This window comes from Eleutherodactylus coqui, chromosome 2, assembly GCF_035609145.1.
Source record: "Eleutherodactylus coqui strain aEleCoq1 chromosome 2, aEleCoq1.hap1, whole genome shotgun sequence".
NCBI classification, from domain to species: Eukaryota; Metazoa; Chordata; class Amphibia; order Anura; family Eleutherodactylidae; genus Eleutherodactylus; species Eleutherodactylus coqui.
The window spans coordinates 84,567,664-84,691,383 of NC_089838.1; the positions used below are offsets into that span (position 1 = coordinate 84,567,664).

Below are 123,720 nucleotides of genomic sequence, written 5' to 3' on the forward strand. Positions count from 1 at the left end.
TCCTCCTGTGACGTGCCAGCCCTATCCAACCCTCCTGCAGTGAGTGGCTGGTGAGATCAAGTGACCGCCGAGTATTTAAAGCGGTCCCGCCCGCGGCTCGCCTCAGACACATGCTGGCAGAGATCAGGGAGAGTGCTACTGCTGCTATAGGGAGAGTGTTAGCGTCTTCAAGAACCCCAACGGTCCTTCTTAGGGCCACATCTGACCGTGTGCATTACTGTTGTGGCTGCTGAGAGCAGTTTTGCACCAAAAAAATTTTTTTCATCTCGGGCTGTGCAGGCTATAGCGTTCTCAGTCTGCAGTCTATTATACAGAGTATAAGGACAGTACTGGTGAGGCAGGGACAGTGGTAGTGTAGAATCCTGTCTACAAGAACCCCAACGGTCCTTCTTAGGGCTACCTGTGATCGTGTGCATTTTACTGCCTGCCTGCTGGGAGTTGTAGTGCCTCACTATTACCCAGCTAGGCCTTTTTGCAGCCTTGCATATAATTTTTTTCGGACTGCAGTTTACGTTACATAACCGCTGTCAGCCTCCAACTGGACGCCAATAATTGCATAATTTTTTACACCGCTCTGAGTGTGCCGTCAACTTCACGCACAGCGTACGGCGACAGCGCCTGATAGAGGGAAAGTCATATACACGCTATATAGGCTGTATTCTTTTCCAAAAAAATTTAAATAAAAGCTTCTTCGTTGGGCTACCCCTGACCGTCTGAAATTTACTGGGTGTCTGGTGGGAGTTGTAGTGAATCACTATTGCACAGCTAGGCCTGTTTGCAGCCTTCCTTATCCTTTGTTTCTGCCTGGAGTTAGCGTTACATAACCGGTGTCAGCGTGAAAGTGTACGCCAATAATTCCATGATTATTCACACCGCTCTGTGTGTGCCGTCAACTTCACGCACAGCGTACGGCGACAGCCACTGATAGAGGGAAAGTCATATACACGCTATATAGGCTGTATTCTTTTTCAAAAAAATTTAAATAAAAGCTCCTTCGTTGGGCTACCAGTGACCGTGTGCATTTTACTGCCTGGCTGCTGGGAGTTGTAGTGAATCACTATTGCACGGCTAGGCCTGTTTGCAGCCTTCCTTATTCTTTGTTTCTGCCTGGAGTTAGCGTTACGTAACCGCTGTCAGCGTGAAAGTGTACACCAATAATTCCATAATTATTCACACCGCTCTGTGTCTGCCGTCAACTTCATGCACAGTGTACGGCGACAACCACTGATAGAGGGAAAGTCATATACACGCTATATAGCCTGTATTCTTTAAAAATAAATAAAAGCTCCTTCGTTGGGCTACCTGTGGCCGTGTGCATTTTACTGCCTTGCTGCTGGGAGTTGTAGTAAATCACTATTGCACGGCTAGGCCTGTTTGCAGCCTTCCTTATTCTTTGTTTCTGCCTGGAGTTAGCGTTACATAACCGCTGTCAGCATGAAAGTGTACGCCAATAATTCCATAATTATTCACACCGCTCTGTGTCTGCTCTATTCGTAATCCACCATGCTGAGGGGTAGGGGTAGGGCTAGAGGACGTGGATGTGGACGCGGGCGAGGATGCAGAGGTCCAAGTGAGGGTGTGGGCACAGGCCGAGTTCCTGGTCCAGGTAAATCGCAGCCGGTTGCGGGATTAGGAGAGAGGCAAGTTTCTGAGGTCCCCAGCTTCATATCACAATTTTTGGGTCCACGTGGTAGACCTTTATTACAAACAGAGCAGTGTGAGCAGGTCCTGTCGTGGATGGCTGAAAATGCATCCAGCAATGTATCGACCACCCAGTCTTCTATGCCGTCCACTGCTGCAACTCTGAATCCTCTTGCTGCTGCTCCTCCTTCCTCCCAGCCTCCTCACTCCATGAAAATGACACATTCTGATGAGCAGACAGACTCCCAGGAACTGTTCTCGGGCCCCTGCCTTGATTGCAAAAAAATGGTTCCTCTCTCACCTGAGGAGTTTGTTGTGACCAATGCCCAACCTTTGGAAAGTTCCCGGGGTCCAAGTGATGAGGCTAGGGACTTCCGGCAACTGTCTCAAGAGCTTTCAGTGGGTGAGGAGGACGATGATGATGAGACACAGTTGTCTATCTGTGAGGTAGTAGTAAGGGCAGTAAGTCCGAGGGGGGAGTGCACAGAGGATTCGAAGGAAGAGCCGCTGGACGATGAGGTGACTGACCCCACCTGGTTCACTAAGCCAACTGAGGACAGGTTTTCAGAGGGGGAGACAAGTGCAGCAGCAGGACAGGTTGGAAGAGGCAGTGGGGTGGCCAGGGGTAGAGGCAGGGCCAGAGCGAAGACTCCCCCAACTGTTTCCCAAAGCACCCCCTCACGCCAAGCCACCCTGCAGAGGCCTAGGTCTTCAAAGGTGTGGATGTTTTTCAGTGAGAGCGCAGACGACCGACGAACAGTGGTGTGCAACTTGTGTCGTGCCAAGATCAGCCGGGGAGCCACCAGCACTAGCCTCACCACCACCAGCATGTGCAGACATATGATGGCCAAGCACCCCACAAGGTGGGACGAAGGCTGTTCACCGGCTCCGGGTCGCACCACTGCCTCTCCCCCTGTGCCCCAACCTGCACTCAGATCCAACCCCCCTCTCAGGACACAGGCATGAGCGCCTCCCGGCCTGCACCCACACCCTCACCTCCGCTGTCCTCGGCCCCATCCAGCAATGTCTCACAGCGGAGCGTCCAGCTGTTGCTAGCGCAAGGGTTGGAGTGCAAGCGAAAATACATCACCACACACTTGCACGCTCAAGCTTTAAACGTGCACATAGCCAAATTGATCAGCCTGGAGATGCTGCCATACAGGCTTGTGGAAACGGAGGCTTTCAAAAACATGATGGCGGCAGTGGTCCCACGCTACTCGGTCACCAGTCGCCACTATTTTTCCCGGTGTGCCGTCCCTGCCCTACACCAGCACGTCTCCCGCAACATCAATCGTGCTCTCACCAACGCGGTTACTGGGAAGGTCCACTTAACAACGGACACGTGGACAAGTACTAGCGGGCAGGACCACTATATTTCCCTGATGGCACATTGGGTGAATTTGGTGGAGGCTGGGACTGAGTTAGAGCCTGGGACGACACACGTCCTACCCACATCCAGAATAGCGGGTCCTTCTTCGGTTCTGGTATCTGCGGCGGTCTATGCCACCTCCTATAAACCCTCCCCCTCCTCCTACGCAACCTCTACCTCTCAATTAAGAAAAGTGAGCAGCACGTCGCCAGCAGTCGGTGTGGTGCAGCGCGGCAGCACAGCAGTGGGCAAGCGTCAGCAGGCCGTGCTGAAACTACTCAGCCTAGGTGACAAGAGGCGCATGGCCCCCAAGCTGTTGCAGGGTCTGACAGAGCAGACCGACCTCTGGCTTTCGCCGCTGAGCCTCCAACCGGGCATGGATGTGTGTGACAACGGCCACACACGTGCCATGCCTGGCCCACGTCTTCAATCTGGTGGTTCAGCAGTTTCTGAAAAACTACCCGCTCTTATCTGACCTGCTCGGCAAGGTGCGCCGCGTCTGCGCACATTTCCGCAAGTCCACCACGGACGCTGCCACCCTGCGGACCCTGCAACATCGGTTTAATCTGCCAGAGCACAGGCTGCTGTGTGACATGCCCACACGGTGAAATTCTATGCTCCACATGTTGGCCAGGCTGTATGAGCAGCGCAGAGCAATAGTGGAATACCAACTCCAGCATGGGCAGCATAGTGGTAGTCAGCCTCCCCAATTCTTTACCGAGGAGTGGGCCTGGATGGCAGACATCTGCCAGGTCCTCAGAAACTTTGAGGAGTCTACCCAGATGGTGAGCGGCAATGCTGCAATCATTAGCGTCACCATTCCTCTGCTATGCCTGCTGAAAAGTTCGCTGCAAAGCATAAAGGCTGACACTTTGCGGTCGGAACAGGAGACGGGGGAAGAGAGTATGTCGCTTGATAGTCAGAGCACCCTCATGTCTATATCTCAGCGCATTTAGAAGGAGGAGGAGGAGGGGGAGGAGCATGAGGAGGAGGGGGAAGAGACAGCTGAGCCCACTGCAGAGGGTACCCATGCTGCTTGCCTCCCATCTGTTCAGCGTGTATGACCTGTGGATGAGGAGGAGGATCCTGAAAGTGATCTTCCTAGTGAGGACAGCGATGTGTTGCGTACTGGTACCCTGGCACACATGGCTGACTTCATATTAGGCTGCCTTTCTCGTGAACCTCGCGTTAGACGCATTCTGGTCAGTATGGATTACTGGGTGTACACCCTTCTTGACCCACGGTATAAGGAGAACCTTTCCACTCTCATTCCCGAAGAGGAAAGGGTACGAGAGTGATGCAATACCACAGGGCCCTGATGGACAAACTGATGGTAACCTTCCCATCTGACAGCGCTAGTGGCAGAAGGTGCAGTTCCGAGTGCCAAGTAGCAGGGGAGGCGCAGAGATCAGGCAGCATGTTCAGCGCAGGTAGGGGAACACTCTCCAAGGCCTTTGCCAGCTTTATGGCTCCCCAGCAAGACTGCATCACCACCCCCCAGTCAAGGCTAAGTCAGAGGGAGCACTGTAAAAAGATGGTGAGGGAGTACATAGCCAATTGTACCACTGTCCTCCGTGATGCCTCAGCTCCATACAACTATTGGGTGTCAAAGTTGGACACTTGGCACGAACTTGTGCTGTATGCCCTGGAGGTCCTGGCTTGCCCTGCTGCTAGCATCTTGTCAGAGAGGGTGTTCAGTGCAGCTGGGGGAATCATCACGGACAAGCGTACCCGCCTGTCAACTGCCAGGGCCAACATGCTTACACTCATAAAGATGAACAAAGCCTGGATTTCCCCTGACTTCTCTTCTCCACTGGCGGGGAGCAGCGGAACCTAAAGATTCTTTTCGCTGCAACCGCAGATAAAAACACTCTTCTCTATCACCGGGAAAATGGGGCATTTATCTTTGTCAATCTGTCTCTGACATTAGTCCTCCTCCTGCTACTCCTCCTCTAGAAACAACATATCATCGCGCTGAACGGGCAATTTTTCTGCGGCCCAAAAGGCTCATTTACATCTACCAATGTTTTTACAATTTTTCAAAGTTTCAAAAGTATTGAGACTGTAACATGAACCAATTTTTTCAACAGGGCTGCCTACAGGCTCTGTTACAAATTAAGTAACAGTGAGCTGTATCTTTAAAAAAAGTTTTTGGGTTTCACCTGCCCTCTCGGTTGATAAATTTTTCTGAGGTACACTTGTACTCTTGGTACACTTATTTTTCGGGCCCACGCCTAGACTCTTATCCAACTAATTTTTCCGGCCTTCGCCTACGTTCATGGTATCCCAATGTTTCAGAGGTTGGCCTATACTATTACTACAGAAATTTTGCTGGGGTCTGCCTGCCTATACTTCTGCTACAAGAAAGTTACAGGGGTCTGCTTATACTGCTGCCACTTTCATGTTACAGAGATCTGCCTATACTGCTGCCACCTGAATGTTACAGGAATCTGCCTATACTTCTGCCATGTAAATGATACAGGGGTCTGCCTATACTGCTGCCACAAGGATGTTACTAGGATCTGCCTATACTGCTGCCACTTAAATGTTAGAGGGGTCTTCCTGTACTGCTGCCACAAGGATGTTACTGGGGTCTGCCTATACTGCTGCCATGTTAATTTTACAGGGGTTTGCCTATACTGCTGCCACAAGGATGTTACTGTGGTCTGCCAATACTGCTGCCACATAAATGGTACAGGGGTCTGCCTATACTTCTGCTACAGAAATGTTACTGGGATCTGTCTATAGTGGTACTACAGAAATGTTACAGGGGTCTGCGTATACTTCTGCTACAAAAATGTTACTGGGGTATGCCTATACTGCTGCCACATAAATTTTACAGAGGTCTGCCTATACTGCTGCCACAAGGATGTTACTGCGGTCTGCCAATACTGCTGCCACGTAAATGGTACAGGGGTCTGCCTATACTTCTGCTACAGAAATGTTACTGGGATCTGTCTATAGTGTTACTACAGAAATGTTACAGGGGTCTGCGTATACTTCTGCTACAAAAATGTTACTGGGGTATGCCTATACTGCTGCCACATAAATTTTACAGGGGTCTGCCTATACTGCTGCCACAAGGATGTTACTAGGGTCTGCCTATACTTCTGTTACAGAAATGTTACTGGGATCTGTCTGTACTGTTACTACAGAAATGTTACAGGGGTCTGCGTATACTTCTGCTACAAAAATGGTACTGGGGTTTGCCTATGCTTCTGCTACATAAATGTTACAGGGGTCTGCTTATACTGTGGCAACAGACATGTTACTGGAGTCTGCCCTTACTTCTACAGAAATGGTACTGGGGTCTGCCTATACTGCTGCTACAAAAATAGTACTGGGGTCTGCCTATGCTTCTGCTACATAAATGTTTCAGGGGTCTGCTTATACTGCTGCTACAGAAATGTTACAGGGGTCTGCCTATACTGCTGCTATATAAATGTTACTGGGGTCTGTCTATACTGTTACTACTGAAATGTTACTAATACTGGGCTCTGCCTATACTGCTGCTACTGAAATGTTACAGGGGTCTGCCTATACTGCTGCTACATAAATGTTACTGGGGTCTGCCTATACTGTTACTACAGAAATGTTATTCGGCTCTGTCTATACTGTTACAACAGAAATGTTACTGGGGTCTGTCTATACTGTTACTACTGAAATGTTACTAATACTGGGCTCTGCCTGTACTGCTGCTACTGAAATGTTACAGGGGTCTGTCTATACTGCTGCTACACAAATGTTACAGGGGTCTGCTTATACTGCTGCTACAGAAATGTTACAGGGGTCTGCCAATACTGCTGCTACATAAATGTTACTAGGGGGTCTGCGTATACTTCTGCTACTAAAAAATGTTACTGGGGTCTGCCTATACTTCTGGCACGTAAATCTTACAGGGGTCTGCCTATACTTCTGCTAATGAAATGTTACTGGGGTCTGTCTATAATGAAACTACAGAAATGTTACTGGGGTGTCCCTAGATTTCTGCAACATAAATAACTGTTACTGGGGTCAGCTTATACCTTTGCTATAGGAATATTACAGGGGTCTGTGTATACTATGGGTGCACTAAGTCTTCCCCTAGCGGTGTTCTACCTATCTGGCCCCCCAAAAAACACTGACTGACTAGGGCATGGATTGTGGGCCGAGGCCAACATGTATTTTCTCTCACGTTACCACAGCTATCCGGGGCACTGCAATGGGATTTCTTTATGTACCGTCTGTGGGTTCCTGCTAGTCACCCATGCTGTGGGTGCACACAGACTTGCCATAGCAGAGTTGTACCTGCCTGGCACTTTTAAAAACACCCAGACTGACTAGGGAATGGAGTGTGGGTTGAAGCCAACATGTATTTTTTCTCACGCAACCTTAGCTATCCGGGGCACTGCAATGGGATTTCTTTATGTACCGTCTGTGGGTTCCTGGGAGACACCCATGCTGTGGGTGCACACAGACTTCCCATAGCGGAGTTGTACCTGCCTGGCACTTTAAAAAAAAAACCCAGACTGACTAGGGCATGGAGTGTGGGTTGAAGCCAACATGTATTTTTTCTCACGCAACCTTAGCTATACGGGGCACTGCAATGAGATTTCTTTATGTACCGTCTGTCGGTTCCTGGGAGCCACCCATGCTGTGGGTGCACACAGACTTCCCATTGAGTTGTTTTACCTGTCTGTCCCCAAAACACTGACAGACTTGGGTAGGCTGCAGAGTGCAGATGGTTTACCCCTTGCGTTGTCGATGAGGTATCCGACACCCAAACAGAATGAGTAGTTTGTGGACACATGGAGTCCCCATTGCTATGTCACTCGCAGCACCTTGGGCCACACAAGGTGTTTGCTGGGACAGAGGCTGACCCAGGGCCCACTCACATACTTCCCACACCGAGTATTGCTGCATTGTGGAGATGTGTAAAAGTGCTGGTCTGGCACCTGAGTCCCCTTTATGCTCACGTTTGCAGCTACTGACGGAGGTGGCACAGGATTGGAATGAAGATCGAACGTCAATGTATTATCAATTCTGAACAGCATTGTGGGCTGTCGCCCCCCCCCCTTTTGAAGAGGGTCGCTGCCTGGCCGTGCCAACCCTCTGCAGTGTGTGCCTGCGGTTCCTCCTCATGGCTGACGCACTTATAAATAGACATGAGGGTGGTGTGGCTATGAGGCCAGCGTGTGGCATGAGTGCAGCTGAAGGCTGCGCAGGGACACTTTTGTGTGTGCTGCGGACGCAGGGTCGTGCGGGGGGGGGGGGGGGGTTGGGCAGCATGTGACCCAGGAGAAGAGGCAGTGGTGTGCCCCGCAGGCAGTGCTTGTGCTTTGTTGGAGGTAGTGTGGTGCTTAGCTAAGGTGTGCCTTGCTAATGAGGGTTTGTCCGAAGTAAAAATTGTTAGGGGGGGGGCCCACTCTTGCCAGTATTGTGGCTTAATAGTGAGACCTGGGAGCCTGAGATGCAGCCCAACATGTAGCCCCTCGCCTGCCCTATCCGTTTCTGTGTTGTTTCCATTACTTTTGTAGGTTTTGCAGATTTTAACAAATGAAAACCTTAGCGAGCATCGGCGATATACAAAAATGCTCGAGTCGCCCATTGACTGCAATGGGGTTCATTACTCAAAACGAACTCTCGAGCATCGCGGAAAGCTCGACTCGAGCAACGAGCACCCGAGCATTTTGGTGCTTGCTCATCTCTAGTAGTCACCCTAATATATAAGTGAACAATACAGAGATCTCTCACATCACCTATTTATACTCAGGACTGTGACTGTAACCTATGGAGCACCCTCTACATCTAGAGGAAAAGTTTCTACACACATAGAAGGGGGTTCTTTACTGTAAGAGCAGTGAGTCAATGTGGTAACTTTGTAGCTTGCAAATAGTTTCGGTCAGATACAGTAATAGAACCGAGCTTACTACATAGATACAGTACCAAAACCAGGTTTATTGCGTATATACAGTACAAGAACCAAGCTTACTACATTGTTTCTGATACCTTATCTATATGATTATCCTGCTTGTGTTAGCATATCTATATAGTAAGCTTTGTCATGTATTGTATCTATGTAGTAAGCTTGGTTCTGTTTTGGTATCTACTGTATAAATGTAGCAAGCTTGGTTCTGATGTTGTATATAGTTAGTAAGCTTGGATCTATTATTGTGTCTATGTAATAATCTTGGTTCTGTTAGGCCGCCTGCACACAGACGGGTCGGACCACGCATGCAGGATTCCTGCAGCAGAGTTTGACACAGTGCCCGGCCGGTGAACCCTGCTTACTTCTCCTCTGCTGCTGATGTGACGGCCGACGCACATGTGCAGTACAGAGTACGCAACATTGTCGCAATGGCCATAACGCTGCTGCCGTGACCATTCTGCAATAATGATGGCAGAATGGCCTCAGGATGGACGGCTTCCATTGATTTAGATGGAAGCCAACCGTGTGGAGCCCGTACAAAATTGCAGCATGCTGCGATTTCTCTCACGCGTGCGGTAAATTGCAATCGATTTTCACTTGTAGTCAGAAAATCGTGTTTGTCATAGAATGCTATGGGCTGGATTCCCTGCCGAATCCGGAGGTGGAATCCCTCTGCGGATTTTGCAATGCAAATCCACCCATGTGCATGAGGCTTTACTGTATGAAGTAAGCTTGTTTATGTTACTGTATCTATGAAGTAAGTTGGGTTCTGGTGTCATATCTACACTAATTAGACACCTGAGCAAGAATCAAATGTAATATTTATTTACATATGTTAATACTTAGTGGAGCCTCCTTTGGTTCTACTGACATCCGACATTTTCTGGGGCATACTTTCTACTAATATCTGATACACTTCAGCTGCTATATCCTCCATTCATCCTGCAAACATCTGGCGATTTCTCTTAAAGAAGGACACTGTTCATATTTCCTGACCTGATGTTCCAGTTCATCCCAAAGATCTTCAGTAGGGTTCAGGTTGGGACTCTGTGCTGACAATCTAATTGTGGAACATCCATATCCTCTAACCAATGTAAAATAGTGCTGGATTTGTGACGAGGTGCGCTGTCTTGTTGGAAGTATGGCCGACCATTCCTAGCGTATTACCACATTGTCTGTAGCACATTATTGTCCAGAATGTCAAGATACACCTCCGTGTTCATGGTTCTTGCCACTGCAAGTAATGGAGACGGTACGTTTGTGTAAAATGAAAGAAACAAGTGACATCATTGCATGGTATTTCTAAAACGTCATGAAGCTCTGAAAATATAGGGACTTGTTTGTAACTTACAGTTTTGTATAGTCATAGAAATGTTTGTATTTTTTAGGTGGGGAGAGGGAAGAGTGGGTCAAAATCATGTGGTTTCTTTTACTTCTGTTTCCAGTTAGATGCAAAAAATTACAGTTCCATACTCATATCTATAATGTAGGAAGTAGCTGGCTTCTCCTAATTGGGTTTCAATAGAAAGCAGTACAACTGGCAGCCTACATTAACAGAAACGGACATGAGCTTTCTAACTAACAAGCGGGTTTTTATCCACCCTGAGAAGCACACCATGATCAGGTTTTCTTCAAGTCTCTTTTGTTCAAGTACTTTAGTTTCTTGCTATTATATAAGCTTTTTAGTAGGCGCTTTTCTGAATATAAAAAGCCTGATGAAGAAACTAAAGTTCATGGAGACAAATGAATTATGTTGTTATTACAAACCTTGGATTGGGGGTTTGTGATGTTTTTCATTACTGAACTTCAAACCACTTCTCACTATTTATTTAGAGAACCCAAAACTGTGATGTGTCAGACACATTCTCACTGAGACATTTAGTTTCCTGTTCCCATCTTCTACATTATGCCACTTACCAATTGCTCATAGGGACCTTTCAGATGTGTTCTGCAAGATGAGCAGGCAAAACAGTCTTTTATTTTTGTTTCTTCCTAATGAGTCACTGAGCAATGGTGTGGGTTTCATATCAAAGTCTTCGAAGTGAAAATCAACGGTAATAATAATGCAACATAAGAAATTCAGTCCTTTTTAACTGCACAATTGCTGCTAAAGACTTCATGGAATCGGTCATAGCTCTCTGCGTAATACTACGTATGTCTTACCAGAATGGCTTCTGGTGTTTAAAGAAAATGTCATACAAGACAAAAGGGCTGTGACTAATCCTACACCTATTATGTTCATTTCATCCATATAACCCATGTGGAAAAATGTATCTGTATCCGTTTAGTCGGAGCTGACTCTCGGACACTTTATGGATCAGCCCTCTCTAAGCATTTCTGTTTAGTTTAACCATTTTAATGTTGGTTTCGGCTTTGATAGTATCAAGCTGACGCGTACTGTAGAGGTCTTCTTTTGCCGCTGACCATTCCAAGCATCATCGACCTTTCTAATGTATTAGTTCATATTCAATGTCCAACTTTCACAGTCATAAGTTGTGGTTGGAGGGATGATTGCTTTGACTATCTGACATTTAGTTGCAATGCTTTATGTATTTGTTTTTCCAGATCTTATTCATACTTAACATTGTGCTGCAACCCAGCATGATTCATCATTTTATTTCGGGTCCTGATTCTCCATTGTGGTCGATTTTTGATGCGAGGGAGGTGAAGTCTTGAATTGCTTTAATTTCTTCATTGTCGATCTTGACTGATGTCATGATCTTAGTTTTCTTGACATTCAAGTATAGGCCTGCTTTTTCACTTCCTTCTTTACCTTTTAGTATCAGTTGTTCATGATCCTCCTGACTCTTTGCCAGCAAGCTTGTATCATCTGCATATCTTAGATTGTTGATGTTTCTTCCACTGATCTTGATTCTGATGTTGGTTCTAAATTACATTGGCTCAAAATCATCTCTGCATACAGGTTGAACAATGCAGGGGATAAGATGCAACCTTGGCATACACTTTTCCCGATTCCATTCCATGTTCCCATTGGAGGTCCGCGTCCGTAACACAGCTATGTGCCAACCTAAAAGCCTGGAGAAATGGGAATCAGTGGGAAAAGACAATGTGATCTACTCCACTATATACCACCAAAATACTTAATGTAGAAAAAATACCTGCAAACCAATAGACCAAATGTAATGTAATTAGACTGATCTGACACATAGCCATACTTGGTTGATGTCAACTATGCTGAATCTGAACCTGACTATATACTAAATCTTACCATGAGTATGAACACACAATGTCTGGCACTATATTACGTCAAAATGACAGCCATCAGTGACCTAAATGCAAGAGATGGAACCCATAGCAAAGATTAAAACAGGCCCCCTATTACCATAGTTTTGTTTTCCCTTTACACCTTTACCATAGGGCCAATTCTCTTGCCCAACACAAATCCTCTGAAAATAAGAATATGACATTTCCCAACAACAAAAAGGAATATCTCCACTGGGGTTGGATTACTTCTCTCCAAGGGTCCCATGGCAGCCATATGGTGTGCCTGTATATACATACTGTATACATGTGCCCTTGAGAACAATTACCCTCAAATAGAGAAAGTAGTGAATCTTCACATATAGATGAATTCTATGACTGTAGTATTTTTGCCTATCTTCCATACATGTACTAGATGTTATGGCATTGAGCTGTCTTGAGGTATTTGAATCACATTTGTGACTTTATATCATGGTGCTTTTTTTGGAAAGTTTATGATATACTAATGTTCTACTTTATTATCATCCCTTCTGGCACATATGTATAACATATCCATGTGAGAGAGGTTATTAGGTGGATGCATTTTGTGGATGGAGGAAAGACTTTCGCATCTTTTGCCTTATGGATTTCTCCAGTTTTATCTGATATAAGACATTGTACTGCTATATTATAAATTGTGATCAAATAAAACTACTCTATACTCTTTGTTATACAATTGAGTGTGTGTCCTCTACTTTTTGGCTCTTGAATTAGAGGTGCTTTTCCTTGAGCAGTCGTGTAGGTTTTGTCACTCTTACTATTAAAGCCTACTTAAAAAAAGAAAAAAATGATAAGAAGGGATGGGGAAAGTCAGAAGATCAGAAACCTATGAAATTGTAGGGGCAACCTAGAAAGAAGGAATTTCTCTTTCACAGCACTTGCCATACTGCACAAAAAAGTAATCACACTGTATTATATACTGCAGCCCAGAGACGTAACTTGAAGCTCCTGGGCCCTAATGCAAAACCTGTAACAGGTCCCTCAACTCTAATGCTTTATTCATAGTACTGGGCTCCCTACATGGAGAAGAGAGGCCTTATGGGCCCCCTAAGGCTCCTGGGCCCGGGTGCAACCGCATCCCCTATAGTTACGCCCCTGCTGCAGCCTGCTATAGAGGATGTAGATGCTACACATGGTGATGTCAGGGTTGAGTGCCTTCACAATGGTAGACAAGTCGAATTCAGTTCTATCTGCTCAACTCCTCCAGCTCTACAACATGGTGGCTGCAGTTTGGACAGCGTGTTTGAGCTGACAGACTCCCTTTAAGGACTGCTTAGTACTTAAAGGGGTTGTCCCGCGCCGAAACGTTTTTTTTTTTTTTTAACCCCCCCCCCCGTTCGGCGCGAGACAACCCCGCTGCAGGGGTTAAAAAAACAACCCGCACAGCGCTTACCTGAATCCCGGCGGTCCGGCGTCTTCATACTCACCTGCTGAAGATGGCCGCCGGGATCCTCTGTCTCCATGGACTGCAGGGCTTCTGTGCGGTCCATTGCCGATTCCAGCCTCCTGATTGGCTGGAATCGGCACGTGACGGGGCGGAGCTACACGGAGCTACACGGAGCCCCATTCAGAAAAGAAGAAGACCCGGACTGCGCAAGCGCGGCTAATTTGGCCATCGGAGGGTGAAAATTAGTCGGCACCATGGAGACGAGGACGCCAGCAACGGAGCAGGTAAGTATAAAACTTTTTATAACTTCTGTATGGCTCATAATTAATGCACAATGTACATTACAAAGTGCATTATTATGGCCATGCAGAAGTGTATAGACCCACTTGCTGCCTCGGGACAACCCCTTTAAGGATGTGACGATTTGGGGGGATTTTCTAGGGATTTCCACGTTTCAAAGGCCAGAACTTTTTTATTTTTCTGTCGACATGGCCATATGAGTGTTTGTTGAGTGGGGAGCTGTAGTGTTCATTGGTACCACTTTGTGATACATATAATATATTGCATCATTTATACTGATTTTGGGCGGGCAGGGTGAAAAAACACATCGATTCTTCCATTTTTTTTTTGGTATTCACAATGTGGTATAAATGACATGATAGCTATTTTATGTGGATAAGTATGATTACGACAATATCAAAATTACCCACAATTCTTTTATTTTGTCGTGGGTATTTTGTTGACACGTATTATATTAGGGTACACATTACTTTTTTAGCACTTTTATTGTGTTTTTTTTGGGGAGGAAAAATGAAAAAAACAGCATTTTGGCTCATTTGCACTTTTTATAGTGTTTGCTGTGCAAGATAAAGTGTTTTTCAATTTCTTGTACAGGTTGCTGTGAATGCAGCAATACCAAACATATGGCTTATTTATTTTTTTTAAAACAAAAAATAGGGAAAAGTGCAAAAAGGTTTTAAAACTCTTTTATGTTACTTTTTTTACTGTCTTTTTCACTTTTTTATGTTGCTTTAGGGATTTTGAACCCGCTAACCTTACAATCACTCAGGTAATGCAATGAGTCATTTCTGCAGTATATTATGTGATTTCCTTGCTTGTACTTGCTATGGCAGAACCGGAGGCCACTGTTAGGCCTTCAGTTTGCATGACAAACCACTGGCCCTCCGTGATTCAATAGTGGAGGACCAATGATGTCACTAATGGAGCTCCCTCCCTCAATGAACTCTATACATGCCACAACCAACATTGATTGCTGCATGTAAGGACTTAAGGAAAGGGAGTGGTATTCTTGCCGATCCCTGCTTTACAGCAGGAGGCTGGCTGTCAGTTACAGCCAGCTCCCACTATGGATGACATGGGCTCAGCAACTGAGCCTTCACCATCCATATGATGTAAATGTACGTCAATCCACAAAAATCCCTTCCCACTCAGGACGTACATATACGTCCTGTAGGGGAAAGGGTATAAAGGCATTTTGTGGTCCAAAACTATTGATAACCTATCCTTGGCGTAGGTTGTCAATGGCAGATTGGTGGGTGTCCACCAAGACCACCGTGAACAGCTCATAAGAAGTTATGTGCTCACTGGAATGGATGAGGATCGGTCAACAATAGCTGCTATGATTACATGTAGCTAAAAATGTATGCTGCTGAAATAGCCTTCAGTTAAACTAGATTTGGTTTTCATTGCAGATTACACACTTTTCTGAGAAAATCACATTGTACCATACGCAAAATCTGAAGCAAATACACCAGGAATTGCGTTATCAGTTTAGTTTCATCTATTTGCACTCATACCTACCAGAAACAAAATCTACTCTTTGTGGGATGAGTCACCTTTAAAGCACACCCACCACCCAAATTTGAAAATAACTAGTTTTGAAGCAAATGCACAAAATGTGAAGTATAGTCTCATAAATAGTTTTATTAATCTCTCAGATTGATCATTGCTGGAGGCTGTCATGAGGCTTATAAACCTGCCTTGATTACTGCAGGCAGGAAAGCTAGACGAAGAACAATCTTCCATGTCCGATAGCTCTTGCATTCTCCATGAGCACAGCATTATGAGAAAAAGAAAGTTAATGGGAAATAGTTGGATAAGTTGGTTGCACTTTGTCGCTGGAACTTCCTTGAATGCCCCTGGGGTCTTAGCCAGGACATTCTATGATTCCACAAGCATGTATTGATAATGTGCTATGGTCTACTGTGGCAATTCAATAGATATTTCCTTCTGGTCTTAGGTTTCTGTTGCCATAGTGGTTCCTAATTAACACTTTACCTACTTTATTTAAACATTGGGACTTCAGTCATGCCTTGCTTGAGTACCAATGCAGTTGATCCTCGGTCTGCTTCTGTTAACTGCTGAACCCGGTCACCTTTTGTAACCCATCCTTGCCCGATAACTTCTTGGCTCAGCTACATCAAACTGTTTCCTGATCGGTTCGGCTGCATCATTCTGTCACTGGCACAGCTCTGCCATCATCCAGTTGCCAGCCCTGTGCTATTTCACTGTCCAGTTACTAGCCCGGCTCTGCTAAATCGTCCAGCTACTAGCCTGGCTCTGCTACGTTGTCCAGTTACCAGCCTGGCTGTGATACACCATTGAATTACCAGTCTGGCTCTGCTACGTCAAGTCTTGTCTGACCATCTGTGCTGGTAGCCACACCATTATCACCCCTCTGAAAGTGGTTCCTAAGATCCGCAAAATAGACTATAAGAAAAAAAGCGCTCACCACCTCGTTCCATCCAACCCTGCTTCAGTAACCGGCTTGATCTCCTTGTTCAGAGGCAGAGCAGTCGTACAGTCCGTCATGATTATTCATCCGGAATTTCTTTCAAAAAGGTAATGCACTGCTTGTATGTGAAGAATCAAAGCCTTTATTGTAGAAGTGTCAGATCATCAGTTACACAGACCGAAACGCGTCCTCTCTGTGTAACTGATGATCTGACACTTCTACAATAAAGGCTTTGATTCTTCACATACAAGCAGTGCATTACCTTTTTGAAAGAAGATCCGCAAAATAATAGCACCCGAGGTAGGTGTCGTTACAGCACAACTGTATACTCAGGCCATGGATCTAAGCAGGACAGATGACCCCATGGTCCATGGACATCCAGGATCTCATTAGTAATGTTAGTGAGAACTCTTCCAGTCACTAAAGTAAGTCTATTGTCATGGATGCACTTCAGAATGCATGTGTCACCTTTAGATTTTGGGTTTAAACTATGCCTTCCAGATGATGGTAACCCAAAGATCTGTTGGGAATTTCTGAATCAGCGCCATATCCAATTGGAACTCTGTGCTCCTCTGCTTCCATCAGACCGGGAGAAGATTGCTTATGTAGTTTCACTGCACACTGATAAAGTCCCTGGCCGGGGCAACACCTCTATGAGAACGCAATGATCAGTTGTATCTTCACTGCAAAATTTTCTTGTTACTTTCTGGATGATTTTTGACGTATCATGTGTGCCACCTCCACTGCTTCTGCCCTACTGCGCCAGCGACTGGGTGCTTCCACAATCGGACAATATATTATCAAATTCTGCACATTAGCATCAGATTTATCATGAAATAATGAAGCCTTGCAGGCAGAGGCGTAACTAGAAGCTCTTGGGCGATGATGCAAAAACTATAACAGGGCCCCTACGTACTATGTGCTGTTTATAATACTGGTGATAGAGGGGCCTTTGGGCCCCCTAAGGCTCCAGGGCCCAGTAGCAACTGCTGCCCTGCACCCTGTATAGCTAAGCCCCTGCTTGCAGTTCAAGTTCTGGTCAAGTGTGGTCCCCCCATATTAACGATGAACTGTCTGGGTGAGATATCCCCTCCTCTTTGAATGATTTCATTTATCTTGCTACCCAAGTGGATCTGCCCTTCAGTGACAGATCTAAAGAAAAGGAGAGTTGTCCACGCTTGTCCTGCAAGACACAAGTTCTTGCTAGAGCAAAATGTTCTTCTGCATATGATGCCTTATTCTCCTGGAGAGTCCCTGGAACTTGGTCATGTTACCCTGTCCTACAGAAAGATCCAGGAGTTTGTATAATGGCCTTCGTCTCTACTGTGTTCAAGGGGTCATCTTCTTCTAAGCTGTCCAGCTCATCCCCCAAGATCCGGAGAACTTGCCAGCCATAGCAAAAGTGATGGACCTACTTATCATGCTGTCTGACATCTGTTCTGTGAATAAAACTCATGCCAGCTACCACTTACAGTGTTGCCCGTATTTCACTATGCCATCAAATTTCACCTGAGGTAGGTGTCATTACAGCATAACATATTGTACAGTTTAGAGGACCCTCTTACGATGAGGCAGACTTTGTGCGCATAGGTACTTTCATCTAATAAATAACACAGCCCAATACATTTTAATTGTTTATTTGGTGCTATGGAAGTTAGACCTATTTTTAGGGATATTTGGGGAGCCGATTACAAAAATAGAACCAGTTTTGCCCTATCAGCTCTAGCTTTGGAGATACAGTAAGAAATGGCATAACTTCCTAACATCTTATATTTCTAGCCAACATTTAAGCATTTTCTTTTACAAAGCAATATTCTGTAGACATTTTGGTGTCATTTATGAATTATAAGGAACATTGGGTTACTTATTAGACAACACCTTCATTCTAATTTCTTACACTGTCTAGAATTTTTGATTACGTATCACATACATTCCCTGGTCTGAGCATGGCAAAACTCAAAGCAGGTTTTCTTAAGGTCTTCAAATTTGACAACTCGTAAATGACTCATAAATTCAGTGGACACGGTTGAGTCTAGTGCCTGCTCTTTGTTTAATCTAGTTGGCAAGAGCTTTCTTGGCAAAGATAAGCCAAACAAGCACTCTACATTAGTAGAGGACATGCTCTTCTAGTTTAGAAATCCTGACTGTTACATGAGCATCAAGATCCACCACCTTCACAGCACTTTGATTGCTTTCCAGAAAACCTTGGTGATTTCAGTGAGGAGCAAGGGGAAAGATTCCATCAAGACACGAAACCTATGGAAGAGAGATACCAGGGAAGATGGAATACCCACATGATGGCAGATTACAGCTGGAGCCTTAATGGAACTATACTGGTAGGTCCCACTCCAGAAAGTCCTATAATCTTTTTTTCATATATACTATATGAAAGTGAATTTCTGTTGTCTGTTCTTAATGCATGGCCAAACGACTGCATCAATCTACACTAAATTTGCCAGTTAGGTTAATCAGATGCTTAAGAAGGTTTTAGACTGGGTTTCAGCTCTCTAGGACTTACCATTTTTGACATACTCCCCAAAAATCAGCATACAAATGCAAATCTTTAAGAAGTTGTCTGGTTACTACTAAGCATAACCGCTTTAATAACACAATCTATATTAAAATAATAAAGTGAACTCTACTTACCCATCCATGGTCCCTGAGCTCCAGCGCTGCAGCACCGCTGTGGTCCCAGTGATTGTGACAAAAGATGTCATAGGAAATCAGGTGACGACTGCTGTCAATGAGAGGCTGCAGCGTCGCTTTCCTGAACTCCTGGCATTACCATGGCACTCAGGATATGAGCGTCGATGCCAGGAGAACTAGCAGTGATGCTGCAGCCTTTCATTGGCTTCAACAGTTCCTTGTTTCCTCTGACATTATATGTCATAGGAATCATTGGGACCCCAGCTGGATCCCTGTGGCAGAGGAGTGGTAGGTATAGTTCACTTTATTATTTTAATACAAGGCATCCTATTGATGCTGGGTTGTAACTGGACAACCCTTGTAATTAAAATACCTTTGGGGTGCCACCGATGAACCGTCAAATTTCTGCACATAACAACCCAGCCATTTTTCTTTGCTTGCCCTGAACAGCCTATACTTTTGTATGTTGGTTTTTATATCAGTAGCAAATTAAGTTTTAAATCACAAACGCAAAAAAAAAGCAGTTACATAAAATAGACCTGTGGAAAGCGGGGTAATTCTGCTTGTACTTTATAACATCGCCTATGTGATCATGCACAGTACAATTTCCGTGGCCGTATGCTCACAGCTGTAATACGTTGTTGGAGGCCCCCAGTGGATTCTGCTTACAGCCGTGAGAGCCCGGCCTAACCCAGCAAGAAGTGCAGATCCACCTAAAAAGGATTAATATGGACAAATCTTTGGGTCTCTATGGCATACGGCCCTGGGCTCTAAGGGAATTAAGTAATGTGATAAACAGACAGTTGTTTCTTATATTTAAGGTCTCTATAGTAACCTGGTCTGTTCCACTGGATTGGTGCATGTCAAATGTGGTGCAAATATTTACGAAGGGGTCGAAATGTGAACCTGGAAACTACAAGCCGGTAAGTCTTACTTCTATTGGGGGTACAATCTTTGAAGGGTTTCTAAGAGATGCTATCCTGGGGGACCTCAAGGAAAATAGCTGTATAATAGCTTATCAACATGGGTTTATGAGAGATCGCTACATCCAAACCAAACTGATCAGCTTCTACGAGGAGGGAAGTTCTAGACCGGACCGTGGAGAGTCATTGGATCTTGTGTATCTGGACTTTTCCAAAGTGTTTGATACTGTGCTGCATAAAAGGTTAATATATATAATGAGAATGCTTGGTCTGGGCGACAATGTGTGTAAGTGGGTAACTGGCTCAGTGATAGGAATCAGAGGGTGGTTATAAATGGTACATACTCTGATTGGGTCACCATTACTAGTGGGATACCACAGGGGGCAGTACTGGAGGGGATCACTGTTACTAGTGGGGTACCGCAGGGGGCAGTTTTAGCCCTATTCTTTTGAATATATTTATTAACCAGCTGATATACCCGGCTTCGCCCGAGTTAATTTGGTACTGGTGTTTATCTGGTGTTCACATGGAAAATCTTATGAAGTCGTGGTTACTTTAGAGATACTGAGGAAAAAGATATGTTCACCATTTTGCATAGTTCTCTGCGTTACCCAGAAAACACCACGTGGAGGTAACCATGCGACGCTTTCTTTATATAAAATGACATCAGGAAGTGAGAGAATTAGATTACATACATAAAATTTGGACACTAATTCTTTTGCGCTTAGAATTCAATAATCGAGTTGGGACCCATTAACTTTTCCTATTTATGACACAATCAATGCTTGTGCCAAATTTCATGTTTCTATGACATTGGTAAGTGAGAGATTTAGATTATGTACGTAAAATTTGGACGCTAATTCTTTTGCGCATAGAATTGAATAATGGAGTTGGGACCCATTAGCTTTTCCTATTTATGACATATTCAATGTTCGTGCCAAATTTCCAGTTTCTATGACACCGGAAAGTGAAGAAATTACATTCCGCACGTAAAATTTGGACACTAATTCTTTTTGCGCATAGAATTGAATAATGGAGTTGGGACCCATTAGCTTTTCCTATTTATGACATAATCAATGCTCGTGCCAAATTTCACGTTTCTATGGCACCGGAAAGTGAAGAAATTACATTCCGCACGTAAAATTTGGACGCTAATTCTTTTGCGCAAAGAATTGAATAATCGAGTTGGGACCCATTAGCTTTTCCTATTTATGACATAATCAATGCTCGTGCCAAATTTCACGTTTCTATGACACCGGAAAGTGAAAAAATTACATTCCGCACGTAAAATTTTGACGCCAATTCTTTTGCGCTAGAATTGAATAATCGAGTTGGGGCTTATAAACTTTTCCTATTTATGACATAATCAATGCTTGTGCCAAATTTCCCGTTTCTATGACACCGGAAAGTGAAGAAATTACATTCCGCACGTAAAATTTGGACACTAATTCTTTTGCGCATAGAATTGAATAATGGAGTTGGGACCCATTAGCTTTTCCTATTTATGACATAATCAATGCTCGTGCCAAATTTCACGTTTCTATGACACCGGAAAGTGAAGAAATTACATTCCGCACGTAAAATTTGGACGCTAATTCTTTTGCGCATAGAATTGAATAATCGAGTTGGGACCCATTAGCTTTTCCTATTTATGACATAATCAATGCTCGTGCCAAATTTAACGTTTCTATGACACCGGAAAGTGAAAAAATTACATTCCGCATGTAAAATTTTGACGCCAATTCTTTTGCGCTAGAATTGAATAATCGAGTTGGGGCTTATAAACTTTTCCTATTTATGACATAATCAATGCTTGTGCCAAATTTCACGTTTCTATGACACCGGAAAGTGAAAAAATTACATTCCGTACGTAAAATTTGGACGCTAATTCTTTTGCGCATAGAATTGAATAATCGCATTGGGACCCATTAGCTTTTCCTATTTATGACATAATCAATGCTCGTGCCAAATTTCCCGTTTCTATGACACCGGAAAGTGAGAAAATTAGATTCCGCACGTAAAATTTGGACGCTATTTCTTTTGCGCATAGAATTGAATAATGGAATTGGGACCCATTAGCTTTTCCTATTTATGACATAATCAATGCTCGTGCCAAATTTCCCGTTTCTATGACACCGGAAAGGGAAGAAATTACATTCTGCATGTAAAATTTGGACGCTAATTCTTTTGCGCATAGAATTGAATAATGGAGTTGGGACCCATTAGCTTTTCCTATTTATGACATAATCAATGCTCGTGCCAAAGTTCAAGTTTCTATGACACCGGAAAGTGAGAAAATTAGATTCCGTACGTAAAATTTGGACGCTAATTCTTTTGCGCATAGAATTGAATAATCATGTTGGGACCCATTAGCTTTTCCTATTTATGACATAATCAATGCTCCTGACAAATTTGAAGTTTTTATGACATTGGGAACTGAGAGATTTAGATTATGTAAGTAAAATTTCGATGCCAATTCTTTTGCGCTAGAATTGAATAATCGAGTTGGGACCCAATTACTTTTCCTATTTTGGAGATAATCTATGCTTGCGCCAAAATTCATGTTTCTACGACATCGGGAAGTTGGAGAACTTTTGGCGAGTCAGTCAGTGAGTCAGTCAGTCAGTGAGGGCTTTCGTCTTTATATATATAGATGATCTGGTACGATTGTGCAGTAAAATATCAGTATTTGCAGATGATACAAAACTATGTAAAGTAATTAACACAACAGGACAGAATACAGTTGCAAATGGATCTGGATAAGTTGGAGGCAGAAAAGTGGCAAATGAGGATTAACACTAATAAATGTATGGCTATGCACATGGGCAGGGGAAATACATGTCACCATTACACACTAAATGGGAAACCACTGGGTAACACTGACATGGAAAAGGACTTGGGGATTTTAGTTAACTGTAAACTTAACTGGAGCAACCAGTGTCAGGAAGCTGCTGCCAAGGCAAATGGGATCATGGTGTGCATCAAAAGAGGTGTAGGCAGGTTATCAATATTGGGTTTTTTTAGTTTAGAAAAAGCCGGCTGAGAGGCGACCTAATAATAATGTATAAGTATATGGGGGGACAATACAGAGATCTCTCCCATCATCTATTTATGCTCAGGACTGTGACTGTAACAAGAGGGCCCCTCTATGTCTAGAGGAAAGAAGGCTTCTACACCAACATAGAAAGGTACTGTAAGATCTGCTTGACGACATGATGGTGAATTCGAGAAAAGAGTACAAGAGGGGCCTGGACGCCGTTCTTTAGTGTTACAATATTACATGTTATAGCACTAATTACTTTAGAAGGGTCGGTGATCCAGGGATTATTCCGATTGCCAGATTAGAGTCAGAAAGGGATTTTTTCCGTTAAATGAGGTAAATTGGCTTCTACCTCATTGGGGGTTTCTCTTTTTGCCAACCTCTAGATTAAAATTGGGGCGTAATAGGCTGAAATAGTTGGACCTGAAGTTTGAGGGCCTACCGGTTAGGGCAGCATATATTGTGGTGATGCTGTATCTCCAAACTAACATTGATAAAGGAAAATTGGTGCTATTTCAGAAATCGGCACCCGAAATATATTCAAGAACAAGTCTAATTTTTAAGGCACCAAAATGTGTGTTGGCCAGGAAATACATGTCAGATATTTGGTCATTTTAAAGACAACCTCGGATGATTAGATACATGTAGCAAACTTTTAGATTGGCTAATTGTTCAATACATCAGTTTTCAGGAAGACACACTATAAACTTTTACTATGGCAATTTTGCCGTGCCCTCACACTCCCAAATGACACAAGTTTTCACAAGTTTTGCCATGAAAGGTGACAATCGATTGAATAAATGTTTGTTAAGACTGCCTCAAAGTGAATCAACCACACCTGAACATTATAGCAAGATACAACATGGCTGCCTGCTCTCATGAAAATTTGATGTCAAGCTTAGTAAAGTTGATAGCATACATGTTACAACATGACACAGACAGGAAAAGAACATGCCATGAGTCTTTTCATGGGGCCATATGAAAACATCCACTTGTATAGCCCCATAGGCTATAATGGAATCGTTTTATTTCCATGGAATTACACAGACAGCACACAGCCCGAAAACACTGCGGATTAGGGATGATTTTATATTCTGGTGCAACCCCTTTAAAATCATAGTGTGTAGTAATAATCTAGTTTTAAAGTGTACCTAACTTTTCAGACAACTTAAGCTCATTTAATAGCCTGCGTGTGTCTCATCATTCTTGCAATATACTTTCGTTAAAATATATTTTTGTTTTACCACTGAAATTCAAGACTGAAGTGCAGCTCCTTTGCAAACCACTGCTTGTTCTTAGGCAGTTAGCTTCCCTAACACCTGCGACGGGGCTGTTTCTTTGGGGTAGGGGCTGTCTTCACAGGCTCAGCTACCCTGCACTCACAATGTGTACACAATCGCTGCCTCTCCCGACCTGCTATGTCACAATAGCGGAATTAGCCTGCAACTACTCTTTATTAACTGCTTTACTATGTCTTGTGTGTTTGCATATAGTGCATATACAAAGACCTCTATATATGCAGTGACCATGCAAGAACTCAAGACCTAGTAAAGCAGATAATAAAGATCAGTCCAATTAGAATGATGCTGCTTTGCCCACAGGAAACGGGAGCCATATAATGACGATAACATTAAGATAACTGCAGATAGCAGGTCAGGAGAGGCAGAGATTGCGTACACACTAACTGCAGCTCCGAGAGCTCTGTGAGTGCAAAGAGGCTGACCCTGTGAAGACAGTTCCTTCCCAACAACTAAGAAAACGGCCTAACATCTCAGGTGCTAGGACAGCTAAATGCCTAATGAAAAGTTAGCTACGCTTTAAAGTATAGAGCGCCTACTAACAGCACGATGCTACTACTTTTGTCTTTTTACACTTACTATTTCATTTTTCTTTATTTCAGTCGTTTTTTTCCTATGTAAGAAAAGCGATGAAGAATCTAATTGCTATCCAATGTTAATCTACGGAATCATGATTTAAAATATGAATAATATAAAATTAAACTTTATCTTCCGTATCACTGGACAGGTCACTTTTTAGCATCCATAGCGTTGACTTGGCACATGACATGTAATTTTATCATTTACTGTACACATCACAACTTGAAATTGTTCAATGTGAAGCCCTTTCAGATTAAATGTATTGAACATTTTGTTATGAAGAACATAATCTTCTTTAGAGACACAGTATGTACAACATACAGAAATGAACCCCATGAGTTAGTCAGCAGCTCCAATATACACAACGGCTGCCAAACTTTAATCCCACCAAAAGTGCAACTGAAAAGTATAAATAAATAAATAATTAAATAAAGATGGCTTTCAGTTTGTAAAGTCTTCTTAGAGTAGAACATGAACATCCTCAAAATCAGGTTCAAGCTGAACGTGTGTTCCCAGAAAGCTGTACAAGCATACGTGATGCACTTTTGGGGTCCTTTAAAATCCACAGTGTCCGTGAAACAAATATAGTGCATCTGATTTGTTTTTAGAAAGTTTTGTGTGATTTAAAAGGGTTCTAATGGAATTTAAACCCTGGTCATCTAAGTTTCTACATGGTCTTTTTGTGATATTCACAGTCCACCCAGTTCCCTACTTAACGTCTTTGGACCACAGCAATTATAAGATATATGATCCAACCGTACATGTTGTTTCAAACAGCTGTAGTCCTGCCCAGAAGAGGTATTGGGAAGATCAGCTGGCAGCCCCTAGGCAGTCTGTGTAAACCCCCACTTCCAATTTCAGAACCTGACCAAGATGGTCGTCTCATCCTCTGTGCTTCTTGAGGAGGATTCGTTGAAACTGGTGAACTTAGGGCACCTGGAAGTGGTTGCGTATGGGGTGGTCCCGCCAGATGTTGTTTATGGCTCAGGGGTTGTTCTGGCTTCACAAGCTCATCCTGAACAGAGAGGAAAGGACTGAGGATCTTCCTGTAGATACCTCGTGTGTCAGTCAGGACCTCACTATAGGGCGGTGGTGGTTCTGCCATGAGCAATGCCTCTTCGTAACATGGTGGCTGAGACAAATCTGGTTCTGCAAGTTCAATACAGAGGGTGCAGGTTAATAGCAATGCAAAGCGTATTACATTATTTATATATATATATATATATATATATATATACACACAATAATTTAAAGAAAAACATTTTATCAGCATAATCTGTGATGTTGAACAGGTACATCTATGCAAGGATCATTTATAAACTCATTCTATACTTCCGCATCATACATAAACAATTAGAGGGTTACAAAATATATTAAAAGAAAAGAATAAAAAAATCCCAGAAATTTCTCCATTAATCCTCTCCTTTCATTTAAGCTTATCTGATAATGCAATCAAAACTGAGAAATATATCAAAAATTCTTGTCTCTTCAATCCTAGGCAAAGCAGACATTACCACCCACTCCTTCTCGTTGTCTTATTTTTGGCTGCAAGACAACTGGTACAGAAGGAGCCTTCCCCCACTACTTTGTGAGCAACAGGAGACAAAAAATGTTAAGCCCCACCCCTCATCTAAGTCCCACCCCCTTTATTTTCTTCCAGATAAAAATAGAAAAGGAAGGAAGAAGTCAACTTCTGTGTTCTTGGCAAGTTCAAGAAGAATGACAGTGTGGTCAAGTTGAAATCGTGTAGGGTGTCAGCAGCATAATCTTCACTGCTGAACTCAGCAGGGCAAGATAATAGATACCCAGTCACAGAGAAAGGACTTGATCCAAAAGTCCAAAAAAATGTGGTCAAGTTGGTCAACCATGCAATTTTGTCTGGCACAAATACTAGATATGAATGGAAACCTGATCAAATGGAGACTTTATTTAGCTTATTTGTGGTGGATTATTTTAATATATCCAGGTTTTGCTGCACATTGAAATTTTTGCTTTGTTAAAGGAGTTTTCTGAGATGTATGATTGACATAAAATCCACCCCCATGCTATAAAACAACAAATCGGCTTATAGCCACCTCTCCACTGTGTCTCCCCAACTTGTTTACGGGACGTTAGAGGCTCTGCAGCCAATGACAGAGCTCGGCGATCAAGCCTGAGCTCTGTCATTGGCTAAAACTCTTGTGGCATTCCATAAACTGGGTGGGGCTGTGGCCTGTAGACAAACTGTAGGAGCAGGACTAAGTGGCAATTTGGGACACAGCAAGGGCACAGAGAGGGGAGCATAAGCCTATATGTTATTTTATTTCAGGAGAACTAGATTTTATATAAAGCATAGATCTTGGAAAAGCCCATTAACGTACCCTTATATGGAAGCTGTCATACAACTGGAGCTCCATAAACTATGCTATGGGGCTCAAATGTCAGGGAATGGGGAATCCAGGGAGTGATGTTTCATACTCATTTTCCAGCATTGTGTCCCTGTGAAGTACAAGGTATGAGCATACTGGGTGACTCTTTTCAGCCCGCTATGTGTGCATGCTCTCCCATAGAGATGAATGGGGGGGGGGGGGGGGTGCACGCACAGATCGGGCTGCTAAGAGTCAACTTTGCAGTGACACAGCGCAGGTACTGGGTGTCAGATGAGTATGAAAGAGCATTCCCTGGACTACCTGTTGCCTGACCTTTGAGCCCTATAATGTAGTTCATGTGGCAATAAGGTCAAGACAGGTTCCCTTTAAATGGTCAATGATCTTTCAATAAACCTTACATAAATCAATAGAAAAAAGGCATATAAAAACATTGCAATATGTTTTATTAAGTTAAAATGCTTCTTTCTCCAGTTATCAGTCTTCTTTCCTCCTTTTCACTCATCCCTCCTGAAGAGTTCACGATTACCATCATAAATGCAAAAAAGAAATAGAAGAGCAAGCAGCGCCACTGTTTGGAAAAATCAGACAACATGATGAAAACCTGATAGAATCCAATATAACCAGCTGATCTGGGCGTGTTCCTATTTCTGGCTCAACGTCAGTGAATTTTTATTCTTGTCTATTAAGTGTCCATTGGCTCTTGGGTTCAAGAGGCCAACTACAAAATTCTATCACATTGATAAAGGGGCCCTACTCGATTGTACACACTTTTTCCTACAGCCGACTCAATGTGTTGGAGATGTGGGGAAGCAGAAGTCTTCTTTCTTTGGTCATGTAAGGTCCTGGCCCTTGTTTGTGACAAGGTCCAGTTCCCTTATCTCATTACAAGCGGTCGATTTTGCATCATCTGCTGAAGACCACAAAGTCTTGTATCCCGCCTGCTTAGGAAGGAGAACATCGCCTCACTTTCCCTGTGGCTCTCCAAAATGAAAGATATAATGCATATGGAAGAGCTTGCATCCACTCATATGTCAGATTTTCTAAGACTTGCTACTATTGGTTGGAATTGCAAAACTCCCCAGAATATGTTTCCTTCTTGAGGGATTTGGTATGAACACCGTTTTACCGGTGTCAGATATTGGAGTGGCTCGGGGCCTGTCAACAGAGACTGGGAGAATCATGGGGCTACACTGCTGGATTGCTGAGGCTGAGGATTGGTAAATACCATTTGTTTTATTGTGTTAACACATTTGGCTCTGACTTTAACAAGTCAATTTGTAACCAAAGAACTCATTAAAGTATTAAATACCACTGTCAATATTAACTACTGGAGCACAATGCATTTCTGAAGGACAGAAACGCTATCTTCTCTCCTTAAGCGCACCTAGACCGTAAGTGAGGAGACTTATAAGGCCATTCATGCTCCTCTGGGTAATATGCAAATAAGGGAGATGGAATAATACCTCCACAGTGCCAGCTATTGGAAGGCAGCATTCCTTCAAGCCAAAGTTAGACTCTTAATACAAAGTTTATATGTTACCATGCGGTGGTTGCTGGTCCTCCCGGGGCGGCGGTGTGCGGGGTCCCACGGTCAGGGTGCGTCCTCCCGGCTTGTTGTCCGGCCGCCGCGGGTGCGGGTGTCTGGCCGGCGTGGGTGGCTCCGTGTGCGCAGACACCCGTTAGTGCAGCTGCCGTGCATGAGCTCCCCTTTATTGTAATCTGTTGGGAGTTGGCTGTCTCCCTCTCTCCGCCCCTAGGCCAGTTATTGGTTTCCCTCAGTGTGCTAGCTAGTTTGCCTCTGTTGGTCTCCAGCTCCTGTCAGCTTGTCTGCTATACTTGCTATTATGCACAAGGTTTTACCATCTGCCTCAGTTCAGCTTAGTATTGTTCGTGTTCTTTCTGTCGGTGTTCTACCCTTACCATCCTGGTACGCCAGCGTCCCTTTTTCGGTCCCTAGTGAGAGTAGGGACTGCCTCCCAGTTGCTGGCCTGGGGTTAGCCAGGAGTGGAGGCAAGTAGGCAGGGACAGGGGTTGTGGGTGAGATCTAGGGCACCCAGGCTGGCGTATCAACAGTAGTATACCGTAACATAATAACTGGCCCTTAAAATTGCTCTCCAATGGAGGCCATGAATACCCTCGCAAGTCAGTTGCAGGATTTAGTGGACGTGATCCAAGACCTGTTCGGTCGTATGGTGGCCCAGGAGCAGTGGGAGTTAGTGCATGTTTCTGCCGTCCCTTCTATTCCTGGGCCCAAGTGTCCTTTTCCTGAGGTATTTTCAGGAGAGAGGAGCAATTTTTTTGTTTTTCAGCAGGCATGTAGATTGTATTTTCGCATGCGGCCCCGGGGTTCCCTCAGACATGGGCCTACTCCTTACCCAAGAATTCGGCTTGCCTACAGTCAGTTGATTCGTTTTTTCGGGAACTTGGAGGTATTTTTGATGAGCCGGACTGTGTGGGTTTGGCGGTATCTCATCTCACATCTCTACGTCAGGAGCAGCAGTGGGTAGAGGACTATTGCTCTAAATTTAGACTGTATGCAGGTGAAACCTCTTGGAACGATAGCGCCCTTAAAGATGTGTTTTTGTTGGGTCTTTCTGATGCTGTCAAGGATCTACTCATTTCCCATCCCGCTCCTGTGACACTCAATGATGCGATGGAATTGGCGGTTAAAGCTGACAGGAGGCTGAGATCTAGAAAAGAGGAACGTCAGGCCCGTAACGCTAGGGAATCCAACAGACACGCTCCAACTTCTCCCATGCCAACGTCTGGTGCCGAGCCTATGAAAGTGGACCAGCTAAGTCCCGAGGAACGGTGATGGTTCCAGATGATTCATCATCTCTGCCTCTATTGTGGGAAAGCTGTACATCGTGTAGCGGCCTGTCCTCAGAAATGTCTACAACATCAGTCCGAATTGGCGGAAAACTTCAGATCCTAGGCGATTTTTGGGAGGATCACCTAGGATCAAAGGTACTCCCTAAGTTGTTGGTGCCTTGTCAGATTGGCTTCTGAAATTTCACTCGGTCCGGTCAAGCTTTTATTGATTCGGGTGCTGCCGCCAATTTGATTAGTTTAAGTTTTGTCAGACCTCTGATTACTGAATTCTCAGCATTAAAAATTCCCATACACTTCACTAGTATTGATTCCACCCCTCTGTCTGCAGGGGTTGTACAATGGAGGACTCCCGTTTTACAGTTCACTGAGGGTGTTCTCCATTCAGAGAATCCGACGTGGATGTCCATTGATGTAGTGCTTGATATGCCTTGATTGGCACTGCACAATCCCCGATTTGATTGGTCCACTCAGGAATTGACACATTGGGGGTTGTCCTGTCATAGTCACTTAGCTACTATATCCATGTGTTCAGCAGATAACATACTTATTCCTGAGTATTTGTTTGATTTTCATGACGTATTTTCCAAGAAACTGTCTGAGACTTTGCCTCCCCACACGGAGTGGGACTGTGGTATTGATTTGATCCCCGACAGTCCCATCCCTAGGGGAGCCATTTTTAATTTGCCTGGGCATGAACATGAAGCCCTTAAGCCCTATATCTCAGAGTCTCTGGCCAAACGACAAATCAAGTTGTCCAGTTCCCCTGCGGGACAGGTCTCTTCTTTGTAGAGAAGAAGGATGGGACATTGAGGCCTTGTGTGGATTATCGGGCTTTGAATAAAGTTACAGTGAAGAACCAGTGTTCCTTGCCCCTGATTCCTGATTTATTGAATCAGGTGATAGGGGCCCACTGGTTTTCCAAATTGGACTTAAGGGGAACTTACTATTTAATTTGCATCCGAAAGGGAGATGAGTGGAAGACCGAATTCAACACCTCGTTCAGAAATTTTGAATGTCTAGTCATGCCCTTCGGACTTTGTAATGCCCCCGTTTACTGCTACCCCGCTGCTAATACAGCCTGACGTACGGCGACTGTTCTTCATTGACGTCGATGCGTCTGAGGTGGGGGCTGTATTGTCTTAGGAAGTCAGCGGAGATCTGGGTATAGTCCATGTGCGTTCTTCTCGCTGAAGTTCAGTTTGGTGGAATGTAACTACGACGTGGGTAATCGTGAGTTATTGGCGATTAAGTGGTCTCTAGAAGAGTGGCATCACCATCTTGAAGGGGCAAGGCATCCTATTACCGTGTATACTGATCATAAAAACTTGGTATATCTCGCTGTTACATATTTTAGGGGAGAAGAATGTGAAGGCAGATTCCCTCTCACGAGTTTCGGTTCGCCGGAAAGTGAGACAGTGGCTCCTGAGAATATCTTGGCACCTGGGGTGGTGGTGGCAGCTGTAGAATCTGATCTCGTTCGTCATCTACAAAATTGTCAGCAGGACGTTACCTTGGGGGTGCCGTAAGGTAGATGGTTTGTGCCAGAGACCTTGTGTCTCAGAGTCATTGAAGAGTCTCACTCATCTGTTCTCGCAGGCCATCCGGGGGTTCAGGGGACTCTGGATCTTTGTACTAGACACTACTGGTGGCCAGGCATGTCTCGGGAGATCCGCGACTTTGTTAAGGGATGCTCTGTCTGTGCACGCAATAAAAGTCGGCGTCGTTGTTCGGAGGGGCCTCTGAGACCGGTACCGGTGCCTTAACGTCCGTGGTTGCCTGTATCGGTAGATTTTTATCACCGATCTACCTAAGTCTCAGAAGTTCACCACTATCCTAAACAGTTGTAGACTGTTTCTCAAAAATGGCACATTTCGTGGCGTTGTAGAAGCTACCTTATGTGATAGAATTTTCCAAGATTTTTGTAAAAGAAATCATTCGTCTACATGGGGTTTCCGAGAACATCGTATCTGATCATGGGGCTCAGTTTGTTGCGCAATTTTGGCGAGCCTTCTCTATAAACCTGGGTACGTCGCTTTCTTGTCAGCATTTCACCCACAAACTAATGGTCAGACTGAGCGGAAGAACCAGGATTTAGTGCAATATTTATGGTTGTTTGCTAGTGAAAAGGCTCATCAGTGGGCAGAATTTCTGCCATTGGCAGAGTTTTCGCTAAACAACTGTACTTGTTCTTCCACTGGGGTATCTCCATTCCTTTGCGTATATGGTCAGCATCCTCGCTTCCTTAGGGCTATTTCTGCGCCGTCTGCCTGTCCTGCAGCTGATGACGCCACAGATGCGCTGCAGGGGGTATGGAAAGAAGTACAGAAGAACCTGGAAGCAACGGGGGCTCATATGCAGTTGCGTAGTGGGAGGAGTCTGTCAGTATCTGAATCTTACAGGATGGGACAGAAGGTATATTTGTCTTCTAGAAATCTCAAATTGAAGGTTCTGTCTTTGAAACTGCGCCACGTTACATAGGTCCCTTTGTCATCATGCGTGTAGTATACCTGCTTGCTTATGAACTTGATTTGCCAGCTACATGGGGAGTTCACAGGGTTTTTCATAAGTTTGAAACCTTTTATCCCTTCGGTGAGCGGGTTGTGGGTGGGATCTAGGGCACCCGGGCTGGCGTATCAAGGGTAGTATACTGTAACATTGTACTCTTTCTGAGGGAAGCATGACTATTACGGTCGTTGGAATGCATGCCTGTTTTGGCCTCTTTTTTTGCTTGAGCGCCATGTTGGCTTGGTGAGACGTGCAAACACAATTATGTTCACTCTGCACCCACATAACTGCCATTTCGGGGCTTGTCATTATATAAATGCATCCTGATGGTTTAACTGTAATAGAATTTTCTGTTATTGAAAAAAGTGATGTAATTTTCCGAAACACGTCACACTGTACCTGTCTGTTTGTTTACAATAAATATTTTTGAATAATTTACACACCGTTGGATCCAGCCTTGCGTTTGAAGAAGAATACCCTTTCAATACAGTACATGGTACATTCAATGGCCCAACTGAAAAATACTTCAAAAACAAGCCCTCATGTAGCTGTCACTAGAAAATAAAATAAAATGATTTCATGAAAGCAGAGAGGAAAAATCGAAATCCAAAGGTGGCCTAGTCTTCAAAGGGTTAACAATTAGAAAAATAAGCCAGGCAGCATACACTCTTATTGTACTCTACATAGTACATGATATAGATATTTTCCTTCAAATAATATTTTATACGTAGTAACATAATATGTTAGGCTGAAAAAAGACACATGGCCATCCATTGCAGCTTATTACTCAACAATGTTGATCCAGAGGAAGGCAAAAAAAAACCCCCAATGAAGTAGTAGACAATTTTCCTCATTTAAGGGGAAAAAAATCCTTCCTGACTCCAATCTGGCCATCGGAATAATTGCTGCATCAACAACCTTTATCTATACTAAAATGGAAATCAAGGGTGCTGAAACCACAAATCCTGTATATGTACTATGCATCTGCATCTTGGTGGCAACAGCTGTCACAGCATTACATACTGCTACTATAGTGCAGTGTCACCGTCTTGTACCTGGTGATTATACTTCCCCCTGGAAATGCTCATCCCGTGTGAACTACGCACTCACGTTACACCGACGTGTGTCACAATGAATTGTCGAAAAGGTGATCCCTCCTTTTTTATTAGGATTTCAGTATCCCCAAAATAGATTTGTGAGGTCTGGAGCCATAGAAAAGTTTCTTTTAAGCCACTATGTAGTAATGGGATAATGACATAATTGGGTTTAAAAGAAACTGTCGGACCACCCTGTTGTTGGATGTTTGTTGTCTAAATATCCTGGGATAACCGTAATAAAACAAACATTGCCCTAGGAGATTATCGGAGCCCTAACCTTGCTTGCTAGTAATGCATTTACAGATTACCATATAATACTGTAGTTTAAGCTGTAATTCATAGAGGAATGTCCAGAGAATTCAGCAATGAGCTGTCCATTCATAAGTATTTTACAATGGTGAGAAATATATTGCAGGTAAAATAAGACTCTTATTGATCAGAATAAAGTCTTCCATGTGCCAAAATAGTATTGAAATGCAATAACCAAGAATCTTGAAAGCAGTTTGCAGTGTACTACCACACATTGCAATGAATCATTAATATTAGGCTATTGTAGCGGTTTCAGGTACTAGGGTGGAGCCTCTGGTGTAGCAGCTGTAGGCCTAGAGAGTAGTCAGGGAAGAGGCAGGAGTCAGCAACAGGAGGTCTCGGTTTGCAGTATAGATGGATGAGGTGGGTAGCGTAATTGGAAGGGAAGCCTGGAGCCAGCAACGGGAGGTCTCGGTTTGCAGTACAGATGGATGAGGCGGATAGTGTAGTCAGAAGGGAAGCCAGAAGTCGGTATCGGGAGGTTTTATAGCAATAGTAAAGGGGTAGGCAGATGTGGAGCTTGACTAATGCTGTGGAGCAGAATAATCACATGCTGGTGCAATGGCAGGGTCAGACTTTTAGAATGAGCCCAATCAGGAACAGAGGGGTCAGGATCAGGTGGCAGAAACTAGATAACTTGAATCATAAAACAAGGCATGCAAGGGAACTGCCCCCAGACTGGATGACTCAGCATTGAGAGCCACCGACTGGAGTGTAGGAGGTACCTGGTTCGATTTCTGACAGATATATTAAAGGGGTTCTGACATGAATAATTTTTTTATGCTTTAGCAGCCATTGTTCCCTGGTCTGCCTAATGGACCCAGGGAACCCATGGGTTAATGGCTGCTAAAGCATAAAAATCTTATACTTACTTTGTCTCCTGTTGTTGTTGACATCGGGGGGTCATTTCCCGGCAGCATATTAGCACTTTCTGCTTAGGTTAAGCAGCCTGACTAGAGCCACCTGATTGGTGCACGCTGTGCAGTCACGTGGTGCCGAAGAGCCAATCAGGTGGCTCTAATCAGCAGCGCTGCTTAACCTAAGCAAAAAGTGCTAGTATGCCTCCCGGCAGGCAGTCTTCTTCCTCCAGCAGCCGCGCTGCTCCGGGATCACGCGCATGCGCAGTGGAGAGGTGCCCTCTGACAGGAGTCAGGACGGGCTGCGTCTCCACTGCGCATGCGCAGCACTCCGGAGTTCAGCCGGACGGACGGGCCGCCCACAGCAAGCACTGCTTGTGACGTGCTTGCTGTGGCGGTCCGTCCGTTGACCTCGGAAGTGCCTGACGGACGGACCAGAGCAGGAAGCGGTCTTTTTGACCGCTCCTGCTCTGCTTTAAAGGCACAGAAGAAGATGCCGGCTGGAGGGGACATGCCTGGCGATCGGGCCAGGCCAGGCAAGGTGGTCACCGTAGCAATGAAATCCTTTTTCAACTTTAATGAAACTTGTCACCGAAAGGACCAAAAATAATAAAACGTAGCTTTTATTGATTTTTAAATAATAAAAAGGCGTCCTTATATTTTCTCATATGTGCTAAAAGTCACACAATAATTAAAAACAGTAGGGCTTAGATATATAGATGAACACTGCTCTGTCCCAACAATCTAGGTGCATTGGCCGGGAATCGAACCCAGGCCTCCCGTGTGGCAGGCAAGAATTCTACCACTTCTACCACTTTTGTATTCCCTGATGTCTTTTTCTAGACAGGGTTACTCAGATTTCTATTTGTCAATGACTTGCACCACCAGATGTTTATTAAAGTGTGGTGAAGCACTCACTGTCAGTGACCTTGAACACTTTTAATTCTCTATCACAGGGTAGGCCTGATGTCCTCTGATTAGTCACGGTACAGTGATGTCTGTTAATTTACAGTCAGTAATATTGTACCTGACACACACATTTACTAGTACTGTCGTCCCATTTATAACAGTTGCTCATTAATATTGCTTGGGTCGTATTTGTTCTTATTATTTCTAGAACAATATCGCGGTGATTGATTTATGTAGAAATCACCCCGATATGTCACCATTAAGTGTTAAGTCCAGAGTATGTTTTTGTATAACGCAGACCCAAGCTTATATTGGCTTGATACTCTATGGTATTCCCTTATGCCTATGACTGATCGCATGAGCCATTCATTTCTTATGGCTCATGTGATTATATACCAAGGTTAATTGCAACAAAAGTGGTAGAAGTGGTAGAATTCTTGCCTGCCACGCGGGAGGCCTGGGTTCGATTCCCGGCCAATGCACCTAGATTGTTGGGACAGAGCAGTGTTCATCTATATATCTAAGCCCTACTGTTTTTAATTATTGTGTGACTTTTAGCACATATGAGAAAATATAAGGACGCCTTTTTATTATTTAAAAATCAATAAAAGCTAAGTTTTATTATTTTTGGTCCTTTCGGTGACAAGGCCAGGCAAGGTGAGTACAATTTTTTTTTTTTCATGTCAGAACCCCTTTAACATCTATACCATTTGGAGCCTACAGTGATAATCCAACATAAAATCTACAACAAAACTGTACAGCATGCTGCGCTTTTTCATTCCGAAAAATGCTTGAGGGCATGATAGTAACCAGACAGCTATTGGAGTCCATTAGGAGCCTTTCGATTCCATCATAGGACGGATCATTTCAGGCAGGGATTCCATTTTCCCATAATGCAGCAGGAGAAATGAAACCCAAGTGGAGAATACATATTTATGTAACATTGCCAAAAGCATCTTCATATACCTTTAAATGATTATATTCATTGTTGTGTTCAAAATTGTTTGTGTAGCTTTAAGAAAATAGATATTTTATATTAAAGTGGCTTTTAGCTACAGGGCGTAGTTTAGCATAGCTGCTTCGGCTCGTTTATCTAGAGGACATGGCCAGAAGAAACACCCTTGATAAGAAACCATTGATGTCATAGCAAGTGCTAGAATACCAGGCTTAAGATGACTGAGCAGAACTAATGTTCTACAACCTTCCACGCTTGTTCATTGGCTAGGAAGATAGGCACACCCTTTGATTTAAAACTATAAAAGTTGCTGTATGATAAAATAAAGCTGAGATCATTCTGATTACACCGAACTGAGTGTGACTTGTCATGATTTCCTGAGCAGCTGCTATCGCTTTATAACAAATTTGACACAAGCGAGATATACCTGGTCCGCAGACTTACTGCAACAACCAAGCCAAGTACTGGTGTGAGCCCAACCGTAGCCCCTTAAGGGCGCAGCCTAGCTTGGTACTTTTCAGGCGATGTCCACTGTCAGTGTTGAGCTACACCGGAGTTGAAGCAGCTGCTCCAACCCCTGTGTAGTTGCTTGTAATTGGAGACACAGCTTCCATTGATTCCAGTGAGAGCTTTGCCTGCAATTACAAGTGCCGGCCACTACACTGGGGTCAGAGCAGCAGCTTCTGCTATGGTTTCAGTGTAGCCCAGCACTGACAGCGGGTGCTGCCTGGAAAACCCCTTTAAGAATTTTAGGGGATTTTCAGCTCTTTCATCAACTTTTTTACTTTTCCATCAACATAGCCATATGAAGCCTTGTTGATTGTAGGCCGAGCTGTATATTATTGGTACCATTTTGGGCTACGTATAATATATTATATAACTTGTATCATTTTTCGGGAGGGAGGCAGGGTGAAAAAAACAGATCAATTGTGCCATTTTTCTAACATGGTTTATCGTGTAGTATAATATAAATGACATGATAACTTTTTTGTGTGGCTTGGTAGGATTACGACAATAGAAAAAAATCGATATTTTTGAAAGTTTTTCCACCCTTTTTACAATAAAAACTTTTTTTTCCAAAAGCATATATTTTTTGCACTGCTGCATTCAAAAACCCATAACTTTTATATGTTTTCATGGATGGAGCACTGTGGGGGCTCATGCCCAGGAGCGATGCGGAATATGCCCGCCGGGGGGCGTACCACGATTCAAAACAAAAAAATGCCAGCAAGTGATCATGTTTTATGCGGTCTCCGTTCCTTGATATCACTGCATCCCTCCCGCTGCGGAAATCCATGGTAAAATAGAACATGCCGCAATTTTTTTCCCGTGGTGGAAATCTGTGAAAGAAATCTGCATGTGTGCATTGGTAAGCAGAAAGCTATTAGCTTCAATAGAGCCTTGCCGTGGAATTCACGCGTGGATTTCCGTCGCGGAAAATGTGGTGCAAATCTGTTTGTGGGCATTCACCCCAAAGGCTTGCTTTTTTGCATGACAAGCTGTAGTTTTGATTGATACTATTTAGGGGTAGATATGACTTTTTTGATCACTTTTATTGCGCTTTTTGGGGAGGTTAAATAAACAAATAAGGCATTTCAGCTCCTTTTTATGCTTTTGTTTATAGTGTTTGTCGTGTGGGATAAAAAGTGTTTTCAATTCATTGTATGGGTCGTTATGGATACGGTGATACCCAAAGTGGCTTTTTTAATTAATGTTCTTTTAAACACAAATAAGCATTAGAGATGAGCGAACGTACTCGTTTCGAGTACTTACGCACCCGAGTACCGCCATTTTCGAGTACTTCAGTACTCGGGTGAAAAGATTCGGGGGGCGCCGGGGGGCGGGGAGAGGCGTGGCGGTGCGGGGGGTAGCAGCGGGGAACAGGGGGGAGCCCTCTCTCTCTCCCTCTCCCCCCCACTCCCCACTGCTACCCCCCGTGCCGCCACGGCGCCCCCTGAATTTTTTCGCCCGAGTACGGAAGTACTCGGAAATCGCGGTATTCGGGCGAAAAATGGGCGTGGCCGAGCACGTTCGCTCATCTCTAATAAGCATGCAAATTAGTTTTTTGGTTTTTTTTTACTATTTTTGCCTGCATTTATGTTCCTGTAGAGGACTTGAACCTGCAGTCTACACTGCAGTAGTCTCCATAGTCTCACAGCTTTTACAGTAAAGAACTGTAAAAGAGGAAGAATGTATCAAGTGGGGTACCACAAGGCTCTGTCCTAGGCCCAGTGTTGTTCAACATTTTTATAAATGATCTAGAGGAGGGAATTGATGGGAAACTGATCAAATTTGCCAACAACACAAAGCTAGAAAGGATAGCTAACACTAGAGAAGAGAGGAAGTCTATTCAAAAAGATTTAGAAAAGCTTGCACAGTGGGCGGTGACTAATAGAATGGTATTTAACAAGGAGAAATGCAAAGTCTTACATCTGGGAGAGAAAAATGAAAAAAAAAACCAAATACAGAATGGGAGGAATTGAGCTAAGCAGCAGCACATGTGAAAAAGAGTTGGGTATACTAAAAGCTCATAGACTGAACATGAGTCAACAATGTGATGCAGCAGCCAAAAAGGCAAACATAATTCTGGGATGTGTTAAGAGAAGCATAGAGCCTAGGTCACGTGAGTTAATTATCCCCCTCTACTCTTCCTTAGTCAGACATCATCTGGAATATTGTGTCCAGTTCTGGGCACCCCACTTTAAAAAAGACATAGACAAACTGGAGCAAGTTCAGAGAAGAGTTGCCTGCCAAGATGGTGTTAGCGCAATTTTTGCTATTCGATATACTGTGGGTGCCATATTAGATAAGAATAAAGTACAGGCCTGGAGAGCCTTTCAAAGACCACACGTCTTGCATTATGTGTCCCAAAAGAGTCTGTCTTTATTTAGGCGGGTAAAAGTTTATATAAGCTTTCAAATCAGGAAGTTAGGTAATTTAGGATACAATTACATTATTTTGTGTGCTGATAGGCTATTCTCATAGGGAGGTATTTGTGAGGTAGCTGTGAGATCATTCACCCAGGAGGAGCTTCCCTTGAGCATGCTCTATTCATTCTTGACGTGTTGTCCGAAGGAAATACTTCCTGTGTTTTCTCTTCCAGCCAGCCATTTCCCGTCCCTTTACACAAAGACATTCCAAGATAAGTTCTCTGCTGGTTAGAACCAGTTTGACCAGTTTATGGACACAAAGCACTGCTCCTTCAATTCTTGTGGAGCTGGGGGGTGGTGATGTTCCCTTTCCCCAGAGGATTAGATTAGAGACACAATATAGCATCTTCACAGCTGATAAAAATACAGAGAATGCAGACAAGATGGCGAACCTCTCAACCATCTCCCACAATGCTGAGCGGTCTGCAAATCATGTCCTATGAAGAACGGTTAAAGGCTATGGGCTTGCAAAAAAGAAGGCTGAGAGAAGACTTAATAGCTGTCTACAAATATCTGAAGGGCTGTCACAATGCAGAGGGATCAGCCCTATTCTCATATGTACAAGGAAAGACTAGAAGCAATGGGATGAAACTGAAAGGGAGGAGACACAGATTAGATATTAGAAGAATCTTTCTGACAGTGAGGGTGATCAATGAGTGGAACAGGTTACCACGGGAGGTGGTGAGTTCTCCTTCAATGAAAGTGTTTAAATAAAGGCTGGACAAATATCTGTCTGGGATGATTTAGTGATCCTGCACTGAGCAGGGGGTTGGACCAGATGACCCTGGAGGTCCCTTCCAACTCTACCATTCTATGATTCTAGAAACTCCCTTCTATGTCGGTGTAGAAACTTTCTTTCCTCTAGACGTAGCGGATGCCCTCTAGTTACTGTCGCAGTCCTAGGTATAAACAGATCATGGGAGAGATCCTTGTATTGTCCCCTATTTATACATAGTTATTAGGTCGCCTAATAACTGTTTTGTAAACTAAATAATCCCATTCCCACAATCTTTCTGGGTATTGTAGTCCGCCCATTCCATTTATTACTTTGATAAAAGTGCTGAACTGGCAGAGTGAATTACATGGAACTGATTCAGTGGTTCAGCATGGATTACAATGTACTCTGTCATTTACCTTGTGTAGATTATGATTTATTTCATGAGCTTTAGTGCATTACAATCTATTCTGCCATTATCCTGTTTGAATTACAAATTTTTCCTAGTTTACCCCATGCTGATTACGACCTATTGCCATTCAGCCTATCTGCATTACAAATTATCCTACAATCTCCCTTGAATTCTTGGCTTCTACCTCATTGGTTTTTTTCTTTCCATTGCCTTTCTCTGGATCAACATGGGGGGCCGGATAGGCTGAACTGGATGGACATATGCCTTTCTTTGGCCTTACATACTATGTTTCTTGTGATAAAACCAGTTGCGTGAGCACTGCCATCTGGGTTCAGAACCGTCAAGGACTGCAGTGCCACCATGTGTAAACAATGTCTCCACTGGACTGCAGACTCCCAGTTAATGCTAGCAAATTATTAATCATGACGGGTGGGTAGGATTAGCGGTGGAGGTGACTCTTCTCTGGCTGCATGCTCCTGGAGAACCCTGCAGTTTATGAAAAACCACTAGTCCATAAGTGACAGTCAGGTTCTATTATAATTATATTAAAGGGGTTGTCTCGTGAAATCAAGTGGGGTTCAGCACTTCTGTATGGCCATATTAATGCACTTTGTAATATACATCGTGCATTAATTATGAACCATACAGAAATTATTCACTTACCTGCTCCGTTGCTAGCGTCCCAGTCGCCATGGATCCGTCTAAATTCGCTGTCTTCTGGCGTTTTTAGATGCGCTTGTGCAGTCCGGTCTTCTCCCTGGTGAATGGGGCCGCTCGTGCCGGAGAGCTGGTCCTCGTAGCTCCGCCCCGCCACGTGTGCCGATTCCAGCCAATCAGGAGGCTGGAATCGGCAATGGACCGCACAGAGCCCACGGTGCACCATGGGAGAAAACCCGCGGTGCATCGTGGGTGAAGATCCCGGCGGCCATCTTGGTAAAGGAGAAAGAAGTCGCCGCAGCGCGGGGATTCGGGTAAGTAATAAACTTTTTTTTTTTTTTAACCCATCCCTTGGGTTTGTCTCGCGCCGAACGGGGGGCCTATTGAATAAAAAAAAAAACGTTTCGGCGTGAGACAACCCCTTTAATTATTTTAAAAAAGGCATTTCTTCGACAGTCCAAACTTTTGCATGCTGTATATCGAGAGAACTAAGGTCTATGCTATATATATATATAGCCGAGAGCGATCCAGAATGGCAGATGGACAGAAGTGGCACCCGCCTAGGGCACTGCTGCCTCCTCCGACCGGGTGGGTGGTTGTCTACAATCCTAGTTGTGTTCTGGACTGAATATTCGCATAAGCTTCCTTGCTTCACCTCAAAATGTTTGCAACAGCAACACATCACTTGAGGCAGGTAAGGCACTTGATTCTGCAATGCCAGGAGCCTGTATCAGTGATGCATAATACATGTAACTATCTGACGTGCAATGCTCTACATTTGTTACTGTACCTGCTACAATAGATGACCTTACTGATCTATGTCACATGGGATGTATTTGTTCTTACTTCCGAGAGACAAACAGGAAGACTATGTATTATCAGCAAGGACCATTCTGTCAATATTAACCTGTCCTCATACAACAGATGCGTGATGTGTCATTCTGTGGAAATGAGGAGGCGAGAGCGCTGGAAACAAAGCAAAGGCAGCTAAATAGCTGAGGATTGACGTCAGCTAATGCCGGATCAGACTGTGATGGGCTACGGCACAGAAGGCTTGGTATGATGAAGGTGAGGAGAAAGGATGGAGACAGAACAGAGATAGACATACTTACAGAGGAAACGCAATTAATATCCCATAGAAGAAAACCAACTAAACAAGTAACAATAACATGCAGTGTGTGTCACTATCTGCGTCCGAGGACCTGTTTAGAGGCTCATTTGCAGATTCTGTTACATTGGATGTATAAATAGCGCAGCATGTGGTGCTAATTCTTCAAGTAAAATAAAAGGCACCTGAGCAGTTAGTACACCAGGTGGCACTTTTGTCTGTTATGCCATGGGTCCTGTTAGGTCTGCTACCACTGTCTGCTGCCCTCTTGCTTACTTCATACTGAGAATACACCATTACTGATTATATTAGTAGTTCCATTGCCCCAGGAGATGAATCCAGAGCTTATGGATCCAGGGGAAGGAGGGGGTGTAAGGGGGGAGAAAACTGTTAAGTTCGCTACCCATGTCTTCTGTCCTCTTGCTGTTCTGGGCGCACTTGGGCGTCACTCTGCTCCTAGTGTATAAATGTACTTGTTTCTTCTATTTTCTATCAGCACTGAAGGAGTTACCAGTTCCCTTGTTCGCAGCCCAGCTGCAGGATTAATAAGCATTACTCTCCTATTTAAGCTGGGCTGATGCACTTCCTCTTTGCCTCAGTATTGTTGTGTGTTTGTCTCAGACACTCAGCACATCTAACTCGCCTGTCTCAGGAATGTTTTGTGTATTTGATCCTGCTTCTGTATCTGTTTATTCTGTATTTGCTTTAGCCTATGTGCGATTGTCCATTTCCCTCCATCTCTTTGGTAAGTCAGTCCTGTTCTGTATTTTGTGTGCCCTCTGTTCAGTACATTGTCCTCTGTCCTGTTAGGGATAGTTAGCCCCGAGGTTCCAGTGTGGGACGTTCTTTTCTGGATGCCTACCCTTCTTTTAGGCAGGATTCTTCCCATCTCCCAGATTATCTAATGGCTAGATTCCCCATCTGAGATTACCTCGCAACTGGGGTCAGCTGCCAGCCATAATAGGTCTGGTCCAAAAGCCAGACTGGTTGGTTAGCACAGTGGGTCCATTTTCACTATTTGTAACAGTATACTGAGGCCATATATTTCGCTGATCCCGCCTGTGGGAGAATCTCAGACCTGTTTCAAGAATTGGTTCAGCAGCGATATCGCCAAGAACAGATCTTGTCATATTTGTACAATCTGAATGCTCGCCTGAACTCCATATCTACTGACGTAGCAGATGCAGCTCCGGCTCCGTTCCCACAGTCAGTTTCTGCACCTGGATCTGGTCCTCGATTATCTGCACCCCCCACGTTACAAGGGAGATCCTAGACAATGCCATGGGTTTATTAATCAGTGCTCGCTACACTTCCAGCTGTTGTCTCACCAGTTTCCTACTGACCAAGCTAAAGTGGCTTTTATGATATCTCACCTTTCCAGACAGGCGTGGCCTGGGTCAACCCTCTCTCGGAGAGAAATGATCCTATGGTTAATGACCTAAGTATATTTATGGAGACATTTCAGAGGGTGTTTGATGAGGTTGTTCATACTATTTCAGCTTCCCCCTCCCTGCTACGTCTACGTCAGGGTAGTCTCACCAAGGGGCAATAAGCCATTAAGTTTGGAACCCTGGCCTTGGAGTTGGGTTGGAAAAATGAGGCCCTGGTAGCGGCATTCCAGGAGGGCTTGGCAGGTCGCATCATAAACAAGTTGGCTGGTTGCGAGGTACTTACTTCCCTGGACACCTTGATCTCCCTGGCCACAAGAATTGATCTCCGGTTCCAGGAGAGGACCAAGGAGGATACCCAGCAGAAGAAGTCGTTCCGCCTGGCACCCAAGTACCAGAGACCGCTTTTTGTCCCGCCTACTACCTTTATGTCTAGTGATTCTGAACCCATGCAGGTTGATCGGCTCAAATTAACTGAGAAGGAGCACATGTGCAGACGCTCTAAAAAGCTGTGCATGTACTGTGGAGCTCCAAGTCATCATGTCAGTACCTGTCCTTGTAAACCAGTAAAACTTTCAAGCTTAGGGTCAGTAGGAGTGGCTACCCTAGGTATAAACCAGTAGTCCTCTTTAGGATTGTATTTATCTGTGATGTTGTCCATCTCCAGTATGCACTTCCCTGTGTCTGCCTGTCTGGATTCTAGTTCTGGTGGTCACAACTGTGAGTGGAGGAACCCTTTCCGAGACCATTCAGTTTATCACAGAGCTACTGGATCTGAAAGTCGGCACTCTCCAGTCAGAAAAGATTTCTTTGCTAGTTATTCCGAGATGCACCAGTACCCTATAACTAGGCCTGTCTGGGCTTTGCCTGCCTAATCCCACCTTGGATTGGAGCTCTGGGAGGGTGTTACATTGGGGTTATCCTGCCATTCTAAGTGCCTGCTTCCAATAAAACCTGCTTGTCGCCCTTGTTTGTTGTACCTCAGAACCTCTAGGGTCTGCCAGAGAATTCTTCTTAGTTACAGGATCCTGCAACAGTGATGCAGAGATTTCCGGTCAGTCACGACAATGCTTTGTCTCCTCTTCGCTTACCTAAAGGAAAGCAATGACTTGATGATGTCACTGCTCCCAAACAATCAAATAACTACACCTGTTTCCCTGGCCACAATAGGCGTCAAAAGCAGAGTGGATGGCTTGGTCCTAGCGGGGGTTCTCCGTCTTCAATGGGACGTTGCAAAGCAAGTTACTTGAGTTCTCGACAAGCCATGGATCTTTTCCAGAATGGTTTCACTGTAAGGAATTGTAGCATTAAGCTACTTCAAGACCTTACTTCATACTCGGAATACACCATTTCTGATTATATTAGTAGTTCCATAGCCCCAGGAGACGATTCCAGAGCTTATGTGTCCAGGGGGAGGAGGAGGCGTAAGGGGAAAGGTACAGTTAGGACTGCTACCTGTGTCTGCTGTCTTCTTGTTGTTCAGGGCGGACTCTAAAGGAGTTATTAGTTCCCTTTCTCTCAGCCCAGCTGCAGGGTAAATAGGCATTACTCTCCTACTGAAGCTGGGCTGATGCACTTCCTCTTTGCCTCAGTATTGTTGTGTGTTTGTCTCAGACACTCAGCACATCTAGGTCGCCTGTCTCAGGACTGTTTTGTGTATTCGATCCTGCTTCTGTATCTATTTATTCTCTATGTGCTTTAGCCTGTGCGCGTTTGTCCATTTCCCTCCAGTCTGTGCATCGTTCCCGTCTAGAGATGAGCGAACCTACTCGTTTCGAGTAATTACTCGATCGAGCACCGCGATTTGCGAGTACTTCCGTACTCGGGTGAAAAGATTCGGGGGGCGCCGGGGGGCGAGGGGAGGCGTGGCGGAGCGGGGGGTAGCAGCGGGGAACAGGGAGGAAGCCCTCTCTCTCCCCCTCCCCCCCCTTACTCCCCGCTGCAACCCCCCACTCACCCATGGCACCCCCCGAATCTTTTCGCCCGAGTACGGAAGTACTCGAAAATCCCGACGCTCGGGCGAAAAAGGGGTGTGGCTGAGTAGGTTCGCTTATCTCTATTCCCGTCTCTTTAGTAAGTCAGTCCTGTTCTGTGTGCCCTGTGTTCAGTACATCGTCCCTGTCTCCTGCCAGGGATAGTTAGCCCCGAAGTTTCAGTGTGGGGCCGTTCTTATCAGGACGCCTACCCTGCTTTTAGGCAGGGGTCTTCCCATCTTCCTGATTAGCTAAGGGCAAATTCCCCACCTGAGATTACCTTGCAACTAGAGTCAGCTGCTAGCCACACTAGGTCTGGTCCAAAAGTCAGGCTGTTTGGTTAGCACAGTGGATAACAGGTCCTGTTGTGGCTTCCAATATGAATGGAAGCTACAACACAGGTATGAAGAGAACATAATAGAGGGAACTAGTACACACAGCGCTAGTCATTCGATATCATACTTTGTTCTTCACTCGGGCAATCAGTTTAAACGCAAATATAAATCTTAAATTTTTTTTAACAGACTTGTTTAGTTCACTGTATAAGTGAATGAGAAGGACTGAACGTATGGTGTTTAAGCCGAACGATAAGCGAATGAGACAACGATGATTTTTATTTTTGCATGAAATGAATGATAAGCAAACAAATTATCGTACAACCCTTGGCCGGGTTTACACTCAATGATTGTCATTTAAATTCGAATGTGATTTCCTTTGTTTAACAATAATTGTTCCTTATAACAGCACCTTAAGTTACAAAAGGATGGAAGAAGCTAATGACCACATATATTAACCATTACACTGCTAGGGCATTTTTTACACTTTCGACAAACACACGAATTATAAGAAAATCATATTATACCCCCATACCTATATATTTGCTTAACATAGACACTTTGTATATTGGAAAAAGCCACCTTGCACTTTCCAATTATTGTGTTTTATGCTATTTGCATAAAAGTTTAATGTTTGGTAAAAAAAAATGCATAAAAATTTGTGTCTTGTGGATAAAGGTATAAACAAATCAGAGATCATATATGTCCCTTAAACTTATGTCAACATGCATGTCTCCATTAAATCATCAGAAGTGAAGAAAACCTTTTGGTGCGATTTGGAAAGGCAGTTTATATCATCATGGAATAATACAAAACCTTTTACTTCTGAAAAGAGCTCATGTAAAGGGAAATTATGGCGACATTAAGTTATCCCCTATCTGCAGGATAGAGGATAAGTAGCTGGTCCCTGGGGGTCTGATCACTGGGACTGCCAGAAAGTAGTCCCAGGCCCCCCAAGAGATTGGCAAAATGAATGGAGCAGAAGGACATGCTTGGCCACTGCTCCATTCATTTCAATGGGAATGCCAAAAATAGCTAAATTCAAGCCCTTGGCAATCTCCAATGCTCCCATTGAAATGAATGGAGCAGTGGCCAAGCATGTGCGCTGCCACTCCATTCATTTTGTCAGTCTCTTGGGGAACATGGGTCTCGTGTTCTAACGATCGTTGGAGGTCCCAGTGGATAGGGGATAACTTAATATAACCAGAATACCCCTTTGACCCATTCTAGCCCCATATAAACTAATCAGCGTTCCTTTGCCATTAGTAGTCTCATCCTAAACGTTGCTGGCATATTGCTAGATTATGTTATGTGACAACTGTCTATCGATTCACAAATAATCAAAATTATTCAGCACTACAAAACAGAATTAAATAATACTAAAAATAATACAATTCACATTTCTTTGGTCATTTTTTCAGACTGTACCCTTAATAATGTTATTAAGAAAAAAACACTTTGATAAAAATAGTAAGACCACAAGACCCCATTTATTAAGTTGCACCGTTCTCTCTGCATCCACTATGTAGCACTTGCTTAAATTAAAATGATAAACTGGTCTTTTACACTCATTCAAAGGGTTTTCCCACAAACTATATTAATAGCGGATCAAGCCTGGCTTGTGGCGAAGAGGAACAAAGTGCCTAGAGCTTTGTGCTGAAGGGGTTAATGTAGAAGCTAAAGAACAGCATGGCCTCGCTGCTGCCAAGCGGCTGCTCCCCTTCATCTCAAGCAGAACAGCTCATGTGAGAGATGCACAGCCCTGCAACCAGGCTGCTCACATTACTGGGGGCAATCAGATGAGAGGGAGAAAGGGACAAGGCGACCGGACGCCAGGAGAATAAAAAAAAAATCTGATTTTTTTATCTTTTGTTGTCCTAATAAAATTTGTTTTTGTGAAAAAAAAGAAAAGGAGGTTGAGAATTTCAACCCAGAATGTATTTTGGTAAGCTTCCTGTTTGCATGAAATAAAAATCATAGCATAGAGTCCAATTTTGTCTAAATCTACAGACAACACGTAACAAGGGCCTTAAAGGGGATGTCCACGCAAAAAATTCTGAAAGCTACTCACCAGCCTGGAAAAATGTGAATGAAGCCGTATTTAACTAACTCATTTCCCTACTGGTTCGTGTGTTATTAAACGTCAGACAGGCACAACTGCTTTGCGCGCGCTTTTTAGTTCCGTTTTCCCAAACTAAGCAGAGTTGGCGACTGTTGCATCTAGTAGCTGTCCCTTTTTACTTGCTGTTTATAACCATGTTCACCAGTTTTCTCTCGGTCTTTGACAGAAGAAGTTATTCAAGTTTAAATCTGACCATTTTCTTAAATTTAATAATTTTTTTACATGACAATGGTATTTGGTATTGTGTATCAGATTTACTTACAATTTTCCGATAATTAAAATTTGTTAATTATATTATTTTTTTTAATTTGGATTTTTCCTCTTTAAAAATCCCTCAAAATGTTGTTGATTAGTTGCAGATATCTTGGATTAACAATTTGGGTTTTAATTCCCTTTATTAAAACATGTGCCTGTTAGGCACATTGCGTCCGAACTGGCGGGCTTTGCCATTGCATCATCAGTTCCATCTGCATTGGGGCTAACAATTTTTAAATTTACCTTTGGAGTGTTGGAGGAAACCCGAGTACTCACAGGAAACCCATGTTAACATAGTGAGAACATACAAACTACATGCAAAGGCCATCCTTAGTTGGATTTGAATCTAGGATCCCAGCACTGCAAGGCACCAGTGCTAACCACTGAGCCACCATGCTGCTCTCCGCCTTCTGCTGCAGTGATGATATTACTTACACCAGGGAGATATGACCACTGTAGCTGATTCAGGACATCATCACTGCTGCAGCAGGAGGTAGAGAGTAGCAAGGGAGCAGGAACTGTCAACCCCTGAGAGGTGGTGGAGTAGGGCTTCCTTTATGTTTTCAAGACTGGTGAGAAGCCTTCAGAACTTTTCGAGGCTGGATAGCATTTTTAAAAAGAAAGGATTTTAAAATAAGGGTATATGGACACGGGTGAGAAAAATGTGGTGCACGAAATTCCTGGGCACAATTCGCATAAAACAGCACTCCGACATCCCATCAGTGTTCTGTCTGGTATGCTGAACACAGCACATGGTCCAAATGAATGGATCCAAATATTGGACGGAAAAGATGTGTGTGTGCATGTACCCTAATGGAGGTGAGAGTACACGTGACCCCAGCTCTAGGGGGTGTGGTGTGGGTCATAAATGTAACATTTCTAGTGCTGATGATACTAAGAGGCCTTAGTTTATGAAGAAATGTTCTTCTGGGGTCTCGAACATGGTATATTTCTCTAAACAGACAGTTAGTGCTGTGTCAGTAGCCAAAACTCTCACCTTGACTCATGGATGGAATGTCTCTGTTAGCGGCACTTGGAGTCGGGCCTAAAGACATACAAAGAGGAGAAGACATATTATTCTCTGCCCTCACACAGCATTGTACTGTTGTCAGTATATATTTGTGGGTTCTCCCCCTCTTACCATTCCTGCGGGTGGCAGACCATGGCCGAGCTGCTGCTGGCGGTGGTGCTTGCTGAGTTGCTGCTTGTGCGCGGATTCTGTGTGCCACGGGGATGCGTGGGCTGCTGACATATTCCTCATACTGAAGTGGCTCAATCTGTACAGAACGTAAACTCTGCTCCCGCAGCCTCTCCTCCCTGCGTCGCTTCATGCGTCGCCTAAGAAAGCTGCAGAGACAGCACAGCAGTACTATCAGCCCCCAAATAAGCCAAAATCCAGCAAAACAACTGAGGAAAGTGTATGTGCCCTGAGACATAACCATCTTATTCTGCCATACAGAGGGGCAAGAACCCCCAAACACGCACTGCAGGTTCACAGATGGGGGCACCAGCGTCAGGTATTCTTTGTGCAAAGATGGCATATCATCCCTGGCTCTTCCTTTCCAGAATCTTAGTATCCATGGTCTCAGTTATTTTCATGTCGTGCTGTGTTCTTTAGATTTTTTCCGCCCATGAATCTCATTATCCACCAAATGTTTCTTTTGGGCAGTCAGGATTGCCTCTCTTTATGGCCAGCTGTCATTTGGCAACCTACAACTTGAATGCGTGTGGTGGTGCGCACAGGTTCTGAGGACCGGCCAGTCCTATGGCAGTAAGCATATTGCTGAATTACAGAAGACTGTCTTATATTTATCTAGGGCTTCTAATGGTGTCCATAAAGCTGTGGAAGTGTCCATAAAGCATTTTCTTTTGGCATTGTCTTGAGACGGTCCTTCCAGAATGTTTTATTCCAAGTGTCTTATCTGTTAACAAAAGCATAAAATATTACTATATGTACTACGTCTATCTATCTAATATCTATCTATCTCATATCTATCTTTCTATCTAATATCTATATCCTATCTATCTCATATCTATCTATCTCATATCTATCTATCTATCTCATATCTATCTATCTATCTATCTCACATCTATCTATCTCACATCTATCTAATATCTATCTATCTATCATCATATCTATCTATCTATCTATCTATCTATCTATCATCATATCTATATCTATCTATCTAATATCTATCTATCTCATATCTATCCATCTATCTATCTCACACCTATCTATCTAATATCTATCTAATATCTATCTATCTCATATCTATCTATCTTTCTATCTAATATCTACCTATCTCATATCTATCTCTTTTTCTATCTAATATCTATCTATCTTATATCTATATATCTTTCTATCTCATATCTATATCATATCATATCTATCTATCAATCATCTATCTTTATATCTTATTTTATGCAGCATAAATCCGGAACGATGATCGTTCAGTGTAAACAGCTGCCGTTCAGTACAGAACGACCGCTGTCTTAAGTGAATGGAGAGGGGCGGGAAGAGAGCAAGAAGAGAAATCTCCTCCAGCCGTCCCGGCCCCCTGCTGGACGCTCTGTCAGAGAGCGAGCGATACTCGCTCCTGTGTAACTGCACGGGAGGAAGTATATGCAGGAACGTTTGCCCAACATTCATCCAGTGTAAATGGGCCTTTAGCTAGTGTTCACTTGGTTAGTTATTCCTTTCTATCTGAAACTCCCGGGCCTCTTTCTTCTCAGATGATCATATGATCTTAATTTTGACCAGCTCAGATTTACTTAGGTTTATGTATTCAGTTCCTAGTCAGATTCTCAGTGTGTGATGCTGCTACATGGATTTATGACAGAAACTGCTTAGAGGGGGGCATAGGCACTCCTACCGTGTTTCCCCGAAAATAGGACCTACCCTGATAATAAGACCCACCCAGGTTTTCGAGAGAGGCTTGAAATATAAGGCCTTCCCCGAAAATAAGTCCTAGCTAACCTGCATTTTAAAAAAACAATACTCACCTGGTCCGCGGCGTCCCGATGATCTCCGGCGGCACTGCGGCAAACTGCAGTGTCCTCCCCGAATGACATCACTGAATGGCTGTGATTGGCTAAATGAGCGCCGGCTGTCATTGGAGGCTAGCGCTCAATTAGCCAATCACAGAACTCGCTTTGCTGGAGGCAGGGTATTCAAAGCCCCGTCACCAGAAAGAAGCTGAGATCGCAGACGGGGAGGACACTTCAGTTTTCTGCAGCGCCACCGAGACCATCGAGATGCATCGGGACGCCATGGACTAAGGGCACTTTGGGGGCAAAAATTAATATGACAGTGTCTTATTTTCGGGGAAACATGATATTATAGTTACTGTCACGCAGTCATAATAGAGGAGATCACAGCTTATCCTCCAGACTGTATACTTACAGTCTGTAGCTTATTTAGGTGAATATAGAAAATAATACTAATTAAACTAAACTCTCCAGCAGGTAGAAATCGTATAGCCTTTAGCTAATGCATCATGCGATTGATGTGAAAATGAAACCATAACATTTCACCAACAAGATTGTGCCTGATAAGCACCAGACAAGGGGCTGCACTACATGGAATTGCTGCAGGCAATCAGGTGAGTAATGCAAGAATAGAAAAATGTGTTTTTACTGGAGTGGGCCTTTCAAGGAAAATACATCTATGTTTTACTTCTTCAGACATACCTTTTTCTAATCAGTTTTTAATTTGAAAGGGAGCCTGTCACTGGGTTGATGCTGCCCAAGGCCAGGACAGGTATGCCAACTGCCCATGTGTATGTTTTATTCTGCAATCCAGTGGCAAAAAAACCCATACTTTGAAGTGTATCTTTTCTGAAACGCTGTTGTGTTTCAGAGAAGGGTAAAAACATGGAGGCAACAAGGGGACAGGCCTAAACACCGAATTTGACCAAATCGCACCAAATTGGGGTGTTGTTGACACACAAGGGAGAAATGAGCGGCATTGTTAAACACACTTAGGCTGGCTGTTCACGGGCGTTGCGAAGTCCAGCGACAGATCTCCACCGTGGGAGCTGCTGCATCTCCGCCGGTCAGCCCTATCTGATAGATAGGCTGACCACAGAAAATAGGGGCAATTCGCAGCATGCTGCGAACTGCCTGTCGCAAGCGGAGAATCTCAATGATTCTCTGCTCGTAGACACGGGGCCGGCGCTTTCCATTTGTGCGGGACTCTGGCGTACTTAATTTTTTTTTCTAAACTTCACCGTGCCGGGTAAATAATGCGCTACTTTTACAGACGCGGCGATACCAAATATGTATTTTCTTTCTTTCTTTTCTCAATTAATAAAATTTTATTGCTCTTTTTTTCACTTTTCTTTTAAACCCTCCTGGGGGACTACAACCAGCAATGCTTTGATCGCTCCTGCAGTATGACATAATGCTATAGCATTACCTCATACTGCGATTCGACAGGCAGTCTATCAAGCCACCCCACGGGGATGGCTTGATAGGCAGTCTCCTAAGGCAGCCCTGAGGCCTTTCAGAAGGCCCCGGCTGCCATGGCACCCGCACGGCTCCCCCGATCTCACCGTATGATGTTCGGGGGACTTAAATGCTGCTGTCAGAATTGACAGCAGCATTTAAAGAGTTAATAGTCGCCATCGGCCTCGTGGCCGATTGCAGACATTGCCCGTGGGTGTCAGCTGTAATAAACAGCTGACACCCGCGCTGTATAAAGAGAGGTCGTCCCGCGACCTCTATTCATAATACCCCGATGCTCCAGGACGTAAATGTACGTCCTGGAGTGGGAAGGGGTTAACCTTGTTCAGCGTGACCTCAATGTTGACATCCATGAAATTTGGGGTGTTGTTGACACTCAAGTGGATCAGGTGAAGTATTGCTGAAAAGCCCATGTGCTATAGCCTCTAACAATACCCACCACATCCCGGTATCCCCACCGCAATACCAGGCATTTCTCAATTAAAACACAGACCTTTAACTCTGTCCCTCGTGACGCCCACAAATTTGGGGTCTTGTTGACACTCAAGTGGGTCAAGTGAGGTATCGCTGGAAACCCCATGTGCTATAGCCTCTAACCATTGACTTCTATAACAAATTGTGTTTTTTTTCAATATGCAGCATGTTCTGTGGGGTCCATATGAGTACCATGTGCATAAAAATGTGTACCGAGAAGCAGAAATGTGTAAAAGGAAAATGTTTAAACGGCCACTCCAGTAAAAACAAATTTTTCCATCTCTACCCCCCATGTGATTGCCTACCAAACCCTGGAAGTGTCCTATGTATATCACAATCACTTCCATGCAGTACAGCCTCCTGTCGCATATTTCTGTTTTCAGCAGCGTTGCTGATTAGAGCCACCTGATTGGCTCTTCGGCACCACGTGACTACACAGCGTGCACGCGGATTGCCTTCAGCAGCCGTGTGCACTACACACTACAGTTAAGCAGACGTGCACTACACACTACACTTAAGCAGCACGGGGTTAGGTTTAGGGTTAGGTATAGGGTTAGTGTTAGTGTTTAGGGTTAGGTTTAGGGTTGGGGTTAGGTTTAGGTATAGAGTTAGTGTTTAGGGTTAGGTTTAGGGTTGGGGTTAGGGTTAGTTAACCCTAAACCTAAACCTAACCCTAACCCTAAATCTAGCCCCGTGCTGCTTAAGTGTAGTGTGTAGTGCACGTCTGCTTAACTGTAGTGTGTAGTGCACAGCTGCTGAAGGCAATCCTCGTGCACGCTGTGTAGTCACGTGGTGCCGAAGAGCCAATCAGGTGGCTCTAATCAGCAGCGCTGCTTAAGTGCGGCTGAAAACAGAAATATGCCCTCCTGTCTGATGCTTATCAGCCGCCATCTTGGTGCTGAGAGTTTTGCTTTCACTTTCACATCAATCCCATGATGTATCAGCACAGAATTACATAAGTAGCTAAAGCCTGTATCATCTCTGCCACACTGCCATTACCACCTGTTTTCTATATTAATTGACCTAAATAAGCTACATAACATAAGCATACATTCAGAAGGATGAGCTGTGGTCTCCTCTATTATAACTGATTGACAGGAGCTGTGTGATTTTCAACAGTGACTGTCATAGGAGTGTCTGTGTCCCCCTTTAAGCCGTTTCTGTGGTAGAGTCCATCTAATAGAATCACACAGGCTGAGCAACTGACTAGAAACTGAACACATAATCCCAAGTAAATCTCAGCTGGTCAGAATTGAGATCACATGACCATTTGAGGAAAAAGAGACCAGGATTTTTAGATAAAAAGAAACAACTTACCAAGGTAACACTAACTGATTTCTATTGGGGGGAGAGTTACATAATGAATGAAAAAAATATATATTGTGGCCCTTTAAATGTATTGCCAGAATTTTTTCAATGAACAAAAAAATAAAATTCCTATGGATTGGTAATATACAACTATGATTATTTAGTTGAATAGAAAGTGATCTATTGACTTGCATGGGAGGGTGTGGCAGGCACAGTGTGAGGAGGAGGAGGTCAGCTGTCCCCTTCATCTATTGTCAATACTCTTCATTGTAATACTGCTTGTGATGAGAATGAGATGAGAACAGGAAGTGCCAGCCTATTATGGAGCTCAGTGGCTAGAGTAAAAACTGCAATATTTCAGGATTTTTCTTATTATAGACATAGAATTATATAAAAAATTATATATAAAATTATAAAAAAATATAAAAAATAACATAAATTCTTAATTTCAACTGGTCATTTTTTGATGTTCCATTCCCGTTCTTTTCCGTTCATCATATAAGTGAATGCTATTCATCATAAATGTAGTCCTTTTACCAAATCTGTGTTTGACAAGAGCCTCTTCCAAGGACCACTTTTACATGGCCAAGAAAATAGCGTGGGATTTATGTGTTGCGAGACGCCCAAATCTTGCAGGAATATGAACCCCATTCTTCTGAATTGAATGGGGTCATATACATGAATGATTTTTTCCTGCAGCAAACATCGTGCCTTATCCTATTTTGGGCGTTCCCTCAATGGGGCAAGGAAAAACATGGAGGTGCACGCGATGCAAGGTTTCCCATTGAAAACACTTGCAGATCCTACTTCCCTGAAGTAGTGGGAGCGTTTTCAACACAAAAAAGCCTTGCATCTGCAGGGACATCGCACGTTCCCAAGTGCGATATCTAACTAAGTTTCACGGCCCAATATCACGCTCGCCCATGGGTAATTAGCCTTATATTGATGATGAAAATGCCGCTGCTGCCCCCCATGTAACCATATACTTTTGTGAAGTAAATTGCTACAGACACTTTTGCTAAGCTAAATACAACAATGCCCATTTTTCCACATTTTCATGGGAAGCATTTCCACGCCCATCTACACCCACGGCAAGTTTTTTTTCTCTCTCATATAGGAGCACATATCAATATTTGATTGGCATTCTGACAGTATGTTAAGAAAGGGGTGATAAAATGGGGGGGGAAAAACACAATTTGTGCAATTATTTAGCAAATGGAAAAAAAATTACATAAATGCCATTTTCATTGGAAAATCAATACTTTGGCGCAATTTTCCATGTAGTGGTCAAAAAAGATTTGCAAATAGATTCTTGATGGTTTATGGTTAGTGGTCATGCAATATTCTAGGTTTACTGCACCCAAAAAATCAATTAGCAATCATATTTTAGATATCCAACAGCCGCTACATTGAACCATATACTAAGGGAGCTATGACACGCTGATTTATGGGAGGGTGTGGAGGTGGGAGGGAGTTTAGTAGCGTGACTGCTAAACTCCCACCCCCTTCCCTCCTCTTCTCCACCCCTTGCTGCCTGTTTCCAAAGAGAGGGGCGGTACGGGGCGGGAGATAGTTGCTAAGCTCATGCCTTGTCCTGCCCTTTCTTATTGCTGGCAGGCAACAAGGGGTGGAGAGGGCTGGGAGCTTAGCACACTAGCTCCCGCCCCATCCCTTTTCCTTGCCGAGAGCCAGTGAGGGGGCGGAAGGGGGAGGCAGTTTAGCAGAGCTCGGCATATATGCACCAGGGTTTAACACCCGTTCACATGATTTTTGGTGGCGCTGTGGCCGTGACAGGGCCGGCTGAAGATCATCACGTCTGTGTAAAAGAGCCCTCACTATGTAAAAGAAAATCTATATATATGACCGCAGTATCTTTGCTTTCCTAATGATCCATGTAAAGAAAAAGATATATACGAGCTAATTTAGTATATCTCACCTGAATAAAAACGGAATAGAACACTATCAAAAAGTCACATGAATAGTAAAATTTTATCATTAAAAAGTTGCAGAAGAGAGAACTCTCCAAACTGCATAAAAATGTAGGCTTCATTCCATCCTGATTAAAGGCAGCATAGGAAGAAAGATTAGAAGAACAGCAATGTCCTTTCTTGTTAATCTTTACTTCTGTGCTGCTTTTAATCAGGATGGAATAAAGTCTACATTTTTATGCGGTTTGGAGAGTTCTGGAAGAGTTCTCTGACTCAGGCTTCTTTCCCATGAGCACATATCGGGCGGCCTTTTTCACGGCTGGCCAATATGCGCTGTGATCTGATGCACTGGTGTATTACTGAGACGTGAAAGTGCCTGTCAAAGCCAATATAGCGCTGGGCATTATGTCGGGCCCAAAAGATAGTCCTGGAACTATCTTTTGGGCCGGAATCCATCGGCCCCTGCATGGGCTCCTATGGGAGCCCATAGCAGCGACGATAGGTGGGAGGGAGTTTAACAGCGTGGCTGCTAATAAACTCCCTCCCTCTGCTCTCCTTGCCCCCATGTAGGCTCACCTCTCGTCTCCTCACTGCTCGCTCTGTACAATGGAAGGGGCGGGCGGAGCTAAGCACCATCCCGCCTCCTCCCATTGCTGGCTATGGACAAGGGGTGGGATGTGGGCGGGACCAAGCCACCGCCCTCTTCCCACCCTTTGTCCATAGACATCAATGGGAGGAGGCAGGCCGACACTTAGCTCCACCCCCACCCCTTCCATTGCAAAAAATGAACAGGAAGGAGATGGGGAGGGAGGGGAAATGGGCGACGGCATGGTGAGCTCAGTGCATATGCACTGGACCCCATGCCATGTGAACGGTAATCAAATGTTAGATTTGTGCGCCCGTTCACGAGGTTCTACACCCCAGATGGAAGCGTATATTGGCCGGCTGTGAAAACGCCGACCAATATGCGCTTGTGTGAAAGAAGCCCGAAGCCGTTTCTCCTTTTCCCTGCAGCTCACCAGGCTTGAATCTTGTTGTGGTGAACTGGAGAGTTGAGCAATTATTGTAATAATCGAGTCAGGAATAAATGATCCAATTTTAAAAAATAATTGTGAATCCGAACTCCCGATTTCCATCATAATCAATAGAAGTAAAAATCGGATTTGGCCGCCTTGAACAACAGTGGTGGCAGCAGCCCAATGGTCAGCACTGCTACCTTGCAATCCACAGCAAGGTCAGATTCAAACCCAGAGGTCCAGCCCTGCAAGGCAGCAGCACTAAGCCGACTCACCTGTTCTGCTCAAAGCGGAGGGCCAATATTCTGTTGATTCTTGCTAAAAATCAGATAGGGATGATCTGATCCAATTTAGCAAAAATTAATCAGTGAGCTGCTCTAATTTGTTTTTTTCATACCATTAAAAATTGCAACTCACCCCACAACCAACATGCTCACGCAGTAACATTGACAATAAAAGAGCTCGAGGTCTTTAAATGTGGCGATACAAAAATACATCTTTTTTTTTTGAAAAGTGTGAAAAAGTAGCAAAACGTAAAAAAACTATATAAATTTGGTATCACCGTAATCAAACTGAACTGCAGAATTATTTTAACATCCTATTTATACCGCATGGTGAATACAATAAAAAAAAAAAATAGACGGCCTGGGTGCAACGCATATACACCGAGCCCAGAATGCCATCGGGTGGGAGGAGATAGTTTAGCTCTACTGAACTGCCTACCCTTTTCCGCCCTATCGTCGGCTCTCGGCAAGGGGAGAGGGCGGGAACTAGTGTGCTAAGCTCCCGCCCCTTGTCGGCTGTCAGCACTGGGAAGGGTTGGGTGCTTAGCAACTAGCTCCCACCCCTCCCATTGCAAACAGTTGGCAAGGGGCAGAGAGGAGGGAGGGGGTGGGACCTTAACAGACATGCTGCTAAACTCCCTCCCACCTCCTTTCTCCGGCCGCTACCACAGGCTCCCATAGGAGTTCCTGAACTATCTCTTCCGGCAAGCGTAACAGCACCCAACCGAAATGCGCACCGTATGCGCTATCTTGGCCGGCGGGAATGCTCCCCTTTTAACTGATGCATTGATGGGCAGCGTATATTGGCATGCTCGTGTTGATGAAGCCTTATGCACACAGATGAGTGCAGTTTTGGTAAGTGAAAAAATGACCAATTTCACTGCAAGAGCATTTCACATGAGTTTTTGTATTTTAAAAGCATGAATGTTATTCAAGTCCAATCTGTTTTTCATGTATGAAAAAAACGGAAGGTGGCCCAATAGATGTAATTGAAAACTCCCATAAAAGTCTATGTGTGTTTTTTTTTAACATACCCATTGACTTGAATTGACAATTCTGGTCAAAAATAGGACATGCTGCAATTTAACCCTTTCTAATCAACTGTCTGACGTCTGAAGACATTCTCATTGAAGGCTGTACAGCTCCGATGTCGGAAGATGTCCGTCAGGGTATTCTTACTGTAGATTACTGGCCGCTCTGTTGTTGGGGGCCTCTCCAGCATGTCACATACCGCAGTACTGGCTCTAGTCAGCAAAAGGCGCCATTGTATAATGGCACAAAGAGAAAAGCCCCCTACGAAACCGTGAATCCAAAATTGGATTGCAAAGGGTTAATTACCTTTCAAGGACCATTGGTTCATGAAAAAAGGGCTTCTGTGAATACACAAATTGACTTCAATGGGTCTGAGTTCTGACAGTGAATACATCCTAAATCTTGCCTTTAGAAAAATAAAATAAATAAAAAGAATGCGCACGCAAAAACACTAATGGAAGTGAACCAATTGAAATTAATGGGTTCTATTCTCTGCATATTGTATTCACAAATATGTTTGTGGGAAGCCGCCCTTAGGCCTCATGTCCACGGGGAAAATCAGATCCGCTGCAGATTCTCCATGTAGAATCTGCAGCGGGTCCCTCCTGCCCCGCGGACATGAGCGCCGAAAATAGCAATTTAAAAGCATTTACCTATCCGTAGCGGGCGACGAAGCTCTGCTCTTCCTCACGGCCGGATCTTCATTTTCGGCCGGCGGATGAATTCCCGACGCCGGCGGCACGTCGCCGGCACGTCGTGGACGTGCCGCGCGCATGCGCCGGGCACATCCGCCGAGCCGAAGCAAGGGAGATGCGGCCGTGAGGAAGAGCAGAGCTTCGCGGCCCGCTGCGGGTGAGTAAATGCTTTAAATTCCTATTTTAGGTCTCCCGCGGATCCGGACGGCTTCCATAGGCTTCAATAGAAGCCCGCGGGAGCCGTCCCCGCGGGAGACCCGCACGAAAATGGAGCATGGTCCAGATTTTTTCATGCTCCATTTTTTTTTAAATCACTTTTATTGACGATCCGCGGGTATTTATCTACCCGCGGGTGGTCAAAGCATCCCTATGGGGTGCGGATCCGCGCGCGGGAGATCCGCTGCGGATTTTAAATCTCATTTTGCCCGTTGACATGAGCCCTTAGGGTGGCTTCACACGAGCGTGTTTATGTGCATACAGTTGTGCGCACAAAAACACGCTCCTATTAGAAACGTTGATTCCCTATGGCGAATTCAATGAATGGCCGGGTGCTGCCTGTGACCAATCACAGGCAGCACTCAGCTGTCATTCAATGAATGGCTGAGAGCTGCCTGTGATTGGCTGAGCGCTCAGCCAATCAGATACAGCCCTTTCAGCAGGCAGGGATTTTAACCCCTTCCCGCTGCAGGGCGTAAGTTTACGTCCTGGCAGCCTGGTACTTCCCGCAACAGGATGTAAACTTACGTCCTGGAGATAGCGCAGGATCACATATGATCCCGCGCTATCCCGCAGCGGGAGCCGGCTGTCAGTCACAGCCGGCATCTCGCTGCAACAGCGGGGGGGCATCGGAGATGCGCCCCCGCTGTTAACCCCTTCCCTGCCGCGATCTAAGTAGATCGCGGCAGGCAAAGAGTTCACAGAGGGAGCGCGGCTCCCTCTGTGTCTCCGGCCGGAACTCGCGATGTCATCGCGACAGCCCGGCCTGTCACCATGGCAACAGGACGACAGACACTGGCGTCCTGTATTGCCTATGCCTATAATCGCTGTACAAGCGATAAGGCATGGCAGAGCAGTAGCTCTGCCATGCCTTATGACAGCGATCATCAGGGCAGTGGTTAAAGTCCCTCAGAGGGACACAAACAGTGTAAAAAAAACAAAGATTAAAAAAAGAATTTAAAAAAATGTAAAAAATAAAGTAAAAAAAAACATTTTTTAATGCCTTTTCTCAGATTAGCATAAAAAAAGGTAAACAAAAAATAAAATCCCACATATTTGGTATTGTCGCGTCCGTAACAACGCGTACAATAACTTGCACATGCTTTTGACTGTGCACGGAAAAAAACGCTAAAAAAAACGCTAAAAAACTGAGGCAAAATGCTAATTTTTAGCATTTTGCCTCACTAAAAACACAATAAAAGTGATCAAAAAAGCCGTATGTACCCCAAAATGGTACCAATAAAATCTACAGCTCGTCTCGCAAAAAATAAGCCCTCATAGAGTGCCGTACATCAAAAAATAAAAAAGTTACAGGACTTTGAATGCAGCCCTTCACAGTGACAGACAGACTAAAATATAACTTTTATTCAAGACTAACATAAAATAATGACTTGGGCTAAGAACAAGACAAACATAAAGACAGAGAATATTACAGATAGGTGGGTAAATGGAGTTATTAGAATCACCCCACCTAGGCTATGGTAAAGACGAGACTGAAGAGTCGCTAGTGATGCATCAGATAGTCCGTAATTTAATGAGTAGAATTACGGGTATCAGATATAAGTCTAAGAACACTTTGGTACTGGAGCAAAATTGCTCAAAAAACCTATGGAGATCGCACTGGTTTAGTCGTCACTTGCGATTAATTAATCCAATGGTCACTAAAGTGGGGCCCCAGTACCTATAAACTATAAGAAGAGTGTCACGCATCAGTGTAGCGACCGTCTGTAACAAAGTGGTCACATTCGGATAGGTTGATGATCACAGGATTTGATAGTTACTTAGCCAATAATATGATTTGAGGAAACCATAAAAGTACCTCAAGTATTTGGCTCAGAGTAGTATCAGTACATATCATTTGGAAAGAACGGTAAGCTCTCTTTAGTATAAGTATAGCTCAATATACAACTCATATAACTCGAGAGAATAATGGATGACCTCTCTTTATGTGAAAGGGTGATTACTGCTCAAGAATAATTACTGCTCGTAGAAATATGATTACTTGCTCAGGAATAATTACTGCTCAACGCGTTTCCCTACTAGGATTGTTGGTAGTTCATCAGGAGCAATTGTATGAGTTATGCCATACGATATGACAGGTTCATTGAGTTGAAAACTCAAGAGAAAGAGAGAGAAAGTACCACAATCGTGTTTTGAGACACGAAGGGTTAAATACTTTCTGTCAAATTTTGAGAAAGTGCCACAATCTTGTTTTGGGACACAAAGAGTTAAGAGAAAGTGCCACAATCGTGTTTTGGGACACGAAGGGTTAAATACTTTGTCAGATTTTGTAATTATTCTTGAGCAGTAATCACCCTTTCACATAAAGAGAGGTCATCCATTCTTCTCTCTTGAGTTATATGAGTTGTATATTGAGCTATACTTATACTAAAGAGAGCTTACCGTTCTTTCCAAATGATATGTACTGATACTACTCTGAGCCAAATACTTGAGGTACTTTTATGGTTTCCTCAAATCATATTATTGGCTAAGTAACTATCAAATCCTGTGATCATCAACCTATCCGAATGTGACCACTTTGTTACAGACGGTCGCTACACTGATGCGTGACACTCTTCTTATAGTTTATAGGTACTGGGGCCCCACTTTAGTGACCATTGGATTAATTAATCGCAAGTGACGACTAAACCAGTGCGATCTCCATAGGTTTTTTGAGCAATTTTGCTCCAGTACCAAAGTGTTCTTAGACTTATATCTGATACCCGTAATTCTACTCATTAAATTACGGACTATCTGATGCATCACTAGCGACTCTTCAGTCTCGTCTTTACCATAGCCTAGGTGGGGTGATTCTAATAACTCCATTTACCCACCTATCTGTAATATTCTCTGTCTTTATGTTTGTCTTGTTCTTAGCCCAAGTCATTATTTTATGTTAGTCTTGAATAAAAGTTATATTTTAGTCTGTCTGTCACTGTGAAGGGCTCCAATTTGATTTAGTCAGACAAAGCTCTGCCCCTGTGATTCTCTCGACTTTGAATGCAGCAATTTAGAAAAAAAAAAGATTACCCAGAAAAAGGGTTTTTATTGCAGAAAAGTGGGAAAACCTAAAAAAAATTTAAGAATTTTGGTATCGTTGTAACCGTACCGGTCCGCAGAAAAAATGGAATGTCTCCTTTATGCTGCATGAGTACCGCTGTAAAAAAAAAATTAAAAAATCTATGGCAGAATTGATGCGTTTCCTCTCCCTGCTATCATTAAAAAAAAAAAAACTTTTACATTATAGTCTATGTACCCAAAAGTGGCACCGATAAAAACTACAGTTCGCCACGCAAAAAACAAGCCCTCATACGGCCGCGTCGACGGAAAAATAAAACAGTTATGACTTTTGATAAACGGAGAAGAAAATCCGCCAAAAATTGTTGCGTCCTTAAGCCCAAAATAGGCCATGTCATGAAGGGGTTAAATCCCTACATGCTTAAAGAGCTTCAGAGCAGTGGAGGGAGAAGACATGCTGGACGCACCTGAGTGCCGGCAGCTGAGGAGAGTATAATTTTTTTATTTTTAACACATTCTAGGGATGATTTTTCAGGGAAGGGCTTATATTTAAAGCCCTTCCAAGAAAATCCCTGCAGGACTTGCCAGCAGCCGATTGCTTTCAATGGAACTGCAGAAGTGTCGGTCCCATTAAAAAGGAATGGGAGAACATCGCGATCCTCTGCCACAGCTGTGACAGCTGTGACAGCTGTAGCAGGGGATTCTTTAGTCCCACAGAAATGAAGAAATCCTCTGCCACAGCTGTCACAGCTGTGGCGGGGGATTCTTTACTCTCTGCAGAGATGAAGAAATCCTCTGCCACGGCTGTGACAGGGAATTCTTTACTCCCCGTGGGGAGTCCTCTCAGCAGTGATCACTGTGACAGTGCTGTCCCAGTGTTCAGTGACAAGGGGACTCCCTGCAGGGAACATTTACACGGCAGCAGCAGAGAGGTGAGTATATATATATAATATATATATTTTTTTTTTTTCTCACACAAACAGGGATGATTTTCAGGGAAAGGCTTATATTGAAGGCAATGGGCACGGACCTGCATTCATGCGTGTTTGTGCATGTACATGGGTGCACACTTTTGTGCGCACCTCTGTACGGCACACGCACAGGCTGGTGTGAAGCCACCCTTAATGTACAAATATAGCAAAACATGAAAAACCAGTATAAACTATGTATCACCGGAATCGTGCTGACCCAGAGAATCATTTATTCCACATGTTGAATGCCAGTGGCATTCCACCAATAAACAGAGGTGGAATGTCATTTGTTTTTCTCAATATTATAAAATACATTATAAAATAATGTTATAAAATAAATTATATGTATCATAAAATAACGCCATTAAAAATATGACTTATTCTGCAAAATTTCTATGCTGCCAGAAAAATTAAAAAGTTGTGGAAATATAAATGCGACGATGAGAAAACAGGAAAATGGGCTAGTCATTAAGGGGTTACGTTACTCAAGGGCAACATAATAGCATTTTGTTGCTTTCTGCCCAGAGTTGGGTCTAATGCAGATCCTTGTGGCCAAATTAGATATTCTGCATGCACAAGCTTTACAAATCCCTGTACACCCTGTTCACACTGTGTATTTTCGGTGCAGCTTCGACACCGAAATCCAAGTAAGAATTTGCACTATTTTAGCATTTGATTGATTACCATGGTTCATACAGCGCATATTTTTTTGTGTACTGATCACATCACAGAATTAGGCCTTCTGCACACGGGTGATTTTGCCAACGGAAACTGTACCCAAGAAAACCCATTGCTCCCCTCACATGAAGCCATTTTGAGCCTGCAATCACTTTGGGCGAGAAAATTTGCAATGTGCTCCATTTTTGTACACATTTGTGACTTGAAGCTCAATAGGAGTCCATGCTCAAATACGTGAATTTATGGTGGTAATCGATAACACTGGTGACTAATTAGACTGGTCCACCTACAAATTAGGTTGCCCTGGCTGTTTAAACATGAATTGTTTTTTTGTATAGCGCCAACTTATTCGACAGCGCTTTCAGGTAATTTATTTATTACCCCCCACCAAGCTGGGTACTCATTTTACCTCATCAGAAGGATGGAAGGCTGAGTTAACCTTGAGCCGGCTACCTGAACCTCGTCGGGAATGAACCCAACACCTTCAGGTCGTGAGCCAGAGCTTAGGGCTGCAGTTTGCTGCCCTAACATTCTGTGCCATAATAGGCTTGGCATAAAAACTGAAGTAAAGCAGCGTGGTTACGCTCACGAGAGGACGTGATAGCACATGCGCTAAACAGAGAGAATTCTGTGTGAACATATCCTTAAGATGCCATTACACTTGCCGGTTTGGTTCGGGATTTTTACGAAGTCAGTGAAGTCAAAATCAGACGTGGATCATAAAATGAGACAAATTCTAGAATACAGATACTACTTCTCTTCTTTTTTTGAATCCGCTCCTGGTGTTGGCTTCAAAAACTGCTCCGAATAACCCAATCAAAACCTGCATATGTACTGGCAAGCCTATTCTTCTGTCCCTTCATGAGTTCTTTACACGCAGTCATACTGCATATTCTCCCTACATCCATGTAGCTCGACTTTCTTACCACGCTGTGAGGAATAATATCAAATGATTTGTAAAAATCCAAATATATCACATCAATAGTATGACTAACATTCAGATCTGAACTTCTCCTAAAAACTAGTTTTATTAGGCCATGTGCCTACACAATGGAATCAGTACTTAAAATCTGCACCTGGAACTCACAAACCCCCATGACACGTGCAGCTGAAGCAATCCATCTGGTTTTCAGTGTATACTGTGGTTTGACAGATCTGCAATGTCTCATCTGTTGCATGCTATGCAGTGGTTCAAAACAGAGGTAAGAGCCACGTTATAATCGGCTGCATGTACCACGTGGCCCCCGAAACAAGAAAATCAATTTTTCTTGTCTCGTCCTGATTATGCTGTAATATTAGCTGCCAGCACTAAAAATTAAGACCATAGAAGAAAAGGGCCAGGAGGAGGTTATAATGCAGGTAATGTGGCAGAAGCCACATGTGGGGCTCAGGGATCTGTCACGGTACCTCAGTCAAGAAAGTGTGGGCTTGAGGGAACAGGAGATGGAGCCTGGAGTATGTGCGGTGAGACTACATGAGGAGCCTGAGGGACCTGTTGGCTTTGGAGAACAGTAGACCTGAGCCATTTTTACCGAGAAGCAATGCTAGTGGGCCTGAAGCTGGAGCAAGTGACAGTGTGCCTGACAGGAAGTTGTACAGTCGGACTTCGGAAGTTGGGACAGAGATCACAGTGGTCCAGAAATGCCGAAGCAGTGCAACTCACCTAGGCTAAAGTATCCTTCAGAACGTGAATGCTGTTTGGGATTTCAGCCATGCAGGTAGCCAACCCTGAAAGACTGTGGGCCATGTCAATTTTCATACCTGAGGTAACCATGTCTGCAGCAGTGTGGGTTTTGTGAGACTTCAGCCCTTGTGAGTAGATGTAGTTGGGTCAATGTAGGCTGTGTAGGACATCAATCCTGAGATACAGCGAGTGACCAGCATAAAAAGAAACATTGGCTGGCCTGTGGGCTAGGGAATGCCATGTTGCTCTATTACCAGTGGTGAAAGGGAGCGAGTTGGGGCTTTGGGGTGACAGGTCGGGTATTTGAAGAACAACCCCTGTATAAAGCAAATGAGTCAAGTGTTGTATATTACAATTTATCTACCTAAAGTCAACCTAAATTAGTCTGTGTGGAGTAGAAGTTGTGAAGTACTGTGTACAACTGTATTACTGGTAGTAGTGAGTTGGCCCTGGAGAAGCAGTGTTCTAGCACTGACACTGGGTGGTCTTTGACAGTACTGTTGTTTAGCAGAGAATATGAAGACATGCATGTTTGCATGATCATGACTGAGCGTGGTTTAGAGCAAATTCAGTGAAAGGTAGTGGCCTTACAGTCATAAGAACTCATGGAGGTACTGGGTAAATTTATACAAAGTGGTTGGTGCAACACAGAGTCGCATGGTAGGTCAGAAAAAAAGACAGACCCAGTAAAAGACCTGTCAGACATTAATATAAAAGTTAAATTCTGTGTTCACGCTTTTTACCACCTAGTATGATCTGCAACCATCAAGCTTAGTGTGCACTCTGTGTAACTGTAACCATTAAGCTTAGTGTGCACTCTGTGTGACTAACCATCGAGTTTAGTGTGCCCTCTGTTTGACTAACCATCAAGCTTAGTGTTCACTCTATGTGACTGTAACCATCAAGCTTAGTATGCACTCTGTGTGACTGTAACCATCAAACTTAGTTTGCACTCTGTGACTGTAACCATCAAGTTTAGTGTGCCCTCTGAGTAACTGTAACCATCAAGCTTAGTGTGCACTCTGTGTGACTAACCATCACGCTTAGCATGCACTCTATGTAACTGTAACCATTAAGCTTAGTGTGCACTCTGTGTGACTAACCATCAAGCTTAGTGTGCACTCTGTGTGACTGTAGCCATCAAGCTTAGTGTTCACTCTGTGTGACTGTAACCATTAAGTTTAGTGTGCACTCTGTGTGACTGTAACCATTAAATTTAGTGTGCACTCTGTGTGACTGTAGCCATCAAGCTTAGTTTGCACTCTGTGACTGTAACCATCAAGTTTAGTGTGCCCTCTGAGTAACTGTAACCATCAAGCTTAGTGTGCACTCTGTGTGACTAACCATCACGCTTAGCATGCACTCTATGTAACTGTAACCATTAAGCTTAGTGTGCACTCTGTGTGACTAACCATCAAGCTTAGTGTGCACTCTGTGTGACTGTAGCCATCAAGCTTAGTGTGCACTCTGTGTGACTGTAACCATTAAGTTTAGTGTGCACTCTGTGTGACTGTAACCATTAAATTTAGTGTGCACTCTGTGTGACTGTAGCCATCAAGCTTAGTGTGCACTGTGTGTGACTGAAACCATCAAGCTTAGTGTGCACTCTGTATGACTAACTATCAAGCATTTGTGCAAGTATTATGAAAAAAGAAAACTAATCCGTTCAATTTTTATGGTCTGCAATCATTCGTAACCACATCGTAGTCACTGTGTGACTGTAACCATCAAGCTTAGTGTGCACTCTGTGTGACTAACCATCAAGCTTAGTGTGCACTCTGTGTGACTGTAACCATTAAGTTTAGTGTGCACTCTGTGTGACTGTAGCCATCAAGCTTTGTATGCACTCTGTGTGACTGAAACCATCAAGCTTAGTGTGCACTCTGTATGACTAACTATCAAGCATTTGTGCAATTATTATGAAAAAAGAAAACTAATCTGTTCAATTTTCATGGTCTGCAATCATTTGTAACCGCATCGTAGTCACTGTGTGACTGTAACCATCAAGCTAAGTGTGCACTCTGTGTGACTAACCATCAAGCTAAATGTGCACTCTGTGTGACTAACCATCACGCTTAGTGTGCACTCAATGTGACTGTAACCATCAAGCTTAGTGTGCACTCTGTGTGACTAGCCATCACGCTTAATGTGGACTCTATGTGATCTTAAACAATCAAGCTTAGTGTGCACTCTGTGTGACTGTAACCATTAAGCTTAGTGTGCACTCTGTGTGACTAACCATCACGCTTAATGTGGACTCTATGTGACCCTAAACAATCAAGCTTAGTGTGCACTCTGTGTGACTGTAACCATCAAGCTTAGTGTGCACTCTGTGAGTGTAACCATCAAGTTTAGTATGCACTTTCTGTGACTATAACCAACAAGCTTAATGTACACTCTGTGTGACTGTAACCATCAAGCTTAGTGTGCACTCTGTGTGACTAAGCATCATGCTTAGTGTGCACTCTATGTGACTAACCATCAAGCTTAGTGTGCACTCTGTGTGACTAACCATCACGCTTAGTGTTCACTCTATGTGACTGTAACCATCAAGCTTAGTGCGTACTTTGTGTGGCTGTAACCATCAAGCATTTGTGCAAGTATTATGAAAAAAGAAAACTAATCTGTTCAATTTTTATGGTCTGCAATCATTCGTAACCACATCGTAGTCACTGTGTGACTGTAACCATCAAGCTTAGTATGCACTCTGTGTGACTAACCATCACGCTTAGTGTGCACTCAATGTGACTGTAACCATCAAGCTTAGTGTGCACTCTGTGTGACTAACCAGCATGCTTAATGTGGACACTATGTGACTGTAACCATCAAGCTTAGTGTGCACTCTGTGTGACTGTAACCATCAAGCTTAGTGTGCACTCTGTGAGTGTAACCATCAAGTTTAGTGTGCACTCTGTGTGACTATAACCATCAAGCTTAATGTACACTCTGTGTGACTGTAACCATCAAGCTTAGTGTGCACTCTGTGTGACTAAGCATCATGCTTAGTGTGCACTCTATGTGACTGTAACCATAAATCTTAGTGTGCACTCTGTGTGACTAACCATCATGCTTAGCGTGCACTCTATGTGACTGTAACAGTCAAGCTTAGTGTGCACTCTGTGTGACTGTAACTATCAAGCATAGTGTGCACTTTGTGTGACTCTAATTATCAAGCTTAGTGTGCACTTTGTGTGACTGTAACCATCAAGCATTTGTGCAAGTGTTAGGAAAAAAGAAACCTAAACTGTTTAACTTTTATGGTCTGCAATCATTCTTAACCCCTTCCCATACTGTAATGAACTGCATTACTATTAAGACGCACAGATGGTGTGGGCTCAGGAACTGTGCATGCACCATCATTTGTGAGTGCCATCTGTATTATGCAGCTTACACTTTGTTCCAATGGCCAAAATCAGAGAAAATGTAGATACTGGCAGTTTAACCCCTTAGATGCTGCAACTAATGTTGACCACTACAGCTATGTCGTTAGATAAAGGGAGGGGGTTTCTCCTGTCACCCCATCGTCTCCATGATGTAATTGTGGGGTGCTGATGGGTTGCTATAGCAGTCAGGGGCCTAACAAGCCAAGAAGATATGCCTATTAGGCTGCCTATCAGATATACAGACATAATACATTTATTATATGAGCGTTCAGAGGATTACATGTTCAAGGCCCCTAATAATTGGGACCTAATAAAAAAAATGAAAGTAAATGAACCCAAAAAATTGCTTTACAAAGTTCTTTAACTTTCTGAAAAAAAAATCTGCACATAATTGGTAATGCTTCATCCATAATGAATAAAATCCATCCACAATAAAATTAACATTGTAAAAGAAATAAACCCTGAAAGAAAATAAACACTTGCAATTTTTTTGCTTGTTCAACACCCAGAAAAACATAATAAAAACTGATAAACAAACCGCGCACAAAAAAGCGCTAAAACAGGGCCGACTGGCATTGCCCTAAAGGCGTACTACTACTTCATGATATGCCAGAGGGGATATACCTGCTAATAGACAAAACATTGCTACTTTCAATGAAACTACTGGGCCTCATACATGAAAACTGTTAATTCACTTATTTCATGTTGCTATTATAGCATCAACACGCATATATATATATATATATATATATATATATATATATATATATACTAGCTGATATACCCGGCTTCGCCCGAGTTAATTTGGTACTGGTGTTTATCTGGTGTTCACACGGAAAAGCTTATGAAGTCGTGGTTACTTTAGAGATACTGAGGAAAAAACATATGTTCACCATTTTGCATAGTTCTCTGCGTTACCCAGGAAATACCACGGGGAGGCAACCATGCGACGTTTCCTTTATATAAAATGACATCAGGAAGTGAGAGAATTAGATTATGTACATAAAATTTGGACACTAATTCTTTTGCGCTTAGAATTGAATAATCGAGTTGACCCATTAGCTTTTCCTATTTATGACATAATCAATGCTCGTGCCAAATTTCACGTTTCTATGACACCGGAAAGTGAAAAAATTACATTCCGCACGTAAAATTTTGACGCCAATTCTTTTGCGCTAGAATTGAATAATGGAGTTGGGACCCATTAGCGTTTCCTATTTATGACATAATCAATGCTTGTGCCAAATTTCACGTTTCTATGACACTGGAAAGTGAAAAAATTACATTCCGTACGTAAAATTTGGACGCTAATTCTTTTGCGCATAGAATTGAATAATGGAGTTGGGACCCATTAACTTTTCCTATTTATGACATAATCAATGCTCGTGCCAAATTTCCTGTTTCTATGACACCGGAAAGTGAGAAAATTAGATTCCGTACGTAAAATTTGGACGCTAATTCTTTTGCGCATAGAATTGAATAATCGAGTTGGGACCCATTAGCTTTTCCTATTTATGTCATAATCACTGCCCGTGCCAAATTTTAAGTTTCTAAGGCATTGGTAAGTGACAGATTTAGATTATGTACGTAAAATTTCGACGCCAATTCTTTTGCGCTAGAATTGAATAATCGAGTTGGGACCCAATTACTTTTCCTATTTTGGAGATAATCTATGCTCGTGCCAAAATTCATGTTTCTACGATATCGGGAAGTTGGAGAACTTTTGGCGAGTCAGTCAGTGAGTCAGTCAGTGAGTCAGTGAGGGCTTTCAGCTTTATATATATAGATATATATATAGATATATATATCTTTTGGATACAGGTTCCCCATCATAGAAATTGATCAAGTGTATACTCAACTCTCTGAGCATCTTCCAACTCCCTCGCTAACAGCTCTGGGTTTCCCTTCTGATATAATGTTTATAGGCTGCAGCAGCCTGTGATGTCCCTTACACAGGCTGCTGCAGCCTGTAAACAATAAGCAGGCACAGAGGATAGAACTGCCATATAATGTCACTATTGTTTGTGCCCTAAAAACCAGCACCAAGATAAAAGAACTAGGTTCTCCTTAAAGTGTGCTGCTTGTAGCACCGTAAAATGCCACAGAAACCATTCTACAAGTTCTATGTTATGATAACAGTACTAGGTTCACACCTGCACTCCTCTTTTCCGTTATTTGGCCTTGTAATTGAAGCCGAACAAAAATAATGATGGATTCTGGCGTTTCACTGATACAGACGATGATGAACTCCAATGACTATTTCGGGGTCCATTGGAATTCCAGCATATAGCCCAGCTACAATTAAGGGTGTTTTCTTCACGTAACGGGCCGATAAATCCTTCGCGCGTTCAGTGTTTAACATTCACTGTATCGGTGAATGAGATCGACTGACCGATCGGTATTTAAAGCGAACGATTAGCAAATGAGCCAACGATGTTCATGCTTGCAGGAGATAAACGATGAGCCAAATTCCTCAGCGTGCTGTTGCATACATAGTTGTGACCCCAGCGCCCTCTCCAGCAGATAATCAGTAACACATGCAAAAATAACATATAGGCATGAGAAAAACTAAGTACACCCTATTTGAATTGTAGGGTTTTACATATCAGGACATAATAAAAAACATCTGGTCCTTAGTAGACCTTAAAATTAGGTAAATACAACCTGAGATGAACCACAATACATGACAAATTGCACCGTGTAATTAATAGCTTAAAAATACTAGGCCAAAATGCAGAAGCAGTGTGTGAAAAATTAAGTACTCCCCAAAGACCAGTAGCCTGTGGAGCCACCTTTAGCAGCAATAGCTTGAAGTAAGCCTTTTCTGAATGACATTATCAGTCTCCCACCTCATTCTGGAGGAGTTTTTGCCAACTAGTCTATTCTGCTATTTACTGAGATATTAGTTCTTTGATAATGAACCGAATAGCTGACTAATGATATCATCTGTACAGGTAGGAGCCAAATGTGACATCCAGAAGAGACATTTCAGAGTAGCATAAGACACTTTTTCAATGACTTGTTTCCATTGATGAGGGCATTACTGCTGTGGTACCTTCACTTATCAATCGATTCACATGACTCAATAGATACCATATTAAAAGGCTCAAACTGGTAAGACTGTTTGGAATCAATGGAATAGGAAGAAACCTTCCCACCTCAAACTTCAGAGACCTGAGGGAAGTGTTCAAAGACCTTAGTATCTTCTAATGAATATGGTGAGAAGGTAAAAGGCAATGAGTTAGCCACCAGAAAGTTTTCTCTGTTCCTCAGAGAAGTAATTAAAGTATAACCCCCCAACATAGAAGAGGGTTCTTTACTGTAAAAGCAGTGAGAATATGGAACTCTCTGCTTGAGGATGTGGTGATGGCAAACTCGATAAAAGAGTTCAAGAGGAGCCTGGATGGCCTTCTTGAATGATACAATATTCTAATCATTAATAACTTCAGAAGGGTCGGTGATCTGGGGATTATTACAATTGCCAGATTGGAGTCAGGAAGGATTTTTTCCCCGTTAACTGGAGAAAATTGGCTTCTACCTCATTGGTATTTATTTGCCTTCCTCTGAATCGTCATTGGGGGTTAATAGGCTGAACTGGAAGGACATGTGTCTGTTTTCAGCCTTACTTACTATGTATCTTCTTATGATACAGGTCTCATTATTGGTTATTAGAGATGAGCGAACGTACTCGTCCGAGATTGATACTCATTCGAGTATTAGCGTGTTCGAGATGCACGTTACTAGAGGCGAGCACCACGCGATGTTCGAGTTACTTTCACTTTCATCTCTGAGACGTTAGCGCGCTTTTCTTGCCAATAGAAAGACAGGGAAGGCATTACAACTTCCCCCTGCGACGTTCAAGCCCTATACCACCCCCCTGCAGTGAGTGGCTGGCGAGATCAGGTGTCACCCGAGTATATAAATCGGCCCCTCCCGCGGCTCGCCACAGATGCATTCTGACAGAGATCAGGGAAAGTGCTGCTGATGCCGGAGCTGCTATAGGGAGAGTGTTAGGATTGATTTTAGGCTTCAAGAACCCCAACGGTCCTTCTTAGGGCCACATCTGACCGTGTGCAGTACTGTTGAGGCTGCTTTTTGCAGTGTTGCACTTTTTTTTTTTTGTATATCGGCCGTGCAGAGCATTTCGTCCAGAGCATTGCGTCCTGCAGTAATTTTACATAGTCCACGGCCAGTAGTGGTGGTGAGGCAGGGACAGTGAAAGACATATCCAGTCTATATAGGCAGTGGGCTTTTCCAAAAAAATTTGGGAAAAAAAATCTATTTGGGCTGCCTGTGACCGTCCTGACTGTACTGCGTCTCTGCTGGGGGTAGTTGTCCTAATTCATACGCAGCCAGCTAAGTGTTACAGCAGGCTTGCGCAAAATTCTTTCCTGCCTCTGCGTTGCCTCTTACATCACCGCTGTCATCCTATCCAGAGTGAAACAGTCTGCAGTAATTTTACATAGTCCACGGCCAGTAGTGGTGGTGAGGCAGGGACAGTGAAAGACATATCCAGTCTATATAGGCATTGGGCTTTTCCAAAAAAATTTGGGGAAAAAAATCTATTTGGGCTGCCTGTGACCGTCCTGACTGTACTGCGTCTCTGCTGGGGGTAGTTGTCCTAATTCATACGCAGCCAGCTAAGTGTTACAGCAGGCTTGCGCAAAATTCTTTCCTGCCTCTGCTGTGCGTTCCGTAAGCGAAGTCAGCCTCCAACCACAGGCCAATGAGCGGCACATTTAATTACAGCGTTGTGTTTCTGCACTACTGGTAATACAGCATGCTGAGGGGTAGGGGTAGGCCTAGAGGACGTGGACACGGGCGAGGACGCGGAGGCCCAAGTCAGGGTGTGGACACAGGCCGAGCTCCTGATCCAGGTGTATCGCAGCCGACTGCTGCGCGATTAGGAGAGAGGCACGTTTCTGGCGTTCCCACATTCATCTCACAATTAATGGGTCCACGCGGTAGACCTTTATAAGAAAATGAGCAGTGTGAGCAGGTCCTGTCGTGGATGGCAGAAAGTGCATCCAGCAATCTATCGACCACCCAGAATTCTGCGCCGTTCACTGCTGCAACTCTGAATCCTCTGGCTGCTGCTCCTCCTTCCTCCCAGCCTCCTCACTCCATTACAATGACACATTCTGAGGAGCAGGCAGACTCCCAGGAACTGTTCTCGGGCCCCTGCCCAGAATGGGCAGCAATGGTTCCGAATCCTCTCCCACTGGAGGAGTTTGTCGTGACCGATGCCCAACCTTTGGAAAGTTCCCGGGGTCTGGGGGATGAGGCTGGGGACTTCCGGCAACTGTCTCAAGAGCTTTCAGTGGGTGAGGAGGACGATGACGATGAGACACAGTTGTCTATTACTCAGGTAGTAGTAATTGGAGTAAGTCCGAGGGAGGAGCGCACAGAGGATTCGGAGGAAGAGCAGCAGGACGATGAGGTGACTGACCCCACCTGGTTTGCTACGCCTACTGAGGACAGGTCTTCAGAGGGGGAGGCAAGTGCAGCAGCAGGGCAGGTAGGAAGACGCAGTGCGGTGGCCAGGGGTAGAGGCAGGGCCAGACCGAATAATCCACCAACTGTTTCCCAAAGCGCCCCCTCGCGCCATGCCACCCTGCAGAGGCCGAGGTGCTCAAAGGTCTGGCAGTTTTTCACTGAGAGTGCAGACGACCGACGAACAGTGGTGTGCAACCTTTGTCGCGCCAAGATCAGCCGGGGAGACACCACCACCAGCATGCGCAGACATATGATGGCCAAGCACCCCACAAGGTGGGACGAAGGCCGTTCACCGCCTGCAGTTTGCACCGCTGCCTCTCCCCCTGTGCCCCAACCTGCCACTGAGATCCAACCCCCCTCTCAGGACACAGGCACTACCGTCTCCTGGCCTGCACCCACACCCTCACCTTCGCTGTCCTCGGCCCCATCCACCAATGTCTCTCAGCGCACCGCCCAGCCGTCGCTAGCGCAAGTGTTGGAGCGCAAGCGCAAGTACGCCGCCACGCACCCGCACGCTCAAGCGTTAAATTTGCAATATATTTGCAAAATAGCCAAATTTATCAGCCTGGAGATGCTGCCGTATAGCGTTGTGGAAACAGAGGCTTTCAAACGTATGATGGCGGCGGCGGCCCCGCGCTACTCAGTTCCCAGTCGCCACTACTTTTCCCGATGTGCCGTCCCAGCCCTGCACGACCACGTCTCCCGCAACATTGTACGCGCCCTCACCAATGCGGTTACTGCCAAGGTCCACTTAACAACGAACACGTGGACAAGCACAGGCGGGCAGGGCCACTATATCTCCCTGACGGCACATTGGGTGAATTTAGTGGAGGCTGGGACAGAGTCAGAGCCTGGGACCGCTCACGTCCTACCCACCCCCAGAATTGCGGGCCCCAGCTCGGTGGTGGTATCTGCGGCGGTGTATGCTTCCTCCACTAAACCACCCTCCTCCTCCTCCTCCTACGCAACCTCTGTCTCGCAATCAAGATGTGTCAGCAGCAGCACGTCGACAGCAGTCGGTGTCGCGCGGCGTGGCAGCACAGTGGTGGGGAAGCGTCAGCAGGCCGTGCTGAAACTACTCAGCTTAGGAGAGAAGAGGCACACGGCCCACGAACTGCTGCAGGGTCTGACAGAGCAGACCGACCGCTGGCTTGCGCCGCTGAGCCTCCAACCGGGCATGGTCGTGTGTGACAACGGCCGTAACCTGGTGGCGGCTCTGCAGCTCGGCAGCCTCACGCACGTGCCATGCCTGGCCCACGTCTTTAATTTGGTGGTTCAGCGCTTTCTGAAAAGCTACCCACGCTTGTCAGACCTGCTCGGAAAGGTGCGCTGGCTCTGCGCACATTTCCGCAAGTCCCACACGGACGCTGCCACCCTGCGCACCCTGCAACATCGGTTTCATCTGCCAGTGCACCGACTGCTGTGCGACGTTCCCACACGGTGGAACTCTACGCTCCACATGTTGGCCAGGCTCTATGAGCAGCGTAGAGCTATAGTGGAATACCAACTCCAACATGGGCGGCGCAGTGGGAGTCAGCCTCCTCAATTCTTTACAGAAGAGTGGGCCTGGTTGGCAGACATCTGCCAGGTCCTTGGAAACTTTGAGGAGTCTACCCAGGTGGTGAGCGGCGATGCTGCAATCATTAGCGTCACCATTCCTCTGCTATGCCTCTTGAGAAGTTCCCTGCAAAGCATAAAGGCAGACGCTTTGCGCTCGGAAACAGAGGCGGGGGAAGACAGTATGTCGCTGGATAGTCAGAGCACCCTCCTGTCTATATCTCAGCGCGTTGAGGAGGAGGAGGAGGAGCATGAGGAGGAGGGGACAGCTTGGCCCACTGCTGAGGGTACCCATGCTGCTTGCCTGTCATCATTTCAGCGTGTATGGCCTGAGGAGGAGGAGGAGGATCCTGAAAGTGATCTTCCTAGTGAGGACAGCCATGTGTTGCGTACAGGTACCCTGGCACACATGGCTGACTTCATGTTAGGATGCCTTTCTCGTGACCCTCGCGTTACACGCATTCTGGCCACTACGGATTACTGGGTGTACACACTGCTCGACCCACGGTATAAGGAGAACCTTTCCACTCTCATACCCGAAGAGGAAAAGGGTTCGAGAGTGATGCTATACCACAGGACCCTGGCGGACAAACTGATGGTAAAATTCGCATCCGACAGCGCTAGTGGCCGAAGGCGCAGTTCCGAGGGCCAGGTAGCAGGGGAGGCGCGGAGATCAGGCAGCATGTACAGCACAGGCAGGGGAACACTCTCTAAGGCCTTTGACAGCTTTCTGGCTCCCCAGCAAGACTGTGTCACCGCTCCCCAGTCAAGGCTGAGTCGGCGGGAGCACTGTAAAAGGATGGTGAGGGAGTACGTAGCTGATCGCACGACCGTCCTCCGTGACGCCTCTGCCCCCTACAACTACTGGGTGTCGAAGCTGGACACGTGGCCTGAACTCACGCTGTATGCCCTGGAGGTGCTTGCTTGTCCTGCGGCTAGCGTCTTGTCAGAGAGGGTGTTTAGTGCGGCTGGGGGAATCATCACAGATAAGCATACCCGCCTGTCAACCGACAGTGCCGACAGGCTTACACTCATCAAGATGAACAAAGCCTGGATTTCCCCAGACTTCTCTTCTCCACCAGCGGACAGCAGCGATACCTAAACAATACGTAGGCTGCACCCGTGGATGGAAGCATTGTTCTCTATCACCATCAAAAGCGTGGACCTTTTAGCTTCATCAATCTGTGTATAATATTCATCCTCCTCCTCCTGCTCCTCCTCCTGAAAGCTGATGTAATCACGCCGAATGGGCAATTTTTCTTAGGCCCACAAGGCTCAGTCATATAATTTTTGTAAACAATTTTTATACGTTTCATTGCTCATTAAAGCGTTGAAACTTGCACCTGAACCAATTTTTATTTTAACTGGGCTGCCTCCAGGCCTAGTTACAAATTAAGCCACATTAACCAAAGCGATTAATGGGTTTCACCTGCCCTCTTGGTTGGGCATGGGCAATTTTTCTGACGTACATTAGTACTGTTGGTACACCAATTTTTTGGGGCCCTCGCCTACAGTGTAATCCAATTAATTTTTTGCCCACCTGCATTAAACATGACATTACCTCAGCTGTGATGGGCAATGCAATGGCATATATTTATGTACCGCCGGTGGCTTCCTGGCACCCACCCATGCTGTCGGTCCACAGGGAGTTGTAACTGCATGTGTCCACTTCTAAAGAACCCCAGTCTGACTGGGGCATGCAGTGTGGGCCGAAGCCCACCTGCATTAAACATGACATTACCTCAGCTGTGCTGGGCAATGCAATGGGATTTATTTATGTACCGCCTGTGGCTTCCTGGGACCCTCCCATGCTGTCGGTCCACACGGACTTCACAATAGGGAGTTGTACCTGCCTGTGTCTACAGGTGCTCCCCGACTTGCGAACAGGTTCCGTTCCGGGAGCCCGTTCGCAAGTCGAACAAATGGTTGTATGGAGGGGATCGCGGGTGGATCCCGCTCCATACAACGTCGAGTGCCGGCTGTTCTTACAGCGGGCACCCGGCGGCAGCAGTTCCGACGAGCCTCGCCGCTTGTCGGAACTGTTAACACTTTAAATACCGCTCTGACAGCGGTATTTAAAGTGTTAACAGTTCTGACGAGTGGCGCGGCTCGTCGGAACTGCTGCCGCCGGGTGCCCGCTGTAAGAAACAGCCTGCACCCGACGTTCAGGGGCTCCATACAGCGTCCCACGATGAGATCGCGGGACGCTGTGTGGTTGCTAGGCAGCCGGGGACCTCCTGAAAGGCCCCTGGGCTGCCTATGCAGAGTGCCCATAGAGCGCACGGCTTGCTAGGCGCTCTGCATAGACAGCCCTAGGGCCTTTCAGAAGGCCCCCGGCTGCCCAGCAACCGCGATGTGACCGGACAGGCTTCTATCAGGCTTGATAGAAGCCTCTCCGGTCCCTGCACAGCATGATGTAATGCCATAGCATTACATCATACTGTGCAGAACAGATAGTTCGTATCTAGCGAAATTCGTAACTCGAATGTTCGCAAGTCGGGGACTATCTGTACTTCTAAAGAACCCCAATCTGACTGGGGCATGCAGTGTGGGCCGAAGCCCACCTGCATTAAACATGACATTACCTCAGCTGTGCTGGGCAATGCAATGGGATATATTTATGTACCGCCGGTGGCTTCCTGGCACCCACCCATGCTGTCGGTCCACAGGGACTTCACAATAGGGAGTTGTACCTGCCTGTGTCTATGAATTAAAAACCCCGGTCAGGTTGGGGAATGCAGTGTGGGCCGAAGCCCACCTGCATTTAATCTGACGTTAGCTCTGCTGTCCAGGGCACTGCAATGGGATACATTTATGTACAGCCGGTGGGTTCCAGGGAGCCACCCATGCTGTGGGTGCACACGGAATTCCTATTGCGGAGTTGTACCTGCCTGTGACTATTTATAAAAAACCGCGGTCTGACTGGGGCATGCAGACACCTTGACAGAATGAATAGTGTGTGGTACATAGGTTCCCCATTGCTATGCCCACGTGTGCAGCTCCTGATGGCGGTGGCACAGGATTATTTTTCTCATTGCTTCTGTACAGCATTGTGGGCTATCGCCCCGCCCCTTTTAAAGACGGTCGCTGCCTAGGCGTGCCAACCCTCTGCAGTGTGTGCCTGCGGTTCCTCCTCAGGGCAGACACACTTATAAATAGACATGAGGGCGGTGTGGCATGAGGGCAGCTGAAGGCTGCGCAGGGACACTTTGGTGTGCGCTGTGGACACTGGGTCGTGCGGGGGGGGGGGGGGTTGGGCAGCATGTAACCCAGAAGAAGTGGCAGTGGAGTGTCATGCAGGCAGTGATTGTGCTTTGTTGGAGGTAGTGTGGTGCTTAGCTAAGGTATGCATTGCTAATGAGGGCTTTTCAAAAGTAAAAATTGTTGGGGGGGGGGGCCCACTCTTGCCGCTATTGTGGCTTAATAGTGGGACCTGGGAACTTGAGATGCAGCCCAACATGTAGCCCCTCGCCTGCCCTATCCGTTTCTGTGTCGTTCCCATCACTTTCTTGAATTGCCCAGATTTTCACAAATGGAAACCTTAGCGAGCATCGGCGATATACAAAAATGCTCGGGTCGCCCATTGACTTCAATGGGGTTCGTTACTCGAAACGAACCCTCGAGCATCGCGAAAATTTCGTCCCTAGCAACGAGCACCCGAGCATTTTGGTGCTCGCTCATCTCTATTGGTTATCGTTTTTGGATCTTCTGCTTCTGGTCTCGGTACTATCTTATTACTCTGCGATTGATCAGTCTTAGATTCTGTTTCAGAAACATTTATTTTATATAACTAGAAAGGAAAATATGTAGTGCTTCCTAAAATGATGTATATTCACAAGTCTTCTGTTGCTGCTCTTTGTCATAATTGCTTAGAGGTAGTTTCAGCCAGATCCACTTCAGCAAATGGATAAGCAGATGACTCAATTAAAGGGAATGTATCATGTGCTTCCCTTTATCTCTGTTAATTAGAATTAACTATGTAGAAGAGCAATAATGTGTTTATTATTTTATGAATGTTGTAGCAAGTTAATTAATAAATGAATTAGAGTTAATGGTCAGAATAGTGGATCTATTTCTGAAAATTTGCCCCTTTTCTGGTGCAAATTGCAAATTGTCTACTTATGTGTCTACTTCTAAAGAACCCCAGTCTGACTGGGGCATGCAGTGTGGGCCGAAGCCCACCTGCATTAAACATGACATTTCTGGTGCAAATTGCAAATTGCACCAGAAAACTCTCATAGGGCTGTACCCTGTATGTAGGCATTTTTACATGGGCCCACCGGCACCGTAAAAACACGTGAACGGGTGCATAAATCTAACGCTTGTGCGCCCGTTCAGACAGCACAGGCCCAGCGAATATACGCAGAGGGTGCAATGCCGTTGCCTTCCCTCCCCCTCGCTGGCTCATCTCTGCTCTCCTTCCCTCCGGCTGTTTGCAATGAGAGTGGGCAGGGGTGGAGCCAAGCACACACCCCTCCCCTTCTCTGCAGCCAGCAATGGGAGGGGGTGGAACTTAGCCCTTCCCCATATCATGCCGCTTTCTATTGCAAACAGCTGGAGGGGAAGAGAGAGGAGGAGAGAAGGGGAAGGGAGTTTAGCAGTCACGCTGCTAAACTCCCTTCCACCTCCCTTCTTTGGCTGCTGTCATTGGCTCCTATAGGAGCTCATGCAGCAGCTGACGTATTTAAGCCGGAAAGATAGTTCCAGGACCAGCTAAGCTCCCGTCCCCTCCCCTTGTTCGTAGCCAGCAATGGGAGGGAGTGGTGAATCTCAGCTCTGCCCCCATCCCGTCCCTTTCCATCCCAAACAGCCAGAGGGGAGCCGGCGAGGGGGAGGGAAGACAGCTCAGATAGTAGCGTATATCGGCTGGCTGTGAAAACTGTGGCTGATATACGCCTGTGTGAATAAGCCCTAAGGATTGTGGTATCAATACAGAGATATAATTTTTACATGAGTGGTGTAGAACTCCATTACGTGTCTGGCTTTTTATTTTAGTTTGCAGTCGACAGAGCTGTATAAGGGCTTCTTTTTTGTGGGACGACTTGTGTTTTTTATTAGTAGTATTTTGAGGTGTATATGACTGTGTAATTATTTTTATTTCTGTTTTGGGGAAGCAAAATAAATAGAAAATGGCTATTTTGGCATTTAATTTTTTAGTTTTCTTTTTTTTTAATGAAATTTACCATGCTGGATAAATAATTCAATATTTTATAGTTTGGACTCTTATGGATGTGGAGATAACAATTATGTGTATTTTCGCTTGTTTCTTTTATTTTTTCAATATTTAAAGCATTGTGCAAGGAGGAAAAGTTTTTAACATTTTTTTTTTCGTGCAAAAAAGTTTAACTGCCGTGGTCAGCAATGACTGCGGCATTTGTTACATGATGTAGAGGAGTGATTAGATGAGTAAGTCCTTTTCTAGGAAAAAGACCCCCATATGTGATAATTAGACAACAAATATTGATCTGGACACCAATTTCTCCAGCAGGTTCTGGGGTATTCTGTAGCTTCCTAATTATGTAGTATGGCGTGTGCACGCGATGAAAGCAACCAGTCAGACACAAGCCATTAGTCTGGAATCTCAACTAGCTCTGGCCAGTACAATGCCAGAGCCCCAATTTTATTAAAACACATAATACCTGCCCTTTATGGGCGTATAACATATGACATCGGTGATATATATATATTTTCATTCGTTGAGGAATATAGAATCCCCCCCGCCCCCCCCCCATAGGCCCCGTGTACAAGCCAGCCTTTGTCTCCTCAACATGTGGTCAGACAAAGACCAACTTCTTTGTCTTAGAAGTTGAGGAGGGGGGAGGAAGGGCTGGGGAGACACCCAAGATAGATATACTTTCAGTTTCACTGGATAGCAATGTGATTTAACCCTAGAGAGGCTGCACTGGAACTTTACATTGGGCTAATGTTATAGCACACATCTTTCACCATGCCATTGTCCAGCAATTACAGTAATGAAATTATGCGGCCATTAGCCTCTACAAAGTTAAATCACTACAGCTGCGTAATACATCTAGTTTATACAAATCAATATACATTTTACACTAATTAATAATCATTTCTACTACAATATGCTCTCTCATTGATATGTGTGGGGTGATAACATGAACAAAAATTCATGTAACCCTTACCCGAGGCAGGAAGATATACAGGATAATCACGCAGAGTTCTCTGCCACCTGCTTTTTCCCCTCCTACTCCTCCCTATCTTCTCTGCACCAATGACTGAAAAGTTACAACTATAAACGCATTATAAAATATTCCCAACCCAATTTTAAATAGATGTAGCTCTGATTCTGTAGGTGCTATCAACAGGCTTTGGGTGTTATTTAAAGCCGTAGAGGTTTAAAATGATATCAAAAGCATGTCACCACCCATGACCCCGATCAGTTGTTTACAAATGCTATGTTGACAAAAATATTGGGACACCTACCAACCCTGTACTGTCAGCTGATGGGGATATGCAAACTGGATGTGTGAGCATTATGTATAAAGGAGAGAATCACACGAGACATTCCAGTACAGAAGCCATCAGACTTCCACCAGATGTAGAGTCGTTAGTCTTCCAACGGGGTACAGTGGTGGGATGTCAGCTGAGCGATCAATCAGCCCGGGACATCGCAGCACTTCTGGACCTTCCAAAGTCCATTGTTGGCAATGTTATTCGGAATGGAAACCCTCTGGTGTGTGTGGTGCAACCACGTTCAGAGGGACCTCATAAACTGACAGAACGTGGAGAATGAAGCCTTCTACGAGCTGTGAAGTCATCATTGCACTAGTCTCCCAAAACACTCGCTTAGGCCTTTTGAACTTCCATTGGTACCAGAACAATCTGTAGGGAACTGCATGTGAAGAGTTACCGTAGAAGAGTGGCTGCACAGAAGCCCTACATCACAGCAGTGAATGCACAGAGGTGCCAACAATGGTGCTTAGAGCATCATTCTTGGAATGTAAATGAGTGGAAACAAGTGTTGTGGGCAGCTGAATCACAGATTACCATCTTCCAATCAGATGACCGCACTTGCCTGGAGAGCAGTTTCTATGTTGCTGCATGGTGGAGGGGGTTCTATTATTGTGTGGGGTGTTTCTGCTAGAAATGACTTGGGCCATTGGTTAAAGTGAAGTCTATCCTCAATGCCAATGGGTACAGAGACATTCTGGACAATGTGGCATTGCCTACCATGTGAAAAAACTTTGGTACACCTCCTAGTCTCTACCAACATGACTGAGCACCATGTCATACAGCATGAAATGTTGAGGCTTGGTTAGAGGAGCAATATGTCTGCAAACTTCATTGGCCAGCCCATAGTCCAGATCTCAATCCAATTGAGCATCTTTGGGATGAACTAGAATGCTGTATATGTGAATGTCCAACATCCCCTGCGTCACTATCTAATTCTCTCCTCGAGGAATAGAGGCAAATCCCTCCACACATCTATAGGAATTTGGTGGAAAGCATGCCTAGGAGGGTTACTGCAGTCATTGAGGCCAATGGTGGCCCAACACCGTATGTAAAAATGTGAATGAAATCAACTTTCATCACTTTCTATGTGTGTTTAAATTGTTTTGCCAACATAGTGTACACTTGTGGAAAATAGAAGTGTTATACCCAGACAGAGTTGCAGAAAATTAATGAAACTTAGATCAAAGTTTCTCCATATGAAGGGTATTGAATAATTAAAAAATTGGATGAAGTATGTGTATTAGTATGCAAATTATGAGACCCTTTGTTATGCAAAATGCCATGTTGTTTAAGTTTATAAGTCATAAAGTGTGTTCTATAAGAAGGTTCTCTTTTGTCCACAGGTCTTTGGTGACCATGTAATCCAAATCACTAAGTTTGATCTCCATACACCCAAATGTCTGACTTTGAGAGAGGTTGGATAATTGACATGTTTGAAATGGGGGCATCATATCATGAAATCTCCCGAAAGACTGGTCGTAGTGTAATGTCAGTACAGGGAGTGGTTACTCAGTGGACACAGGAAGGCTGCAGTACTCACAGCCCTGGCACAGGTCCACACAATGACACCGCCAAATTATGCAGAGGGCAGTTGCTGATATATGAGTGACTACAGCACACATCCAAACAGTGGTTGGAGTCAGAGTCACCCCACAAACAATTGTAAACCAACTACTATAAACTGGGTTGCAATCTTGGACCCCCATGCAGTATGTTCCATTAACCCTTTCCAATCCACTGTCTGACGTCTTCCTACATTCTGACTGAAGCTTGTACAGCTCCAATGTCAGAAGACGTCCGACAGGGTATTCTTACCGTCTATTGCCAGCCACTCCGCTTTAGCCAGCAGATGGCACAGTTGTATAACAGCAAAAAGAGAAAGCCTTTTAGGAAACCCTGAATCCAAAATTGGATTGGAAAGGGTTAACCCAATTTCACTGCCAGCAATGACTACTCTGGTGTAGTACTAGATGCAACTGGACACATGAGTGGAGAACAGCGGTGTTTAGTGAAGAGGCCTGATTCTGTCTGGGGCAAAGTGATTATTGTCAAAGTATCTATAGGCGTTTTCATGAAAGGGCCCACCCTGCTGTGATTTCAGAGTGCCATATGGGTCCAACCCTTGGAGTCATGGTTTGGGGGAGGGAAGGCAATCAATTATGAAAGCGGCACTCAGTTGGTGGTTGTTGAAGGGACAATGGCTGCCTTCATGACCACCATCCAAAATGCTATCTTCCAACAGGATAATGCCCATCCACATTCTGCAGTCATAGTAACATAGTATGTTAGGCTGAAAGAAGACAATGTCCATCTAGTTCAGCCTGTTTCCACCCCCCTTATCATCACAAGACACGCCTTGTGTCACAACCATGCATTGGCCCATGTGGTCCCCAGATTTAACCCCAATAGAGCATGCCTGGGATGCCAGACACATTACGCCACATGGCCACCCACCACAAATTGTACGACTGACTGCACAGGTCATGCAGGCAAGGAGAGACCCCAACAAGATATCCGAACACTTATTGATTCACTGCCTACAAGGATCCAAGAGTGTGTAGGTGCTCACTTCTTACTGAAACCTCTACCCAACCGTAATAAACTTTGTTTGATCCCCACCAATTTGCTATCATCGATTCAGTACCTATCTACCATGAGATATCTATATTTATACAGATACATACACACATATTCCCAATTTGCATTACACAAATGACATCCAAGCTTTTCTCAAGCATGATAATGTGTGTGGAGATGAATCATTCTCTTGTTGCAGCAGAGTTTCCACAATATGGAGTCCTAGTCATGATGCAGTTCTTCCTATTTATACTCCTCTAACTCACGTGTGTGCATGTTTAGTGCATATACACAATAGGGGAGGCCAGTGAATAGTTAGCTGGGAGGTCACGCTGTGCTTTTACAGATTCTTGCCAATCATCAGTTGTATGCAGTAATATATTCCTCTAGGTCGTGATGGTGGCAACGTGTAAACAGAGACAGGATGCGTGCCGCAAGAAACAGACTCGTGCTACCAAGGAAGTCCACGTCACTCGACAGATTTCCAAACAAAAGAAATCTTTATTTTATGGTCAGCAAAGACGATTTGTTTCTCAGGGTATATTCAGACTATTGGTCGAGTTCCATAAAAAAACAAAACATTTTACTGCACAGTTTTTGAAGAGGCTACAACTTACCTGACCCAGGTAAACACAGATGACTCCTCCGGCACTGATTTATATTAGATGGGGTTGATGCAGGGATAGTAAGCAACAAATAATGGACAGCTCATATGTACCGTGTTTCCTCGAAAATAAGACACTGTCTTATATTAATTTTTGCCCCAAAAGAGGCACAGTGTCTTATTTTTGGGGGAAGGGCTTATACTCACCTGGTCCACGGCGTCCCGATGCCTTATGATGGTCTCCGGTAGCGCTGTGGCAAGCTGCAGTGTCCTCTGCACTGACATCTCAGCTTCTTTCTGGTGACGGGGCTTTGAATACCCTGCCTCCAGCAAAGCGAGCGCTGTGATTGGATCGAGTGCCAGCGAATCACAGCCGGTGCTCGATGAGTCAATCACAGCCATTCAGTGATGTTATTCACTGAATGGCTGTGAATGATCGAGTGCCGGCTGTGATTGGCTGACGCCCGATCCACTCACAGCGCTCGCTTTGCTGGAGGCAGGGTATTCAAAGCCCCATCACCAGAAAGAAGCTGATATGTCAGCGCGGAGGACACTGACATATGGCGACGTTTCGGTCTCCACTGAAACCTTTCTCAAGCCCGGCTTGAGAAAGGTTTCAGTGGAGACCGAAACGTCGCCAGTCTGACTTTTATGGAGGAATAAAAGTTTTTCTATCTTTATAAAAAATCATCAGCTGCTGCCTGGTCACTTTACAAATTCCCTCAGAATTCTATAGATGAGAGCAGCAAACAGACTCCATATAAAAGGGCAACCAGACTATATGGTAGAAATATACAGTAACAAGGGGTAAAAAGATGGGCGACCGAGGGGCTAACGTATGGGAGTTGATAATATTTGGCACACATAATAAAATATATATTTATATATATTCCCAGTCATTGTTACAAGGCTTGTATAAATAGTCTAACTTTGGCTTGAAGGTATGCTGCCTTCCAATAGGTGGCACTGTGGAGGTATTATTCCTTCTGACTTATTTGCATATTACCCAGAGGAGCATGAATGGCCTTTTGAGTCCCCTCGCTCACCGCCTAGGTGCTCTCCCTAAGGAGAAAAGATAGCGTTTCTGACCCCTATATATTTTACATTACACGTTACTCTGCACACTTGATTATCTCCTTCTGGTCTGGTGGTAGAGGTAGGATCTTAGGAGTGGCTGATGAGAAGACTTTCTCATTGGGGGGCAGACACATTTGTGGTGGGGCATGCAAGGAGCAAACAATTGTTTGCCCTGCCCAGACACTGGGCCAATTCATAAGCTGCGGTCAGCTCTGACAATGCTTCATACCACAGCAGTAGACAGGCTGTGTCATCAATCAGCCGGGATGGCAGAGGTAGCTGGCTGGAGCTCACGGAGGATGCAGAGAAGAGGAAGAACCCGTGGGCTGTGTGATCACTCAGAAACAGCCGGAAGGGCAGAGGAGGCTGACAGGAGCGCACAGGGGATGTGTTCACACAACGGCGGAGAGGATAATCAGGCAAGGTTTCTAGCAGGCAGCTAAATAATCTGACAGAATACTCTTTGAGAACTCTGCCAGATCATTAAGGAAGCAATCAGGGAGGTCTAGAGGTTCCCCTGACTTCACAGTATAGGATGAAGGGATTTTTTGGCAAGTTCTTTTCTTGCCAAAAAGTGCATCTTATAGTATGAAAATCTAAAATGACGTTTTTGTGCTAAAAAATCACTCTGAAGTGCTGGCCAAATGAGGGTTTCCTTTCCTCCTAAGTTGCTGTCCATTGCCCGTTGTCAAATGTGTCACTGGAGTCGGGACAATGCAGAACAGGAAGTGGAGGAGAGAAAAGGACATCATGCTCACTGAAGTGTATAGAGAGCAGAAAAGAAGGAGAGGAGGAGAGAATTAGAGACTCACAAATAAACTGTCAGCAGCTGATAGCAAGTGACTGTTTACTATGTTTTAGCTACTGAAATTACATCTTCACTGCTCAGTACTGCTATAAGCTGTTCTTCATGGTGAAGTTATATCTGTGTGTGTTACAGACAGTTAGAGAGCAGAATTTGCAGTTCCCTGCATAGTCTATAGAACACAGCAGTCAGGCTCCTCCCACCAGTCCTGAGAGAATTGAAAATCAGATGTACACCCTGCAGAGGGGGACAATGGGGTAAATGCAGGATACAAGCCATATAATGGCCCGATATAGTGTTATTCCTTGTACAGATGCATGGCAGCTTATTCTGAAAATTCAACTAAAAACATATGTACACTTTAAAGCACGGCTGTGACTACTGGGGAGATGAGATACACTGCTACTATTACTGGGGAAGAGAGGGAGGACACTGCTGTGATTACTGTTGGGACATAAGACAGTACTTTGATGACTGTTTGGGAAAATACTTCATTGACAACTTCTGCGAGCCCAAGTGTAAGTACTGGAAGAGTGGGCACTGCAGTACCTGGCAGTGTGAGATCTGGCCATGGCTGTGCCTATTTTTGGGATCACTATTGTGACTACTTGGGCCAGAAGGCTGGCACTTCTCCGATAACTGTCAGGAGGGACTCAGCTGCAGCTTTTAAGGGAAGTACAGCTGCATCTGCTGTTAAGGGGGCGCACAGAAAGGTATACTGTACAGACATAGATGTAGAAGGGGTATTCCAGGCTATTTTTTTTTCTGATGACACCCTTGGGACCCGCTGTCCATTAGCTGTCAGTTTAACAGTCAGGACATGTGTCACAAGTGGTCAGAGGAAGCCAGGGCAGTGCCAGCTTCACTGCCACTAAAATCAATGGGAGCGTTGTGCAGCCTCGATACTTCCTGCTCAGAACAGGACATGACGTTCTGACCCTAGTAGGGGTATAGGTCATCAGTGAAAAAAGACCAGAATACCCCTTTATTGTAGAAATACTATAAATGTAGCTTTTTTGTAGCCTGAGGTGAAATGACACCTTCCTCAACTAGTGTGTAGATGTGGAATACGATGTGGACATGAAAAGTGTTTTCAAGTCCCACTCTTGAATACTGCGATCACAGCTATTAAGCCAGTCTGGTTTATGCCCCAATACTGACGAAGTTCATGATGCCATTCTCATTACAGTCACCAGTGTCGTGCAAGGAAGCTACATGTGAAAAGCCTTTCAGACACTGTTTCAACTTGTTCCAATCTATTCCTATGGTAATATATGTCATTAATGAACAGTGGAGAAGGATGTCTGCACTAGGAGAACTCCATTACTGATAGGTGATAGCTGTTGCTAGGACAGCGTACATTGTGTAAATGCTGTCCCCAGGAAAGGTCGCCGCCTAGGGCTCGCCTTATTTTATGAACGATGCTCTGTAAAGCACTAACATATCACATTACCTTGTGTCAATGCTGCGTTACACTAAGTAGCCAATACTGGCTTATTTACTGTGTGGAACTTCTGGAACTTCACCACTGGACTCTGAAGTTATAATGAACTGCCCGTATATGTAGTATGTATGTATGTGTATATGTGTATATATATACATATATATCCGCTATATAATATGTGTGTGTGTAAATAAATATATATATATATTATTGCACAAACGTTTTCGGCAGGAGTGGAAAGCATGTTGTAAAGTAAGAACACTTTCAAAACTAGAATTGTTGATAGTTTATTTTTGTCAATTAACAAAATGCAAAATGAATGAGCAAAAGAGAACTGTAAATCAAATCCGTATTTGGCGTGACCGCCCTTTACATTCACAACAGCATCAAGTCTTCTAGGTACATTTGCACAAAAAATCAGGGATTATAATCAGGTTTAAGCAATTATACCAAACAGGTGATAATTGCTTTAATTTAAGACTTTAATAAAAAATGTAAATAAAACGTTTCTGCACTATAGCTCCACTATGTGGGTGATACTATGTGGCAGGTTACTAGTCGGTAATGTGTATTCAAGGAGTTTTCTGGAATTAAAAAAACAAAACAAAAACAAAATAAAATAAAAATCTATACATAAAAAAGAAAATAACCTAAAGCCGACGCCAACCAAAACTGTCGCTGTATGCGCCCTGTAAGCCAAAACCATACATATTATATATCAAAACGTCCGAAACAAATAGAGGAACCCGTACTTTATTATAGCATAAATATACTAATTTAAAAAAAAAAATAACTTTCAGGGTTTATTTACATGAGCGTATATTGGCCTGTGTTTTCACGACCATCCGATATACGCTTCCATCTACGCAGTTGCTCCATTCCCTCCCCTCCCCCTCACCGACTCTCTGCCTCTCTCCTCCTCTTTGAGCGGTTTGCAATGGGAGTGGGCGGGATGGGGGCGGAGCTAAGATCTCACCCCTTGTCCATAGCCAGCAATGGGAGTGGGCAGGACAGAGCTTAGCTCTGTCCCATCCCTGCCCATTGCAAACGCCAGAGGGGAGGAGAGAGGCAGAGAGCCGGTGAGTAGGGGGTAAGGGTGGAACTGCTTAGATGGAAGCGTATATTGGCCGGTCATGAAAACGCTAACCAATATACGCTCGTGTACATAAGCCCTTAGGGAGAATGAACTGTGCATATCCATAATAAAAGCCAGCATCCATAATAACATAGTATGTTAGGCTGAAAGAAGACAATGTCCATCCAGTTCAGTCTGCGGTATTAGTGTATCTTGACACAACCAGCAAGTGCTGGTGGAGTCAAGATTGACAGGGGGGTGACGCCCCCTGCATCTGATTGGCTGCCTAGCTGCCAAGGCTGTATATCCTGGAAGGGCAGTGTACATGTTGTTACAAGCCCTAGAGCGTCCCCCGCTGCAGGCCCTGATGCAAGGGGCTTACCGACTGAGACGACGGAACCCCCCTAAAAGTTTTGCGGAAGCGCTGTCTATAAACAAGCATCATGAACGCTATATTGAAGGCCCCCCCCATGTCACCTTAACATGGTGGCCGCAGGACGGAGGCCACAGCATTGGGGGAAACCAGTCTGACAGCCGGCCAGAGGAAGTGTACAGCAACATGAGAGCAGGGATCGCAGTTCGGCGCGGACCATCAGCAGGAGTGTCTGTGGCGCCGGCGGGACATGTGTTGTAAGTATGCGTGGGGGAACAGCACTAATGGAGCACACATGTGGCAGGCTGCTCCGAGCTACATGGACGCAAGAGACTGGCGGCTATGGTCACAAAACTCTCGTCCTCCGGTCGGCCGGGAGGCCTCCACCACACAAGCTGTGCAGCTAACTTCTGGTGGCATCAAGATACACTAATACCTCAGTCTGCTTCCAACCTCCCTTGTTAATCCAGAGGAAGGCAAAAAAACGCTAATGACTCAGAAGCCAATATACCCCATTTCGGGGGAAAAATTACTTCTCGACTCTTTAACCCTTTAAGGACCAGGCTGTTTTGTACCTTAAGGACCAGACACTTTTTTTAGGGATTTTACCCATGTGGTGGTTTAACTGCCCTATATTTTTTCCTTTAGCTCCCAAAATTATTTTTGACAAATAGGGCTATATTTTTAATATCTTTTTTACTCACTTTTTTCCCGTTTTTTAGTTTTATTGTGGATAAAAGGCTTAAAAAAAATGATTTTTTTAACATTTAGGGCTTATTTACCCAAGCGTATATCAGCCGGCGTTTTCATGGCCAGCCAATATACACTTCCATCTAAGCAGCTTCCCCCTTCCCTCCCCCTTACCGGCTCTCTGCCCTTCTCCTCCTCTCCGAGCAGTTTGCAATGGGAGTGGGCGGGAGCTAAGCTCACACCCCTTGTCCATAGCCAGCAATGGGAGTAGGCGTAATAGAGCAGAGCTAAGCTCCGCCCCATCCCACTTCCTACCATTGCAAACGCCAGAGTGGAGGAGAGTGGAACAGAGCTGGTGAGGGGGGACCGCTCAGATGGAAGAGTATATCGGCTGGACGATATATAATATGTATGGTTTTGGATTACAGGGCGCACAGAGTGACAGTTTTGGTTGGTGTCGGCTTTGGGTTATTTTCTTTTTTATGTATAGATTTTTATTTCATTTTGTAATTTTGTTTTACTTATGCATGTAATAAATTTTTTTACCATCTATGTCCCCCATGATGTCATATAAGACCCCTGGGGGACATTCACATGTTTTTTTTATTTGACAGTTTCCCCACTGTAGCCGGGGCATCCGTAGGAGCCCCAGTTACAGGAGAAAACATCCCCCTGCAGTGACAATAGTCACTGGCAGAGCTGATCAGGGTCTACTAGGACCCTGTAGCTCTGCTGTGCCAGGGAAGCCCGGCAGTCACGTGACTGCTGGCTCGTGTAGTGGAAGTTTTACTTCCACTTTCTGGTACATAGAGCTCAATGAGCACTGAGTACTAAAGAAAGGAGGAGGCAGAAAGGGTTAAAAACTCCTCCTGCCTTTTCCTTCGGGTTCTCAGCTGGCACTAACAGCTGAGAACAGAAATGCTTCTGATTTATTGTAAAAACAGGGGCTTTAAACCACTGCCAAATTTACAGCCCAGGACCAAGCGCTGTAAATTTACAGCGCTTGGTCCTTAATGGGTTAATGGCAGTCAGAATAATCCCTGGATCAACATTTGAAAAGTTCCTACCAGACTCCAAGACCTGCAGTAGGAAGATCCCTGGATCAACAACCTTGCTGGTTATTTAATGTCTATACCCCGTAATATCATAGTTCTCTAGTCATCTAGTCCCCTCTTAAACTCCTCTATGGATTTTGCCATCACCTCTTTCTCAGGCAGAGAGTTCCACAGTCCAACTGCTCTTACAGTAAAGAACCCCCTTCTGTGTTGGTGATGGAACCTTCTTTCCTCTAGAGGATGCCCTCTTGTTACTGTCACATGCCTGGGTATAACAGATCATGGAACAGATCCTTGTATTGTCCCCTAATGTATTTATACATAGTTATTAGGTCGCCCCTCAGCTGTCTTTTTTTAGGATGAATAATCCCAATTTTGATAGCCTATCCAGTCCCGTCCTTCAGTCCACAAGATGGACAGGACTGGAAGAAGGCAAAGCCGATGTGGCCTGAGCAGAAGAAATCAGCACGTTAGACTGTTGGAAAAGACACCTAATATATAGTAGGTATCTATGAGAAACAGGCTTTATTGTGCAGGGCAGGATTAACAGAAAAAAGTTGTACATTGCCCAGAATACCCCTTTATATACCCAAACCACATATGAAAGCTACAACGACATCACAATGGGGGTCTCCCACTTAGGACCCCCTCTGTGACCCATTACCAAGAGGAGTCACTCGGTCATGGTGGTTGCAGCTCTTGTAAGCATGTCTACCATACATGGTCGGTCATTCATGTTTGGCTATAGGTGTCGTGGTTGGAAGATTAAAGAAGTGCTCATAAAACAACCCTTGCATGTCTAAGTCATGCCAAAATAAAATATATATAACTCAGCTTTAAAAGGTCAACCTTTTGCAAAAGGCAAAAAAAAGCAAGAATATCAGACATTTCAATAAAGATTCTTAGAACGAATGCTGTAAAAATGTCCAGGGGTGAGTGAGTTCGTCATTCTGCGTTAACAGCCATAATTATTAATAATTTCACTTTTTTTAAAGAAACTAGAAAGTGCTTATTTGGGTCACTTCCTGCCCCTCTCTGCTGGCATCTATTTCCATCTCATCGTAAGAAAACAACCCAGATGACAGCACTGGTATAAATATTCAAACTCTGACGTCCCGCTAAATACAATTATATGGTGGCATATGGCAGTGATGCAAATAGGTAATTAAGAATTGAGCATCCATCTGAATTGTTTGGATGACTGAATTGTCACTTCTCTGTATCACCACCTATGCAGTGCTTCACATTCACAGTAAGTATGGCTTGTTCATGCACCTGTAGGCACTCCATGTGCCACCATATGGTATCTACTTATGGCACCTGATTATAGAGCTGATGTAATGTGATTCCATATAAGCACACAGGTACAGTATGGGCCTATGGCAAGCTATAGGCACTAAATTATGGATTCCATGAGTTAGATAAGGGAATCCCAGCTGGGGTTGGCCCAATACTTTTCCCAATGGCCGAGGTGAACATGCAAACAAAGGAATCAGCACAGAAATCATGCTTCACTTCTTTCCTGCATGCACTGGGCCCTGAGAGAGTGCTGACGGATATGGCATTATGGAGAGGATGTCTGTTGGATTTGTTATAGGACCCTAAGGCTTCTTTCCCACGAGCGTATATCAGCAGGCGGCCGATATACGCTACGTTGGGAGAGATAAAATTGGTGAACAGGCGCACAAATCAAACGTTTGTGCGCCCGTTCAGACGGCATGGGTCCTGGTACATATGCGCCGAAACTACCATGCCATTACCCCTTTTCCCTCCATCCCCATTGCAGGCTCACCTCTCTTCTCCTCTTCGCTCGTTCTTTGCAATGGGAGGGGGTGGGACGGGAGCGGAGCTAAGGACCGTCCCGTCACGCCTCCTCCCATTGATGGCTATGGACAAGGGGCGGGGAGAGGGCAGGAGCTTAGCTCCATCCACATCCCGCCCCTTGTGCACAGCCAGCAACGAGACAGCGCTTAGCTCCGCCCCTGTCCTGCCCCTCCCATTGCAGAGAGCCATCAGGAAGAAGAGGACAGGTGAGCCTGCATGGGGGGAGGAGAGCAGAAGGAGGGTGTTTAGCAGCCACGCTGCCAAACTCCCTCCCACTTGTGGCCGCTGCCATGGGCACCCATAGGAGCCTATGCAGTGGCCGTCGTATTCCGGCCCAAAAGAGAGTTCCAGAACTGTCTTTTGGGCCCGACGTAAAAACTCCCGGCACTTTTACATCTGAGGAATACGGCCATGTGATCTGATGCATTGGAATCCAATGCATCAGATCACAGCGTATATCGCCGGCTGTGAAAGTGGCCAGCTGATATACACTCATGGTAGAGAAGCCCTACTGTTCTATGTACTAGCAGAAAACTAAGATGAGAACATAAAAAATCAGTCAATCTAATCAGAAGCTTAGGTGAAGGATCCTGGGTCCCAATGTCAAAACTATACCTGAGCACCCCCCGCCCGTGACTTTATATATACTGTATATTACATTAAATTCCAAGTAGACAAGTCCAACACTTGGTCCAGTGAAAAACATAAAACCAAAGCTTTATTTCATAAGTTTAAAAAATAGTAAAATCAGGATATCCTGGTTAGCCTACTAGTTTCAAACCACACAGGGTTCTTCCACAGGGCATGTGTGGCTTGAAACTAGCAGGCTAACCGGGATGTCCTGATAATTTTACTATTTTTTAAACTTATTAAATAAAGCTTTGGTTTTATGCTTTTCACTGGACCAAGTGTTGGACTTTTCTGCTTGGAATTTAGCGCTGTTCTCCACTCCTCACACTGGATCATCTAACAATACTACCTTCAGAGAGCTCATTGATGGGAGTCATGTCTGGTGAGCAGTACTGCTGTGTCTGAATTGCTACTGTATATTACATACATCGCATCGTACAAGATGTACACGTATGTATGAAGTATCTGCTTCCATTCACTCCACTGAGTGTGATTATTACATCACTTGCAGGTAGCATATATCACATCACAACTCTTTACAGTGCCATTATTTACAGATGGCCCATTATAAACCCAGTTGTGTCTTCTACGTCTCCCAGCCCTACAGCAAATCATTCACTGTAACCATCAAGAATGATAGTGAAAGAAAAAGGTGAAGCAATATATAGGGAAAGCCTAAAAGAAGACATCTTCATTGCATCAAATGGGAGAAAACATCCCAAAACACATTTCTTCCCATATCACTTAGTCTTGTTACTTAGGAAGAAGCAGCCGATATTGCGTGTATAAAGCCACTTTTACAAGGCAGTACGCGTAATTTACTATTTAGTATTTTGACTATTATTTGTAAGCCAAAACCAAGAGTTGGAATAGGTGCAAATCCTTCACTCCTGGATTTGGTACATGAAAAAAACTGCTATGTGAGACAGTCTTTTTATTTAAGTGCCAGTTCACACTAGCGTTTTTTTGTTTCCGTCTAGCTGTTACCTTTGTGGGAGGAGCTAAACGGAAAGATAATGTAAATAAAAAACAGAAGCATACGGATAGCTTTCTGGGGTTCTTTACTGTAAGAGCAGTGAGACTGTGGAACTCTCTGCCTGAAGACGTGGTGATGGCGAACTCGACAGAGGAGTTTAGGAGGGGACTAGACGTCTTTATAGAGCGCTATGAAATTAAAGGATATAGACATTAACCCTTTCCAATCCACTGTCTGACGTTTTAAGACATTATGATTTAAGGCTGTACATGTTGGAAGACGTCCATCGGGGTGCTCTTACTGTATATTGACAGCCCCTCTGCTGTCAGGACCTAACCAACGTGTCATCTCATGCAGTACTGGCTTTAGCCAGCATATGGCGCCATTGTATAACGGCAGAAAAAGAGTAAGCCCCCTAGGAAAACCAGGATACAAATTGGATTGGAAAGGGTTAAATAACTAGAAGGGTTGTTGATCCAGGTATCTTTCGACTGCCGGTCTTGGAGTCAGGTAGGAGCTTTTCAAATGTTGATCCAGGGATTATTCTGACTGCCCTTATGGAGTTGGGAAATAATTCCCCCCGCCCCCCGCCCCCCCAAATGGGGTAAATTGGCTCTGCCTTATTGTTTTTTTTTTTACTTCTTCTGGATCAACAAGAGGGGAGTGGAAACAGGCTGAACTGGATGGACATTTGTCTTTTTTCAGCCTAGCATACTATGTTACTGTTTGCTTTAATTTCCGATTGACTGCCAAGCTAGGAAAAAAAACGGAAAGTAACATTCAATTTTCGTTCCATTTTTTAAACTGGACACAAAGGCGCAGCGGTCTGAACTTTTGCTTCCGTTTAAAAAAAAGTGGAATGGAGATGGAAAATGGAAAAGCGGATTGAAACTGAAGGTCTCCAGTGTCGTGCATGTCTGTGGACACAAAAATGTACGGTTTTTTTACAGTTTCGCCGCACCCATGACGGAACAGCTAGATGGAAACCAAACCCGCTAGTGTGAATTGGCACTCAGCTATGTATACACTATAACAAGAAGCCGCTAATACATAGTAGCCACTGTTCTCCAAACCTCGCGGTCCAATGTGAGGTCACATCCTGCCATCACGCAGACACCATTATAGTTATTAAACTGCGGTCACATGTCTTTTCGGATGACACGCTACCCGCAGCTGCATTTTTTAAGTCTGAATCACGCATTTCTAACCACTCTTCAATGGGGTCCTATGTTTAGTATAGCTGCACATAAACTCAAAGGAAGCAATAAAAATCAGTACAATCTCTGAAAATGTATTTGGGTTCAACACAGATACAAATCGATACAAAATATATACAAAATCGATACGTTTTTTATCTGTTGCATCTTTTTCTAAAAATGGAAAAAAAATAAAATAAACAACCCCAAAATAACTACATCCAATACTGTATATATGTGAATTGGGGGCCAACGATCTAAAAACAATTAGCACCAAAACTTTCGATGTGGGAACTGCAAAAGGAATGTGCCCATCCGGCAACCTAGAAGCGATGGGTAGGATATAATCCACAGCAGTCCCCTCCGTCATGTAATAACATAATGAAGATCACTGATCAGCCACATCACAGAGGAGCCCAGAAGGGACTTGTAGATGGCAGCGATGGAGATGCAGCCAGAATGTGGCAATGAGATGTGCAATGCGTCTAACATTCATTGGGGCAACCGTGATGGAAGCTGCTCTATACGGAGGCCCATGGAATAAGGGCAACATGTGCCCAAGGATGCCAGTTGTCTGATGCCCACCTTCATCTATGTGCCCATTGCAGGGAGGAATGAATGTCTGCAGCTGAGACAGCTCATCCATACATGCAGGCTATTCTCCATCTGTGCCATCCACACCGCTGCCCCCATCCATGCCATCTCCTACTCACCTGTCCTGGTGCCCCCAGAGATCCAGCAGCCGCCCCTCCCTCTGCAGAGGTTCCCTGGTACCTGAGGAAGTGCAGCTCTGCAGACAGAATGGTGGCAGCCTCTGGTACACTGAGCTGACAGTCTGTCTTCCTCCTTCCTCCCTCCCCCGGATTTGGCTGCGCTCGTCTGTAGCTCCTCCAGCAGCCGTGCCCGCTCCTCTCACCAGGCACCTAGTCCACCCACAGGCTGTGCCAGTGCAGGGGGCAGCTGGGAGTCCCTGAGCAGTGACGGAGGGAGAATTCCCCGCTCAGCCCCTCGCCATGCCCCGTCCTCTTACCTCTTTCTCATCAGTGCCGGGTCCTCCCTCAGTCTGCACCTCCGGTCTACTCCCCCTCCCCCAGGCTTCCCTGTCTGTGTCCCCGGGTCCCCAGTGCCCGGGGGTGTAGTGCCCCTCTCTGTGGCGGCACACGTGCACTGTATGTGCTGGCATGTGTCGCCGGATTCCTATTCATTACACTGTTGTCATGGTAACAGAGTAACCAGGAAATCACGACGTTCGCGGCAGTACAATGTGTCAGGCGGTCGGGGGTGATGAGGGGAGCAGGGGGGTGATAACATGGCGGCGTCTACCTGCACACCCCGTGCGCTGCCCACCTCATGTGTCACCAGGGAAGTGGCGGCTTGTGTGTGGGCACAGTGCAAAGGAAATCTCCCAATGTACCAGAGCTTCAGCACATAAGTGTCAGGGCTGGCGAGTGTCGCCCACCTCATGCTGAAGTACCAGACATTAGATATCGTGGAGAAGCCGCAGGCGAATAATACGTAGACCACAGAAACAACAGGAGACGCCGTGCTGTTATGGTCGGTGGCGCCGGGACCCCCATGATGACTCTGAGAATGAAGGGGCCACACCACTCATCCAGCGCTGTTCTTCCCTTCTTCATTCCTGGCCCCTTCCTTCTCAGGGGTCCCATGACATTAAAAAGGTTGTGCCAACTTATATGATCGGTGGTGGTCCAACCGCTGGATTCCTCACCGGTCCCGAGAATGGAGGTCCGGTGGGTCCCCGAATGAATGAAGTGGAGGTCACACCGGAACGCCGCTACTTCATTCACTTCAATGACAGCGTTGGAGATTACCGAGTTCAAGCGATTCGGCTATCTCTGGTGTTGTCAGGCTGCCTTCACACGGGCTCAGGCGAGATTTGTGCGTTGTGAAACGCACAAATCTTGTAAAAATATGAACATTCTTTTGAATGGGGTCCCGCACATGAGCGCTGTCTTCCCACATGGCACCGCGATGCGTACTGTGTGAGAAACAAATCGGCGTGATCTCATATCACACCGCCCATTGTTTTCAAAGGGGCCGGCGGCAGCATCGCACCACGTTCTAGCTGCACCCAATGTGAGGTCGCCCATTGAAAACAATGGGATAAACTCCGCTGCGGTGACCGGATCGCTTCTTCCTCGAAGTGATGCCAGGCTGTTTTGACATAAAAACGCCTCTCATCCACAGGTAATTCACATGTTGGTGAGAGCGATTTGGGGGAGGTATTCACGGCCGGATAACGCACTCGCCCGGATGAAGTTAGCCCTATTGAAATAGATGAAGCAGCAGTGAACCTGCGCAACCTTCACTCTATTCACTCAGGGACCGATCAGACCCCTGTTTTTGGGATCAGTGGGGGACCCGGTGGTTGGACCCCCACTGACTTTCTCAGGATCAGTGGGAGACTCGGTGGTTGGACCCCCACTGATGTTCTCGGGATCAGTGGGGGACCCGGTGGTTAGACCCCCACTAATGTTCTCAGGATCAGTGGGAGACCCGGTGGTTGGACGCCCACTGATGTTCTCAGGATCAGTGGGAGACCCGGTGGTTGGACCCCCACTGATGTTCTCAGGATCAGTGGGAGACCCGGTGGTTGGACCCCCACTGATGTTCTCAGGATCAGTGGGAGACCCGGTGGTTGGACTAACCTGATGTTCTCAGGATCAGTGGGGGACAGGGTGGTTGGACCCCCCTGATGTTCTCAGGATCAGTGGGAGACCCGGTGGTTGAACCCCCACTGATGTTCTCAAGATCAGTGGGAGACCCGGTGGTTGGACCCCCACTGATGTTCTCGGGATCAGTGGGGGACCCGGTGGTTGGACCCCCACTGATGTTCTCAGGATCAGTGGGAGACCCGGTGGTTGGACCCCCCCCCCCCCCCCTGATGTTCTCAGGATCAGTGGGGGAGCCGGTGGTTGAACCCCCCCTGATGTTCTCAGGATCAGTGGGAGACCCGGTGGTTGAACCCCCACTGATGTTCTCAGGATCAGTGGGAGACCCGGTGGTTGGACCCCCCCCTGATGTTCTCAGGATCAGTGGGAGACCCGGTGGTTGGACCCCCACTGATGTTCTCAGGATCAGTGGGGGACCCGGTGGTTGGACCCCCATTGATCATAACCTTAGAGTACTTTTAGACGGAATGATAATAATCATTCAAAAAAAAATTGTTGAAAGGGGAGAAAGCGAACAATAATTGTCCAATCTCTACGCGAGCCAACGACGAACGAGAATCGTTTGCTTCTCCTGTGTTGCTCATTTTTTGCAAGTATAAAAATCATTGTTGGCTCATTCACTAATCGTTCCGTTTAAACACTGATTGCGAATGTGGCATACTGAACAATACCAAACAATTCTCATTAAACAAGTCAACAACGTATCTGTCTGTATAAACAGGCTGCTGCAGAGCGAATGAGAGAGCGATGATGTCACTGACTCCATCACTCGTGCAAATGACATTCAATCTTCCTAAAAGGCACCTTATCCCCCCTATGGATAGGCAATAACTTTATAACTTGACACAAGTTATCTTTTATCTGTGCCCCCCACTGATCCTTAGAATGAGGGGTCTATGTCATCCAGCAATGAATGTAGTGGCAGTCGCACATGTGCACCACCACTCTATTTATTTCAGTTGGATCGCCAGAGATAACTACCTTCAGCTGTGTCTGGCAGTTCATTGAAATGAACGGAGTGATGGTGCGCATCTATGACTGCTGTATTCGTTGTGGGATGCTTTGGTCCTCCCCGATCTCAGGATCAGTGGGAGTCCCAGTGCTTGGACTACCACTGATCAGCAAGTTATCCTCTATTCTGTGGATAGTGGATCACTTAATTTTGTAGGACAACCCCTTTAAAGGAAATCTGTCAGCATCTCTTACCTTTCTAAAATATTGATGCTGCTAGAAGGCTGACATGAAAGCAACCATGGACGTACCTCCCTGCCCATGATACTGGCAACATAACTGGGAAATTGCTGTTTCATTCAGTCATGAACTGTGTGCAAATTACGTGTGAACCATCCAATGAGACAAGGGTGTAGCTAGGCAGGTGGGGAATGTGCCCTGGGCACAATTAGGACAGGTGGAGGGGGGACGCTGTCCAGGCCAAGTTAGAAGTTAGTTGATTGCTGCAGACTTCATAGCGTCTGTAATTAGCAACCACCTGACAGATGCGTTCTGTGTGCCGGACGGGGACAGCCGCACCTTGCTACACTGTCCCAGCTCATTCGTTGTGAGAGCTGAGTCCGCTCTTCCCCCTTTTCCTCACCCCTGTTACTGCCTGCCGCACTGTGAATTGAAATAATGATGCTCTCACACAGATTCCGGTCTCTCTTATCGCACCGCCTGGCCAGCACTGGGTGCATCTTCCATCCTCTTCTGCTGTCTCTGACACCAAAGACAACAGAAGACAGAGGAAGAGGACGGAGGATGCACGCAGTGCCAGCCCAGTGGTGCAAGGAGAAAGACCAGAAGATTTGCGAAAGTGTCATTGATATAATTCACAGTGCAGGCAAAGAGTACCGGAGGGCAGCAGGTGCGAGCACTAGTACTGTTGGAACCACATTCGGAAAACTATTACTACCGGGTCCACCTAGGGAGCACTATTACTACTGCAACTACAACAGTTTATGTTGAACACAATACTAAATCAGTGTGCAGAAAGCTCCCCTAGTGGTGGCAGATGTATATTTTTCATTTAACATCATGTTTTCTCTTTAACTGCTTAGATGGCAGTTTACAGGAACTAGGAAAACCTCCCCTTAATTTTGCTAGACGTTGCTTGCTGTATATATATTTACATTGCTCTATTACCTCAATGGCTATATACGTGTTTGCAGTGAGGCAGCTCTATAATTGTGGGAAGCTCTGTAACATAAAAACAAACCTCTAACAAATCTATAAATATTTATACTTAAAGGGCTTGTCCCAAAATCAGCTTTTATCACCTAACTATACTTGTCCTCGACTACTTCTGTCAGCCCCATTGAAATGAATAGAACTGCGCTGCACATATGCAACCTCCTCCTCATTCAATCTTTACATCATTGCAGGGGGGTGCAGCAATCCGGCAGTGACGAGAAGAGGGAGACACGTGACCCTTATTCTTGGAATCGTGGGGTTCTCATTAGTGAGACCCCAAACAATCAGACTCTTAGCATCTGTCCTATGTATAGGTGATAAAACCTGGTTTTGGTGCAAGTCCTTTAAATTAAAGTGGCTGTATCACGTCTGATTGGTGGGGTCTCACTGCTGAGACTTCCACCAATCCCAAGAACGGGGGTCCTGTATTCTCCTTCTTCCTCATTGCAGGCTTATTGCAATGAGGAGGAGATTAAATGGAGCTGTGGTCATTCATGTTCAGTTGCTTATCGATAGGACTGCAGGAGATAGCCACTCAGTTATTTCCATCAGCCCCATTGAAGTGAATGGAGAGCCATTCTGACAATGATGTGACTGCAGCAGTAAGTGGCATTGCTTGCTTCCTGAAAGCAACCCTCTGGTTTTGAGAAACGAAATCTGCCCTGGGACCAGAGAAGTGGAGATATTCTTGTATCTTATCACCATCAGGCTGATGAAGTGGAGGGATTCTGTTTTTGGGTAGTCAATAGAGATGAGCGAGCACCAAAATGCTCGGGTGCTCGTTACTCGGGACGAAATTATCGCGATGCTCGAGGGTTCGTTTCGAGTAACGAACCCCATTGAAGTCAATGGGCGACCCGAGCATTTTTGTATATCGCCGATGCTCGCTAAGGTTTTCATTTGTGAAAATCTGGGCAATTCAAGAAAGTGATGGGAACGACACAGCAACGGATAGGGCAGGCGAGGGGCTACATGTTGGGCTGCATCTCAAGTTCACAGGTCCCAGTATTAAGCCACAATAGTGGCAAGAGTGCCCCCCCCCCCCCGCACTGTCAGCATAAAGATCGTTCTCCTCTGCCACAGCTGTAACAGCTGTGGCAGAGAAGAACGATGTTAGCCCATTGAATTCAATGGAGCCGGCAATACAGCAGGTTCCACTGAAAGCAATGGGCTGCCGGCGTGCGTGGGATGAATTGTTGGGAAGGGCTTAAATATAGAAGCCCTTCCCTGCAATTCATCCAGAAATGTGTAAAAATAAAAATATATACCGTATATACCGGCGTATAAGGCGACGGGGCGTATAAGACGACCCCCCCAACTGTCACCTTATACGCCGGGAATACAGCGGAGCAAAGAATAAAATTCATTACTCACATCCCACCGGCGGTCTGCGGTGCTGCTGCAGGATGTCGCTCCCTCCTGGTCCCCGGCAGAGCATTGCTTTCTGGACGCAGGGCTTGAAATCCCCGCCTCCAGAAAACACACGTGCCTTCAGCCAATCACAGCCAATGACAATGATGTCATTGAATGGCTGTGATTGGCTGACGGCGTGTGTTAGCTAATCACAGTAGCTTTCTGGAGGCGGGGATTTCAAGCCCTGCGTCCAGAAAGCAATGCTCTGCCGGGGACCAGGAGGGAGCGACATCCTGCAGCAGCACCGCAGACCGCCGGGGGATGTGAGTAATGAATTTTATTCTTTGCTCCGCTGTATTCCCGGCGTATAAGGTGACAGTTGGGGGGTCGTCTTATACGCCCCGTCGCCTTATACGCCGGTATATATTTTTTATTGTAACACATTTCTGGATGAATTGCAGGGAAGGGCTTCTATATTTAAGCCCTTCCCGACAATTCATCCTGCGCTCGCCGGCAACCCATTGCTTTCAGTGGAACCTGCTGTATTGCCGGCTCCATTGAATTCAATGGGCAAACATCGTTCTTCTCTGCCACAGCTGTTACAGCTGTGGCAGAGAAGAATGATTTGTCTTCTATATGTTCTCAATGGGGTCGGCGCTGCTGCCGCCGGCCCCATTGAGCGCATATAGAGAAGAGAACAGGAATCGCAGATCGCACATAGGTGCGATCTGCGATTTCTATGGCCTAAGAAGGACCGTTGGGGTTCTTGAAGCCTAAAATCACTCCCAACGCTCTCCCTATAGCAGCTCCGGCATCAACAGCACTTTCCCTGAACTATGTCAGAATGCATCTGTGGCGAGCCGCGGGAGGGGCCGATTTATATACTCGGGTGACACCTAATCTCGCCAGCCACTCACTGCAGGGGGGTGGTATAGGGCTTGAACGTCGCAGGGGGAAGTTGTAATGCCTCCCCTGTCTTTCTATTAGCCAGAAAAGCGAGCAAATTTTTCAGGGAAGAAAATGAAAGTGACTCGAACATCGCGTGGTACTCGTCACGAGTAACGAGCATCTCGAACACCCTAATACTCGAACGAGTATCAAGCTCGGACGAGTATGCTCGCTCATCTCTAGTAGTCAAGATGTTCATTACCATTTTTCAACTACCTACTGCACACTATGCACTACTCTGTGATTGGCCAGCCATCATGAAGTGAGCAGCTTTGACCTATCAGAGAACAAGCTTAGTGCATTGGTAGTCAAGTAGTCTAAAGATTGTGTCAGCCATCGTGGGTGGCCAAAAACGGAGCCCAAACCAATGGAACAGAGGGATGACAGAGAAGAACAAGTATAGGTAATATCTCTCCTCTGGTTCCAGGACATCATTTTTTCTCGAAACCAGAGGGTCGCTTGAAGTATATACATGGAGCTCGTTTAGGGGAAGGCTGGAACTGTAATAAACCATTTCTGCCTTCAGTTTTGGTTTTAGCGCCGCATATACAGTAGGAAATACCAACAAAAGACCATCAGGATAAAGGGCACTAGGTAAACCAAACGATCTGCCCTTGTTGTGCATATTTGTAGATAGTACACAAAACCCGATGCTGCAGACACAGAGCCATAACAGACCTATCTAGTACTAATCCAAAAACATGATTATAGCCCTCCCGACATGCTTCACCACGTGAGTGGTGTCATCAGGGGCCAATACGCACAGAAGGGCGCTACTGACATAAGTTTTAAAACCTCCCTTTACGGAGGTGTATATATAGTATCAGCCAATGAGATGCCTCATAGGACCAATGAACGAGTCCGCTTCCACCATGCCGCATAGGGGGCCTTCATGGCCATTGTGAATGACCCGTGTTTTTAAAGTTTTTAACTTTATTAATAGAGATGAGCGAGTGAATAGTGCCTTACTCGAGTACCTGCCCGCTCGTCTCAAAAGATTCGGGTACTGGCGGGGGGCGGGGAGCGGCAGGGGAGAGCGGGGAAGAACAGGGGGGGGGGGATCTCTCTCCCTCTTCCCCCTGCTCACTCCCGCAACTCACCGCTCACCCCCACCGGCACCCGAATCTTTTGAGATGAGCGGGCAGGTACTCGCAAAAGGCAATTCCCGCTCGAGTATTTGCCCTTAGCGAGTACGCTCGCTCATCTCTATGTATTAACTCTGTTAATAACGTCTTTCTTAGTTGTTAGGGATGTTTAGAATGGGTTTATCTTTTGCTTTTTGAGGCAAATCCTTTGGCTTTTGTTTTAGGTATACAGAAGAGACAGTAATTACCCATCTCTGCCTTGTCTATGAGGAGTCCAACTCTCTGACAGCCGGCTCCCCTCTCCTGCAGCTGCATAATTTCCGTGTTGTCATAGACTCTGCAGAGTTGTATCTAGACCAGTCGGTGGTCTGCCAGCAGTTAAAACATCATAGGGTTTTCCACGTATTTACAGTAAAAAAAAATCTCGCTCTATTTCTTGGTCTCTAGTATCTGGGAACAGACTGAAGAAGCTGCTGTAGGCAGGACAAATTGACAGCAGCAGTTCCATTTTTGCAATAAACACTGAAACTACCATAAGTAAAAATGTTGAGCTTTAGGGTAGTATTACATGGGAGAGATATGCCATAACATTTTATAATGGGTATACCACTTTCACGCGTTGCGAAAAAATTGCAACAGAAAAACCGTGGCAGAATCGCTTACTACTGTGTTTCCCCGAAAATAAGGCACCCCCTGAAATTTGCGGAAGCCCCAAATATAAGGCACCCCCCGATAGTAAGGCATAATAAAGTGTGCAGGCAAGTCAAGAGGCCTGTCCCCTGCTGCCATCCCCGTTGTCTCCTACCTCCAGATGTATAGCTAGACCTGCAGACAGTCTGCTGTTATCCTGTCCCTGCTGTGCTGTACGAGTGTGCTGTTCTGAGCTCCCCTTGCTGGCTGGAAAAGTCCATACTGTACGTTCTGTTCCTGCTGTACATGTCTGCTGTGATGAGCTCCCCCTGGTGGCCGGAAGCTGCAATACCATCCCTGCTTACAAGTGGTATAGGAACTTCTGTCTGCAGACAGGTACGTTACTTTACAGCCCTTATTTTTTTTATGGCTCTGTGTGTGAGTCAGGCAACCTGTGTGATTCTTAAGGCTGGGTTCTCACAGAGCGTATTTCCAGCGGAAATCTCCCAGGTTGGCCACAGCGATAAACAGCGAGATTTCTGCCGGGAAAGCGCTGCTTCAAAACTCACAACACTCAGCCGCTTGTTTTGAAGCGACCTGGCTGCACGCTTTTCGGTTTCTGTGGCCGGTGAATTCGCACCACAACACCGGCTTCTCCCAGCTTTGCCGTGACTGATTTGCTGTCCCATGTGGACGAGATTTCTGAGAAATTTTGTCCACAAAGCTGGCCAATTGAGGGATTAGCGGCCACAGACGGATTTGCCGCGGCGAAATAAGACACCCCCTAAAAATAAGACGTAGCACATATTTGGGAGCAAAAATTAATATAAGACGCGTCTTATTTTCGGGGAAACAGGGTATTAAAGTGAATGGGATTAAAGCAAATCCTGTTTAAATGTAGCGCTGCAGATTCTCTGCTCTAAGTGCATTGTATACTCTAGTCTGCGGATTTGCTGCGTTTCCACGTGCGAACGCCCCCCTAGACTGCATCTGCATCACTACAGCTGTACTCCATACTGATGGAGGGTTTGTATGCCTCATATTCACCATCTTGCATAATTTGCTTCTAAAAGTAGTCCCTCTTGCAAGATGTCTCTTAGTGAATGTAATCGTTAATAGCATTAGCTTTCATTCAGCATCATTTAATGTATAGTAAATTATTCAAATAGAGATCTAATTATGTAAAGCTCTCACGAATCACAATCCCCCTCTCCTGTAGGGTAAGAGCTTTAAGAAAACTACTGAACTTACAATTCATCCTATCCATAGATAAAAAGGAGCATATAAATATATATTTATGTACGCATAAACACACACACAAAAATGTATGTGCCTCTCTGTTCCCATTATGTTACCATGGCAACAGTTACCAAGGAAAACGAAACCGTACTTGGGAATTCTTTCTCAGGCTCAAAGACAAAGCACAAGCACATGTATGTGACAAGTGGGGCTTATAGGAAACCCAGAAATATAACAGTACACAAAGAATAGTGCCCACAGATATTTCTTAAAATACTCACCTTGTTACATATATATACTAGTAGTAGAGCGATGACAAACTGTACTGCTCATACTGGGAAAAAGAATTCTTGGCTTTCATTCCCACATATCAGACTGATCTATTTTTTAATAAGAATGAAACTAATTTGCTGATTTATTTGCTTTTACATTTTCCGTCAATCCCTTCAGGGACTTTGGCATTGCCCATTGTGTGGGTATAGAATGTTCCAGAACTTTGTATGCAGATTTTCTTGCGGTCTATGTTTTTCATGCGTTCTATTGCAAAATATAGGATATACTATGCTGTATCAGAATCTGTATACATAGCCTTACCCTAAGTAATAATAATAAATAGTGACCAATTATTACCGCCGCAGTGTAAATAAATAGCAGCATACTGTTATTAAATAATACCATCCTATTGTTACTGAATAATACAACCACATGGGTACTAATACCATCATAGGGTACAGACCTGTCAAGTCACCTGGATTTGTCAGGAGGCACACGGGGGCCCCATCTCTGGGTCAACTGGTTCCCTTCCGCAGTCAGTTGACAGCAAAATAAAATGACTATACTCAGCTGTTCAATCACTGCCCCTCTGGTCACTTCCTGGTACTGCGGTCATGTAAGTTGGCGATGTGACCGAATCTGCAGCAGTTACATGGTCAGATCATGTGATCAGCTGCCAGGAGGAGAGCAGAGACTGGTGGGACAGTGTAAGGAATGGCTGAGGCATGGACCCAAGAGGTGACTATAGTAATTTCTTTTAATTTTACTGCGTGGACACCACAAGGGGGAATCTAATTTCTGTGTAAGTGCACATAAGGGGGACCTAATACAGTAGAAGCCACAAGCAGGGAACTTAACCCCTTCCAATCCAATTTGTATCCTGGTTTTCCTAGGGGGCTTACTCTTTTTCTGCCATTATACAATGGCGCTGTATACTGGCTAAAGCCAGTACTGCATGATGTGACATGTTGGATAGGCTCCGACAGCAGAGAGGCTGGCAATATACAGTAAGAGAACCCCGACGGATGTCTTACAACATCAGAGCTATACAGCCTTAAATCATAATGTCTTCAGACGTCAGACAGTGGATTGGAAAGGGTTAAGTACTGTAGGGACCACAAGAGTGAAATCTAATTACTGTGGGTGCCACAATTGAGAAGAGAATCTAATTAATGCGAGGGCCACAAGGGGGAATCTAAATACCGTGGAAATCACAAGAGGAAGTTTGAGTACTATAAACACACAAAAGGGGTACTTAATATTGTGGAAGACACAAGGGGAAATTAATTACTGTGGGGGCCGCAAAGGGGACATTATTATTTTGTGGAGGACACAGCATGGCAACTGTTACTTTCTGAGGGGCATCGAAGGTAGCAGCAGAATGGCTAAAGTCTGTTGAGATGAGTTGTGGCTGGAAGAAGTCTTCATTACAATTTGGGCCTAGATACAAAAGAAAAGAAGATCATTAATTTTGAAGGGGCCCAGTGTATTACATTTTTTTCTGGAGACACAGTATATTATTTCAGGGGGCACAGTGAGGTTTACTCTTTATTTCTAGAGGCACAGTGAGTGAAAACAAATCACAGAAAGAGGTCATATCAATTCAAGAATATCACTGCCAGCGGCCATACTTACCGATACACAGATACAAAATAGAAGGGCAGGTATAGAATCACTTCCCTCAGCTTGCAGACAGTCAAATTGCAATATGGAGGAGCATCGCATAGGTGCAAAATGCTGACGAACAACCACTCACATGCCTACTACATATTGAGGGGAATGGCCGCTTTGAATCATACCTGCACATATATAAGGCATACAAAGGGTGCCAGGCCAACTGATACGTGTAGTGCACCATGCAGACTTACAAATATGATGTCACATACGATTCAGCCCGGCAGGTTGCCCTGCACCTCAATTGGTACTGCCACTCCAGGCTCCTCCAGGCTCTAAAGCCAGACTGCTTGCTGCAAAAATAATGATATCTATGTACAAGTGTTTCATTTTGGTATTGCTCTCCTTGGGAATGTATTCATCCATTGTTACAATCGTTACCCGTAGGTTTTACTTTTCTTTAAAAATATGGAATGGAAAAGAGTCTGGTGATGTTCAGTGATGTAACATGGAGCATAGGTTCCAGTGACAGCTGTAGGCTTGCAGAGCTTTGATCTGTTTTCATGTATAATAACAATGCTTATAATTGCTATGCTTAGTGAAATCTGCCCGGGTAAAAAAAAACTCTGCATAATCAATCCCAATGGATTTCCTTTTGCTGTTTAATTAAGCATATCAATTTCAAAAAGATCTACAATAGTGTCACATTAATTGTTTCCAGAACGCCGAATGATGAATCCTTTTCTAATACATATAGAGGGTCAAGTACAATGTAAATAGCAGGAGGCACATGTTCTGCGGCTATATCTCTATACGGCTGTACTATTTGCAATCTGCTGTTTGATTGCTCATCTATAATTATAACTCTTATGATGCTGGATGAGTGAACATTTGTGTTTCATGGAAGTTATTCACTCTCTTTATTCCATACATTTCTATGTATGAATAATAAAACACTTTTTTTTAAGTCTTACCCTTACATCATGAAACACTGGAAAATATTTTTCAGCATTTCTCTTATAGGGCAAAATCTTGATTTTTGAACCAAAACATAGGACTCCAGTAAACCGTTAGACATAACTGTCCCAGGAGCAAAAGTTTTCCAGGGACCAGCAGGAGAAGTTATATTACCTGGTACTCTCCTCTATGGCCCAACTGCTGGTGATCCATCTGTTTCTGGGACCCTTCTTCGTGCTTCCAAGATGGCCATAGGAGACCTGTCATTATATGGTGCACAATGAGTATCGGTAGGCAGACACGGTCTGCTGCCTTTGGATTGACCACCACTGCATACAGGAGCAGCACTAGCTAATCTTAGGAAGAGTAACAGAATTTTTGTTAGGTAGATGATTTGTCTAACTGTGGATTGGTGTTTAGTAGATATGAGCGAGCATATACTCGAGAGAGCATCGCCTATTTCGAGTACCTGCTGGCTCGTCTTTAAAGATTCGGGGGGGGGGGGGCGCGGGGATGAGTGGGGGGTTGCAGAGGGGATCGGGAGAGAGAGATCTCTCTCACTCTCCTCCCCGCTCCCCCTCGCTGCCCCCGCTCCCCCGAATCTTCAGGGACGAGCCAGCAGGTACTCGAAAAAGGCGATGCTCTCTCTCGAGTATATCGCCTTACCGAGTATGCTCGCTCATCTCTAGTTTTTAGTAAATACATAGTCTTCTCTCCTTCAACATATCATCCATAAAGATCAGGTGTGCTTTATGCCTTCACGGGACGCCCATGACAACACTAGAGCCATAACCATAATTCACAATGCTATGAGCTCAGCTCTGCCAATATGTCTGCTGTTACAGGTGCAGGCAAGGCAATCAATAGGCTCAACTGGAATATTATGTTTGAAACTATCCAGAATGTGAGAATGGGGGCCAACATGATGAAGTGGATCTTGAAACTATACTTCTTGCCTTCAGCAACAGTGAAAGCAAATGGCAACTTCTTGGCCCTGATTAGCATCTCAAATGGTACAGAACAGGGGTGCCCTCTCACCCCTCATCTACATTCTCTGCGCTGAACCTTTACTTGGCCATGTTCACTCCAATCCAGACATAATGGGGATGCGGTGGGTGGGTCAGTGTACGAGCAGCTACCTATGGAGAGAACCTGTTGATTTTTTTATTTGTCCCTCCTATCTTGTTAGCCAATCTAATTGCTGAAATTCATAAATATGTGCTTTTATCCAATTTTAATATAAGGTACCATAAACCTGAAGAGCTCAATAGCTCACTGCCCCAGTCTTTGGCTATGAAGTTAATGGACACTTTTTTTTCTCCGATGGTCCAGGGACTGTATAAAATAACTATGCATTCATCTCACCATAGCAATTTCTGGTCTCTATACAGCTAACTGTCCGAACCTCCTTCATAGTATAAGGATGGATTTATTTTTTTCAGGCACTGCCTGTCATTCTCCACTTATTTTTTAAGACTCTACTCCCCATTCTAATCAAATTCATTTGGTCAGTCAAATGGCTTGCATTGCGTACTCAACACATTTTTTAGACCCAAATTGGAAGGGTCTCATAGCCTACCATCAAACTTCCCATTTTCTTGTACATCATCTACTAACACAGACGTAAAGAAATTAAACAGTCGGTCTTATTGGAACATACGTCTCCTTCCATATCTTTAGCAATGTTACTGTGGCTTCAAGATGATATTCCTCTGGAAAAACATGTCCATCCTACTATTAGCCCAACCCTGAAAATAGTTTCCCAGGTTTTCCTCAGGCCTCGTATTTCCCTCTCTCCCTCCTCTTTTTTTATCTTGGGGAATTCTGCCTTCTCACCAGGTTTCAAAAGGGGTTTCTTTTGTCATGCCAACTAACCATAGATATTGAGCCCGTTACTTCCTTCAGGGTGGGTTATGGTTGTTTCCTTGTCAGCTGGCGAATTTTGTAGTTTCTTCTTCTCTTTTACTACAACATATACTCCAAATTTGGCATTTTCTCAGTTCTTGCCTCAACAATTGGGCTTTAATTGTATAAAGACGCCTTTTGAACAGCTCTGTGGAGCCATGGTTCCCACTCCTAATGTGCTGTCACAAATCTATAGCTTTATAATTACTCAGCCCCATTCACCAAGACCCTACTACCTATTAAACTAAGAAACTTATCTACATATGTTTTCCCTGGCAGAACAGAGAACTAGGATTTTTACACATACACAAATCCTCCATTGTCTGTAGGTTACAAGAGGCGAGCCTCAAAATTCTCTCTCGGTGATACATAATGTCCTCTTAGTTACATACTCAGATGCCCACTATGTTTGAGATGTGGAAGAGAGCAGGGTACTGTGCTACATACATTTTTGGAATGTCTAATATTGGCTGGGTTCTGGCGCCACGTCTCTACCTCTAGATTCATAGATTTCATTCTACCCAAATCTCCCATACCGTTTTTTTGTTATATCTCAACGACATCTTATTGTCCACATCTAAAGGCTCAGTGGTGCGCCATCTGGTTAATGCAGCCAGAGCATGGATCCCAAAGTTATGGTGACAAATCTCTTCTCCTTCCACTTCAATGTGGTTTAATAAAGTGCAGGAGGTCATGAGCATGGAGGACCTTACAGCTTCTCTCATGGGTACGCATGATAAGTCCTTGAAGTCATGGTTTCACTGGATCGAGTTTCACAAATTGCCAAAATACTGATCTCTTACCTCTTTTTGAATCACTCAATCTATTCTTGATGTTGGCACTTCCTTTTATCTCTACCATCCCCCCCCCCCCCCCCTTCTGCCCTCACCTTTTCTTTTTTCTCAGTTTTATTTGGCTGGCTATGGTTTCTCCTTTTTGGAATATAGTAGTCTTATAGGTCTACAGTTTATACCGTTGTTAGCTATTCAAGTCAGATTTTCAGCTCCTTTTGTTATTGTATATAACAGATTGCTATTCAGCTATGCAACATTTCCATACATACTTGTTTCTTATATATTTGAAAATTAAAAAAAAACAACTATTTATTAAAAAAAACCTGTAGGTCTTTAGCATATCTGTAGTAGTTTTTCTCATGCATCTCTCTAACACGTCTTTTGAAGTTTTCCCTAACTTATTTGCATTCAGGCATGGTTCACCCTAATTAAGGGTCTGTTTACACCAAAAGATTTATCATTTTAAAAGGTACATTTAGACACAACGATTATCGCTCAAAATCCATCTTTTGTGCGATAATCGTTGTGTGTAACTGCACGGACATCGTGCAGTTTTCGTTAAGACAACGATCAGCCTTATCAGGAGTTCACAGCGGGATACAGCTGATACTATTGTTTCAGCTGTATGCTGCTCCCTAAAGACAGGTGGGGTATGAAGAACAGAGCTGCGTTCTTCATACTCTGCATGGAGCGCACAGCTGTATACCAGCTGAGCGCTCTGTAAGCAGCCGGACTATGAAGAACACAGCAGTTCAGCTGTGTTCTGCATACCTCACTCGGAGCGCTCAGCTGTATAATAGCCGGGTGCTCTGAGCAGAGAACAGCTGGATGCAGAAGACAAGCGGCCCCGCTGCAAGCGCAAAGTGATCGCTCAGCGTTTTAGCGATCACCTTGCGCTTAAAAGGTACACAACGATTATTGTTCAAAAGACATCTTTTGAGCGGTAATCGTTGTGTCCAAATGGGCCTTAACAAGCAGGTGATGTCAGAGATCTCTCGGCAGCCTGTTTATACAGCAGATACATCATTGGCTCACTTAAAGGGGTTGTCCCGCGAAAGCAAGTGGGGTTCAGCACTTCTGTATGGCCATATTAATGCACTTTGTAATGTACATCGTGCATTAAATATGAGCCATACAGAAGTTATTCACTTACCTGTTCCGTTGCTAGCGTCCTCGTCTCCATGGAGCCTTCTAATTTCAGCGTCTAATCGCCCAATTAGACGCGCTTGCGCAGTCCGGTCTTCTCCCTTCTGAATGGGGCCGCTCCTGCCGGAGAGCTGCTCCTCAAAGCTCCGCCCCATAACGTGTGCCGATTCCAGCCAATCAGGAGGCTGGAATCGGCAATGGAACGCACAGAGCCCACGGTGCACCATGGGAGAAGACCTGCGGTCCACCGTGGGTGAAGATCCCGGCGGCCATCTTCGCAAGGTAAGTAAGAAGTCACCGGAGCGCGGGGATTCGGGTAAGTACTATCCGTTTGTTTTTTTTTAAACCCCTGCATCGGGTTTGTTTCGCGCTGAACGGGGGGGGGGGGGCTATTGAAAAAAAAACAACCCGTTTCGGCGCGGGACAACCCCTTTAAATGAGAAATCTTTCAGTCGTTCGCTGTATAAGTGACTGAGAACGACTGAACGCTCGGTATTTAAACCAAACGATAAGTGAACGAGCCAATGATAATTTTTATGCCTCCATAAAATGATCGATGAACGGTAAGCACATGATTTCTCATACATTGGTCGGTTGTTGGCTGCATTTACAGTGAAGATTATTGTTCATTTTTGAACAATAATCGTTTTGTGTAGAAGGGCATTAATCTTTCTTGCCAAGATTCATAACTAACCAGGCTTTGCATGCCTTTATTTACTTCCATTCCTGCCTTAATTTGAGCTCTCAGAGAAGTTATTAACAGAGGTGCACTTAGTTTTCCTCCCCGCTCTTTGGCTGTTTACTTAATGTGCTCAACAGACGATGTGGACAATACAACCGAGTTATTAGTTAGATTCTGCTTGTTTATAATTATGGCCAATAACAATGGGACCCCATTTTATAAGTAATCAGTGCAGAAATCCAGGTATTTCCAATGGGTTCACTTTTTTTTCTTGGAACTGTAAATGGGGATGTTATAATACTTGATACAATAGAAGGAAAGCAGAAGCTTTTCTCTAATATTTCTCAAACTGTTAAAAATATAAAAATGTACAACCAAATGAACATTTGTATGCAGTCAATATAAAAAGTCTATTTTAAAATGGCATGTTTTGTTGTGTTAAAAATCTGACATGAATCACTTGAGTTTGATTTTCACCTTTAATGTCACCCGTTATCTGTACAATTCCAGTGAAAAACAAACTGAAGCATTTTAGGGTGGAAAAACCCCCCAAAGAAATAATATGATTGCATAAATATGCACACCCTAAAACTAATCCTTTGTTGATGGATGCACCCTTTGAGTTTATGACAGCATTCAATCCTTTCGGTAGGTGTCTATCAGCATGGCTCATCGTGACTTGTAAAAGCTCTTCAAATCTGTCAGATTTGGAGAGGATCTCGTACCGCCTTCTTCAGGTCAACCCATGGATCTTCCACGAGATTCAGGTCTGGGTTCTGGCTGGGCCATTCTTATGTTGATTTGGAGTTATGCTTTCGGTTGTTGACATGCTGAAAGGTGAAATTCTTCATCTTTTTAGCAGAGGTCTAAATGTTTTGTTCCAAAATGGACTAATATGTGGAACTGTTCATAATTCCCTCCACCTTGACTAAAGCCCCAGTTCCAACAACAGATAAACAGCCCCAAGGCATAATTCTGCCTCCACCATCTTTACTGTAGGTATGGTCTTACTTTAGTGATGCGCAGCATTAGCTTTGTGTCAAACACATCTTTTGGAATTATGGTCAAAAAGTTCCCCCTTGGTCTCATCAGACATAACACGTTCTCCTGCATACTTTTGGCAGACCTGATATAGGTTTTGGCAAAACATAGCCAGGCTTGAATGTTCTTCTTTATTAGAAAGGCTTCTGTCTTGCCACACTTCCCCACAGCCCAGACATATGAAGTATACGGGAGATGGTTGTCACATGCACTACATAACCAGTACTTGCCAGAAATTCCTGCAGCTACTTTAATGTTACTGTAGGCCTCTTGGCAGCCTCCCGGACCAATTTTTTTCATTATCTTTTGAAGGACGTCCAATTCTTGGTAATGTCACTGTTGTGTCAAATTTAATCCAGTTCTTCACTGTGTTCCACAGTATAATAATATGCAATGCCTTGGAAATTTTTTGGTACCCTTCTCCTGACTGATACCTTTCAACAATCAAACCTCTTTGAAGTGCAGTAAGCTCTTTACCATGGCATTTGCTGAAAACTGCAACTAGAATAGCTGAACTTTATATGGGGGAAATCAGAATCACTTTACATAATGGCAGATGTGTAGTGACTATTTAACATGAGTTTAAATAGGATTGGCTACTCCTGAACACAACCAGATCCCTAAAACTAAGAGGGTGTTAAAACTGAAATAACGTGGTTGCATAAGTGTAGTTATTTTTGTTTTTCCACCCTGAAATGATTTCCTGATTTTTCAATGGAATTGTACAGATAATGGGCCATATTGAAGGTGGAAATAAATCTGAAATGATTCATCTTTGTTGGATTTTTAATATGACAAAACGGGGCATTTTAACAGGGTGTGTAGACTTTTTATATCCACTGTAAGTGTAGGGTCACACTTGAGTTGTAGTAAGTTTCCTTTTTTTTAGCATCAGTTTAAGCTTCCTATTTTTGTATTTAACCCTTTGCAATCCAAATTTGGATTAAGGGTTTCCTAGGTGGCTTTCTCTTTCTGCCATTATACAATGGCGCCATCTGCTGGCTAGAGCCAGTACCGCAGTATGCAATATTCTGGAGAGGCCCCCGACACCAGAGTGGCCGGCAAGATACAGTAAGAATACCACCCTGCCGGCCATCTTCCAACATCGGAGCTGTACAGCCTTCAATCAGAATGTCTGAAGACGTCAGACAGTGGATTGGGAAAGGTTAAAAAACAAAGCACAACTGCTCTAAAAACACACAGTTTTTCTAATCAATGTTAAATTGTGCGAGTTAACCATCGGTTTACTCAGTAATTTCTTAAACATAAGAACTGGAAAGCTGCACCTCCTGTAACATCACTGTGCTGAGCTTTGTCCTTTCCCGGTTTTATTCCTGAGCTCTTCTGCCTCTTGTAGTTACATCCAGGGGGAAGAGTTATGGTAGCCATGTTTACCAGCTAAAGAAGTTTTGCTCCCAAGTCACGTCACATAGTGGAAATGAATTGTCTGCTTCCTTCTATTCTCCATCTGTGGCTTCCCCTGGAGCTTCTGCACTGAAGTGTATGCAGACATTTTTATTCCAGTATCATTCAGGGATAGTCATGAATTATGGAATGGCTTTTATGGTTGGAGTTCACCATTTCAGCAATTTCCCTTTCAATAACAGCAGTAGCTATGCCATGCAGCATTCTCGTGAAAAGCTAGAAAAATCTACATTTTATTATTTATTTTTTTATAAAACCCCACTGGCAAGCATTCATTAACAGCAGTGTATTTTACACCAATGACATCGGAGAGGGCAGTTTGCAAGAATCATGCCTAATTTATAAAAAGGCGCAAGGTAGGTCTATGGATAAAGCTGCTGCATTAAGATTATCTGACTCTCGGAACTTCTTTTTCTACCTCCTATGAGCAGCTATATATTTGAGGTACTAAAGTGGTCCTTTTTTAAACCTCTGCCTTTAATAAATAAGGCTAAAAGTACATTTACAGGTCAAATCCACCCACTTTTATATATATATAGCTTTTGAACCTGTGCAATTTCAGCTGAAATCACATATAATAAAAGATTTGGAGCAGTCTGTGCAGACTATGGTTGAATTAAGGTGCCCAAGTTTTCCCAGGGTCAAAGTGGGACAAAAGGGTGTGATCAGAGGGCGGGGCTTATAACGGCATGTGATTTTCCCTCCATTATAAAGAGTACAGGGCCGTTTCAAAAAAGACAGGGAGCAAATTCCGCATCAAAACAACAGTCAAAATCCATTGGTGCAGATTTTGACTGGTAACCAGCCGCGTATGTGCAGCTCATTTAATACTATGCGGCGCTCCCCCTCACCTCCTCCAAAGGCTTCCTGCAGTCAGCGCTCCCCAGCTTCTAGTGGCCTGTAGTGACCCCACCTGACCAGGCCGCTGGATACCGGAAGCCGGGGAGCATTGACCGTTACAAGCCTTCGGAGGAGGTGAAGGGGGAGCTCCATATAGTATGAAATCAGCTGCGGATATGCAGCTTATTTCCAGTCAAAATCCCCATCAATGGTACAGATTTTGACTGTTTTTTGGATGCGGAAATGCTGCGGAATTTCGCATCATTTCCACCACATGTAAACGTACCCCCAAGTCAGCATGAGGTATGCTGCCACGTGCAGAGTGAACTTAGTAGTAATAGTGTCCCCTATTGTCCCTTAGTAGTAATATTATCACTCCTGGGGCTGATATAGGGGACACTATTACTAATAGTGGCCCCGATATCGACACCAGTAGTAACAGTGCCCCGCACATTGGCCCCAGTAGTAATAGAGTCACCCTTGAGACTGATACACTTAGCTTCTTTTTGGCTTTAGAGTGCTGCTACTCCTTAGCTCGGTGCTGCTGTGGGATGCACATACTGACGGAAGTGTGTGCGTTTTTGTGTTTACTCTGTTCACAGTGTATATGTCAATTCACAGAAGAGTGTCCTTTTGGCCTCCATTGGACTTGTTACATTGGCACTCTTTTTCAACTATGGAAAAGTGTAGTCGTTTGCGCTTTTGCATAGAGACCTCCTACAATACAGCAGCATACAATGGAGCCTCCTGTGAAAAGGAACACATGTGAAGATTTTCCTTGTGTAGGCCTATGAAAAAAGGCTCAGAGGTGGTCTGCACAGAGCCTTAAAACCAAGTACTGGAGATATTGTTACCCGTGGCATAGGGAGCCCTCACCTGAACTATTGAGCAAACGCTTGGGAAAGAATAACAATCCTGAGGCTCAACGTTTGTTAACATTAAGACACGTTAGGCACCATTTTCAATCGGGATGTACCTACTCTGATGTAATGAGTCATACGTCTGTCAATAGAATTATGTCAATAGGCTTATGAACTTACTCTAGATCACTGACCAACCGGTTCTTGAAAAGTCTTGGGTCTGACTGAAATGCATTGAACCCTGAATGGCGAATTAATCACAAACTCTGAATAAATTATAAAATATCTCGACTTAGTGAATTTTCACAAGTCGAGATTTTTTCTGTTGATCCATATTAACCCTATCAGGGCCTAATCTGTCTGCTCATCCAATTTAGGCTAACTGTATATAAGAGTAGAAATTGTCTCGTCAGTGTACTAACTGAATAAGAAGGAAACTGGGAAAGTGAGTGTAATACATCACACTGAACTATAAATTATCAAACACCCCAGATCCATGTCAAACCAACTCTGAGACACTGACAGCCCTCTGTCTTTCTACCCTTATATTCCTCTTAATAGTATTTTCTTATGGTATGATAATTACATAGCCAATATCAGAGACCGATGAGTAGAGTCTCCCTCTGAACTCCCCTTTATTATTACACTGTGACGTCCATGAGCACATGTGTTTTGTCTATCGTTATTTTTTGTCTTTGTTGTGTCTCCATTGTTTGGTGACGGTCTCTAGCCCAACGTTTAACGGAATATGAATAAAGAATTATTGTTTTAGGGATCTTCTGTGATTTGAGGCTTAAAACCCATTTTTATATATACTGTAAGAGAGTGAATAATTCAAGTATACTATACAATCCATTCTCAATCTTTTGCCTATTCACCTTAAAAGGGAAATCTGTCAGGTACTTTATACTGTCCTTAATGAGGGCAGCACATTATAGTGACAGACATGCTGACTTCAGCAGTCTGTCACTTATAGTGTAATGTGTAGGGATTTTGGAGAACTTACAGCTCGTTTCTGCAGCTCTGAGTCCAGCTAATTCATGAGGCCCTAGTAACCGCGCTTACCCTATGTGATTGGCAGTTATGTCAGTATACAGTCTAATAGCTAGAAGAGTGCCCGTCAGGGCAAGCGGGCGAGGTTACTAGGTCATGAGTAAGCTGGACTCATCTCTTGCTGGGAGCTGCAGAAACATATAGAAACAAGCTGTAAGTTCTCCAAAATCCCTGCACACTACACTGTAAGTGACAGATTGCTAGAATCAGACTATTAGAATCAGTGAGCAAAGCATAAAACACCTAGTAGGTTCTCGTTAACATTCTAAAGACATTTCAACAAAGGAATTCGTTTTCTAAATGACAGACAGATGAGTTTTTTTGACTCTTCAATAAAATATAAAAAAATATAGAAAAGGCACAATAAAATTAATCTCTACAGAACTGATGCCTTAACCCGTTGGTGACATCCAATGTGCTTGGAAACCAGTTACATGGCTGACATCTACTGCAATGCTGATCATGGCAACTAAGTGGTTTTAGGGAATTATATAAAAAAAAAAAACATGTAAAAATTGTATATATTTTATAAGTTAAAAAAAAGTAACAATTTTTTACATACAGAATATAAAGAATAAAAAATGAATATTGGTGTTTCTGCATTCGAAAGAGAGTCTGAATAAATAATACACAATGTTACACTGCAAGGTAGTTTAAAGGTAGAAAAAAGAAAACCACCAGCACAACACAATGCTAGAATTAAGGATTTTTGGTCACCTCCACTGCCAACAGAGATGAAATAAAAACAATTGTTCAGAAAGTTTTATGGTATGCATCCCAAAAACTGCTACAGCGTATCCTGCAAAAAGTAAGCTCTCACACAGACGAGAGAATAAAAAAAGTTCTGGGTCTCAGAATATGTTGAGACAAAGCAATGCTTATTCATTTTTAAAAGTAGCAGAAGAAAAAAAAAAAAAACACTGCATAAACTTGGTATTGTCATACTTGCAGTAGGAATTAGATATTCACTTTATTCTGGGGTTCAGTACAGAGTCAACACTGTAACAAAAGAAAATCCAGGATAATGGCAATATATTTTTTTTCTCCATCTCACTCCACTTTAAAATTTTTATATTGTGCAATACATTGTATGGTACATTAAAAGGTCTCATTAAAAATACAGCTCTGCAAAACATAAAAAATAAGAACAAGCCCTTATATGGTTATTTGGATGGAAAAAAAAAAAGATATTTTTGGTATAACTTACCGTAAAATCTCTTTCTCGTCACGTTCATTGGGGGCCACAGCCTAGACCATGGGATATAGCCACTGCCCTAGGAGGCGACACTAAGCAAAAAAGTGTTAGCTCCTCCCCCCTAGCTATATCCCCCCTGCAGGCACTCAGCTAATTAGTTTGTCTGCAAGCAGTAGGAAGCCAGTGGGAGTAAGATTATACATATGTTTTATATATACCAATATACATACTTTGGCATAATTCTCTGCCAAACAATGACCGAAGAACAGAAAGTTCCAGCAACCGCTTAAATAAACAAGGGGTGGGTGCTGTTGCCCCCAATGAACGTGACGAGAAAGAGATTTTACGGTAAGTTATACCAAAAATATCTGTTTCTCGTCCGTATCATTGGGGGCCACAGCCTAGACCATGGGACGTCCACAAGCAGTCCCGAAAATATATATATATTGGGTGGGCATTTAAAGTTTGACCGTGTGGTCAAAGGACCGCCGCCTGCAAGATCTTCCGGCCGAGCGCGGTGTCCGATGATGCAGCTATATGTGGACCTTATAAAACTTTGAAAACGTATGTAAGGAAGTCCAGGTGGCTGCCTTACACACCTGAAGCGCCGAGGCTCCGTGGCGGACCGCCCAGGAGGCCCCTACTGCCCGTGTGGAGTGGGCCGTAACCCGAAATGGTGGCGTGCGTCCTGAGGTGCGATACGCCTCTGTTATCAAGGACCTTATCCACTTAGATAGGGTGACCTTTAAGGCTGCCGAGCCCCTCCGGGCCCCCTCCGGAATCACGAAGAGGGTGTCAGTTTTACGGAATTCTTTGGTTCTTTTTACATAAATCTTCAACGCCCTCACCAAGTCCAGGTGGTGCAGCGTTTTTTCCCTCGTGTGTACTGGCGTTTGACAGAAAGAAGGCAAGACAATTTTTTCATTGATGTGAAACTCCGAGACTACTTTAGGTAGAAACTCTGGTGATGGTCTCAGTACCACTTTATCTTGGTGGAAAGTCATATAGGGGGTCTGTATAGACAAGGCCGCCAGCTCCGAGACCCTACGAATAGAGGAATACTACGAGGAATACTACCTTCCAGGTCAGTAGTCGCATAGGAATCTCCTTCAGCGGCTCAAACGGTTGGTCTGTCATAGCCTCCAACACGAGATTAAGATCCCATGCTTGAACCGGGGGTTTCAACGGGGGTGTCGTATGGGCGACTCACTGTAGGAATGTACGCACAGCCATTCTGTTTGCGATTGGCCTCTGAAACAGCACCATCAGTGCTGACACCTGCCCCCTTAGCGAGCCTACCCTTAATCCTATTTCGAGACCCGATTGTAAGAATGCCAGTATTCTGGCCACTGAAAATTGCATCGGCTGCACTCGCCGCTCCTCACACCAGGTGAAGAAACGCTTCCAGACTCTGTAATAAATAGCCGACGAGGCTGGTTTCCTGGCCCGTATCATTGTCTGAACCACCTTCTCCGAGTAACCTTTTCTTCTTAACACCTCGGTTTCAACGGCCAGGCCATCAAATGTAGAGACCTGGAATCCGGGTGTAGCAAAGGCCCTTGGGATAGCAGGTCTCTTCGATCCGGTAGGTGCCATGGTGTGTCGGTCAACATTTCTATGATGGCCGCGTACCAGCTTCTTCTTGGCCAATCTGGCGCTATTAATATCGCTGGTCGCCCTTCCTGTCTGATGTTCCCTAGGATTCTTGGTATGAGGGGGATTGGTGGAAATACGTACAGGAGTTTGTATCCTCCCCACGGGATGGTCAGTGCGTCTGTTGCTGCCGCTTGCAGATCCCGTGCTCGGGCCACGAATGGAAGAATTTTGTAATTCAGTCTGGACGCCATGAGGTCCACGTCCGGTGTACCCCATTTCAGACATATCGTCCGGAATACTTCTGGGTGCAACCCCCATTCGCCGGGATCCACCGTTTCCCGACTTAGGTAATCTGCCACCCAGTTGTCTACTCCGGGAATGTAGACTGCTGATATTGAGCTCAGATTATTCTCCGCCCACGTCAGTATGCAACCTACTTCGTTTATTACTGACGCGCTCCGTGTGCCCCCTTGATGGTTGACATAGGCCACCGCTGTGGTGTTGTCCGTCTGGATGCGCACATCCTTTTTGAGACTGGACCCGAAGTGCCGGAGAGTCAGGTAAATGGCCCGTAATTCTAGGATGTTGATGTGCAACCTTGTTTCTCTCTGAGACCAAACTCCCTGAACCGACTGGCCCCCCAGTGTTCCGCCCCAGCC

The 123,720-nt window shown here is 44.6% G+C and overlaps 1 protein-coding gene across 2 annotated transcripts; it reads right to left on the reverse strand.

The window, feature by feature from the left end:
• Nucleotides 1–24,943: 24,943 nt before the first annotated feature.
• Nucleotides 24,944–98,723, reverse strand: PRR7 (proline rich 7, synaptic). 2 transcript variants are annotated; one of them, XM_066591164.1, is made up of 4 exons: nucleotides 98,576–98,723; nucleotides 49,677–50,457; nucleotides 49,533–49,580; nucleotides 24,944–25,956 (listed from the first exon to the last, which is right to left on the reverse strand). In XM_066591164.1, exons 2-4 carry the CDS (start codon nucleotides 50,074–50,076, stop codon nucleotides 25,577–25,579), a joined length of 828 nt encoding a protein of 275 aa, XP_066447261.1. In that variant the 5' UTR covers nucleotides 50,077–50,457; nucleotides 98,576–98,723; the 3' UTR covers nucleotides 24,944–25,576. The 2 variants fall into 2 exon arrangements, with proteins under 2 accessions (XP_066447261.1, XP_066447260.1); XM_066591163.1 differs by lacking the exon at nucleotides 98,576–98,723 and adding an exon at nucleotides 98,259–98,492.
• Nucleotides 98,724–123,720: the final 24,997 nt, after the last annotated feature.

Excerpts from the sequence above, each read along its gene's own strand:
- PRR7 (XM_066591164.1), bottom strand. The coding sequence starts at position 50,076 with ATGCCATCTTTGCACAAAGAATACCTGACGCTGGTGCCCCCATCTGTG. Across the intron at positions 49,581-49,676 it reads GTCTGCCACCCGCAGGAATG|GCCCGACTCCAAGTGCCGCT; the intron begins GTAAGAGGGGGA and ends GTATGTCTTTAG. Across the intron at positions 25,957-49,532 it reads CATTCCATCCATGAGTCAAG|AACCAGATTTGTCTCAGCCA; the intron begins GTGAGAGTTTTG and ends TTGAACTTGCAG.